Here is a 144179-nt window from a genome sequence, read left to right on the forward strand (position 1 = left end):
GTAAAAGTATGCTTGCTTGAGGACCCAAAAACTGTAGGAAAGACGTGGCCTACGCAACAATCGGTTTTCATAGCGGTTTTTAACATAGTCATATTCTGAAAACGATGTTTATGATGCATCTGGGTTTGAGTAGAGGGCGTAAGTATTTCACTAGTTGAAGAATTATACATTCTTTACTCAGCAACACGCGAAAACCGGTGCAAAGTACGTCACACTATCATGTGTATTTCATGAACACAGCAAGTCATTATGTAAGAAGCAATTATGAACATTGAACAATTTCACATTGCAAAAGCACTTTCAATCTAAACAAAATAACATTTTGTGGTAGAAAATACGCGTTTTAATCTATAACTGCATAAAGAGCTGTTCAAGTATCACATAACATTTGTTTTGCTCATCTTCACACCCTCCGTATGTCGCCCACATTATGCAAGGCGGTTTCAATAACCCTTCCCAAGGGCGATACATGATAAAACTGCACCTACGTCCTACAACCATTGCAATCTTTAATATAAGCAAGGCAATCAGTACATGAATTACTGTAAAATCGGCAGCCTAAAATATAGTACATTCTGGGAATAAGACTACTGAAAACGCTGCAAGCGTTTCAAAGATCACTGTGAAACAACTGGTGTATCGTCGCCAAAATCCAACCAACTTTGAGCCTTAGATCAATGTCTGAATTTGGCTTTAAGCAAGTGTTTACATGGCCTACACAACTGTAAATGTCGAGGTTATGGGGCATTTTGGATTCAGGGAAACAATCTTCATTCTTCAAAGCTTTGCCGATTCGTGTTCTGCACGCGTCATATTGATTTAGGTAAAGTGGCCAGTATTGAAAAGATGGAAAAATATAACGTGGTATTTTAAAGCGTGCTCGGACAGTGAAAGTGGGAAGCCTGATGGCAACACTAAGTAGAAAGTGGCCTGGCTGCGAGTGCCTTGGAAAACACAGTCCCTGCCAAGTAGAAATTTCTCGAATGTATTCTTTCTCTGAAAAATTGACAAGTTGATCGTTTTAGGAGCTGTTTAAATAACACCAAACATCAATTGATAAGCTAAAAAATTGGAAAAACAACGACAATGAATTTCTTAAAACATGCTCATTGCTCACTTCATACAGAAATCCATTCTTCGAGAAAGAAATCGACTTTCTTTTGACCTGAAGACATGGGCACTGCCGTACTTTTGGTGCGTTTCGTGCCATCTGTCTAAATCATATCTTCCAACTCCTACTGGATTCTATGAAGACAACATTAGATTCGTTTAGCATGCAGTTTACAGCTCGCAGCTTTTTATGTTTTTCTTTTCAAAAAAGGGATTTTCCATAAAAATCGACTGAAACGACATAGCAACAGGCCTAAATTGGTTGCGTGCAGATTCAGTAGCCTAACAGTTTAATCCCAAGCAACGCTGTCTGGATATAGCCTGAGCTACTTTTGCGATGATAGAATATCCACGACCTGTACGCTTGTCATCACCATCATTTTCAGCCTGTGGTAGCTCACTGCTGAGCAAAGACCTTCCTTTTTTCTTGCAAATCCAGTCGATCATGTGTTTTTGTATACCAGTTTGTTATTCCACATTCTTTGTCAATCTCGCCTTTCCATTTAATTTTTGGCTTTCCTCGTTTGCCTTTGTTTTCCCAGGGTGTCCAAGTTGTTAATTTGTCGGTCCATCTGTTGTCCTGATATCTTGGTATATGACTTGCTCATGACCATTCTGTAGGCTTGAAAGAGTAAATAATTGAAAAAAAAGTAAATGAATACACCGTAAATAAGTTACAGGTAACGCCCTTTGGAAAATGTTTGATTTCAACCAAAACTTACCTCATTCCCGTTAAAAAATTTACGCGATCGTTTGTCAAAGCGTTCGGAAGAAGACAAGAAAGGTGGTGAAGATTCCTTTGTTTGGACAGGTGGATTCGGCGAGTAGCTGTTAGGAGCAGGAGTGGAAACGGGTAGAAAATTGTACTTGTGAACCTGTTACCAAGATGCCGTTAAAATTTTACAAAATAATTGGTATTAGGCCTACTTCAAAGCTAAAAAACAAAATTTGACAACTTGTACTGTGGTATGGAAAAGGATAATTCATTCGACACAGAAGAGCAAAAATTTGAAGATTTGGAACATTGGGATTTGGGCTACATAAGCAGGGCCGGATTTAGCCTAAGTGCTGCCCTAGGCAGATGAGAAAAGTGCCGCCCCCAAAAAAAATTTTCGATGGTGATTTTCGATACAACACAGGCACTTGTTTTCATTTGTCCTCAATGCCGTCATTTTTATAAAACTTCATGCAGGGATATCTAAAGAAGGGGATACGAAGGCTTTTATTACGTCTGACAATAGAAGGGCTTTTGTTTATCGTAAATAATCTGTGTTTATCATAAAATGACAATTGGCACCGATAGATAGTTTGATAAATTTTGATATAACTTGCATTGCGCTATTAGCATCAGGCCTGGATATTCACAGCATGCTTATGGTTGCTTGTTAATTCAACTACCCATATACTTGCTTTACATCTAGCCTACTGCAAAGGCTTTGTTATAAAAAACAGCTTACTGATAACTTTTCAACTGTCTTTTTAAACAAGTATTCTTTAAATATGCTCTACCTAACATTTGCTAACTGTCTTCTGTAGCTCATTGTACCAGCTGCACTAAAAAACTTTCTACGATTTTAAAAAGAACCACATGTTTAAAGCACTATACAAACTACCGCCCTGGTAGTGTCATGAGAATAAGGCAGTCACTGCGATCCTGCATATCCCCTTCTCTAGATATCCCTGACTTCATGAAACTAAAGTTCTTTCGTATACTAGTCTTACTTTTTGGCTTGTTTAGCCTACATACTTTAAGCATCAAGGCAAGTACACAAAATAGCCTGCAACTTTTCCATCAACCTAACATTGACTGAAAACATTTTTTCTAGGCTCCTTCAAATTTACTAACAGTGAAACAAACCGAACAAAGATTAATAAAAATTGCACAGACAAAGCCTAGTCCTTCATACTAAGCGAGACAGATAACTAAAAGAAGCGCTAAGCAGCACATATTGTTGAAAACCAATCAAGCATGAAGTACTCTAGGGGCGATGACTTGCCATACATGACTTGCCGCACTGTTTATAAATGTGTGTGATGTGATAACATTTTTATTAATTGCTATATATCTGTTGTGAATTATTATATTCATGTACAGTATTATCAATGTAATATATTCCATAATATTCGTATATTTTGCCGCCCCTAATAATTTGCCGCCCTAGGCAACTGCCTACTCTGCCTACTGGTAAATCCGGCCCTGTACATAAGGTATCGGATGATTTTTTCTCTTTACACACGTTTTTTCTTGACTGATATTCGCTGTAGCCTACATGCAAAAACCTGTCCAATTTGTTGTTATTTCTGACAGTCAAAGCGAAAAACAACACATGTTAAACATACCAAATAGTAGAAGCGAAAAGATAAAATGATCTGGCATAGCCTATATGTTGCATGTACGTAAAATAGTGTTGATTTGTTTTGAAAGCCTTGCTTAACTTTGTCTATCGTTTTCCTGTGAACGTGGTAGTAGCCTACACAATACAGCGAGGCTACCACAGCAGATTTTTTTTCATTCTTCATTGCCCTAATTTATAAATGGGCCCACCACCTCATGATTTGGAAGACCTGATCTCCATTGATGAAGATACCGGGCTTTGCCTGACTGACCGAAACCCTAATCTTTATTCCGACAATTTTATGAGAGAAATATTGTACACTTAGCCTACGTATTCTTTATGATAGCCAATAAGCTACGAAAGACAATAATAGGCCAGATTTAGGTGCTCCAGCTGGTTGTAGGTGCAGATATTTATGTGGAGCCAGATACGGAGCTGAACCCAATAGGCTACTGTCGTCGGGGTAGAAATTCCTTTACAAACATATTCAATGCACCTCCTATAGGCCCTCACCTTCCCAAATCGTCCATGATATTTTTTATGATCCTCTTCCCACTCATCGAGAAAGGAAGGCAAATCGTACTGACCAGGTCCCAAATTGCTGGAAGGCTGAAATGTAATTTCGCTGCAGTATTGAAAAAAATTATAAAATAGACTAAAAGTTCAGCAGCAAAATGGCACAAAACATACACATGTTTACAAATCATAAATCACAAAGAAATTTGCAGAATAAAAAGTTTAAAAAACGTACAAAATTCCAAGACAGCAAATCAATGTTGATCGCTAAGAAATATTTCCGGAAAGTGGGCTTTGAAATTGGTGCGTGCATTAACTAAGCGTTTGTAATCGTTAAACTACAATAGGCTAGAGGTATTTCGATACGTTTGCGCGCAAACCATTGCATATAGTTCTTTATCATAAACAATGTGAGACTCGTGCTGTCAAACTCTTTATGCTGAGTCCGGGAAACCTGCACTTTACAAGCGGAAATAACAGCAACGTTTAGACGAAAGAACAAGATAAACAAATGACTCACAATGATGACAGAATGCCCTGTTTTCATCGGTTTGTGTCTTTGGCCAGAATACACATCATACGGCCCTCTTTTGCTCACAACTTTGTTTAAAATATCCACTGCAGAACCCATTATTTCGTAGCGACCAGGAGCCAAATCGCATCCAATGATGGGCAATGCTCGTCGTGAGGCGGATGCTTAGAATGTAAGAGCAATTAGATCAAAGGTGAAGAACCTATCTTTTATCATCATCATTAATGTTAGCGCTGTTTTAGAGCATTTACACATGAACATCAATGTGATGGGATCAATACAGTGGTAGCTGTTCGCTAACATACATTTTTCACCAAGCAGATGGAATGTGTTATTTTTATTGGTTCATTTGTGACAAGTTGAAAACCATTGTCACGTGTAACTCTCCATTCATGCAAGCTTTGGCGTGACGTCAGGGTTGGGTCAATCTTGGTCTGGAAGGTCATGTGTTGTCAAATCAAGTATGGAAGTTCCATGGCCTTGCTTGCCTGACAGATTCCTCGGTGCTCATAAGCCTCCACACGACGACAACGTGTCCACACGACCTACTAGGCTACTACCGGTCCTACGTCCTTTGTATTGCTTCGAATCAATTCGTGATGGAAATAGACCATGCGGTCGTGCCACAGCAAGTCTAGTCTATTTTGGTCTGTAGGTTATTCTTTCAATTTCTTTTACTAATGAGAAATTACTAATAATCGACGCAAAATAATTGATCCATGAATATTACTTTTCGTAGGATTTGCCTTCGCATTGAAAGTTATCCTCCTGCAAAATACCATCGACAAGAAGTAGGATATCGTACTATTAGGAAAACAAAACCTACTTGAACTTAACATGCCTATCGTGCTAGTTGACTTCAATTCCTTTTCTTCTAAAACAGCCGATGGTATCCCCCCTTTTCCATAAGTGCCTGGTCCAGGGTTTTTATTCTGTAACAAAATATTTATGGCCAGTTCAAACTAAATGTCCCGAAATCTGATTTTAATGTTCATGTTTAAGTAAAGACCAACCTAATCAGCCTTGTGCTCAAAAATAATAATCAATGCTTAGTTTCTGAGATTGAAGGTTATCTAACAGCTCTAATTTAAATACAGAATGGGCCTGTTCACCAGGCATTATAATTATAGATTAATTTCTTGCATTCTTCGGTGACTGTAGACTAGACTATCATTAAGATGGTTGGTTTTTGAATCTTTATCCTCGGATTTGTATTTTTTAGCAAAATTGCTAAAAATTGAAAAATGCTAATATTTAAAAATAGTTTACTTCATCTCATAAATTTTCTGAGATTGATGCCGCAGGTGTCCGACAAATTGTTCGTAAGCAATTGTTCGTAAAATTAATTCTTCGTAAAACAATTCTTCCTAAAGCATTTTTTCGTGCATGCAGTTAAAATTTGATGTATACGAAGAAATGCTTTACGAAGAATTGTTTTACGGATTTCATTTTACGAAAAACAGCTTACGAACAACTGTTTTACGAACAATTGCTTACGAACAATTGCTTTACGAACAATTGCTTACGAACAATTTGCCTATAACCGATGCCGCATGGCTGGAAAACAATGTCAAAAATCTCATTGACTTAATATTATAGAAGTAAATTTCGGTTTCTTTCTATATGTGTCTTATTTGTTCCTAGTTTCATAGAGGAAATTAATGATTTTTAACTGTTTTTTTTTATGTACCAATTTTTTCTTGAAATTTAATAGGTTCTGCGGCCCCTTGAATTATATAAAATGACAATGCGGCCCACTATAATAAAAGGTTGGATATCTCTACTCTTAAAGGGTACTTTTATACCCGAGATGTTTTTAGAGGTCCGAAACCATTCTAAGGGGCCCGGAACTTCAAAAAACCACCGTGTATTCTTGCAATGTAGTGTTTTTTTCTGAAAAGTGCCTTGATTTGGGGCGGAGGATCTCATTAGTACCGGGCGCAAATTATTCTCTCAACAGCCCTGGTTATACGGTCTTGTATCATGTCAAACAAATCAACTTAGCAGCCTAAATTTTCTATTTTTCTTTCAAATATTTATAAAGCTCACTGTAATTTTGTTTCTAAATCTTGGCTCTCTAGTAGCACATATTCCTCTTGTACTGCAAGATTTGGCCTCAAGTGCTTTCATAAAATCAAAATCGTTAACATCGTACATCCCTGGTCCCAAATTTCTGAGCTGTTCTTTCTTTTTCTTCCATTCATCTCTACAAAAAACGACAAAAAAATCTATTCCAGCTAAGTGCAATAATTTTCATCGAAGGTCCATAGACTATCCCCCTTAAAGCTGATGATTTTAAAAACCCACCCAGTTTAATAGCCTACGGTACTTGGTAGGCTATAAGATAGATGGTACAGCGCAAAAGCTCGTGAAAAATAAAAAAATGCATTGTTCTTGACTTTAAGAATATTTGTGTTGAGCACTATGCAATATTCATAATAATAAGTAGTCAGCGAAACAAGAAGGTGCATGATACTTTAGTTTTTTTGAGTCTACTTTTGAAGAAAACCTGTTTTGTTACCTCTTCTATAAAACTTCTTGACTGCATAGCCGAGTAATGAGAGCCTTGGAACGGCAATCGAAAGGGCGCCGGTTCGACAACGCTCAAGAGCATGTGTCTGTCTCTTTGGCATGACACTTAAAGGTATGCCTAAAGGTGGACACGAAGATTGGCTTCCTTGCCTTCCCGTTCACTTAATCTAAATCTTCAACCACCAGGTGTAAGCTTGGATACGACCAAAAATAAAACTTCTATAAAAATCATCAAATTATTTGAATTACTTTTTTATTGAGGTTTTGTCAAGAAAACGAATACAACTGATGCACAAGCTACACAATAAAGAAGACCGGTTCTCAGGTTTTATCCAAGCATTTGAAAGAATTCTAAAAATCTGAGACAGGGATGTGCAAACTTGTAGCACTGCTGGGCCAAATAGGCTACACAAAACCAGCTTAGTCAAATGGCCACAACTAAAAATAGCTATTATTATTTACTATACTGTGACGAATGTGCACGCAATAAATGACCAGTGACCACCTAGTCCTAGACCTTACGCCTACCTCTCCTAAAGCCACCTCAGGCAGAGCATTTTTTGTCTGGTTCTTCGGCGTGCGGACGACTTAAAATTAGTTCAAGTTTTACGCTGCATGCGAGCGCATAGAATTAGGCTGCTACAGATAAAATGTGACTGCAATCATCATCATCATTAAGTTCCTTCCTCTCGTCGAGAGTTGGAGGCAATGATACGCCAAGTTTCTCTGTTGTGAGATTCTTTTACTGCAGTTTTGTAATTAAGTCATGACCAGTCTTCAATATCATTAGTCCAAATTCTTGGGGGTCTGCCTCTATTTCGTTTGCCGTTCATTTTTCCTTCTAGTACAGTAGTTGTTTTTGAATAGAATTACTGCGAATCATGTGGCCAAAATATTTCAATTTTCTTGATTTAATTGTTTGTAGAATTTCTATGTTGGTTTGTATTCTGGATAGTACATCTTTGTTTGTGATTTTATCCTTCCATGAAATTTCCAATTTCCAATTCAAAAGATTGCAAAAAGCAGTTTGTTCATACTTACAGGGATGTAGGTAAATCTTTGTTTGCTTGATTTTACACTGGTTAAACTTGTCGGGTACCCAAACAAAAAACAATTGTTTACTCACAATTGTTTACTCAACTTTGCAAACTTGAGACATAAATAAAAATCGTCTAGCGTACTACACATTATTTAAAATCCGTAACTTTCCGCGGGACAAAAGTTTAAGCTCGCGGTAACATTTGTTTAAGCCCGCGGGCCACGGTTTGCACACCCCTGATCCTAAAGGTTAGACACAACAAACCTAACAGGGAGCCTCTGTAGAGAAATACTGATTTAAAAAAAATTCAAACAAAATACAGCGAAAAAATATTGGCATAAAAAGAAACAAAATGCTTTGAAGAGATATAGGTAAATTAATGACATCAAGATACCTTAGAACAGTGGTTCTTAACCAGGGTTCGACGAACCTGTTTCAGGGGTTCGGCGCAAACATCCTCTGAAACGTTAACACACGGCCTACTGAATGGTATATCAGCGAATATTTTTGGAAAATATTGTCCAGCCGAAACTTGATGGTAATGCGGCTTAGGTAATGGTAAATAAACATCTGTGTGTTTGACGATAAAAATGTGTTTTGAGTGGTAAAAATGCAATAGAAGCTGAGAGCAAATGAGTGCTTTTCAGAGGAAATTTCAGTTGTGGTGGCAGCGATTGGCAATAACAACTTCGCTAACTTTCCACGTCTGGACGAGGTGTTAAATAGTTCCGATACAGTTATTAATGGCGAACTTGCAGAAGGCCAGTATTTACTAAGCATTTGCAGAAGTTGCAAAATTTATTTCAAAACTACTTTCCTGAACAAACATAATGTCTAGCATGAATACGTCAACCATTTACTTATGATACTTCAACAGCAGATATAAACAGTCCATACTTGGATGACATTATCAAGCTTCAAGAAAGCGAGATGCAAAAAAGAAACTTCAACACGACAAATTTTCAATCGTTTTGGTACCAACAAATGGAAAGTTATCCTTTTATTACAAAAGTTGCCCTTGAAGTTCTCATGCCATTCGTAATCATTTATTTATGCGAGCTTGCGTTTTCTATTCTGGTGGATGTTAAAGCAAAAAAACGAAGCCGGTTACATGCGAAAATGACATGAGGATTGCTGTTTTCGAGACAAAGCCTCGAATCTCACTATTAGTCTCAGAAAAACAACAACAGAAGTCTCATTGATGCAGCAATGCATTACTATTAAATATGGTAGATTTTTGTGTTTGTGATTTAGCAAAAATTTGGGGTTCAACGAAAGCTTGCAGATTGGCGTAACGGTTCGGCAGGTTAGTAAAGGACCGCAGGTTAGAACCACTGCCTTAGAATCTCCTTCCAAGACTCGGCTTTTAGGCAAGAGAACAACACAGTCTTTTCGTTTTGTATCGTTCGTGACAAAATACAGTAGGGTTTAGGTAGGCTACTGTACAGTAGGCTGATTAATGATGCAGCACAACAGGCAGCTGAAAACACTAAACGACTATAGCATGTAGTCTTCGCCATCTCCTTCCATTAATCTTGCGAAGGCACAGTCACGCCCTTAAGAGTAGCAGCGAACCGCCTTCCTTTAAGTCTGCGGAAGCGTTTTCAACACGCGACCCGCAGCAGACAATAATTCAATAAACAATTTAGACTCTTTCGTATTTTTAGTAGAATAGGCTACAGCACAATGATGTAACTGTTACGTACCTGTATAGCAAATGTGGTATCTTACTCATTGCAGCAGTTTCATATGCTCTTTTCCACCCTGGTCCGGAAGCTTTTTTTGCTACAGCTGTGGCATTAAAACCCCCAACATCTACGTTATATGCTCCAGGAGAAAGTCTACAAAAAGTTATTGGTGTCACAAATTAAAAGCAGGACTGCAGGTTTACTACAATCTTTTCAAATAAGAATGCTTGTTTTTGCTTATACTTTGATTTCTGCATAAACTTAAATTTATTCGATCACACTGATAGACTAGTACTACCAAAATTACTAGTCTTGGCTAAATTTATTCGATCACTATTGCTGATCAAGTGATCATCTCTCTTTGAATATTTGTTTCAAAAGACACCCCATCGAAAGGGACTCTTTCTCTCTGTAGGTATCATGGCTGATACAGCCCTCGATGTACCAGTAATCCAGTTTGACCGATCTCGTGCGTCTTGCCAAATTTTCGTAGGGTTTTTGATGTGTGGTTGAAAAAGACACCCAACATCCTACGAAAGGGACTACATAGAGCCATTACCCACAAACCAGATGAATATTTTTTAAGATGACACATTTCTAGACAAAAAGTTAAAAAATTTCATTGACTTGATTTGAAACTGAAAAGACTGAGACGTTAACCAGGAGATTAGTGTTCAGTGGTTGAATCCCTGGAATGGCTTTTTAGCAACAATACAGTATCAGTATAGGTAGGCTACTATGTATGCTATATCAACCTACATCAGAAGGTCTAGCCCAACTTCGAACTATTGATGCAGTGGACAGTTTGTTTGTTTGTTTTATTATCTTTATCCTGCATTGCGGGAAAGCGGACTTGAGCGTTATGCATCGGTGTACGCCTTCCGACGTACACCTGACCCACGCTGCAGCCGACGGCAACGTCTGTTTCCGGTTGTCTACTCTACTTATCACTTAAATTTGGTACTTCCCATTACTCGAAATCGATCACTGGGTAGAGGCAATTATCGTAAAGTTTCTTGCCCAGAGAAACAACAGCAAGTGCGGGTGGCTGGAGTCGAACATGCAGGCTCTCGACTGCGAGCCCAACGAGCTAACCACTCGGCCTTGACCTACTAATGTGGAAGCCACTTTAACATGAAAAAATTCAGCCATTGCCACTGAAACATCGATTCAATCAAAAAGGGCGAAAAGGAAATGATACAAAGCAAATCAAGTGATGGATACTCTGTCAGCTGGTTCGCTTAAGGGTTAGGGCTACTATAAAGTCATCATTTCCATGACATGGGTTCGATTACCACCCTAACCATTAAGCTTCTTTTTTTTTCTTTTGTAACTACCAAATAAAGCTCAAAACAAGAATTAACTCGATCTCTGGCTGAGTGCTAGAAAGGTCACAATTGGACGGTAGCCTCTTATAACTTGTTTTGATTGGTTCGAAGTTTCAGCGTCAATGGCAGAATTTCTTCATGGTAAAGTGGTTTCCACATCAGTAGTGCAAGGCTCTTCACAACCACTGCATCAATAGTTCGAAGCAATGGCGGATTCAGAACGTAATTTATGGGTGGGCCTAGTAAATATCTTGGTGGGCCTTCGCCAATAATGCCACGACGGGCCAGCATACAAAACTTAGTGTTACCGAATATCTCTTACAAATGCTGTGAAATAGTGATGCCACAGACAATTCAGTGCCACTTGATTGTTCTAGTGTTAAACATTAATACGTTTTTTTATGAATCTGATTTTGTGTGGGCCCACTGTCAATCTGGGTGGGCCTGTACCAACCAGGCCCACACGGTAGATCCGCTCCTGGTTCGAAGTTGGGATAAACGGGCCAAATCAATTTTCTTATCGATTATCTGAAGAAGGGCATCGGGGTCTCCAAAACAAGGTAAATCTGCTGGATTAGATGGCATCCAAACAGAAAAAATTAAACATTTTGGTCTCGGATGGCTGCTTAAACTTTACAACAGTTGCCTCAGCTTTAACCAAATTCCTAAGCTATGGAGAATCGTGGAAAACGTGGCGCGTAGAAGTATTGGTAGCGTGCGCTACAATATGCCAAAAAGAACGGCGCTACGCTACCGGGCCAGACAGCCGCGCTTATTTGGCATATTGTAGCGATAGCGCGATACTTTCGGCATATTGTAGCGATAGCGCAATACTTTCAAAGTAGCTGATGCTCTCCTCTGGCGGTAGGGCCGCTCTTTGGGCGTAGCCTATTGTAGCGGCAGCGCGCGACTTTTAGAGGAGCGGATGTTATCTGGAAAATAGTAGCCTAGGCCTATTAGATAGTAGCTATAAGTCTCAGGCCTATTTTTCTCGATGTGCTTAGAGTTGTGGCCTCTATTACACATTAGCTGTGACTGTGTTTTTTGTAACAATGCCCAACTTACTTGCTTGTGAGTACATCTGTAGTTTTGAAATAATAAGGTACTGCATTGTCAGTTCCTGGAGCTTTACTTTGAGGATGAAGCCCAGCCAAATCAAATCTGCAATGTATGAATGTAGGGTTGTAGTAGGCTATGGATGGCCAGCTTCAGTATGAACAGCCTGCTTTTTGCAAAAATCAGGAGCCAATGTAGGCCTATAGATCAAATCAACAGTAGGCTACATCTATCAAAACTGTTATAGTCGCCATTTAATTTAGTTCATCTTGATGATATAAAACAGTTTTAAAATCACACTCTTTCATAACGTCCAGCTTGTTCATACCTCGCTTTTTGTGTTCCAAATGGGGCTCCTTGAAACATTTTAACAGCCATATTGCAATTTCAAAAATATACCACCCTTTAACAACTCTCTTCGTTGTAGCTGCAAGCCTAGAGCACAATGCCAAACGCTTTGTAGCCTAATCACATGTAGAAATAAGATAGTGAATTTATTTAACTTTTAATTTATAGCCAACACACTTTGCATTACTTTTTTGGCTAAACCAAAAAATGCAGGCGATGAAACTTGTGATTTGACTCCAAAATACAGTAGGCCTACGGTAACACAGTTTAAAATTCACCAAGCTATCGTGCTACATACGACCCAGACAGCAAAGTTTGACATTTTTAATGACGGATTTTGTCATCTGGTTGAATAGATTCTACACTAGCCTACCCAAAATATTGCCATTGGTTTTGGTTTATGCAAGCTTGCAAGGGCACAAAGAAATCAAAATTTTATGAAAAAAGGTTTCGTAGCAACTGGTCTCGCTTCATCAAGCACGGTTTAGTGTGACGCATGAGTGCAACTGTGAGCCAACAAACGGGAGAGTAATTTTGCAGGTGACAGAACGTTATTAAACTTATCAAGATGGCAATTTCGGTGCAGTTGTTTTGATGCTACTTAATTTTGGTTAATTTGTTGAGGTTTTGTACAAACAACATACATTTGTTTGTGGAATTAGTAATAAAAGAAGTTTACGTATGTTTGTTTAGTCTGTAGATCACATTGCAAGCTTTGTAGATTATCAAGATGCCAGCCGATGGATTAAGCAAAGACTTACCGGATATTGAGGTACAGAGTAGCCTACTATTTTTTCGTTTTCGGCCTGTTTTGTTTGGTGTTCTTAATTTGTGACTAATGGAGAAATTACTGGTATGTTTTCGCATCTGTGCCTCACATTCAAAGCTTGCTGTTTCTGAAGTAGGCTAGTGTTTGCATATGTGTTTGTTTTTTCATTTCTCAATATGGAGACATGTCTAAAATAAAACTTAAAACATACCTAGTAGCAAATAGACCATTCACTGAAGATGGTACAGCAATTCTAATGCTTGCATCAAAGTGGTGCCAATTTTTGAGCTCTCCACCGTATTATGTGACCCAAACAACTTTTTGGTCAAGGTTGCCACATGTTTTCAAAATTTTCAGCTCAATTGGTACCGGTACTGGAAAGTAGTCCAATCATCACAAGTGATGAAACAAGCCCAAAAATAGCATAGAATATGACAAATTTGCGCAAAATATACCGGTAGTCAAAATCAAAACAATTTTGGTGACAATTGCTTGATTGATTGAATCTTTATCCTCGGACTGGGAAAGCTTTTTGCAGAGCTTAATCCTGGCAGTTTCGCATACTTGTAGAGGCTTTGAATCACTGACGCAGGCCCAAATCAAACGAAAAAACTGCGACTGCCAAAATTGTCCCATGATTCTAAAAGAAATAGCCCAATTTCATAGGAAAACCGTGAAACTGGCAACTCTGCTTCTGGTGCTTATATTGACTAACTAGTAAATAGATAGTCTATTCAATGATTAATTGGGAGATATGTGAAAGATTGAAGTTTTCAGGGAAGGAAGGAGACGAATCACAAAGAGTGTGTACAGTGCTACACTTTGACTGCCGGCGTTTTGAGCTTTTTTTTGGAAATCCCCTTTTGCATTTGTTCCCATGGTAACGAAAAAATGTGTTGCCAAAACGCAGAAATACACTTTGGAGTTTCGGTGCAAATCAATGTTGCAGACCATCAGCAAAAATATTATTGCAGTTTCAATGGCGCCGCGCCAGTCAGCAAATCACTTTATTTTTCATTGAATCAATGTATTCAGACGTGAAATCAATGTAAAGAACCGATAGGCTAATTCAACGCATTCTTAATGTTGAATCAATGTAAAAATGAACTGTTAGGCTAACTGGGTGCTTGAAATATATCAAAGCGCTCATCTCAAGGTTTCTTAGTTTCAACTTCCCAGTCAGCAAAAGTTTCTTTTTCTACATGGTTCCGACGTTGAAGCAATGTAGAATCGACAATTTATGCTGGCTGATTAGGCCTACTAGGGTAGGCTGCTGAAATTGAACTCGGTCTGTTAGGCTGTGCAAAACATACTTATTTTCGAACAAACCTCTAACCAGAACTTTGGAAAATAGTTTGTTGATCTGAAATATCCTTGGAATGTTTTGTGTTACAACATCTGAATGTGAAGAATTTTGTTTTAATGTAACAACTTTTATATTGTATAGCCTAGGCTAACTATTCAAAACTAAAAACCACCCAAAGTTAAACATTGGATAAAATTTATTTGACACATCAAATAAAATCAACTAGTAGTTGACAAACGTCCACATTAGTAAAATAAGACATAAATTTTTAGCCTAAGCTAAAATACTTTGGTTTTTAGCCTAAGCTAAAATGCTTTGGTTTTTAGCTTAGGCTAAAAATAAACCCTAACCAAACTGAAATTAAGTAAGTAGCAAGTGAAACAAGAGATTTTCTTCTGGTTGCAGTAAGCAACTGGTAACTGCACATGAATCATTGGACATGTTTCAATTGACAAATTGAAATGAGATCCTATGCAAACTGACTTCATAGATACTGCATGAAAAAGTAAAGTTTAGGAGCAAAATGGTTGGAACGCCTGGTCAATGTAATAAAAAAATATAGAGACCAAAATGAAGGTACTAAACTCATGTCAAGCAAATGTCTTGAAAACTACACTGTTTTCACCTTCACAGATAATGAATGAAAGCATTCCCTGTTGTCCTCAGTTTTAATTTAAATTGCAACTGACAAAACAAGAGGTAATCAGCAAGCTTACTATGAACATAAATTACCTAATACAGTACAATAACAAATTACGTAATGTATAGTTTATTTTGAAACAATGCTTTTTATCCTAAATAGACAAGACTAAAAAGCAATGCCATGCTATACAAAATGCAATAGGACATGAAACATAAAATATGGATCAAGTCATAGCCTACAAGCAAGTTGATTCACTGCCTACAAAAAATGCAATTGAATACAGTGGCGAAAAATAACCAAGCTGGTGATTGGGGTTGATGCATTGAAGGTCGAGTTTGGTATGCTGGTTGTTAAATTTGTTGGTGTGTCTTCCTCATCAGCAATCTCCATTGCATGCAATACCTTGATTTCCTGCTCCGCTCTTTCTTCTCTTATGACCCCATCTATTGATGTTAAAAATTTGTGTTAATCATGGAGTTTCAAATAATTTTGGCATTTTATTTGTTGTTTGCATTGATTTCGGACTATTTTTATACATTTTTTAACCAACAACAGCAGAATCAGAACTTAGACTAAAAACCTAACTTTAAAAAAAATAAGTGCTTCAGTTTTTTTAACTTACCTGGTATATAGGATGATTTGTCCCCACTTTCATACTCCATGTCACTTTCTTCATTCAGTAGCAACTCCAAGGCATTCGATATACCCATATTGTCAGTTTGTTCAATCAACCAATGGTGTATTTTATTGAAAAATTATTTAAAAATTTGATTGAAAAATGGTTTAATTGAAAGTTTCAAAGTGATTTAGTAAAAACCTGTTTCAATAGAAAACAAACAATGTCATCATAACCTATCTTCATAAAAAAAAAATACTTTCTTGCTGGCAGCTAGATAGGGTAGGTAGATTGTACAGTACGGTAGTAATCTACTGACCCTAAATAATTAAATTAGCCTAAACCTTAGCAAAATAATATAATTATTCAATAACCTTGCTACATCATAACCTACCTGCATTGATCTATGCACTTCATTTGACTAAACATACTGGGTAGCCTATAGTCCTGGAATGTCTCAGTCTAACATACAGATTACTGACTTACTGAGTTGGACCTCGAAATCGAAAATCGACTGCTGGATTTGATGTATTTCACACTTGATTGGCTTTTTTATTTATATTTAATTTCAAGAATTTGAAGGGGATCAAATCGAGATCTGGGTTAAAAATATTTTTTGGGGTTTAAAATTAAAGCAACCCACCAGGGACCTAGATTGGCAACACATCAAGCCCTTTTGGGGCATTATGACGTCATGTGCCGTCAAATTGCCTCATAATGTCACTAGATATCTAGTTGTCGGCAGTGAACGTGTTAATGCTTATTATGCCAAAACATCTCTGTGTTTTTCTGATCAAAGTGGCTATTTTTACACACTGGTTGCTAGGGTGGATAAAAAAAAACGAATTTTTAGGTTCAGCTTAGTGCATCTGCCAAAAGATGCAGTTTGGGCTATCTTTTACATTGGTACTTGAAAAAACATTTTTTGACCCCGTTTGACCCCTATCCAAGAGCTCTCTAGTGACCGCCGAGGCAAAATTCCTTAAATTGGCTATCATTTTTTTTCTAGTGGGTGCAGGCTTGTGGTTTTGGTGTCTATCTCCACTAAATCAAGTCTTAGGAAGTCATTTCTGCAGTCTAAATTCATCTATGGGCTAGCAAAATGACATCAGAGCCTTTATTCAGCAAAAATGCTTGAAAAAGTTAGAAATTTAGTGTGTTTTTTTAAAAAGGGCAAAGAAAAACAAATTCATAAATAATGCTTCCAAAGGTATAGCTGTTTATACACTGAAGCAAAAATATTAAAGCAAACAATTATCGTATGAAGTTAATTGCAAAAATGCTGCCTTTAATTTGTGCATCCAATTATCCATAGCATTGCAGTAATGGACTCAAAATGCATGACAACGGGTTCAGGCGAAATCAGTAACCGTATATGTTAGTGTTTTGTTGAGGAGCTTATATCAGATCCTGCAGACATATCTTTCTTAAAAGGAATGATGACAGACAGGACAGCCACAATAGCCGGATTTGACTCTATTTCATTTGCACGAGTCAGAAGGAAAGAAAGTAGGATTTTTACCGTAGTGCAGAAAAACGACAACAATACTCTAAAAAAGAAACACAAAAACTGCTTCTACTGTAGCTCTTAAGATAAGGAACTTTTCTGGTCAGCTTGTTTACATCACATCGGTGAAATCGTTGTGTCACATATCTTTGAAGATTTAAAGCTAGAGGTTTCAAAATAACCAGAAAGGAGCATCTTCATGAGACTCCGCAAGAACTGGGATCCTATTCCACAGTGGCCAACTGCTAAGTACACTGGATATCAACAGCTTTTTAATAACAACACATGATATCATTCAGAACCTCAAAGATGACGTTGCTCAACTTGCACAAAGCAAATACAAGTTCATTTGAGGCAACTATAAATAACTTATGAACTTGTGCATTGCTTATATCAGTCCTGGTCTACAAAATGTGAAATTCTACCGTTCTGGGGCCACACACAAGGCCAGATGGATGGCCAAATTGATTCATTCCTATCAATTGGTGCTACTGGAAAATCAAATAGCTAAGTTACCTAAGGGAACTATCACATCAGTTTCACAAGTGGCTAAACTGAAAGATCTCATGAATTTTATTTCACTCGTCTACTTATTTCACTCATCTATATTGGTTTCGTTGTAGTGTTGCTGTAGATGCTCTTTGGAACTGTTTGACTATGTACAAGAACATTCTCAGATATGGAGCAGTGCATAAGTTGATATCAGATGCTGCTGAACATAGCTTCAAACGTCAATTTTGGTATCTCTCTGCTGAGATGGTACCACTGGACTGGCACTGTTCAGCTCTGAAGTTCAGGAAGAGGAAAACATCAGATGGCTGATGAACTTATACATGTAAACCTAGAGATCCTGTTTTTACACCAGCAGATCGGTTTGGCATTGGCTAGCTACAAGAAACCACGTTTTCCATCAGAAATCAATCTGGAATCAAAACTGACAGATTTTATCACAAAGGACTCTCGGTTCTTTTTCTCTGCTTTAGAGATAAATGATGATTTTCTTCCTTTATCAGTAGAGAAATGGTCTGAATCAGAGTCGTACCAGAAAGCTGTTTACAATGTGGCTGAACATGGAGTTAAACTGAGCACCGATTATTATCTACATAGTGCCAGAAACGAGGAACACTATCAAAACACTTTACAAATAGCCTAGTGGAAGCTAACTGAAAAGACACACCTAATTTGAGAAAGAGAAAAAACTAATATCCTCTTGCACTGATTAGACTAGTCGATCACATTGCCTTCTGTGACAAAATGTGTTAGGGTTACTGTATACATACAGATTCAATACCAGGCTTTCATGTAGCAAACTTACTAGCCTATTGGTAACTTTCTATGTGTATTTGATCTATTTCCAGTGCGAAATTAGAATTTTAGACCACTTCCGCTCACTGGAGTTGTATTTTTAGCTATTCCAACGCGTAAAAAATGTGAATTCACAGACAACTCGTATAGACAAGCATATTCTTTTAATTCCCTGTACGATAGTTAGTGGAACAGGCAAAAGTTTTATGCATATTATTTTGTTGAAACATACAAATTCTGCTGAGAAGCGTGAAAATACCGGTAATTCAATATTTACATAATGGCAAACCTAAAATTTTGAATGGGATGGTGGCTAGGGATGGGCAAAATAGAAGAATAGGCTATTCTAGAATTATTCTAGAATAATTTTTAGAATTTCGAATACCTATTCTAGAATAATTTATTTTAATTTCAGAAAATGTCAAAAAGCTTTGTTTTTATTCTGGTTTTATTGAAGACACATAATGGAAAAGTGGCAACGACACGAATAACAACAGTAACTGCCTAGGAGAGCAAGTCTTTGTTGCAATGAAGAGTGTTTAAAGCTTTTAATTGCACGCCAGTCGGCGGCAATCGCAATTTTGATGCTGTCGATCCAGCACTCGAGAAGGATCTTTCTGAGGATGCAGAAGTGGCTAAATACTGCCTCTCAAGATCAAACAACAACGGCAACTTTTTTTGATTTTTGTTCTACCATTCAATTGCATCGCTGTTTGGGACACGATCGGTTTTCTTCGGCATCTGAAAGCTGTTCATTGTCGTTAGTTGATGCTGAAGTATTTGTCGCTTTAACACCGGAGCTCAATAGATCATCCATTTCATTGGATTGCTGCATTGTTGTGGAACTTACACTAGGTGTAGCGGTAGCCTCACCCAGAGTTGCATTGGGTTCCATGTTTCGTACGATGAAAACCCACAGCACAACGGCCTTCCGACGTCTACAAACCGCACTGGTAGAGAGCTGGCTAGCCGTTTTCGCTAGAGCGAATAGCTATCGCTGAGCCGAATGTAATTGATTGGCAAAAAATCGATAAAAAATTTTGGTAGTTGGAAAAGCAGATATTTTCATTTCGGTTTGGAAAATTCGATTCGAAATGTCATTTCAATTCGAATAATTAGATATTCGGATTGCAACTATTCGAAATTCTATATTGCCCATCCCTAATGGTGGCCCACATAAACGTGCCCCAATTCTACTGATTTTTGGACCAGCAAAGATTCTTGGTTAGTGGAACAACCTCACAAATCTACAAGTCAATAGTACAAAAAAAGTAAAAAAACAAGGAGGTTTGTGTGCACACTACCCAGGAAGTGTTCAATGGGATGCTTATTCAGAAGCCAAATGCAAGTTTTGCATCTATTAAACATCATATAAACTCAATTAAGTTAAGTGTGATCAGATATTTACAAACATTGAAATAAACAATATCTAAAGCTGTAATAAATGCAATAGTTAAGTTTACACTATCAAACAAATATATATGCAACATGCAGCTGCACTAACATATGCTTCTGTAGTTTATTGAACCTCATATCACCTCAACCACCTCGTTGGACTAGAGGCCAGTTTGCACACAAATGGTCACATCCTAGTGTGTTTTACCTAGGACACTTTTTTTAGTAATTCATCTATAAAACTGCCCGAAATATCTAAAAATGCTGGTTTCTTTCCCATAAAATGCCTTTTTTAGAGCAAAAATGTCATTATGCAATTTTGGCTGCCCATGCATCATTTTAGACTGCAGAAGTGACTTCCTAAGACTTGATTTAGTGGGGTTAGACACCAAAATCATTAGCCTACACCCACTAGAAAAAGTATTATAGCCAATTTAAGGAATTTTGGCTCGGCGGCCACTAGAGCGCTCTTGGATAGGGGTCAAACGGGGTCAAAAAATGTTTTTTTAAGTACCAATGTAAAAGATAGCCCAAACTGCATCTTTTGGCAGATGCACTAAGCTAAACTCAAAAATTCGTTTTTTTTGATCCACCCTACTGGTTGCCATAGTTGTGATCAAAAAGCATTGTTTCATGGCAGGTGTTGCCAGGGTTGGGATTAATGTTGGGGAAGGGTTAGGGTTTTATTCTTTGCTCACGGCTTTAAAGTTTCCAAAATTACAAGTTTTTGTCATCAATGGCTTTAAGCTTTTCTGAAATTAGGACAGAATTCCTCTTCTGGCTAGAGTGACTGCACTTCTATTGGAAATATAGCCACAGTCTTTTATGATTGTAAAAACTTGTCTTTCTTTGTACAGCACCATGTCCAGTTTGGCACTTAGAAGGTCTAGATTTGAACTGCGGCTTGCCATTTGGGTAGCCCTGGGTTATGCAATTGGAATTTGGGGAAAGTAAAGAAGTTTGAAATTGATTTTCAAATTTTAGTAGGGTATGGAAGTTTGGGATAATAAGGTTTTAAGAAACTGGAATCTGGGGGAAGTGGAAAACAAAACTAAAATGGAAAACTAAATCATGACAATTTCACTTATTTGCGAAAAACAGTGAACAACTCACGCAGATCCAATCAATCGAGAAAGACACTGCAAAGTCTTCACATGCAAATTGTACTGTAGTTGATGTGTTGCTATCCCAGCCACCAAATCATTTTTTTATTGCATTGCATCTGTGTACTGCAGACGTTGAATCAATGTAAAAATGCACTGATTTGCTGGCTCTGACTTGCAAACTAATCCACCCACTGAGTGCCACTAAATGGAAAGCTGTCCTAACAGTGTGTTGCTTAATTACATCACCTGCACGTATGCTGAAGCCAAACTGTTGTTGTAATTGTGTTACTGCACCTAATTACAGCATCTTTGAAAGTCGTAGTACCGTATTGCAATCTTTTACTTCAGCGTTTGGTGCCTGAGAATAGTATCTGGAGATGAGGCATGCGTGACTGCGGTATAAATTGGGTAATCAGCATTAAAACCACTGACTAGAAATGGTCCTGTTTTACATCTTATTTTGTTTCAGAATATTCTGAGTTTGAACCCTCTAATCAAGCCACATGCCAATGTTTTGAATACCAGCGCTTCCAAAAAAGCCAAAAAACATTGGAAGCGCAATGCGGATAAAGATTGTTCTGTGAGTTTTTAGCTTATATGGTAATTAGTATTACTTGTGTAAATACTGATGCATAAGTTACGTTTTGCTACATATGCCAGACTGCAAATCAGTTGTTTTAAAAGCGACTGATTTACTCTCTGGGAAGTTATGTTGTTTTTCCAAAGGAATAGATGCTTTCCGAGTTTGTGCAATTGTCAGCGTTTTTTAATATTACTTTTGATCAGACTTGCGAATCTTTGGAGAAAAACTTCGATGACATCAAGCACACGACCTTAAGTGAACGTGGGGCACTTCGCGAAGCTGCTAGGTTTGCGTTTTGCATGATATATCCTATTGATGTCTTGCTTATTAAATACTAGTAGTGATTTGTTTAATAGTAGGTTGTTGTGACAAGACTTGTACAGACTCACTTAAAAGTTTTGCAATGAACATTCTTCTATCGTAAACGCTCGGCTAGTAAACTGAACAACAATTTGGTCTTTACTCCTTCGCTCAAAGGCGAAGGGTTGAAATTCAAAACAAAAAACACTCAAATTTTTTTACTTTTCACTCAAAGTTTCTTTGCTTCCTTTTGAAATAAGTTTCTTGTAAAATAATTAAAATATTTTTATTTTGAAATTCTAGCAGTTTGGTTCCTTAATGCGTGCAAGGTTTTAGGCCCGTCGTTGACCACATGCGCTCGTATGCCGCATACTCTGTACGTTATTCGCTCTGAGGATGCGCATTGTCATGGTGCCCGAAACGTCAGTGAAGCAATAAAATATTTCGTATGTTTCCGCTTTTAACTTTGTGTTCATCACACGAACGTTGCAACTATTGCTAAAAAAAGGTCACCTACCGCTGTAATTCTTGCTTACATGGAACCGAATTTCTTTTGCAGATGCTTAAAATGTGCCGATGCCCCCTGCCAGAAAAGCTGCCCGACTCAACTGGACATCAAGTCTTTCATTACAAGCATTGCCAATAAGGTATTTGTGGTTTTAAAGAATGTGTTATTGTTATGGACGGCGTACGCAGACTAATCGAAACACTCAACTGTTTTCGCTGTACGTTGGTAGGCACCGGTCACATCACTTGCGTGCTTGCTCTTTCCGTTCGAGCCACTTTTGTGTAAAATATTGTAGCAACCGAATTTTTGCAGTGAATTTCAACATCGCCGTTAATACTAGTGCTGAATTAACATTATTAGCGATTGAGCGCTTATCAATCGTTTTCTTTTCTCCGTCTATCGTTATATGTTTTAACATTTGCCCCTTGTAACAATAAAAATTGCGAGATAAATGTGCAGCTTTAATTTTGCTGCGATGCTTGATATATAATATATATTTAAACATTAAATACTACAAAAAGTGCTCAATGCCAAGCAAAAAGCCAAACAGAGCAAATTACCTCAAATATAGTTCATCATCATCATCATTTTCAGCCTGTGAGAGCCCACTGCAGAGCGTAAGCCTTCCCCTTTTCATGCCAATTTACATGATTATGTGCTAGTTGGTGCCAATTGGTTGTATTGCATTGTTTGTCAATGTCGTCCCTCCATCTTACTTTTGGTTTTCCTTTCTCAAATATAGTTACTACTCTCTAAATACCTTTACAACCTGTTTCACCCTAGAAGGGGGATCATCAGAAGGTCTTTATTCAAATAGATTCTATTTGAATAAGGACCTTCTGATGATCCCCCTTTTATGGTGAAACAGGTTTTAAAGAGGAGTAACTATATTTGATGTAATATGTAGTTATTTAATTATTGTTCTTAAACACGCATACTCATCCAAAGCTATGTGCTGCAGCTTGTATGGTAATGAAACAACTGACTTTCTTTGTTTTTGTTAAGTTCATTGATACAAATGGAGGTGGTGAAAAGAAAAGTGCAGATCAGATTACGTGGTTTGGAATTGGACGTTAATTTTAATTTAATTTTCAACAGCACAGTACAAGTAAAAATTCGTTGCTTGCAATTCAGGAATCTACTGCTATTTGGTTCCTCATAAAGTTTAGATTAATGTCTGTTGCAAAGTAGCAGAATGCAATATGCTTTCAGCCTGTTTAAATGTACCAGTATGAGGATTTTAAAGTTTCTTCTCAACCATTTTTCACTTACATATTCAAAGCTACAGGTCAACTGCAACATACATTTTACTTTGACAACTTTTAAGTTTCGCTCACCAGCTTAATAGCTATTAGCCAGGGCAAGTTTTTTTTACAATCTAAAAAATTGAAAAGTATGACTTTATTTTTTGAAATACTACAGTATATGTATGACAAGAGTCACAAGACAATACTGTATATAACTTTATTTTTTAACCATTAAATTTATGGTAATCTCCGTAATTAACAACTCGCATGCAAGTTTTTACATGTATTTTGAACATTAACATATTCGAACAACGAACAAAACACGTATTTCAATTCAAAATCACTACAAGAATTCAAGAACTGTCCGAATAGAGCTCATAATCACGTAGTTCTTTCACTGTCATCAGTTTAACAATTTTCTGTGCCACCAAAAAAATATGACTTTATAATGACTTTTACTGGCTAGCCCTATTAATAACTTAGCGGTTACTTTTTCCGTTCCTGGTTTTAATAGGCCAACGTTTGACTTGGCATTAGTTTGTGTCGGTGGTCCAAACTTTTACTTTGGAATAGCCTGTTCTTTTTAATGGTTGCCTTAGGTCAGGGGTCACCAAACTTTTTTCTCTGAGGGCCGGATTGCTGCGAGATTAACAGCTGCAGGCCGAATGCAAATTGCAAAATGATATACAACTATTTAAACTCTCGATTGACTTGAATTGATCACAATAAATAACAAAGTAAGCAGTGGAATAGCAAAGTTGTGATGAAAATCGAAAGGTTGCTGGAAAAATTATCCCCTGCTGTGATACACTACAGGGCACCCTGCTCTTGAAAAAACATTACATCTTTCCAAATTTGGCCTAGGCTGTCCCCATTTGTGGTGGCCTAATGATAAAAACGATAAAAACAGAACACCAACATGTAGGGCTGTAGGCTGCCTGGTGGAAAAATGTACAAATTCAACATACAACAACGAACTATAAGAATGAACAGTTTTAAGAACGAACTTTTTTCCTTAACAGTTGTAGTGCAGCTGTTATTTCCGCAGCACGTAGCGGGCCGGATGAAATCAGTTCGCGGGCCGGTTCCGGCCCGCGGGCCGTAGTTTGGTGACCTCTGCCTTAGGTCATAAAATAAAAACGGACAGTTACTAAACGACTGGTTATTGCGGGTATAAAAAATAAACGCTTTTCAAGGACAACCTGTCATTCCGTGGTATCTAGTGAATAGAATAACTCACTCACAGACAACAGCACATCAATTACAAGGTGAAATTTCACTTTGTTAATCTTGGTGACCAGGCCTGCGTCGTTGGTTCAAAGCCCAAGTATGCGAGATAGCCAGGATTACCTTTGTAAACAAGCCTTTTTCAGCCCTGAGGATAAAGATTGTCACAATCAATCAACCGGCAACATTGTTATTATTAGTCAGCATTTTTAAAAACGTGTTGTGACTGTGCAGTGTGTCCGACCGTTTTTGAAGTTGTTCTATTTTGTAAAAGCATATTGGCAGAAAACACCAGCTGTGATTATCTCATAATTATTTGACACAAGCCTAACGTGTTTATGAATAAAGGTTTCATTGTTAAAAAGCACATTCAATGATCATGTGATGTGCTTAGTGCTTACCTTGGTGAATTTTTGTAACTCCCAAGCAAGTTCTATTTATCACTCAAGTACAGAAAGCTTTGCATAATTTGTACAAATTCCTCTTCTGTCAGCTTTATTTGAATTAACTAATGCAACTGTTAATGAATGCACGGCTGATGCAGTGATGCAGCCCAATAGTGTTTATAGTTCATTTAGCCTCATGTCATTACTGATTGCTGCACTGTTAAGCGCCCAATTGCTGGCTATGGTTCTACTGCGCAAAAATCACATGGTGCTGGTAGCTACCAAACTTAGTTTACAAAGATAGTGTTGATAAGGACAAAATTGATTGTGCATAGCTTTTCTCAAGACCCATTTTCGCTTTATTATTATACTGCTCAAAACACCGACTAAAATGCAGCATGATCAAAACGGTTGCCCGAGTCGTTTCGTCAATTTTGGTTTCCCATAGAATCGATACATGCGTTACCGGGAATTATCTGTAATTGTGCGAAAATAACTTGGCACTGATTTATGGATTGCCAGATCACTGGTTAAGGTTGGCAAATTAATTGAATGACTTTGCATGTAAAGACACAATCGAAACATATTCGGTTGAGCCGAAACAAGATTAGTGCCTTGACGAAAATCTAAAATGAAACGAAGAGGTAGTATATAACTTGCCTAACCAATAACCATCATCAACTATAATGTATTTTCTTGCCAACCTTGACCCCAGAATCCCAGATGGAAACGTCGGGAAAGATTAGCGCAGAACAATTGCTGCACCTATGGCTCTTTTATGTTAGCACGGATTTCAGTACGGTACGTTTAATTGCGTCCTTTTTTTAAAAAAAAAGCCGTACCGTAATGCGTCTGATAAAAACAATCATTTGTTCAATAAGGATGTGCCGATTAATCGGAATCGGCAGGTATCTGCAATTTTTGGAGAATCGGAATCGGCGTCGAAAAAACTTGCCGATTCTTTCCGATTCGTTATCAAAGTTTCCTAATCAAAAGTAGCACGAGCGCGTGGAAATACCGATCAAGGAACGGCTTCTTTGAACAACCGCATCAGCGTCAAGGAGCATTCGGAGAGCGGTAGTCTAAATCAGGGGTGGGGAACCTGCGGCCCGCGGGCCAAATGCGGCCCGCGTAACTGTTCTATGTGGCCCGCGTCAAAATTTCGTAAAAAAATTTTTTTTTTCTTTTGTAAAAGTGAAATCATTTGAAGCTAAATTACCTGTGGAAAGTACAACTTGAAAACAACAACACCGCACATTTTCCTACCTTGCAAGAGCAAAAGCTTTCTACAACAGCCAAATATAGGCTACCCATTGCCTATGTATGTGTCAATCTTATGGAGACATTTAATGCAAGATTTTTGGACATAAAGAGTAAAGAAATGGAGTTAGATATTTTTGCCTATCCTTTCAATGTGGTTGCAACTGATGTTCCTAGTAACTTCCAACATGAAATAGTAGAGCTCCAGAATGACTGTACGTTGAAAGCGATGTACCAAAACATTCCACTGCTCAACTTTTATCAACGCTACATAAATGCTGATGACTTTCCAGTCATGCGGAAACATGCTTTGAAATATGTGTCTCTGTTTGGAAGCACCTACCGTTGCTAGCAGTTCTTTTCCAAATTGAATCTAACAAAAAGTCGGCTTCGCTCCAGACTGACTGATAAAAACGTAGAGATGTAGTTAAGAGTTGCAACATCTTCCGTGTCAGCAGACATCACACGACTCACCAAAAATAAAAACTTTCAGCCATCCCACTAGCTGTGAAAGTGAAATAAATCATTGTCTACTTCGCTGCATTTTTTATCTGTAAATAAAATTTCGAAATTTTAGTGGCCCGCCTATGTTATTTCTCATTTTATGTGGCCCGCATTACTAAAAAGGTTCCCCACCCCTGGTCTAAATTATGACGATTGTTTTTAGCACAGGTGGCAATATTTTTACGCCTCAACGCAACAGACATACTCCAGCAACTGGAGAAAAGTTGATGTTATTGCATTTTAATTTACGTGCCTTTAATTTTAAATATTAAAAAGCGGAAATGTTCTTTGTAATTATATATTGTTTAATCGTTGTAAAATTCGTAGTCACTGAAAGTTGCTTAATGTTAATTTACTAAGCAGAGAGAAGTAAATTCCAAGTAGGCTATAGGCCTTCACGCTGTCTAGAGCAGGCGACAAAGTGAACGCTTTTAGACATTTCAAAGGCAGCAACTTGTAACAAAATCGCAATCACTTGTAGAGCGCCAACTAAAAGCAGCTTTAATCATTTAACCAAAGAATCGGAATCGGCAAATATTTAAGAATCGGCATCGGCAAAAATTTTGTAATTGGCACATCCCTATTGTTTAGTCAAAACGAACTGAACAGTAGAATGCAAGAAACTGAAATATTGCTTTAATCTAAACGTGGTGATACTGCAGTGAAAATACAGTTTTCAACTTGTGTAAAAGTGGTGCCAATTCATGTCTGTGATGAATGTGGTTAACCTTTTCCAATAGTTTGGCCATCCAACCCGCTGATATACAACGACCAACGGTGCATAAGCAAAGATATCGTGTTCACGTGGTGTGGTGCCCATCGACGTTTTTTTTTTTTATCTGAGTTGGCCTTTTCATCTGTTTCGTTGCTACACAAAAACTGAAGTGACAGAAAATTGATGTTTATTCAGAATTACTACGGAGCGGCGAAGGCGATATTCTCCGACAACCCATTGGGCCTGACATGTGGCATGGTGTGCCCAACAAGCGATCTTTGTGTCGGGGGGTGCAACTTGTACGGGACTGAGGAGGGACCCATCAACATCGGAGGCCTTCAGCAGTTTGCCACTGAAGTATGCGCATTAAATCTCTCAGCGTAATATGTTTTTTCAGTCTGTAAAATGTCAGCAAATTAATTATAAATCGATTGGATAAACGTTCTACTGTTTTGTATTCTTTTCATCCTTGTTATTTAAAAATATTTTTTCCATGGCTCATCGTGTAAGTTGTTCGCGTTTTGTGTTTGCGACAAACACTCCTCACAAATCTGTTTCCAACAAAATTTAGTGAGAACATGAAAATACCCAAATTTGCTTCTTTGCGACTAGTGACACTCTGTTTTAATGAATGCATCATCAGCAAACAGTGTTTTATTATTGAAACCTGCGTTTTAAATCAATCGTATTCAACACAGTGTTTATTGTTTAATCTCTAAAGTCTAAATTTTCCAGTGAACGTCAAAAAAAAGTCACACACGGGCAGAAATTTCCATAGCTTAAAGCATTTTTTCTATTTTATGTTATTTCGCTAGAGTCATGACACCTCAAATATTGTAATATTCGATTAATTTCACGTTGCACACAACTCAAGTGTTACCGTGTCACTCTAACGAACTTAAATTTGGCAGTGGAGTAAACTTTCGATTCAACACTTTCTATTGGAGTACTATTTTAATGTTCAATGTATAGCGAGCTATATACACTGGCCTTGTCAACGTGCGAAAATCATCGCAAAACTCTTAACTTTACATTTAAAAAAAGACTAATCTTTCCCTATTTACCAGTGTTGCCAGACGCTTTTTAGATTTCCAGCACAAGTGCCAAGATTTAGGCCATCATTTATATGGTAAAAATAGCACAAAACTACCTTAAAATCACACAAAATATACAGACAATATTTATTAACTGCAACTCGAACTATCAACTTTTGCAAGCTATTTTGGCTACTAACAGATCTGCCTCCAGTCAAATTTGAAGCTGCACGTTGACATGACCTTTGTATAAAGGTCGCCATGGTTCAATTGGTTCATTGTCCTTTTTAAGTGCATAACAATTGTTTTTATGCAATTGCATGTTAATGTATTCTAACGTTGAATAATGGCCACAAGCACGATGCTTGATTGGTTTGTAAAGAACCAGTTTTTTGCAGCAGGCAAACTATTTTAAAGTTAAACAATAAACTTATTTTGGTTTATTGACAATAAATTTTGTCGGAAATTTGCTTCTGCATCTGATCAGTAAGGCGAATGTTAACTTGGAGGCTGGCTAAGCCACGTGCATTTTGAGCCTATGAACAAATATGTACTCGCATAGTTAGCACTTTATGTAACCAAATTGTGCAAATATTGGTTTTCTTGCAGCAAGAACCCGTCCCTCACGAAAGGCTTTCAATATAATTTAGCTCGATTGCAGATCAGTGCTTCTTGACAGCAGCCTTTGAAAATACATGCACTCAATTCAACTTATAAAAATGCAAAACTCAAAAGTTTAATTTTTACCTTGTGATAAACGTTTCTAAAATAAAAACCTTTCGTGAGTTTGGAAAGTAGTCAATTCATAATTTTTCAATTCGAGTGTCTAAATCTATCTTTTGCACCCAGGAGTGACCAACAACAAGTAAATCTAAGCCAAACTGCGAACCTTGTTTTCGTCAACTCATCCAGTCATCAACACTGTCTCATTCGTCCGGTTTTAGTTTTTTTCTTAACAAAGCAAACTAATTGTTAAAAGGTCTTTGATGTTTGCAAACATTATCGACATGACATTATGTTGATGTATCTGCTGCAATCAGCTTTGCTTCAGTTCAAGCAAAACGTTTAATCACTGCGTTATGCTCTTAGTTATTGTTTTGTTGAAACTCATAGTTCGCGTCTGACGGGGAATTTGAATGCAGGCTAGGGGTTGGGTTTCGCGTTGACCGGAATTCTTGTCATTTTTTCTTTTTAATTTAATCATTCAGCTACACGTCCTGTCATCTCAGATTGAAAGATTTCATTAGCAGAAATCCGACTAACGTTCATAAAACTGGATGAACAAGGAAACCATGCAGTTATTTTATTTTTTGATAAATTTAGTTTGAAATAACTTTTTGTAGTTATTTTATTTTTTGTTGTTAATTCTACGCTTTGCAGCGATTCATGTCTCAGCTTGATAATGTCATGTACTGTGACTACTGTCAAATGAAAAATATCTTGTAATTCGTTTTACTAACGTTACGTTTTGCCATCCAGATGTTCCAAGCGATGCGCATTCCGCAAATTCGCGATCCCAGTCTGTTGCCTTTGGATCAGCTTCCGGCAACATACGCCGCTAAGATCGCTATGTTCGGCTGTGGACCTGCCAGTATCAGTTGTGCGACATTTTTGGCTCGTTTGGGTTATTCTGACATCACCATATTTGAGAAGGAAAACTACATTGGAGGGCTCAGGTACATAAACCGTTGGTATGCGTTTTCATGTTTTTTGTCAGATGCGGATTGTTTTGTGTTTCAACGACAAGTGCGATTGCCAGAAAATCTATTCAAGGGACGTTTGTGTCAATTTGTTGGTGACGTAGGAAAAAAATCTTTCGTAAGCTGAATAAGAGTGAATATGCTCGGAAAGACACTGGCTTTGACACTTTCCAAAAGGCATTTAGTGGCATGGTTGAAGGTGGACACAAAGATTGTTTTCGCTATTTTTGCACTTAATCTAAATCAACAACCGACATTTACAAAAGTATTGCAAGATTGTGGTCTGTGGACTTGTTGCGGTTATGAACCATCGTTCCAGGACTGGTCACTAAGGTTAACATTGAACGTGGAAATTGTGTAATCTTAGGTTTAATGTGTATAGCGCGTGATTGTTCCATTTAGTTAGTAGGTTTTGCACCGGGACTAGTTTTGCCTTTTAAGTCCGATGCTTTATTGCTCAGACTGAATGTGTACCATTTTGTTTGGTAGTAAATTAATATTACTTCTGGAAATGTGGGGATTTGTAATGCTAATTAAAGCCTCGTTCGAAACAAACCCGGTGTCTTCCATTTTCGTTCAATCTGGGCCTTATTACTTCGTTTACAAAGCTGGTATTTATGAAATGGTTGGTTGTAGAGTAGTTTACATGCATGAGCCACTTTCTACTAATATATTCCGCTAAGTTTAATTTATTTTCAAGTGCTGAAAATACTATGACACATAAAAACCAAGGTTTGCTTGTTGGCAATGCCATTTGGAGTTACTAGTTGGCACGATCACTACCTGGCACCACAGTCAGCGTTGCCAGATGGGGAAATAGGATACCAAATAAAAAAAATCTGGTGAAATTTAAAGGTCTTTGGTACCACGCTTTTTGACCTTGGAACCAGACAACGTTTTGGTGAAATCTGGTGAAATATTTACGACTCAAGGTTTTTCAAAAATTTTTAAACTTTTTAGCAAAAAAATTTCTGCTTGTGCAGAAAACGTTTTGCGAGAGGTTTGTGCATGCGTGATGGCAGCGTGTTGCAAGTTCAGAGTTACCAATTTGCGCTCTTCAATCAATCTTTTGAATCTGACAACAGCACTGTACCAGGAATCGTGTAGCTTTTGCCACTGGCATGGTTGCAGGCAATGGCGAGATAATGCTTTTTGGAGAGTTCTTTTTACTAAAAAACTGGACAATCTCCCCATTCTCGCTGGCATCCAACCCGCTGAGCTTCGTCGCAAAGAAGCCACTCTGTCTGTCCCTCGGTCGACGGGCACTGGAGCCCAACCACCTTCTCCACCACAAGATCTCTGCTTTCACAAACGAGCACCCCCGTCGACTGAAATCAAGACACCCATTCGTGCCAGCCGCTCAACTTCTTATCAACGAAGCTGATGTACAAGACATCTCTGCGGCTGCTTGGGCGGACCATAAATGAAGTTCTGAATGGAAGTAAACCGCCACCAGACTCTATTCGTTCATCCCCGACGCCGACACACGCCCCATCGGTCTAACACTGCCAAGACAGGCATGGGTGCGCCTCAATCGTCTCCGTACGGGCGTCGGGCTTTTCCGCTCAACCATGCACCAATGGGAAATGGCCTCTTCCTCCTCCTGTGAATGTGGTGCCGAGGAACAGACCGCAGACCACATCATCAATGACTGCTCCATCTTCAAGCCACCTAACGGAGTGGAAGGTCTGCGTGTCATGGATGATGAAACCAAAGACTGGCTGCTCTCTTGTAGCCTTCCAGTGTAGTCCGGGATCATCGTGAATCAGGGGTGGTAAAAGGAAAGCCCCTCGGCCCCAGAAGATCACACGACGACGACGACTAAAAAACTGGCCGAAAAGCAAGTTTTATATTTAAAATTAGTGGAGGAGATTGTTTTTTGCCCAAAAACTAGAAGTTTATCAACATCAGTGACCTTACATATAGGCTACACATGCATACAGTGGCCACTTAATTGTTTCATTTTTATGGATATCCTGTGCAGGATATGCATAAGTCTTTCAAATTTTTTCATCGGGATTTTATTGCATCTCGGAGTGCATTTTAACCCTGGCAGTAAAAGTTTCCGCTTTTAAAGTAAAAACAACAACTTTTTTGGTTAAGAACTTTTGATGTTGATAGGCTACTGATAATTATGACTGCTACAGTTATAATCTGTGTATGCAATGTGTGACAAAACATAATTATGTTTTGCATATTTGTTTCATTTTAGTCTTATGTCTCAAAAACTATTTGTATTTTTAGGCCAAATTGCTTTATTTAGGGTGTTTTAAATATCTGGTGAAATTGAATGCAATCTGGTGAAATTTTAGTTACTTTTTGGTGCCAAGCAGCTTCCAGCATCTGGCAACGCTGACCACAGTAGTGTCTTGAATGTGGCCGAAAAAGATGAAAGAGTCTCAATTTCTTTAAAATTTTCTATAAGTTTGCAATCATTTCTTTATCCTGTTAGTTTCCTGGTTTTTCCAATTTTGATTTTGTATCTGGCGCGATCTTACGAGTATTTTATAGTCATTTTTCTTTGCAATTTTCCATAATTTTTTACAAGTTTTGTTCATACCAGAAACACAGAAACTACTTGTCTTGGGGTACGTTTACATGACATTTCATTGCGCCCGAAACGAAAGATTTCCGCTTCGGTTCGTTTGGCGTACGCGTAATCTGTTTACACGCGGCGACCGAAGCGAGATTCATGGCGGTCTGGATTTCACATCGGTAGTTTTGACAGAAATGAAACCGATATCAAGTGGTTGCGGCTATGTAAACACGCCGCAATGAGATCCTAGCAATGAGATTAGTGCTAGTAGTTTGATTATAGTCAGTTAACTGGTAGCCTACTGTATTTGCAGAGTAGCACATAAAAAGAACTTGAACATAAATAAAATACTGTAGTTTTGTTTTTGAAGTAATAATATTAAAATTTTTCTACTGGTCTAGAATGTTGGCTGTGCTTCAGCCAGTAATTGGTAATTATGAACCAGCCATCTGCAACCAATGCTCCCAATTTCTGAAAGATACGCTGCAAAATGTATTAGGATCTAGGAGAACTTGAGCATTACATCAGTGCAATAGCTTTGTATTTGTGAAGTTATGATGATACATTTTCAACTGGGACTAGTCGAGAATGTTGGCTGTTTGTTTAGACTTGAGCACAAAGACTTTTTGTCAAGGTCATCTGTACTCATTTGAGAAATTCATTGGACTGGTGCACTAGTGAAGAGCAAATAATTAGATAATAAATTAAGCTAGTCCATTCTTGAAGAACACAAGTAAATTTGCTCTGAAATTGTGATGTCAGTCTATTGATCCAAAAGAATTTTGAAAATACTTGTGCTATTTTAGTACTGGTTACTGTACCCTTTGGAATTGCATGTTTTATTGTAGAATCTATGTTTGTTTTTTTGGTAGAAAACTACGGTATTACAATTTCAAGAGATTAACTTTCATTTAAATATCATTTGTGTTTACAATTAATTAATTTATCATGCAACACTCCACACCAGAGAGAAATGAAGGAATGTGCAATAGGTGAGTGGATGTTGTATGTGTCGCCTTGACTGTATTAACAGCAACCTTGAGTTTATATGTAGGCTACCTTGACTTCATTCACAGCAGCTCAGTTGATTTGTTTTTGTTGGTGGAAAAACTGTACAACCACAACTTATAATTCGCACAAGTGTAGCTGGTATTTGATTATCACTTCATTAAAACAAATCAACTTCTTACCACAAATTGATGCTCCAGATAGCAAAAAATAGGTCATTTTGTTTTTACTGATGAGTGAAATAATGGTTAATTAATTAAGCATATATGCCAGTGGCTGCTCGTGATTATTTGTAATGGGCGGGCTGCAATCTTGGTTAGATATATTTATTGGTGAATGATTATTTTATTAGAGTTTTAAAAAATGTACAAGAAATACGTGCCAAACTATATACCGTAGTGAAATATGTAGCCGAAAACTGAGCTAAAAACCCCTCACTGATCTGAATTTTGTTTATTAAGCTATATTCTTAAAAAAAACACTTGGAAAATAAGTGTATTTAGGCTTGAGGCTAGTTACTATTCATTACTGAGCGACTTACTCACATGCTTTGTTTAAGTTGTGATGCAACTAGGATTTGACAAAAACCAGCCCCTGCGGCCCCATGGATGGGCAGCCGCTAATGTACAACCAATTTACACCCAAATATTTTAATTGGTCTTTTTTTTTTCAGCAACTCTGCAAATGCACCCAAAAGACGAAGACTTGAGAATCTTGTGGAAGATGTCAGAAAAAATGCAGCCAGTGAAGGATCACATGAAGAAATGATCACTCTGAACCTCTTCGCAGCTGATGCCGTTCCACAGAGGAAAACACCAGATAAACGATGGATGTGGGACAGTGAAAAGGTTAACCTGCTAATTGACAACTTGCAGGCGTATAAGAATGACATGGACATGAAAGGCCTAGACTTTCAGTCTGATTTGGTTCGATGCTATTCTAAAGTTAGGGAAATGATGGCGGAGTCTTTTCCGATAGATTTTGGGCCTTCTTGCAATGCTGCATTGCAAGACACTGAAAATATGACTCCGCAAGAGTTTCAAGTGCATAGAAAAAACGTTCAAAAACTAGATAAACTAAGAAAAGATGGGTACAATCGCATCAAAAGTAAAGTGAAAGAACTCAGGTCTGGATACAAGGCTGCAATTGACAAAGGGTCGAGGTCTGGTTCTGGGCGGCTTGTATTTGAGAATTATGAGAGGTTGCAAGCAATATGGGGTGGGTCGCCTTCAGTTATCTCACTTACTTGTGGAGAAGCTGGCCTGAACATCTCCAATACCGATAATACAATTGCTGGTGATGACACTGCTGAGCAATGTGATGCTAGTTGCAGTTCGCAACAGCAAGACAACGACAGCAGAAGAAGGAAACTCAGCAAAAAGTTGTCTGTTCACCAACGCGATGTCTTGCAGATGAAGCTCAGTCAGGAAGAGCTGGACTTAAAGAGAGAGGCCATCAAAGTCATGAAAGAGAACGCCCAAGCTACCCGTGATGCTATTTGGTCAATGTCGCAGTCGATGGAAACTATTGCAGAGAGCCTCAAAGAAGGCTTTGCAGCAATAGCTAGTTCTATCGTGCAATCCCAGCAAGGGCACATTTCTGAACGTAGCCATAGAGCAAATGAAGATGACTGCATGTAAGATTATGGTGTATGAAGATTGAAGAACTGATTATTGATTGCATATTAAAATGATTAACTACTGCATACTACTCCTTTTTTTCTTGCTTGTATTGATGCAGAGAATAGTGACACAGTTTGCGTGGGTTATGATAATACTGTATACAGGTCAACGTTCAAATGTGTAACATGGAATTTGGCAGAAATAATTTTCGTTTATATGATACATACAGAGAGGTTGTATGGTAACTCTAAAGTAATCCCAACATTTGTCCATTCAACTTAGGCCAACTGAGGTGAGCAACAAAAGAGAAATTGTTGACATAGCACTGGCAACACACGTAAACAACTAAACATACCAAGCAACAAATAAAAACCAAGCTGCATTTCAAATAAAAAAAATGTCTACTGCGAATTATCTAAAAGAAATTCCGCCAAGACATTGCGAATGCGTTTACCATCGGAGGAAGAATACGAATACAATTTATCAACGTTTTTGTGATGGTTGCAGCATTGCATCCTTTCATCTATACCCATGAGTGTTTGGACATCAACATTGTTAATTTCAACGTTATTTAACTCACAAAAGTTGTGTAAGACAAAACACGAGTAAATTAATGTAGGAACAAAGTCAGTGTCAACATCGATAACTTTATGTAAAATGCGCCATCGTGCCTTAAGTCTTCCAAATGCACATTCAATTTGATTTCTGGCTGCTCTTAAATGACGGTTAAACACAAGTTCCTTTGGATTTTTAACATTGGGATATTCTTTCATTAAATTGGGCAGCAGTGGATAGGCAGGGTCACCAATCAAAACTGGGGGAACAGGGTCATAGCCTGGAAGAAGCTCTTGACAGTCAAATGAAATAAGTTTTTGAGAAAAGGCTTTGTTAATGGAGCAGTTGGCATACACTCTTGCATCATGAACACTGCCAGGCCATCGAACTTCAACATTCATGAAAACTCCCTTTTCGTCACAAATTGCTTGGCAGTTAACTGAATATTTCATTTTATAGCAAAAGTAATCATGAGGATTTTCTGACGGTTGTTTAATTGCAACATGAGTTCCATCAACACAGCCAATAACTTGTGGAATTAAAAAATTTTTTCTAAACCTACTGGCTATCAAATTTATTTTATCTGCATTGTCAGGAAAAATGATAAGCCGAGGTCCAAGATGCTTGCATAATGCAGAACACACCATTTTCACTGATAGTGATACGGTGGCCTTTGAAATTCCAAAAGTGTTGGCAGTCATTCGAAGGGATCCTTGATCCTTTAAATAATATAAAACAATCCCCAAACGTTTTTCAGCAGTTACTGTGTCTGGGCGAAATGCTTCACTGTGTGGAGTGATGTATTCTCGCACATGGTCGACTAGCGTCATAAAAGAAGGAAAATCCATGCGAACATTGGCACACCACTCTTCTGCTGGCATCCGGCCCATTAGTAAGTTATCCCACCACAACGTGGTTCGACCTGGGTTTTTCCCAACTGCTCTTTTTTTCTTCAACCTAAAACAAAAGAAAAAGTGATGTACAGTTTAGCTGTAAAAGCTTTGATCACTATGCCGTTGGTAAAACATGTAGTAGTGTATGTGATGTAGCTCGAATGAATTTTGCTTGGACACACAACTACACTCTGTAATAAAATATCCAGACATGTTACAGTGCACTCTTTACATCACACCCAAACAACAGCATAACTTAAACAAGGCCTCAATATGGGCAGCAAAGCAACAGTTAGCATAGTAGGTTAGCCTATGTAGTTATAATTCATTTACAACCAAATTATCTTACTAATAATATCGTAAATATTATAATTACCTCTTAACTCGTCTATTGTGCTTTCTATGCAATGTGCTGTAATCATTTATTAAAGACAGCAGTTTAGCTTCTTGAGCTTCCAGTTGGGTTGTAATAATGGGTATCCATCGCATTTGCAGGTGCATCAACGCAACTAATGAACCCACCAATAGGGGCAAAACAGCAAGCAATTTCTTTAACTCCGCTGCCATTTCTCAAAAGTAAAGTTATGAAATAATTTCTGTAGCTTTATTTTCGACGTACAGTAGCCTACTCAACTGCTGACTGCTCAGTAGCAACCGGCGCGAAAATCACTCATGCGTAGAGACAGAATTCCTTTCGCCCGAAACCAACTGCAGTCGCAACGAGATTCCATGTAAACAAAAAGTTTTTCACGCCGCTTTGAGATTTCATTTCGGTCATTTTCATTTCGCCTCTCATGTAAACGTAGCCTTGCTCTTGTGCCTTGGTTGTGAAACCGATGCAGGAATTTCCGTTTAAGTTGGATGTTAATCATTGCATTTAAGTTGCAGCATGCGACGTCCAAGATAAAAATGATGCAAAGACTTGAAATTTTTATGACAGCACAGCTTGAACATTGACACGCGGCAACCGTCTTGTCATTGCACAGTTTTCACAACTGGTCATGAAAGGCACACTAGTCAACGATTGCAACGCCGAGCATCGACGGCTTGATAAGGTCATTGTTGAGTTTGCAATTGATTACATTTCCTAACTGGACAGCAGCTCCGTTTGCGGTAAAGTAATCAAGAATTTTTTGATTGCTCAATACTGTTAGCGGAAAGCACCAGCTCAGTGACTGAGTGGTTTCGCCTTCGACTCTGATGCTTGTAGATCTGAGACGATTGCATGTCGTGTCAAACCGAAGACTTTAAAAGCGGTACCGATTGTGTTCTTTCTTGCATAACGCAGTGAGAATAAGTCGGGTAGTATGTGATGACATCTTTCACCTGATATAAAATTGCAAGTGATTTCTGTCGCTGAAAGATCTTAGCTGTTATAAAGCGACAATAAATAAAACCACGACATTATTATTGTTAGCGGAAAGCGGAATGTTTTATCCACTCGTACACGAGCATACCATATGATCCGTTTAGGCTTGTGATTGTGATAAACATTTTTATACATGTCCTGTAACTTGCAAAGAAATACGTTTTTATTTACGATTTCGCTGCTTGGTTTGTTGCAATGCCACAGTTTGCATTCAACATGTTTTTGATACAAGAAAAATTTCCGATTCAGCTCGTTTTGAATCATGTCATTTTGTAACCAATCAGTCAACTCTCAACGTCTCAACGTCTTGTGACGTTGAATCAATTTTGAATAGACTGATATTGTTATCTGAGTGTATCTGCGAAAGAACAGTCCTAGTTGTTGCATTGAGGTTTTAATAGGTTCAGGTGTGATCTTCTGCGCAATTTTATTTAACTCTTCTGGGGTTGACGTACGGTCGTACGCCTCGGGTTGGGGTTTATCAAAGCTGTAGATTGTGTAGAAAGGGAAGATTTTTTGAATTTCCGGAATAGGTTTGTAAAAGATTGCGAATTCGAAGTCATGCAATTTTGGTTCGGCTTCACAGCTCCAGGTTTTTTGTTGAAATTAGTACTGTACCTAAAACTTCTTTAACACAAGTGTTACACAACTTTTGGTCGTACGCCTGCAAATCTGCATGCGACCGTAGCCGTAAGTAATGGTTATGTTGCCACGAACATGCATAGTAATTAGTAACATATTAATTATATCGCTGCCTTACCTTAATAAAAACGTTCTCAGTTACGGTGAGCGGATATTTGTTCGAAATTCGAAAAGCAGGCGACATTCTTAGAATGTTCACATTCCACAAATTCTTGTCCGACAATCTAGTTCATCATATAATTATAGGCAAATACGAAAAAATGAGTAATACTGTAGTGGATTTTCTGCTGGGGATATTTTAACATGATGACGTCTTGTTGGTTGTTACATCCGCTGCGGTGTGCTGTTGCGCAAAGAAATAGGGAAAGATTTCATAAAAAACAGTTTGCTTTTCAAAGCAATGACCTCCTCAATCCTCATGGCTGCGTAAGATTTTTTTAATGTCAATATTAAGGAAAGTTTGCGAGTAACAAATACAATAGAGCAGGAGTCTCAAACACGCGGCCCGCGATGTATTTTTGAACTTTCAAATAGTTAACAATTAAAAATCACTCTTATTCACTGTCCACTTCACAAGATAAATTCACTTTAAAATTGCTCAAAAATCTGAAAATATTTATCAAACTTCACACAATTTTTAAGCGCTACTGTCGCGCCATTCTATTGCTTGCAAAAACCCCATACTGGTAATCACAATCACATTGCTTGTTCACCTTGATAGCCTATTGGCGGCAGTTAGTTCTTTATTGATTTCGTTTTTTCACGTTTTTTGGGGGTCAGTTGCAAGATTTTGCCTCTCCAGGTCCAGCTTGCATTTTTTTTTGTTTTTACACTATTTTTCTATCTCTTTATTTTTACTAGTATTTCTTTTTTTTTGCGATCTTGGTACGTTCTCACTACCTCTTTTAGTGCGATTTTGCTGTGTTATTTTGTTTATTGAACGGTGATGAACTGTTTTATTAGCATCGACAACGCGCGGTTTCTAAATGATTGGCACGGCGAGAAGAGCATTATAAACGCAGCCAGATTAGAGACTTTAAAGAACCGGTCTACCACACCCGCGTCGGCGAAAGTGGCGTGATTTTGGAGTGGTGATGCACTCGGGAGAGGTCCACCAACTTAGGTCGCGTGGGCCAGGATGAGGAGTCGAGGTACTTGTCGAATCACAGTGTGTATCGAATAGCCTACTTTGTCGAACCCATCCGCAACATTTAGAATGGTGGAACCGGTCAGGGAGGCAGCTTAAGTTTTCGCAATGCAAAAAGATATTGCGGCCCTCGAGTTAATTTACAAGACAGTATTCGTTTTGCTCTCAGAGCAATTTGAGTTTGAGACCCCTGCAATAGAAGAACAGCAACAACAGGTTGTATCAGTGTACCAATACGTGCAAGATTTTCGTAACAAACTGTGTTCTCAAAACCAATCTCCAGCAGCGTTTCTTAACCTGTTTGACTGGCAGCAAAGGAATTAACTAACTAATAAATAAAAGCCTTGTTACTCAATGCAACAAACAGTTTACCAGCCTCATTTTTTAATCGTAAACCGGTTTCGCTATCACAGCTTCATGATCATATCAAGGCTCTTGAGGAGTAGTTTGTAGCTTTTTTTAATAATGCCTTTTTAGACATTATTTTTAAAAAAATAAAAAAAGAGTCAAAAGTCATACAAATTTCACTTGTGTGGAGCTACATGTACTTGAGGGGAGAGGGATTACTGTTATTTTTTTAAAGATTTTGAAAAAAATTGTAGAAAGAATAAAACTAGTTGCTTGTTTAGATCTGGTGGACACCGAGAGTATACCATTACTTCAATGGAAATGGTGGCATTAAAAAGTAATTACAGCCAGTGAAGATGTTCAAAAAGGGCGAAATCTGCTGGTCATGTTGAAAGATGCAGCTGAATATTCAAAGATACAAAAAATCAACTGAAAAAGCTTCAGTTTAGTTAAAGCACCTTGTGCGTGTTATTAATAATAAGGTATCTGAAGAGCACGTTCCGACTAGCGAAACCGACGAACTGTTACACAGTAACCTGGAGTAACTACGGTTTATGGTACTTTGCGAGGTTCCCAATTATGCAAGTTTATCCTGATAGTTGCCCATCGCCTATAGTTGTCAATTGCCGACAATCCGACTTACATTGTTTTTATACAACAAACAAATTTCTCTCCAACATATTATTTTCTTCCTAAGTTCGCCATCGCTTATTTAACCGAATAGAAATGTTCGAAACAAATTTTATTTTTCAAAGTAAATTGTTTTGTTTAAAAGGTAGTTTGACATAAACTAAACGAAATTCTCCACCAGTAAACCTAAATTAAAACAAGGCAAAACGAAACCAAGTCGAATGAATTTTGCTTTGAAAGGTAACATCTGCTCGAAATGTTTTTGTTAGAACATCCATGGCCATGGAACATCCTACAAGGACCTACAGCCATAGTATCCAAACTTTTCAAGAGGAATGTGCAAAGCCACCTGCTATGAGTTTTCTTCATTGTGGGATTATTTTGTTTTTATTTTGAGTATTAAACAAAGCTAAATTGCTTGGATATTTAAAAGGAATGAAATTCTTCAGTCTTTACGAAGAGATAGCTCGAAATCAAACCACGACTAAGGAATTCAGTATCGAATACTTTATTGAACCATAGAGAAATAAAGCAGAGGAACCTTAGCGGGTTTAACATACTTTTTTTCCAAAAAAAAAATATAACATAATTAAAATAAACTCAAGCGTTTTCGACACGTACGTGTGTCCTCATCAGGAAGTAAATCTGCAATGTACATAAAATGAAATCGTAACATAAATTTGACTTTGCACTACAACTGTAACGACACTCTGGACTGAAAAGCACAGATTGAAACAAATGATACAGGAAATACTTTATTTGAAATAGGAATACTTTATTTCGAACAAAACCTTAATATTCGCAAAGAAGCGACTTTTTCAGAGAATTGGTTACCTCAAATGGACAATCTCTTTCGTTTAAAATCAAAACTAATACTGCATTCACAGCCTCATTTGCATATTTTATTACATTCCACGTTTAACGCACTGGTGCCCCTCGTACGAACGCCTCCCATAAAACCATCATTCGCAGTGCTTCTTTGTTTTTGTCAACCTTTTTGACCCTGTTGCAGTCAAGAGCGACGATATTTGCTTTTCATTTCGAGCTTTGCGTCAGTTACAGCCATTGCCATGACGTTGTCGGTCTATTGTCCGTCACTCGAGCTTTCCAATTGCTTTTTTTATTAGTTTTGCGAAAACTTAGTGTACTGAGATTCCAAATAGATTTACTTCGTAGATTCGTTTTATAGAAAAACAACACTTGTTGCTTGCAAACACAAGGCAAAGAAAAGTATATTATACATACGTTAAATTTGTTGACATCCGGTTGGTTCACGTACATTTCAACTTGAACTGGCAGTTCTTTTCGAAGTTCTTTCTCCGGCTGTTCGAAACAAAAAGTATGTCTAAGTTTTGAAATGTTTCATTTCGTTTCAACGCCTTGTCTGGGTTTTAATTATTTTTTCCACCACACAAAAAAAAAACTGTTTCGAACAGCCCGAGTATTTTCACTCCGATATTTCTCCTATTGTCTACCAAGAATGTTCTCTGATGCGTATGGTGAACTATTGATGGTAGTTGCAAGGGGCACTTGCTTTACATTCTACTTCAGTGTTTAAAAAACCGTCGATTCTTTATTTCCCATGAGGCTGGCTTCATCACGTGATAGCAACAAAAAGCCACTTCACTTCGTTGACATTGTTTCATTGTAAAAAAGTGAATGCGATCACATCGATTTTATTACCAAAAAGAAATCAAGCAAGCTTCGAGTTCTGTTTTGATTGTCGTTTAGACTTGAACGGAAAACGCTCAGGAAAAAGTAGACGAACTGTCTGCTCGTTTGTCTGATGCAGTGTCTTGTCTTTTTAGACAATTCTTAAGCAAAAGCTGAAGGCATTTATTACCCAAACTTATTTTTGCAACAAATTGTGACAAAAAAAGGATATGTTTCAGGATTGAACGCAGTATTTGATGTTGCGATTTTCTAAACTTTTGAAATTGTCTTATGTTTGCAGTGTAGAATTATATTCAAGAGTGCTGTTTATGGGAGCAAAACATTTGTACGTCATGTCTAACTTTAGTTTATTTTTCTCTCTATTTCCTGGCTCTATGAAAACACCGTTTGTCACAAAAGAACAAACAGGTTGCTTTTCTCTCATATTCATCCTTTCTTGGTTAACGAATGTCCAATAAATAGGCTCACGTGACTGTTCGTGATAGAATTGTGTCAAGATCTCGACTAAAACTTTTTTCCCGCTTCAAATATGGTACCATGATGATTTCACGTTGGAAGTATGATAAACACCACGCAAATTCCAACGCTTTGGCGATTGACTTCGGCACAAACAACCTATTTTTGAGGGTAAGAATAGGCCTTTTCGTACTATCTCCATGATCCTTCAAAAAGCATTGTGAATACGTAAAAGTTGTGCTTTACTGATATACCTCTCAAGTTATTGAATTCTCAAGATGAAGTCAAAGTCAACACAAAGAATATTAGCATTACGTAAGGAAAAATCAGCAGCTATAGCACTTCTGTGCTTTACAGAAGAGAAAAAAGAAATCTTTGTGAAGTTCATGTTGTTTTTTTGAAAAAGAGGCGGCGACTGAATTAGTGTGGAGAGAAAACGCTTGAATGAAGAGTATTAACTGAGCATCCGATAAAGCTGCGCTAAAGTAGGCACATTTCAATTTTGAGATGACCAAGTTTTTGCACGACTGTCAGAGAACAATAAACAAAGTTCATAGATTATAATTTTTGTCATTAAAACGTTGCCAAACGTTGTAGAATAGAAAAACACCATCATGTGCTTACAAAAGAACACGTCGGGTGAATACCTATCACTAAATCAACAAGGAAAGGTCGGCAGTTCTACTAACAGTTCGATATATAGAAAGTGTTTGAAGGGCAGATAGGTTCGTCGCATTCAAGTGCATTGATATTAGAGTGATGCCTCACTTATTGAATCCAAAAGCTTAGAGCTTTCAAGTTCATTGCATGAAATTAAGCTCTACGCTTGCCTGGGGCCAGCTTCTACTTAGTTTGGCTCAGTAATTTCATGGTTGGAAAAAGTACACGTTCTAGACGAGAGTTCAGTTTCAAAGAAATCGAAAGGGAAAATTCAACATTTTAGGCAGCTTAAGAATAATCCCAATGGCAATTTACATTTCAAATGTAGGCTATGAACTGAATTAAATAAATTTGACTAATTGTTGCTATATTGGCCCACAGTTCTTGTTTATGGAATCATTTCTTTCAGAATACTTCAGTCTTTGAATGAAAAAAGTGTTTTGTAATTTCGACTGCTGTAGTGGCGTTGATTATTTTATAATGGGAAAGGCTAAAGGCTGATGTGAGGCGCGCAGATGATAATAAAATCAGCTTAGATGACAGAACTTTTAACCAGAAAAGAACCGTTGATTTTGGCTTGTACAATAACTCGTTTGGTCCCCCACGATGCTCTATCTTTGTCGTTAGATTTTTGATTTGTCATCCCCAATGCGCTCGGTTGTTAGTTTTTCATAGAAGTGTAAATGTTAATTGTTAGCAGTTGGTTTTGTCACTTCATTCAGATTTGATCTCGTTATGTATTTATGTCTGCTCGTACTGCATACATGGCACCTTGCCGTACCAACTGACATTTTGTGTTTAGTATTGCATCAACACACAGCGATTCAATAGACCGTGAGATTACTCCACATCTAGGGCAGTTCAAAGCTATATTACCTCAAAATTCGAAAAAATTTGAAGATTTTATTTTTACGCAAAATTATTTTGTTTTCGTTTCGTAATCCAAACAAGTTCGTTTCGTTTTGCGTTCGCAACGTGCGTGAATGTCAGTTCACGGAACTTGTGGCCTTGCGCCATGCCCTTCGAAGACATTAATTATTCTGGCTCACGGACAGATATAAAAAATGAATTTTGAAAAATCCTTTCATCGCTTCATTTTGTTTCATTTCAAATGTAGCTTTGTAGTAATGAATTTCGCTTGGTTTAAAATCAAAATCATTTGAAACAGTCCCAGTTAGATATTTTCAAGTTTATCAGTTTTTTCTTGTTGCCTCTGTCTCGGTTACGTTTTTACAACGTTGCATTTTCAAGAAGTTGTGACAGTCACTGTGACTCATCACCGAGCACTGTGGTTCACCTCGGTTGCCTGACCTTTGTCGTTGTCGTCATTATCCCGCTGAATCATACTTGGTGTTTACCTCTTGTAGACTATTCGTCTAACAGTTAGTTGGTGTCAGGAGTTGCTTTCATGACAACACGCGATAAGAATTTTCCTTTGAATGGTTAAGAAAACAAAAATGCGTAGGCGTTTCTTCAAAAAATGAGCAAAATTTTAACTTTACAACATGCAACCGGCAAATGAGTCATGTCAACCTTTCAAATCTCAAATAAGGGGAAATACCATGACTCACTTTTGAATGTCAACCATGAAACTGGGCGTAACTTCCCTACTTTTGGTCATATTTAATTTCAAAACCATTTTTTTATTTTTTATTTATAACCTACGGGTATGTCCTAATTTTTCAAGGTTGCCAAATTAGTTTGAGCATATGTGCGATCGCTTTCTTTTTTGTAGTAACTTTTGAAACGGAACGATCCATTTCGTTTTCTGCTTGTCTAAAAGAATTATGCATAAAATGTATTGAAAACTTACACACTACAATATTACACACTTTTTGTGCATACACACTGCGTTATAAAGTCCATCATTTTAAAATGTTGTGGACATGTGGTGACCGGTGAGAGTGCTCTGTGATACTTGAGAGGTAGCCAGTTCGGCACTCACTGAGAGGATATACCTTCTTTCGGAAAAACACACTTGACAACGTTTTTAAGTATAGATAGATATACACAGAGATTTGCTTCCTGATCTTCCCATCCGTTTAATATGAATCTTTACCTTTAGATATTTGTCTTGAAACGACAATAACTGTATGACGGTGCTAACTGACGAATAGGAAAACGACTTTATTATTACCCCTTTGTTGTTTGCATGTGTGTAGTAAACAATCATGTCATTAACGCAGCACTTCAGAAATTCCGCAATTTCGCCTCCCGTACCAAGCTGTCAGTTTCGAAATCCAGCTGATGACAGACTTGAAAGTAAAGGTAAGGAATAAACGCAAGATAAGTCATATAATTGTAAAACAACGTATCCAACTTGCAAGCATTAGGCGAAAAAATCCGGGCGGAAATGATTGGTTGGCTATTTCTAAGCTACTGAAAAGTCTTGATATTTTGTGAAGAATGTTTCTATTTCTATGTCTTTAACATCGTATAAGTTTATGATTCGATATATACAAATAAACACAGATCGAACAAGGAAAGGGTTTGGGTGAAGAAGGCCGTACTTTGGAAAGCTTCCGTGAGCAAGGATATGATGCTGTGTTCGTCGGGATCGGGCTTCCAGAGCCGAAGAAGATAGGCATATTCCAAGGACTGAAACAAGAGCAGGGCTTTTACACATCCAAAGACTTTTTGCCAATGGTCGCAAAAGCATCCAAGCCTGGTACGTGAAGTCAAATGTGTAATCGGTTTCACTTCAAATCAGCATTGAGCGACGCTAAATCGATCAAAAAATTGTTATCATCTTTCATTACTTTGTAGAGCTGATTAGGAAAAGTGCTTGGCGTCAAATTTTTTTCAAGAAGCCGAGTGGTTAATTGCTACCCCGGCCAGCAAATCAGTCTTTTTTTTGGCGTTAACTCAACGTGTGCAAACGTTGATTTGCTGACGTCGAATTGCCTTTGCTCAGGAATGTGCGGGTGTTCGAAAACCACTTTGCCGAATATGAGAAATGCATCAGTTGTTGTTCTTGGTGCTGGGGACACTGCATTTGATTGTGCAACATCAGCATTGCGATGCGGAGCGAAACGAGTGTTTGTCGTCTTTCGCAAGGGCTTCACCAACGTCCGAGCTGTTCCTGAGGAGGTTAGTCAACATTACTACAAATGGCTTAATATAGAATTTAGCATTTTTGTTACTAAGAATTCCAAATTATGCCAAGAAAAGCTAAATTCTTCTGTTGTCTCAAATGATATAAATACATTTAACCAAAACCTCTCCGAAACTATCCAACTCTGCGCGTCTATAGCAATTCCTAAAACCAAACCATTCAAATCAAGTGGCGTTCCATGGTGGAATGACAATTGTAAACGAGCAGTAAGGAACAAAAAAATAGCACTACAACGTCTTCATCGTACCAGACACCCAACAGACATCCAAGCCTTTAAGCGCCTCCGGGCAATTGCCAGAAAAACCATCATCCAAGCAAAAAAAGAAAGCTGGAACAATTTCTGCTGTTCCCTCGATAGTAAAACAAAGCTTGACAAAGTGTGGAAAATTATTAAAAAATTTTCAGGCATAAAGGAAACCAAAAGAATTCCCACTCTTGCCACTAAAGCAGAAAGTGATATCAACAAAGCCAACATCCTTGCAGATCAATTTCTCTCAGTTAGCAGCTCAACCAACTATTCAAAAAAATTCCGTGAAAATTCCAGTCTTTCAATTTCGAACAATCTACAATCAAAACTGGCAACCCATTTCTACAATAAATCTTACAATTCACCCCTGCAAATGAACGAGTTGAAGACAGTCCTTAAAGGTAATAAAAACACTGCTGCAGGTGCGGACGGCATTTATTATCAAATGTTATGTCATCTACCCCCTTGCAGTTTGAATATCCTCCTCGACTTGTTTAACTACGTCTGGTCGACAGGTACACTGCCACTCAAATGGAAACATTCAATCATCATTCCAATTCATAAGCCAAACAAACCAACGGGTATACCCTCCTCCTACAGACCAATTTCTTTAACCAGCACCCTTTGCAAAACTATGGAGAAAATAGTAACTAATCGCCTCAGATGGTATCTAGAACAAAACAATCTACTTCATCTTCAACAGTCTGGATTCAGAAAAAGACGTCGAACGACAGATCATATTATCAGACTCCACGACACCATCCAAAAATCCTTATCTTACGGTGAATCAGTACAAACTGTATTTCTTGACCTTGAGAAAGCTTATGATATGGTCTATCACGACGCAGTCCTCCTAAAACTATATGACCTAGGGATCAAAGGAGCCATGCTATCTTGGATCAAATCTTTCCTGTCAAATCGTACTTTTCAAGTCAAGGTTGTCAAAGCTTTATCTACCACAAGAAAACTAGAAAACGGAATTCCTCAAGGCAGCGTTATTAGTCCATTACTATTCAACGTAGCGATCAACGATCTACCAAACTTAATTACCTCTTCTACAGCACTTTTTGCAGATGACTTCTGTTTTTGGAAAACTGGAGAAGACATCTCAACTCTGACTAATATAATCAAATCTGACTTTTCAAAAACCAAAGACTGGTGTGATAAATGGGGCTTCAAGATCTCCGCAAACAAATCAGCGGTTGTGCTGTTTACAAACAAACGTAAATATGATCCGTGTACACTCGAAATAAAAAATTCGTTAATCCCCATCAAAAAAGACTACAAATACCTTGGAATCACATTTCAGTCAAATGGAAAGTATAGCATCCATGCTAAACATGTTGCAGAAAAATCCAAATCAAGACTAAATGTCCTCCGTGTACTGAAGGGCACAAACTGGGGAGCAGGAAAATCAGCACTGCTTTGCATCTACAGAGCCATAATACGATCGGTTATTGAATATGGTATGGAAGCATATTTTGCCACAAACAAAACCACACTCCAACCAATTCTGACATTACAAAATGAAGCTCTAAGAATATGCTCCAGAGCAATGAAAAGTACCCCAATTTCAAACCTACAACACTACTGCAATGAATTACCCTTGTCACTTAGATACGAGCAACTTTGTCTAAACTACAAAGCCCACATTCTGACATTTTTACGCCACCCAGCACATGACATCCTCGAGGAAAGTTTGCCAAGAAATTTGATCAGCACAAGTAACTACCAACCATTCCATTCCCTCACCGAGACAATAGACACGAATATTACCGTAAACCTCATCCAAGAACCATCTATCCCACCCTGGGAAGTCTATATACCCATAACTGACTACACCCTTGTAACTGAAACCTCCCAGCTTGACCATCCAAATGCCATCTCTGGAATAGTCGCTGAGCACCTCACAAAAAATTACTCAGAATTTCTCAACATATATACAGACGGATCCAAGACCAACACGAAAACCGGATCTTCCTTTTTTGTAAACCGCTATGGAATAAAACGCTGTTTCACAATTAATAGATCCGCATCTGTGTTCAGTGCCGAACTGTTTGCAATAAAGGCTGCACTTATTTGGATAAAAGAGACCAAACAAAGTAAGTCGGTCATCATTAGCGACTGCTTAAGTGCACTACGGACGATTTCAAATCCAACCTGGACAAAACACAGCTTAATCAATGACATACTTCTGCTTCATTCCAGCATTATATCAAATACAACAAAAGTAAAGTTTTTATGGGTTCCTAGTCATGTAGGCATTCCTGGAAACGAAACTGCTGATTTCTTAGCAAAACTTGCTTCAGGAGCCATACCAGCAATACCAACATCAGCCATTACCCCCATCTCCGCAAACACAAAACTCAGCCTAAGTGAAGTCAAAAACCTCACCAAAGATCTAGCTCTGCAAAAATGGAATAATCACTATATAAACAGTACCACAGGCCAACTCTACAAATCTATATATCCTGACATCAAAAGTGCAGGAACAAACAAAGTACCTGACCATCCAACCGTCTTTAGACTCATCACCGGTCACTGCCGTTTAAACCAACACCTCTTCAAGATCGGATGCCACACTTCTGGACTATGCGACACATGTATGAGCCCTGAGACTGTGAATCATTTTCTATCTCATTGCAGTAAATATGCAACTCAAAGGAAGTGTCTTGAACAAAATCTGAGCACGTATGGAATAAACATATCGGAGAAAAATTTTGCTGAAAATCGTCCAACTACTACACATCTGCTGGCTTTTATAAACTCCTGCAATAAGCTTATTTAAATTATTATTTTAATCACTGTAATCGTCCATGTTGTACTGTAGTGCACCCGTGTCGTGTCTGCTCCCAGCCAGAGATCGATCGTTTTTTACATTGATTCAGCGTCTTTGGACATTGAATCGGTGTGGAAAGCGATTGATTTGCTGGCTGGGCTTTCCTTATTTTGTTTCAGTTTGTAACACCAAGCGTGCAATTCCAAAGAAGTACCTGCCTTTCGTGGGCCTAACCTCCTACAAGAATTTCTTTTCCACTAATGATGTATTTAAACTACTGTATCGTATTATGTTGTGTTGTGTCGTATTGCACCCTTCACTATGCCCTGTTGTGCTCTAACTGTGCTAAATAGCTATTATAATAATGAATGTCGCTAAAAGACCTTAGATGTTGTAAAGCGACATAAAACAAACCATAACAATCAATAGTACTTAGTCGTCCCTCTTGAAGTTGCAAATCTTAAAGGGGGTGTCATGCCGACTAGACAGCCCCCTAGTTGCGCCCCTGCTAAGTACTAAGTAGCGTTTCACGAAAGAAATAATGTATATACAAACGTAAAAATGTATCCTACTTATTGAAGTTAAACGATGATGTTCAATGCTCATACTTGCTCAATGCTCATGCACTTTCTTCGTAAAGTTGCTATGACGGATTTGTTTCTTTGCGCATTATCTTGTATTATTAGCAAACCTTTTTCTCACTCAGCGCATTGCTGCTTTTGTTTCAGAGATAATGGTCGTTAGCTTGTCATTAATTGTTGTTGCTGCAAATGTGTTTTGTTATTACTTGATAAATGCAATTAATTGAGTTTGGCTTTTAGCAGCACGATCGTTGCTTACTTTACAATGCAGATTTTAACGACCTGTTTTAGCCTGATGCTGCTAGTTTGCTGTGGTTATAGCTAGCTTTCGAAACACAGTTCAAATGACGAATTTGTCATAGCACATGACTAGGGAACTGTGTTCCGAAAGCTAGTGCAATTCGCTATTAACCTACCACAGCGAACTCGCAGCATCGGGCTAAAACAGGTCATTAAAATATGCATTGTGAAATACTTGATAAAAGTTTGTTGTTGATGTGGTCTATTGCGTCTATTGTTGATTTAGCGAGGTTGTTGATTGTCTCTTTGCTTAGACTTGTGTCGGGTAGTTTGAAATTCGAAATAAACGTTCCGATTGATACGACACATGACGACTGCATAGCCTACTTGACAAAACTTCAAGCAAATTTACTGCCCCAAGATAATGGTCCAGGAATTACCGCAGTACAGAACTTTACTAGAGTTGTCAGATGTTTACTACAATCGGATTCTTAACCTAGTTTCGTAACCTCTGTTTAGTTTTTAGTTAAAACCACCAAACTCTGGCAACGCGACATTGCTTAACTTTTTAAGAAGTCTTTAACCAAGCCTAAATACTAGGGTGTTTCATTTTTTCACCATTTTTGAAATTCAAAATGCCTGGGGTCCCATCTGGTGGTATTTGGGGAAAAAAGTTTACACCCCAAATTTTTTTCAATTATGACGTCATATTGAGGTGGTCCACGAGGTTTGAAATTTTTGGGCCTCAAAATCTCGAAATTTGGGCGTATCTCCGGAACCACACATCATAGATCGACAAAATTAGTATCAAAATGCGCAGAAGGGTCGGTTTCCTATACCTGATGTAGAGAATATTAAGGTCTATCTGCTTGAGAAAAAAAGTTATTTCAAAAAATTTGATTTTCGGTCTATTTTCTCCTGATGAACAGAGATCAGGTGATCAAGATAATAAGTTTTTCTGTATTTTTCCACTCTTGGAAGCTGCTATTGCGTAATAATAGTCCTTGTTCGTTTTGCAAGAGACGAAAGGGTAATAATTGAAGGTAATGCTATTATAATGATGATGATGGCTATTCCTCGTCGAGGATATTATAATGTAACCGTTGAGGAAGAGGTATGTATGCTCACCTGCTTTAGATTTTGATTAAGTGTCATTATGGCATTAAGGCCAAGTATTAGTAAGTCGATGCAAAACTTCAAGGAATCGGAGAAAAATGTGCTTCCCCTTAATTCAGATATAATCATCACTATTTTTACTTGAGGAAGAGAGTACGGTAGCCGAAACTAATCCCAAGTTTTTGAAGAAAATACGGTACTCTATTTCAAAGATTTGAAAGATGAACTGCTGAAAGATGTAGTTGGCATATGGAACAAAACTGGTCTTCCAGTGCTTAGCAAACAGAGAATTGAAGCCAAGTTAAAAGACGTGATAGAGAAGTACAATGCAGCAAGAAAAAAAGAAATGAAACGCAGAGGTAATGAGGTTAATCAAGAATGGTTACAGAACTTGTTCGATATATGTGCATGTAAGTGAAGTGTTCGATCTCCGAAAATCTGGTTGTTTTTCAAAAGAAACTCTCTTGCACCTGTGAACTCGAAAACCGAGTCCAGGAGAAAGAAATCGCTTTCTTGAAAGAGCAGCAAAAAGATTGAAAAATGCTTATCAGTGGCGTAGATGTCAACCATGTAGAAAAGGCTTTAGAACGGGAAAATCATAAAAGGAGGTGGGAAACGAGCAGTGAAGTTGAACAACCGAGCACTTCTGGCATACAATCTGCCAAAGCATCGGCATTACTATGTTCGAAACAAAGAAAAAGAAATGAAGCAGTTAGATGTCTACACAGTAGCGAAAGCGACTCTGATGGGGATATGAATTAGGAAGATGATAGGGAATACGAGCCTCTGAAACCAGCTATTGGGGGAAAAGTGTACAAGAAAGTACATTCTTTTTCAATAAATGATAGAAGTTGTTTACTTGCTGATCGTAGGATGACTTCGGTACGCCAACAGTCAGATCTTATGAGGTCGGTTCTTGGAAAAGATCAAATAGCTGCAGCACCTTCGACAGTATACCGCCAACGACAAAAAACAAGAGAAAAATCTCTGATGGAAAGTGAGAACCTTCTCAACTCAGCTTCTGCCATGCAGTTATGTTATGATGGGCGCGTTGTCGATAAAATAGATCGATACGTTTTCTTGGGTCAACTTGTTGATGATAATGGCATGAAGCACGAAAGTGTGCTTGCTGTTAAATATTTTCCCAAAATTGTGTCGGTCACTGCAGCACTGATTTTTGACACCATCATCCAGGAGGCTTGCAGAGTTCACCTATCCCAAGTATATTCAGTCATGGCTGATACGACTGCTCTCAATACAGGAAAAAAGTCCGGAGTCAATACTCGACTGGTCAATTATTATAATGATGAAGTTGGTCATGATATTCATACCCTTAAATGTATGTCCCACATAAACGAAATATATCTTTCCCACGTCATTTCTTTTGTGGACGGCGCCAAGAAGGGACCCGGAGCAATGCAAGATGGGGCTTTGCTTAACCAGATAGCAAGACTAGACAAGCCCAGTACTGAAACCTTAACACCAACTATTACTACGCAATAACAGCTTCCAAGAGTGGAAAAATACAGAAAAACTTATTATCTTGATCACCTGATCTCTGTTCATCAGGAGAAAATAGACCGAAAATCAGATTTTTTGAAATAACTTTTTTTCTCAAGCAGATAGACCTTAATATTCTCTACATCAGGTATAGGAAACCGACCCTTCTGCGCATTTTGATACTAATTTTGTCGATCTATGATGTGTGGTTCCGGAGATACGCCCAAATTTCGAGATTTTGAGGCCCAAAAATTTCAAACCTCGTGGACCACCTCAATATGACGTCATAATTGAAAAAAAATTGGGGTGTAAACTTTTTTCCCCAAATACCACCAGATGGGACCCCAGGCATTTTGAATTTCAAAAGTGGTGAAAAAATGAAACACCCTACTAAATACGCGTAAGAATCGCGGATGCGGCACGTAATGTACAGTATTCTAAAGTGATAAAAAGTTTGTTTCACAACATTAACACGTGATATATCTGTCGCGACTTATTATTACGTTAGGCCTAATGTGTTTCTCGGCAGCCGATTTGTAGTAAGAATTGACAGCGATTGACACGTGCACGTACACGTGTCTATCGCTGTCAATTCTTGCTACAAATCGGCTGCCGAGAAACATATTGTTGATTGGATGGTCTGAATGGCTAGCGTGGAAGCTATACCGTTATGGTTAGCGAATCGCAACTGCTCGCTGTACTAGTGAGTGCTCAGCCTTGTGCTGATAGCCGGGAAGAACGCCCCTTTCTTCACAATTAGGCCTACTGTATTAACCTGTCTAAGAATTATGCACTTGTTGAATCACCTGCAGGAGAAACATTTTTAGAGACAAATTTTGACATTTTTATATTTGCATCTGGCAACTCTTTTTTACAGTAACTTTTAGACTGCTACAGCGAGCTGTATAAAAATCACGTTTAAAATCGTTAACTTATTGTTTAAGCAGAAATTCTGTTTGTGGGAATACACCCAGGAAGATAAGCAATAAGCATGGCCGTCACGTAGATTTACCTTATCGCTGTGTTGCTTTTCGTAGGTGCTGGGTGTTTGGTTGGTGGGTATTAGCTACTGTAGGCAGATTTAGGTTGCATGGATTGCAGGGTGGGTATAAACGCGTTTTCTAGTTCATCTTAATTGTGGACATTGTCACTTCCAAGAAGCTATAACGCTAGGTTTGTCACTGTTGTCGCTTGTGAAGATCTCAATCTCAACGAAACATTATTTGGAATAGCACCAAGATTGATGGCGAAAGCTTGATTTCCAATAATTTTACTTTTTATACTTAATATTGATTACCTATGACAGGAGTGAATAATTGAGAACATTTCATGATCTCGCGTCTTGGCATGATTTTCGCCGGGCAGCGCGAAGTGTGGAAAGTGTTCCCAGGTTATTTCCGCGCTGCATTGTGAGTCATTTTTAACATTTACAAATTCACTCGTGTTCTAATTTATAACTTGTGTTTGTTTAATGTAAGATATTGCCGCGTTTACATGAATTTTAAGTGCAAATTTTATCGCAACAGTGACTGTCAGGTTGTTTTCAACTTTTCAAAATCCAAACAAGATTTGCGTGCCATCAAATACAGTGATAGATCACATTCCAACCAACAGATCAGTGCCTTCTACTGTACATTGATTTAACGGCGACTGACGTTGGATCATTGCAAAAAGGTCTGATTTGCTAACTGGAATCTGCTTTTAGCTAGTAAATCGTTGTTTTGTGGTTGGTTGAAGTCATTAAATAGTGATGGCAAGATTTGCGAGCTACTGAGTTGCTGAATGATGGATTTCGAATGATAAAAATCAATAAGCCGTGGACATTCAGACAGGTATTTCGTATTGGTCAATGATGATTCGTTCAATTCCGATTTGTCAATTAGGATATCCGTCATGCCACTCACCAAAATCGACGGTATAAAATCCAAAACGGTGACTACGGATCCAAGGTTCAAATAACAATCATCAAAGTTGGTTCTTGCGCGTTGGTTTGGCCTGTGCGAAGGTCGTTGGCACATCCTCCATGACAGTACATTTTAGCACACTCTGTACTTTTGCAGTTTGCACTCGATACAATTTACAATTAGATCTTCATTTTGCTTTAATTGCTGTTAAGCAGTGGGTTAGTTTAAAGTTCGTTTTACCGTTACTTATTATTACTGAAGATTTTGACATCATCATATTGATACGTGCAGTTAACATTCATGTTTTCAAACAAATTCATACTGATAAAAACGTTTAATGTGGTTCTGCAATGCACGCTTGCTGCAGGTCACACAGTGTAATCAGGCTCAACTCGCTGCATGGGTCGTATAACAAGCCAGCTGTACACCTTTGTTACATCAATTTTGCATGAGTTTTCTATTTAATCATTCAATGACCACTCAACAACATTGTAAATTCCCAGTAAAAATCACCATACAAGCAACATTTCCCATGGCGATTGCTTTTTTTTCATTCCACTGTTTTTAAAATGATGAATCCTGCAATACTACATCACAACTTCATTATGTTCGGCTATGAGCAGGCCTGACACCTGCAAAAATGCAGCTGTTTCTCGATACGTGTAAAACCCATACAGGTTTGTAGACGTGTGTTCCTGGTTGGATTCTTCGCTTCAGGCGACAATCTTGCATTTTGTGCTGTCGGTGTCGAACGCAAGTAGCGCGAGATGCTGTTGAAAGTGGCTTATAGCAACGGACAGCTTTTTTATTCATTAGCCTTAGAACGTAGAACTGGAAAAGATAGTTTGAAATGTGTGTAACGTTGTTTGGTAAGTTCAATAGTAGTTGTCACAAAGTTTGCGAGCAGTTTATAACGCTTCAGTTGCATGGGACCAAAGCAGGTGAACGGTTAAAATCTGTTGCAGCCAATCGCGTTTTTGTCGTTTTGTCTTTGACGTCGGATTTTCTGTTTCCGGTTGGAAACGATTAAAAGTCCACCAGTTGCAAAGTTTTCGCACTTGGTTGTCAGCTTCGACCTGTGAATGCATACGTTTGCATCTGCGATTCTGCGTTCAACTCGAAACATGAATATAAATGCAGCCGCGTGTCTTGTGGATCGATTTTTACTTAGGTATTTTAGTTAAACTTTACTTTCTACAAAAGGTCAGAAAGGTTTTTGAATTTCGGCTCTAACGAGAAGGCTTATTTTTTCATGCCCGTATTTTTAAAGACACTAAGCTGCGTTATTTTTGTCAATTAGTTTTTGTATATTTCAAATGTAGTTAGAAATTTGTTAGTTCATATTTTGCGTTTCAAAACGTAATTTTTTTCTGCGCGTATTAAATTATTTGCCTGTGCTTCGCCGGTTTATGATCAGGCTGTATCAAAGCACGAGTTATTTAAAATTGAAGATTTACTTCTGTATTTTAAACTTGACTGCGCTTTCCAAGAAAAGCTGAATGGCTTTCAATTTAACTTAAAAAAAAACAAGAACGATTAAACCAGTATATAAGCCTTGATACTAATAGTTAGGTATAATACGTTGCTTTACGTCGCTTTTAAGTGAATTCATTCAGACATGTAAATTATGAAAACTCCGATTTGATGTCGGTATGTTTGCGAGAAGGTTTTTTTGTACGGACAATGGTCTTGTCATTGCGAGGTTGATTTCACGACATAAACGTTAACTGTGACGTACTAATTTAAAAAAAGAATGTGTATTGTCGATCATTGAAGCAAGCTCGGCTATTTTCAGATGGATCTTGCGCGAGAGGAAAAATGCGAGTTGATGCCTTTTCACTCTCCTCAAGAAGTGCTTCTTAGATCCGATGGCCACATTTCGGAGATGCGATTCTGTCGCACGGAGCAGGACATGGAGTCAGGGAAGTGGATTGTCGATGAGGAGCAAGTCGTGCGTCTGAAGACGGACTTCGTCATTTCGGCATTTGGATCGACGCTGGCGAACAAGAACGGTAGGAGAAATACCATTATATATTAATTATCATTGATAGTGTTCGCTATGTCACTGGCAACATTAGGTCTCGTTACTTTCATAAGTTTGGTTACGGTTGTTTTTGGACATTGAATAAATGTTAATAAGACTAGCTTGTGTAGCTGGTCAGTTGTTGTTTCGGTACACAACTAATCTAATGTTATACTCAGAAACCTCTGATAATTTTGAGCGGAATATTAACGTACTTAACGCCGGCAAGTATTTATCATAGGTCGTTTGATCACTGCATTGTAAAATTCCGTCTTGTCGCTAAAGACAGATAAGATGTCAATATAGTCCTGTAAGATTTCATATGAAATCTCAAAAAATTATTCCCCATCAACTACCGATCGCAAGAGTTGCATGTCTTTAGCGACGAGACTGGTTTTACAATGCAGTAATCAAATCAAAGACGTATGATAAGTAGCCTACGTTAATATTCCGCTCAATCTTGCACCAATTTTTACCACGTTGTCTGCATGGTACTCCAAATTGCACGTTTTTTCGTCTTATGAGGCTGTATAGTTAATACTCTTGTGCTCAGAGGTGGCATTATTTATTCATCACATCAGTTGAATGGTTCAGACCCGCACTACGCCGTAGCCGTTCATTGAAAATTCCTTATTTTTACATTGAATTACCATTTCGAGACATTCAATCGATATAAGGCTGATTAAACTAGTAGCTTAAAGCTGGTTTCAGGGACTTGATTGCGAAAGTTTACCTCGGTTCAACGCTTGCAATTACACGTGGGCTTCAATTAGACGTTTGCTGCTGCAGTGCTTTCATTAGTGAAATATTTAGCTTGCTCAGCAATCTTGAACCGAATTACAACATAGTAGGTTGTGACATATGTTATTTCATGTAAAACTATAGATGCAGTTGTGTTTAAACGGAGAAGATGCGCTTTTTGTCCATTGTTTTCCAAGAAACAAGGTTAATCCCACAGATTTCTCTTCCAACGTTTTCGGCGAAACCGCACGGTAAAATCTTGCTGACGTTGCAAAATTTTCAGTTGTTTTGATGCCAATGATGACGAATCTTTCAAAATCTTAACAATAATTCTACTCGTTACTCGTCAAGGTGTTACCGAAGTGTGTCGTAAATGTATCGATAGCATTCCAACCTGGCATGTGATTTTTGTGTATCAAACAGGAGCCTTATTAAAAATATCGATTTGCGTGGTTTGTGCGCTTACAGAAAGTAATGCTGATCCCTAATTCAATATGTTGCTTAAGTGATCAATGATTTGGTTCACACTGCCAGTGGTGTCAAATTTTGAAAATTGCAAGTTCTGTTTGCATATTAATTGCGTTTACGACACAATCTGATCATCGTTTTGTTTAACAAATTCTTCGACGAGAGAGTATCTTTACTAGGTTTTCACTCTACCTAGCTGTCAAGCTCAAATATCTTTGTTTCTTTGAAGACTTATTCCTTCCTTCAAACTGCTGGTCACAACGCACAAGTGGGCAGATTGATATGCTTAAACGGGATTTTTTACTTTTCACAGTTTTGTCGAGTGTCTAATTTCTGTTCCGCTTGATTGAAGCCAAAGAGTGTAAAGACTTTAGGTTGCATCACTTCAATAAGAAGTTGCTTCATCTGTTTCTGGATTTTTTCGCAATTATGTCAGCTTTCACTAGTATTAAAGTATTACAACGATTTGTGTTTTTGCCTTGAGATAAAGCACTTACAAAAATCGTGTTTTGGGCATTGACACGTATTCATCCAGTGGATACCTCGTGCTTTTTTGGTTAAATCAAATGGTGTTACGAGTGACTAAAGCGACAATTGTAGCTACTCTAGTGGTGGTTGTGTTTTAAGAAAGGGCCTTAGATAAGATAGCTTTAGGATCATTTTCACAAAGTATTTCTAATCTGTGAAACATAGCCAATGAAACATGGCTATTAGCCATGATAGAGTTTATGCGAGTTTGTTCAAGCTTAGGTTCTTTTAATTTCCGCTATACTACTGAAAGCCACTATAATCTTTGGTACGGTAATTAATAATTTAAAATTAAGATGTTTACAAAAACTGCGTAAACGCTGTAGAGTGTCTGTAGGCTATCAAAGCTGTATACTTACCAAAGCGAAGCAGCTAATCAAAATTTCGCTTGTTTGCTGCTTGCATTGCTCAGTCCAAGTATTTCCCCAATTAGAGAGCAAGTGATTAGGTTGCTTTAGCACTGTGGCAATTGTTTGGTCTAATCCAGGGGTGGGGAACCTTTTTAGTATTGCGGGCCACATAAAATGAGAAATAACACAAGCGGGCCACTAACAATTTCGAAATTTTATTTACAGATAAAAAATGCAGCGAAGTAGATAATGATTTATTTCACTTTCACAGCTAGTGGGATGACTGAAAGTATTTATTTTTGGTGAGTCGTGTGATGTCTGCTGACACGGAAGATGTTGCAACTCTTAACTGCATCTTCACACTTTAATCAGTCAGTCTGGAGCGAAGCCGACTTTTTGTTAGATTCAATTTGGAAAAAAAAAACTGTTCGCAACGGTAGGTGCTTCCAAACAGAGACACATATTTCAAAGCATGTTTCCGCATGACTGGAAAATCATCAGCATTTATGTAGCGTTGATAAAAGTTGAGCAGTGGGATGTTTTGGTACATCGCTTTCAACGTACCGTCATTCTGGAGATCTACTATTTCATGTTGGAAGTTATTAGGAACATCATTATTAGGAACATCTTATTGTTTTCAAGTTGTACTTTCCACAGATGTAGTTTAGCTTCAAATGATTTCACTTTTGCAAACAAGGAGCTCAAAAGCTGATTCGGTCCCTGGAACTTGACGTTGAGCTCGGAGAGGTGCTTGCTAATGTCAACCATAAACGCTAGGTCACACAACCATTGGCTATCAGTGAGTTCAACGACATGGTTTCCCTGATTATTCATGAACTGATCGACTTCGTTTCGTTTCATTTCTTCATCGACGGCCATTCGCAATAACTTATACCGAGAATGCAGAGCCTACTCTTTTTTGAGCTGTTGTTTCAATATATTTTGGGTAAAGAAATTTTGACGCGGGCCACATGGAACAGTCACGCGGGCCACATTCGGCCCGCGGGCCGCAGGTTCCCCACCCCTGGTCTAATCATATTGTGGAACTATTAACGTTGAACTTTCCATTTAGTTTTCTCTGTGGTCTGTGTTAGGTTTTCAGATCTCCAATATAATCAATTACAATCGGTTTATCGAAAATGCCGTTCGCTCTGATTTCAATTGTTTTGCTTTTTTTTGACAATTACATTTACTCTGCTTGTTCATATATGGCGCTGTTAAAACAAAATAAATTGACTTGACTTTCGGTAGAGTGCTTGTTTGTGCTCATTCAACTGTGAAAATTTTCTGCAGTTATTAATGCGACTGAACCACATTCTGTCACTTTTTTGCAACTTACAAATTCTTAGCAGGAGATGGGTTGGTGTTAGCCTAAACCTGCGCCAAGGCGCTTAAATTATTTGTTAACTTATTCTGTTAATAGTTCACTAACCGGAGATACCGGAAGTACCACCCACCGCCGTCGTTAAAATTTGACTTGTGACCTCATCACTTACACATTCAATACTTGCCAGTTTTTCCAGCTTCACCCCCCTTTGTAGTTTTGACACAAGTTCGGACAGTTAACATTTGTATCCCATGATTTCGTAACTTTGTAGGCCTAATCGTTTTCAGTTTCACATCGTTAATAAATTAAAAAGCTGCAAGCCGTTAAATTTAAAGTTTTTTCTGTTAAAAATAAAGCAATCACTGTCGGACTTAAATTTTTAGACCATTAACACATCAAATAGGGTGGCAGTTCAAAAACGAGCTTGATTTTTTTATCAGCTCTTAGGTGAGGGCAATAGGCTACACGAGATTCCGTTAACATTGTTCCCTGCAGATTGCCCCGGGTTACCCTGACCGTCAGTCAAGCGTGTCCGCTCTTCATTATCTCCCTTCTAGTTGTTTCTTGTTTATTTCAAGTGCGTAACCAACTGCGTCATTGTCGTGCAACCTTGACTTGGAACACAGCAAACAGCAGAGCTCGAAATTTGCTGAGATAGTTGGTTATTGTCCGAGATCTGGAAAGTAGATAAGCCTGCTTTTATATATAATTTAAGTTTTGGTCTAATTATTATACGGATATTTTAACAATGCGGCTTCTATATTCTTTAAAAATATAATAACAATCCAAAGACAAATCTTAGTTGCAACTTGATGTTCATGTGTAACTTACATTTTTAGTCAAGTTATCTTTTGCAAATTAAAAAATTTCTAAGACAAAATTAACCACTTAAACCAAGTTTATGATTTGCAAAAGTCAATTCGTTGCTATTTTTGTGCTTTTGATGCGAGATTTATTGATATTGCCTCGAATATCCCTTTTATCCGAGTAACTCCATGCGCATACCACTGATTTTGTTATTTGGTAAATTCCTACTCAGCATAAACTTGTTTTGCCTTGCTTGAGTTGTGTTTGCTTGGTACTATTAGCTTTCGGTGGCAGGTTTACGACTCGCGCACTACACAGTAAAGAGCTGTTTCGCTTGTCGCCTTGTGAGTGGTTGCGCAGTCACAACACCGAAGTCGTTCCAGACAGCAACGCATCCTACCGATTCACAACTCACAATCGACCAAGCTCACGCTAGAACAGACAGCATGTCTCGTTTTTTTACCAACTTAAAACATTACAGCTTTGTTAAAGGTTACATTGTTGAAACTTTGCTGCGTGTATGGTTAACTTAATTTGCGCCTGGCAGTGGTTCCCTACATTTTTGTCAGAGTCACAGACCCGTTTTAATGAATTTTCAAGCCAGCAGTCTACTAGATTTTGAATGAGGACCCTAAATTAGATTTTATCGAAATCATCCTCACGATATAAAGTAGTGGCTAAATTTCAATACTTTGTTACTTTGTTTAGTCAATATATTTACGCACCCCCTTAAAACATTCCACCCAACTCCATACGCCATTTTTAGAGCCACTGGCGTGTACTTTGCAAGTTATTTAAGATCCTTGTAATCTTCAGCAAAGTTTTTTTTTAGATCTTGTAAAAGTACACCACGCCATCATCAACCATTCTTAAGCGTGTGTCACCATGCTTTAAGTATATTTTGACGTGAGCTTTTCTGGTGCTGAACAGCTTTATCTATAATAGGGCAATAAGTTGTCTAATGCTGATAATGACTCGGTAAAGTAAGAAGGTTGAAATTCGAGCTAGATATCGAGCACTTTGATCCTTTCTATTCAGAACATTTGCTTATGAACTAATGCCTTGTTGAAGGCTTTTATGGTCATTTAGTGTTTGCAGGCCTCTCCATGCGGCGGTAGTTTTTGTGCTACTGTATCTTGATCTCCTTTCATGGGTTGATTTAAAAGTGCAGTGCAGCAATTTCAAAGTAAACTATATTTGATCATAAGCGATTCTTAGATGAAATGTTAAGCACAGTATTTGCCTTCACACCACAAAATAAAAATTCTCAGTGAAAATACCTCGACTACTCAAAAACATTAACCATTTTTACAAGAGTCAGATGATATACCTATGGATTTTGCGTCCACTTGACTCGCACGATGAGCAATACAGATAGCAAGATGTATAAATCGCGAATACCTACTTTATAGTGTTCATCTTTTTCCCAAGATATATCAAACTTTGTTATAGATTATTTTAGACAGCTGGAAGTTATTTCACCTTCATAAATTTTTAAATAATTTCATCAAGAAATAAAAGTTTTCTGGTTATACAATGCTGTAAATGTATGTGTAGATTTTGTACCATTGCTACATTCTCAACGGAAATGCTCCTTTAACCGTTACAAGAAGTTTTATGTGTGTGTGTTATAGTTACATACACTGTACAAGTGTACAGTGTACACGATGGTCCAAGTGATTTCCATGATCGAGTGAGTGTAGAAAAAATTTCTGGTCATAAAATAATTTCACAAAAACTCGTTTTTTTCAGTGGTTGATGCTTTGGCTCCAGTTGCCTTAAACTCGTGGGGATTACCCGAGGTCAATGCGAAGACCGGAGCTTCGAGTGAGCCATGGGTATTTTTTGGTGGAGACATAGCTGGAGTGGCCAACACCACAGTAGAGTCAGTCAACGATGGAAAAACTGCTGCCTATTTCATGCATCGTTACTTGCAGGTCAGTTAAACTAAACATGGCTGAACTAAAAAAAAGCATCTTTTCTCTGTAAAGGACAGCAAAGTAATGTAGAGTGTTAGTGAACTCACAAAAAATTAGTGTGTGAAAATGTGATCAAAACTCGTATGTCTTGTATAATATCACAAAACAATTTAACATTTCAGTTATCTGTACTTTAATCAGGGTTTGGGCGGGGTGACCTCCATTCCTAAAGAACCTTCCCTTCCAAAGTTCTTCACTCCCATTGATTTGGTTGATATCAGCGTGGACATGTGCGGTCTTCACTTCATCAATCCGTTTGGATTGGCCAGTGCTCCACCTACCACTTCCTCAGCCATGATCAGGCGAGGGTTTCAGGCCGGCTGGGGCTTTGCTCTCACTAAGACCTTTACTCTGGATAAGGTAAGCCGTTGGAAACGCAATATCTGGCTCCACTACGGCGACTGACACAAAAGAATCCACTGCCATTTCCAAGACTAAAAAAAATTTTTTCAGGACTTGGTAACCAACGTCTCTCCCCGTATCGTCAGAGGAACAACATCCGGACATAATTTTGGACCTGGGCAAGGTTCTTTCCTCAACATCGAGTTGGTTAGCGAGAAATCTTGCGCGTACTGGTGCCGGAGCGTTACTGAACTGAAAAAAGACTTCCCTGAAAACGTAACTACTTTGTTGTTGTTTTGGAAGGAGCTTACATAGGGCTCTATGTGTTGCTCAACAGCGCATGTGCACCGTAATCGTTCTTTTTTAACTCTTTTGTGAACTTCAAAAGAGGATATTGACCTGCTGAGAAAAAATGCTTTGACTATTTGATAGCACTTCGTTAATAATTTTAACAATATTCGCAGTCAGTGTGAAATGGCAGAACAGGCATTGCAATTATTGCTGTGGCATGATGCATTGATGCTTATTGGTTAGCACATTCGTATATTGTGAATCGTAATATTGCACATTGCAGGCGATGAGCAAGACAATGAGTTGTATGCATTGCATATTACATAGGCTAGAAACGGTTCAGGTGTTATCACTAAAGCTTTAACCATTTGTAGAGATGTTCAGCAAAGTGAGCAGTGGACATTCGCATATCTGTAATGCAGAGCTTAAATTGCGTATGATTTTGACTTTTTAACATTGAGGTTGTATGACATGCCTTTTAGCTTATTGTCTCACTTAGATCAACACAAATACTAACGTCTTGAAAGAGTCTGCATCTAGTACTGCAGGCCTAGATAAAGAAAAATATGTTTGCTTCTCAGCACGAGTGACTGAGCTATTGTCCGTTGTTACGCGGAAAGCCTTTGCCCTACAGCAACATGTAACAATGTGAAATTCATGTATGCTGATGAACAAAGGCTTGTCGCTCTCGGGCGCCATCATCAGTTGTCACCGTACTTTAAAAAATTGTTGCCAGGCTTTTGCAGTGTGAGCAGTGATTAGATGGTGCCTCAAGAAATAAGTCCCACTGTGGTAAGGAGTTATATTCTGACTGTGATTCATCGAATTTGTTTCCTAAACTTTTCCGACTTTGGTAGTGCAGCCTGCGCCGGACCTGTGGCCCAGTTTTTCGGTTTTGTCGCACTCGCACCCTACATCGCAATAATTTCAACTGTAGGAAACAGAAATTTCAGCAGATGGTTTTGCGAATTTAAAGGCCAAAAATATTAACCTGACTTAGCGAGGAACTTTTAATCGATAAGATAGTGGACCGAATGCCAATTGGCGTCTTGGTGCAGGAGAGGGGCTTTGTGGCTGAAACAACGCAGATCTTGGTGCTTAACGCACATTTTAGTAATAAAAATTTGATTTTAAAACAATCACCGCAGTGAGTGCACTCTTGCCAGACAAGTGTGAAGACTTGGTCCCAAATCACCAAGTGTCATTAGAAAAGATTAATGGCCAATTTCCTTCTACTCCTGGCTGCCCTGAAACTGATCCTTGTTTGTTTTTCTGTTGGAGATATTGGATGTGCTTGTGAGCTCGCCCTATATTCCACAGCTTCACGTGCTGCCACTAACGACTGAATGCTGTAGAACAAAGGCAAGATTCACAATGCACGTATTCGTCGCATAATAATTTGCTCAATCAGCTTTGCCTTAAGATAGGTTTCTGCCAGTTCATTTTCCTGACAGCAACATTATTAAACAAGTACTTAAGTAGACTTCAGTACTTATTGCTCTTGACAGATACGATAATAGTCATAGTGATGTATGAAGTGCAGATTGGCGCTTCTTCCTACCGTGTTATCTAAAGTCTACAATTTCATAAGCAAACAGTGCAATTTAAAATATTGGGTACTTAAGTCGTTAGAGTCGTCAAAAAAAAGAACACTGCAGAAGGGTGAAGAACACAAAGAACAACCGCCTCATTACTCGACGTGTGTGTTTGTGGGTCAAATAAGGTCTATCTAGATTTAGCAAGAATATGTCCAAAGTTTTTACTCAACGCTAGCTACCATAGCAATTAGCAAGGATGTTAAATTTTCACACTGCAGTACACAAGACAAAAATGATATGTGGAATATCGATAGTAGTGTCAAAACTGCGCTAATTGACCACTCCAGCTCTCAGTTGTACTTAAATCAGAAACTGTTTCTCAGATTCTCATTGCAAGCATCATGTGCGCCCATAGCGAGAGCGATTGGACCGAACTTAGTAAAAAGGCCGAGGTAAAAATACGCACTTAAAGATCTTCAACTTTTCTGGTTTATTGCTTATTTGTTCATAACTTTTATAGGCCAAATAAACATGACAAAAATATTAAGCGTTTTTTCAACAGTGAATTTGCTTTGTCAATGATGCCTCTCCTAAGTTTGTCTGCTGCTGACATGGTATGTTCTAACCTAATTCTAATTAAAGCATTGGTCGTGCTTTACTGTTACACTTTTGCGTGATAGTCCAATCGCTTCACACAGTAAATAAGTAAATGATCTACAAGTTGGTTAATGATTTAAGATATTGCTACTTGCTTTTAAACCACCGTTGCACCAGCTAACAAGGTCTTCAAATCTTTTAGGAAGCTGGTGCTGATGCGTTAGAGTTAAATCTCTCCTGTCCTCATGGGATGGGGGAGCGTGGGATGGGGCTGGCTTGCGGACAGGATCGAGATCTGGTCTTTGACATTTGCAAGTGGGTGCGGGCAGCTGTCAAGATTCCATTTTTTGCCAAGTTGACACCGAACGTGACCAACATCGTCGAGATTGCCACCGCGGCAAAGCAAGGTACGTAAGCGCATGATGCACAAGATTGACGGGCGCTGATCAACTTGGCCAATGTTTCCTAACCTTAACCCTACCTCAACCAGAACATGTACTGAAGATCAAACCTTAAACCTATTTGAACACTTTTATAAACAATTTTCGTGCTGGCGGGAAGGTTTAGATTGATTAATACTTTTTCAAACAAGGTTGAAGATCTATTTGTATGTCACAGGGGGTGCGGATGGTGTTACAGCCACAAATACTGTGTCTGGGTTGATGGGCTTGAAAGGAATGGGATCGGCATGGCCGTCTGTAGGAAAAAAATCTTTGACAACGTATGGAGGGGTTTCAGGTACAAAGTCGTCTTGCTTCCTTTAAGCATTCATATTGTGTGTTTTTGCGTGTAATAAATGTGTGCTTATGTGCTAAACCTACGCTGAAACATAACAAAATCAACTATAAACAAAGGCCTATTCTGAATTTTTACTTTTTGGCGGGTTTTTATTCGGTCATCTGTTGTAGGAAATGCCATTCGACCTATCGCCTTAAGAGCGGTGTCCGCCATCGGCAACGCTCTTCCGGATTTCCCAGTACTTGCCACTGGAGGCATCGATTCTGCTGACGCGGGACTGCAGTTTCTGCAGGCCGGGGCTTCCGTACTGCAGGTTTGTTTTTAACCAGCAAACCAGTTCGTTTTTTTTATTGATTTGGCTTTTGCAGATATGTAGGATTCAACAGCTATAGGTAATTCAGCTGATTTATCATTTGTCCAAAGCCTATGCTACGATCATATTTAGATGTACAACCTGCCTCAATTCAACTGTGAGAAGGTTGAATCAAACGTAGTAGGTTGTGTGGACGAGTGATTAAGTGTCTTACTACGGCTTCGAATAAAGTTAAAATTTCCGAGAATCTGCGAGCATAAAAAATTTTGAAAATTTGTTAATTCGAAAAGCTCTCAAATTTCAGTTGAGGACTTTTAAGTATTTTGCCAACAAATCAAAGACTCGTGAGTCGTGAATGATACTTTTTATACATTTACAGTTCTGCGCTTTTATTTCCTTAAATTAGCAATGAGCATGCTGTGTTTAGTTCATATATGTGCAAACTTTACATTTTTGACAAACTAGACTGGTACGCTGTTTAGCTATACACTATACAGTAGGGTGTACCATTTTGCAAAAAGTTTTTAGAAATTATTGCGGCTATGTATTACGGGCTTCCACTTTTGTTAAAAAGTATTTTGGTAGAGTTTCAGAATTTTCCCGCCAAAACTGTGGTTCTGCCGCCATTTTGAAAAAATGGCGTCCAGATAAGATATTATGAAAATCTGCAGCCTTAAACTGGCATAATGTGATCATATAATATGTCGATTACGGGGTTTTTGGGGTCGCAGAACACGAATCTGAAGTCAAAAGTGCTCTACGACAACAATTTTGCAAAGTGAAATTTTACCACTTGAACTTTATGGTGAAATTTTGCAGACATGGACACAACCTGACCAAGAATACCTCACCCCAGAATGAGCATTCCTGAAATATTGTCAAACTGTTGAAATAACAACACGATTCATTTACAAACAAATTGAATTAATCACTCTCAAACACGATCCATCCCTGTTTCTTCTGCATGCTATTCCTTAAGCTTCAGTCCTGATTGATTTCAATTCCCAGTATTTCATCAACACAATAGCCTACCAGAGTTATGCAAACACTCAATTTACTGAATTTTTGACGAATTTCTTTAACAATTGAGTTTGGCTAAGGTACCTTTTTTGTAATTTGAGAACTGTGCCTTTGCATGGCAAGCAAGAGAGCTTGCCGGTGGCTTTCGTCAGAACACCTGTCAAAAAAATCAGTGATTAGCTTAATCCCGCGTTCCGCAATATCGTTGACCATCCTTACGTTCAAAACGAATTTGCTTAGTTTCCTATAATCACTGAAATTTTTCCATTCTGATACTGGCATTTGTTGCCACTCTTGATCAGTAAGTTCCAAAGTGCTTTCCCAATTGTTGCCTCCAGCAATGTAGCCTACAAGTACCTTGCCACTTTCCTGAATTGACGGCAGTCGTATCAAATACCTCCATCAATGACACCTTTCTCTCTCCAGTCTTCCACCAATTTTATAACGGCCTGTTCCTGAGATGATCTGGTGCCGTCTGGTCTCATGCACCCCCAGAAGCTTTCATTTCTGCATTACCTTCATCATCAAAACTAACGCCAGATACATATACACAGCACTGTTCTGATGAAACATTTCCTCTCATTTTCAGAATCTTACCGGCCCAGTGAATTATTGCCAAATCAGGGGCCTGGAACTCATCTCTGATAATTAATTTGGGAGTGAGAGGACCTATAGTCTTATTAGCCAGTCTATGAGCTGCTGTGACTGATATTAGTATCTTCGACTTGTATGCCGGACGCTTGAGCCACATAGCGAACATTGTTCTTTGCCGATAGCTCATCCAAGTCGATCAGATGTTAAAGGTATAGGCTAGGCGACGTAGCCTAATACCCATTTTTTTTCCATTCAGGAGTCTTCCAGTTGTCACTGTCACTTTCTGTTTCTTCATCTGCACTTAAGTCCAACTTCACGGTTTTCGGATTGTCAGCAACATCCTCTTTCTGTTTCCTTTCACCAGATGCACTGTGTCATTTTTCTCTAGCTCAGTCCCGTCTCTTCTACAGAGCATCTCTGCCCAATGCGCAACCTAGCCTACTTGATCTCTCTGGAGCTGATTTTTCAGATGTTCCAAATCTGTCTCCCAGTCAATAATACCGAAATACATGAGAATTGATCGCGAAGTAGTCTTACATATATTCAGAGGATCCTTGAGCTTTTCTTCCATATCACGCAAACGTTTTTTTAAATGAATCACTTTTATTCCTCTCACGCCTGGAATCAAGTTCTAGATACCAAGTTTCATACAAATTCTTCAGATGCCGGTCTATATCCGCATTTTTAACAATAACCTTTCACGATTCCTTCTCTTTTCCAGATTGTTTCTCGTTTTTCTTGCCAAATACCTAACCCATGCCAAAATGATGTTTCCATACCAGGGGAATTTCCTCCCTTGCTATCACGATGGATTGGTTGATCGTTCTGTGACTTTCGTCTCTGAGGAACAACAGCCTAGCAAGAACGTCAGAGCTTTTAGGAAGCTTTGGAACACCTAGTCTTTCGCTAGTGTTCCCAATGAGGAAGAACTTTCTTTTTGGTTTTTGTGCCAGTGAGTGGTGTGCTTCACCGGCCGTCTCATTCAGTACCATTTATTACTGATCGGAATCTTGTAACTTGCGTACGATCACTAGCTACTATTCGAGTCACTGAGCTAATGATGATCTTCATCGTGTAGAAGTAAAGCATTTACCCAGTTGGGAGAGATCACTTCCGCTTTTCGAGCTTTTTGGTCTGCCGTGGGGTACTCTGTTGCCGTCCATTAGTTAATAAGCAGGTAGGTTAGTAACTAAGTACAGGCTATAGGCTGTGGACTAGTTAGTAGACTTTCATCGGATGTGAAAGTAGCCTATACACAAAAAGAAAGTAGCCTACATGTTAATTTTTTCCTCATACTGATTGATATAATCACACCGACTAGAAAAGTTTATGCATAGCCTACATGCATTTCAAGGTTAAAATGACAATAAGATGCTCTTTTCATGTAAATCTGCGTCCAAAACAGTGTGGTCACATCTATATGTCAAAATTCACTTTGCAAAATTGTTGCCGTAGAGTGTTTTTAACTTCAAATTCGAGTTCTGCGACCCCAAAAACCCCGTAATCGACATATTATATGATCACATTGCGCCAGTTTAAGGCTGTAGACTTTCATAATATCCTATCTGGACGCCATTTTTTCAAAATGGCGGCAGAACCACAGTTTTGGCGGGAAAATTCTGAAACTCTACCAAAATACTTTTTAACAAAAGTGGAAACCCGTAATACATAGCCGCAATAATTTCTAAAAACTTTTTGAAAAATGGTACACCCTACTATACAGTATACCATTGTTTGTAACACTGTTTTGTCGCAATAGACTAAAATAAAAGCTAATTTTTCGTCTAGATTTGCAGCGCCGTTCAAAACCAGGACTTTACGGTGATAGACGACTATGTGACCGGGTTGCAAACACTCTTGTACCTCAGAAGCATCAAAGAGATGGACTCTTGGGATGGACAGAGCAAGCCGACTCCTCCTCATCAACTTGGAAAACCTGTCGTTCGGTTGCGAGATGTCATAGGCAACGTAAGATATTGACTGCTTTTAATGTTGTGTTATTGTAGCAGTTACCTTGGCAACAGATACGTATCAAAATTCAAGCGTGAAGCTTTTCCGATATTTCTGCTTTTAAAATTTCTTATCTTCTTTAATGTCAGGACCTTCCAAACTTTGGACCATATAAAACTGAAAGAAAGAACCTGGTGGCAAAGATGAGGTCTGACCATGCCTTGCTGCCAGGGGACAAAGCTGAAACAACACCCTCTAACGCTCGATCAATCTACGTACCTACAAAGGCAGTGCCATCTGTGAGTTAATAGAGCTTGTTCACAAGCAATGCTTTTAGACAATCGTTTAAAATTGTATTTTTCCGCATCACTTTTGTATATGCTAATGTCACATCGGTATCAGTGAACGGGCTGTTTGAGCTGTTATTGATTTCCTTGGGAAACTGCGTGTTTCCGCCCTGCCACAACCCCATGAATCTCATTGTTAAAAATGATTTTCTAAATGCAGTTTGGCCTTGGACGGTGAGAATTCAACGTGCGACTGGCAGCCTTGTCATAGCTTCATAGTTTGCAATCCTTCGAACAATGGGCTTTCACGTTGAACATAATTTGCCGCTTTCCGTTTGTTGATCTCGATCACATGTTCGATTCATTGTGGCACATGCGAAATTTTGTTTGCTGATTTATTCGCCGGGAAAATGTGAACAGATTCAATAGCGGCACGATTGTCTTCATGATAGCTCAACTAGATCCTCTTCAATCGTATTCTCTGGTCGGCAGTAAACTTTTCCCAAGGCTAGAGGCAACACGTTGGCACAAATCATTTCATGACCTAATGATTCAACTTCTGGTTGAGGATCGCTTAAGAATTAAGGGAACTTAATAGTTACGGCTTTCCATTTTGTAATGAGCGAGCGCATGAGCAATAGCTAATTAGGCCGTGGCTATATCTACGGCAGTAGTGTCGCCAGATAAGGAGTTCTGCCCCTATTTTTAAAGTTTAAAGCCAAAGCCTAAAACTTGTGATTTAACAAATTTTAAAATCTTGGGCAGAGAACAAAACCCTACCCTAACCCTTGCAGCAACTGCCACGAAACAATGCTTTTTATCTTAACCAGTGCCATAAATATAGTTTCTTGTTAATTAGCAAAAGTACTGCATAGGTTCTACCCTAATGCTTTTGTGAACTGCATAAAGCGTGTCCAAGTGTTTCATAGAGAAATAATATACATTATATGATTGTCTCAACCAGCAAATCGACCTTTTGACATTAATTCAACGTCTGCTGACGTTGAATCGGCTTTCTCAATGAACTGTCATTTCGTCTTGCAGGTTAAAGATGTCGTTGGTGCAGCTCTTCCAAAGATCGGAACGTACAGCGATTTGGACAATAAGCAGCAAGTTGTCGCGGTCATCGATCCGGAAATGTGCATCAATTGCGGTAAGTTTTGTTGCGTATGAACATATCAATCTCGTCGCCACAGAAACGTAGTCTGCTGTGGATATTGACTGGTTACTTGGGTTTATTGCCATTCAATACGATATTGTCGGTCTTACTAATTTCTTGAATATGACAGTCGATAGAAAAGTTTAAGAAGCTGAAGTTTTCTACTATCTGAAGTCATCAAACAATCTTAAATAGATTTTTTGCTTCGATTGAAATACTTTGCCTGATCACCAAATTTTTAAAAGCCATTTTTAAATTGTGCATTCTAGGCAAGTGCTACATGGCGTGCAACGATTCCGGCTATCAAGCCATCACGTTTGACCGGGAAACGCATCTTCCCACCGTCCAAGACACCTGCACTGGCTGCACTCTCTGTCTCAGCGTCTGTCCCATTCTCGACTGCATCAAAATGACGGAGCGACAGACCCCGTACGAGCCAAACCGCGGTGTTCCGTTGTCCGTGGCCGCCATTTCTTAACTCGTTGCCTTGAGACAATTCTTGTAGATAGAAACTGTAACAATATCAATAGCAAATGGTCGCTGTTGTTGGTTGCCTTGTAAATCTTCATAACACAAAGTTCATATGATCGTTCACAAAGTTTCGACTTGGTAAATGTTGACTACAGTTTGGTTTACGACATTATTTAGTTATTTCCCTTTAAGGTGGCTTTTCATTCACTATAATACTGTAAATAAGTTTTTCATGATCAAAGTGATAAAAATGTTTGCCTATTGATGCTGTCATAGTTTCTGGAAAGCCTATCCCCCTCTTTTGTTTTGTAAAAATCTAGCAATTTTATATAAATTAGATTTGTAATCCGGTTGTTGGTATCTCGTACAATCCACATTGTGTGTACTTGATTTGCTTATTCAGCATCTTTCTTCAATCTATACAATATTTTTACTGTTTCTTGCTCTAAAAAGTTTTGTGTGTAAAGTTTATTAAGTTCATTAGCCTAATAAAGCTTTAGCGTTGTTATAGAAATAGATTACCAATTTTTTTAAACGTTACTTGTGAAAGACCGAATAACCCCAAGCATTGAACAACTGTAGTGTTCGAGATATTAATTGCATGGGCAATTGTAAGTATGTGATTTTACAACGTCGTTTTTCACTGTAGAGTGAAGTAGACTTACAAGAACCCCCTGTATATTGCTTTTATGCCATTATTTTAGCAATTATTGTAGTTGGTTTGTTTTAATGAGTTTGTATAAACTTTATAATTTTCCTGGAACTCGAACTGTTCTTTATAGCTGACACTGCTGTGTTTCCATTTAAAGTTAGTATCCCCAAGTTAATTGCGCCGATAAGCTCACTGCAGTTAGTCTTGTCTAGAAGTAGATAGTGCAGTTTGTAGAAAAGAGGCCTTGCTTCAGATTTTGCTGGTCGTCAGACCACTCAGCATGCGACAACTCAGCAAGTACATTTCAGCTACCGTCAAGTCAGCAAATTAGATTTACTTGCTCAGTTCGGACTTGTTTAGTCAATGGTCATCGCTTGTTGAACTGAATTTGCTGACTTGTAACCTGCAAAATTTCAGCTTGCTCAGTTTCATCATTTGCCAACTTGAGCCCACTTTCTGAAATGTGCTAGCTCGGTTGTCGCTTGCTCAATGCTCAACTGCCATTTGCTTTGTTGACAACTTCTGACATGTAGGAGACTCGATTTTGCTCACTTGAAGTGTCACGTTTATTAGTCTTGACGATGCCCTTGAAATATCTTTAACAGCGCAGTGGAATAGTTTAGGCAGTTGATACAAATTACGAAGCTTTTATAATGTATCTTGGTGTAAAACTGGTCTAGCGAGTCCCGACCTGATAAATGGCAAGATAATGGTCAATCGCAATCGAAATTTTTTTATCCTTGAAGTAAGCTATCATCAGTTGAATTTTGGTTTCAATCCCAAGTTGTCAGCAGCCTACATGCTGGGTGTGTATTTATATAACTCTGTAGCCTATCCATTGCAGATACGGGAAGTGTTAAAGGTAAATACGGTAACAAAAAATTCCAATGTTTTGGTAATGCGCTCCTATAATTTTTTGCGCATTGGACGTTCTCCACCGTATCTTCGGACCTTAGCCTTTAGCCCAAACATTTCACACGATTCGTAAAGAAATGGTTCGCAACCAATTGGATAGAAAGATATGCTATGTCACATCTACGAGGGAGATTTGACAGCCATCACTGCAACCTTTGAAAATATTGCTCTGACCTAGCAATGAAGCTTCCTTGCAAATACTGTAGCCTATATTAGGCCTATTAATTCAACTGAAAACCAGACCTTGAGAAACGTGAACAAGGCTTCAGGAATTCCACCAGAAGTCGACCTTGCAGTGTGCACGCAACGTATCAGAAGTAGGCTACAACGTGCTTAGAGTGAAATTTAATTAAAAATTCAATGGTTAGGGATACTTTCAGGGCCTAAACATAATTAAGCAAAACCAAGTAACCTTGGCGGGTTTAACAATGCATTACATACAAAATATGTAACATTATGATAGACGTTTTCGACACGTAGCCTACGTGTGTCCTCATCAGGAATTAAATCTGCAATCAGGCGCGAATCTAAGAGTTTTTTTCGGGGGGGGCCAGAAAATTTGAAAATCAATTAAAAAGAAAGAAAAAGCTGAACAGATATGAACAATGATACTACGACATATACGATATGCTAGAAAATAGACATTAAAACAACCATTTTCATCAATTGTGATGCCGAGGGACTAATATCAGCTGTTTAGAAGCATATCAAACCATTTAATGCGGAAACATACAATTTTTCACAAAATTTCGGGGGGGGGGCCCGGGCCCCCTCCCATAAATCCGCGCCTGTCTGCAATATACATAAAAATAAATTTGACTTTGCAGTTTGCACTGTAGCTGTAACGACACTCCGACGATTATTATATTAAACCCGCTAAGGTTACTTTGTTTTGCTTGTCTTTGGTTCAAAAATGCAAACTCTCCAATTACCGTACCAAAGCTTTAAACATAATTAAGAGAAAGAAACCTCTTTTTTCGTTTGTTGCGAGATTAGTACAGTGCAAATGTACAATACACAAGACGAATAAAAAAGCACCATGGCATTGGCAAATCCAGATACCACAACAGCAGGGGCGCCGGAACGATTTATGACTGGGGGCATTTTTGTTTACTAAAAGGCTAATTTTTTTTCAAGTTATAAGATATAGCGACAATGCTAATCTATCAGCTCACTATGTATTGAGTAATGATAGCCTACAAGTGTCCGGTATACATCGGGCGTAACCGTCGGGCGAAGCCCGAAGGCGTGTTGCCGAAGGCAACACTTCCAGCGGGGGGTCTGGGGGGCCTCCCCCAGAAAATTTTGAAAAACACTTCCAATTTGGTGCGCTCTGAGAGCATTTCCAAAACAAAATCTTCGGACTTTCCCAGTCCGAGGATAAAGATTCAATCAATCAATCAAACTGGGACTAGTCTAGAATGTTGGCTGCTTTTTTAGACTGAGCACAAAAACTTATTGTCAATGTCATCTGTAAGCATTTACAACATGCATTGGACTGGTGCACTAGTAAAGAGCAAATAATTAGCCTATAAATTAAGCTAGTCCATTCTTGAAGAACACAAGTATGTTTGCTCTGAACTTGTGATGTCAGTCTATTGACCCAAAGAATTTAAAAAACACTTGTGCTGTTTCAGTACTGGTTGGTTAATGTACCCTTTGGAATTGCATGTCTTATTGTAGAATCTATGTTTTTTTTGGTAAGAGAACCAGCTTTATTTTCAGCGTACTCAGTAGCTTATAGTTACAAGCCCGAAAATCACTCATGCGTAGAGGCTGATTTCCTTTCGCCTGAAACCAAAAGCAGCCGCTATGAGATACGCATGACGTCACTGGGAAAGCAAGTTTAACCATAACACCAGATAACACATCTGATTGGCTAAGCAGCTGGTGTCGTTTTGCAAAACGATTGAGGATTGGATAAAACGAAGGCGTTTTTCAATGTAAGGTAAGCACTTTTGAAAGTTGATTTCCCTGGAGCTTCAGTGATGGTTTCTGACAAAAGCGTTTGCGTTAATTGGCATTTATAGGCAAGAAATGCGGTTTGGTGAGGACTTAGATACTCACAAGAGTTACGAGTAATTCTAGTCACGAACACAGTAATTTTCAAGTTAAAACAGATTTGATAAAAATAATAAGAAGTTAAACCTAGAATTCAGTCATTATATTTTGCATAGTTTTCGCTCAGGTAAGCACTGCTTTCCTTGCTTTCCCTCACCGATCGTCACTGCCGCTAAGTAGTGCTTGAATGACCGCCGGTGCTACCTCCTCAATCGGCCAAGTTTGGCCGCCGGTCTCTTCTAGCCAATTATTTAATTTCGCAATAGAATGATCGTGGATTAACTGTCGAAAATATGTAGCATTAAAGCGTGACGCAAAATTAGGTCAGCGCGTCATAATCGCCACTGTTGCATTGTGCGGGAATATTTGTTATTGATGGAATATATCCATCTGCGATCACCAGCGCTTTAAGTCTTGCTTGTAATTCCCGACGTTTATTTTAACAAAGTCTTAATCCGAAGTGCTAATTTACATCGGTTGGCAATATTGTCGTTTTTATGTCGATCCGATGTTGTCGGACATTAAAAAGGAGAACTAGGTTAGTTGACATCCGAGGGGAAAACATTTTTTGATCTAATTTTGCAAAAATTATGCTTCTTTTAGTAATGTCCTTCACATTATTGAAATACTTATTACCTTGCCGTCATCGTCAACACATGTCGAACGTTATTTTTCGTTGCTAAAGAGAATTCTAAGGGAGTGGCGAACTTCTTTAAAATCAGCCACATTGGAGACACTCGTGCGAGTGTCGTTAGATGATCCCGCAGTACTGGATTACAATCCCGATAAAGCAGTTATTGCGTGGTGCAACGATTCTATTGTAGGACGTCGCCCACGCCCAGGCCCAGATCATAAACTGTCAAATTCTTTTTTGGCTATAGTGTTTGAAGTAGCATGGATAAAGTAATGTTACTGGTTTGATAAGTAAATAGGTTGTCATTCTAGATTTTTTTCAATGCAAATTTACAAATACTGAGTCTTTGGACTAATCTTTATATTGTAAAGATTGAGCTTTTTTTTTGTCTGGCCTTTTAGTGAAGTTAGGCTGGAGATTTTCAAATAATCTGACAACAAGGATATTCATCAATTGTTACCCGGTTATTGCTGAAGTCAGTTTAAATTGTTGTTGAATCCAGTTAGGCTTAATATATATTTTTGTGCCACACAAGAGTGTTTCAATTTGATCGTTTATTTAATTGGGACACAGACAGGTCTATGAATGCACGTTAAAGTTAAGTTAGCCTTGTTTTGCTGTTGTAGCCTACGTCATGTTGCCTGTGTTTTCGTACACGGCCAAGTTGATGCCTGTAGAGTTATTAAATGCACCACCTCAGAGATTGTGAGTAATTTTGTGCTTTTGAAATATACACGCAAAGATAAAATTTGGGCAAACTTTGAAATATTTGGGCAAATTTTGTTCGCCCCCCCAAAATGTTTTACTCTCCTACGGCTATGATCAGCATGCACATATCTTTCACATAAAACAATGAAAACTATTAATACTACAAAAAGTGCTCAATGCCAAGCAAAAAGGCAAAGCAGAGCGAATGTAATGTAAAATAAATGTAATGAATGTAATGTAAAAATGTACCTTCATGGATAGGTCTAAACGTAACAGTACCGAACTATCTAAGGCAGTTTGGGACCTTAAGGACAAGGGTGTTGATCCTAAAATAACTTGGTCCATCCACAGCTGTGCTCGGCCTTATAGTGGTGGTGGTCGTAAGTCGTAACAATTGTGGCCTATGTTTGGCTGAAAAGCTGGCCATTCTGAAGGCTGATAGTGGCCACCTTTTGAACAAGCGTTCGGAACTGGTCGGCAAATGTCGTCATAGAAACAAATTTAAACTCAAGTACTTCAAAATAAAATAAATTCCTTTTGATTTTCACAGGTTTTTAAAATTTCATTTGATTTTTACAGGCTATAAATCTCATTTAATTTTTACAGGTTTATAAACAGATTTTATTTCATTTGTTCAGGACACTACAGGTTACATCATCACAATTCCTTGGGATTTTTACAGGTTATAATTTTGAAAAAATTGAATTTCATTTCATTTTTACAGGTTGTAAAACTCATTTAATTTTTACAGGTTTAAAAACAATTTTTGTTCATTCTGTTCAGATTACTACAGGATTCGCCGATCATAACAAGCATTTTGCTTCTTTGTGATGTCATAGATGTTGCCATCATTGTTGCTTGGTTTCCATTGGGACAAATTGATTGAAACTTTATCGTGGCGGATGGAGGCTGTCCTTAGTAATTCTGGAGTTTTTTTTCTACAGATTGGATTACGGTTATAATATTTACAGTAATATCTTTTCAGGAATTCAGGTTTAGAGGTTTTTTGCAGATTAAATTACAGTTGTAATATTTAATATCTCCTCAGGAAGTACAGGTTTAGAGATTTTTTTTGGCAGATTAATTTACAGTTGTAATATTTAATATCTTTTCAGAATTATCGATTCTTTACTGTTTACATGTTTTTTGCAGACCTTCTGATGATCCGTTAGGTGAAACAATTTGTAAAGGCTTCAGATAGTAATAACTACATTTGATTTATCTTTCACATAAAATGCAAAAAAACGGAAGTCAAAGCGGTTTGTTAACTGCAGAACAGTCTAAAATATGTAAAAATTAATAAAACCGCTCAATTTCGGTCCCCCCACACTTCAACTTTCCGTAACTCAAAAAGTTCTCAACTTCAGACTGTGAAACTTTACCAGTTAGTCTCAATTCACCATAGCAGCAATCAGAGCTTCCAATTTTGTTTAAAAGATTTGTAACAACGGAGATCCAGGGGGTGGGCCTTATTACTGGCCTGGCCTTATTAGCTGCAGGTGCCTTAATGGCAGCACGTCCCATATGCCAAAAATTCGAAATCGTCTAAAGTTGATCTTTTATACCTCATAAGAAAGATAATTTAATGCGAAATCGCTTTCACGTAAGAACTATGGTAAAACAATACACACATTTGAAGTTATTATACGACTTGTTACTCAATGCAACAACAACGCAATAGCCTACTTTCTCTGCTAAACAAAAAATATCAATAGATTTGTCACAACAACGCCAACGTAGAGCGCGTAGGAGACGTCATAGGCAACCTATAGTTGTAAACACACTTGTTTTCTAGGTTTTAAAAAAATTATGGGGGTTGGGCTGTATCAGAATTTAATTTAGAAGCTGATCGGTCAGTAGCCTACGGAGTCGAGGTAAACATTTTTGATAAATTTTACATTGTTTAAGTCCCTGTTGTGTATTCTGAGGTCCAAAAAGCGTAGTGTTTTTTTTTGTCTCAAACGCATAAGCTAAGCCTACTTTATTTTAGACCAAACTGAATTTCTGTAGCCTAGGCTATTAATTTTTTTTCGAAACGACAGAAAAATTTTGTTAAATTATTTGTAGATCAAGTTGTGTAGCCTATAGTTTTTCAGTGTAATTTTGAAAATTTCTCTGATGTGTGTCCTCCTTCCCCGATATGGGGCACATGTTACAATTAACTTTCATCGACGTATCCTTTAAATTTACATCGCATGCACGTTTTAAACTTCTTGGTTTTGCCGCCGTTTCCTTTTGTTGGTTTTATTCCCGTAAACTATTGGTAATTTTATCATTGCTATTGTTTTCCGACAAAGAAAAATAAATTGAATATTAACACTGGAATGAGCTGGTTTGATTGTTAACTGGTTAAGTGAGCAGGCTGATGCGTTCACTTCTGAATATTCAATTCAGTTGTTTTTATTTCTGATCATCATATCAAAACAATACACGTCAACATAGCAAAGGTCGAGAAAACTGTTTCTTTTTTTGGGGCACATAAAACATTTCTACTCTTTCTTTTTCGTACTTGGAAGCACATGACAAAGTGCTTCTCTATATGCTACTGGTAAGAGACAATATTGAGAACAACTTATCATTCTTGACTGCGCTTGCTGTCGTAACCAATAAAAAACAGAGCTTTTTTGTCCTTTTCCAACTCTGTATTTCAACAAATACAAATGGCAACCTTAGCTTGTTTCTATGACAACATTTCACTGGGTGGCAATGCATCTTCGCCTGCATCAGTTTGGTTGTGCGAATCATCAACAGTCTTTGAAAAAAACTATTGGAATGGCTGGATTTGAAACGGAAAAAAACCCACCGTTTCGTCATGGAGTTCGCGCTTCTGGTCAGTAATCTTCTATTAGCTTACTTTAAAACAGTGACCAAAGTAAAACAAACAAAGATGTTATCTTTCTAAGGTAGCCTATGCTCAGTGGCTTGGTTGGTTTTGAATTTTTATCCTCGGACTGACAAAGCCTTGATAGGTTATTCCTGGTAGTTTCGCATACTTGTAGAGGCTCTTGGCGCAGGGCCGGTTACCGAGATTGGCATAGTGAAGTTTTCCGATTGTTGAAGTGTTGTTGCCGGGAAGCTGCCCCGATAGCTCAATTGGTTAGCGCGTCACTTCTGGAACAAAGAAACTTCAAGATCAACAGCGGCGCTGGTTCGACTCTCGGGGTGTGCGCTTGAGCAACGCACGTTAAGGACTGCTCTCCATTCAGCGGCATCTAATGGATGGAATAATTCACCAGCAACAAGACTTCAACAATCGGAAACTTCACTCTGTCAATCTCGGTGACCGGGCCTGCGTCAGTGATTCAAAGCCTCTACAAGTATGCGAAACTGCCAGGATTAAGCTCTGCAAGAAGCTTTCCCAGTCTGAGGATAAAGATTCAATCAATCAATCAATGATTCCATTCATTAGATGCCGCTGAATGGAGAGCAGTCCTTAACGTGCATTGCTCAAGCGCACACCCCGAGAGTTGAACTTGTGCTGCGTGATCTTGAGCCGGGCACGTAACCACTGAGCTAACGGGGCGGTAACTGAGCAAACGGCTTCTTGTAAATAAGAACTTACTGGTAGCTATTACATCAGGGGCGGGCAACTTCTCCAGTCGGCAGGCCTGATATGGGATAATGAAGTAGTTGGCGGGCCGGATTCATGAATCGCTACATTAAGCGTGTATTTATCTACCTAGACAAAGAATGAATTCTATTTAAAGTAATGTAAACTTTAAGTTTAAAGGATAAAGACCAAAAACAGTCTTTAATGAATTTATTAACAATTAACGTAATGTAGCTTCTGAACGTTTAATAGCTTCTGAAGTCAATGGGACATCTGTGGTCGATCAAAGTTGTCACTTTCATTGCAAAGCAAACATCTATGGTAGCCTACTGCTTTCTTGCCGACTTGTGTGAAAAAGCGCTTGAGCATATTTGTTAAATTCGCGACACTCCTTTTCAACTTTACGTTTCTTGGCAAAATCCATAGGAAAATATTTATTGTAGGCTACATTTAAAATCTAATTCTAACTGAAAACAAAGAAACTAAAAACACTAAGAACTAAAGTTTAACCAACAATCACTATTATTTGTATACGTTCCCGGTTTACTTATTACACTTATCAGCCAAATTTCACTTTGATCTATTTTTCCGGCTTGAGACTGAAGGAGGTTACAAGAGCCTTTGGTTCTTACAAGAGCCAAAGAAAAAGGATGGAAGGCCCGTTAATGACGGAACATACAGGCCCGTAGCCAGGGGGGTTCGCGGAAACCCCTTCTTGAGTCGAAAAGGTCCACATTTTGGAAAAGGTGTAGTGTGCTACATGCGATCACAGGATCAGCTGCCTAGGACCAGCCGAAACCTTCCAGATAGTTCTGAATAAGAGGTTTCTGGAAGATAAATAGAAGATTGTACAATACTAAAGTCTAAAACTTTGATCATTGCTGCTTGTTCACGAAATTATGGCCAAGTTATCTGTCTCCGTATTGTGACATAGATTGTCGCGCAATGGTGACGTCATCATTGCGATGCACTGTCACGCTTGAGCGACAATCTCTCGTTATCCTTTCTCTATTTTACTGACTTGTGTTTTCCAAACATGTTTCGTCTTCCTTTTACGATGTGTGAATCTAACGGACGGACGTAATAAGAGTGTGAAGTGACTATTCCACATCACAATTGAACCCGTTTCTTGTTAACAATATACAATCAATCTTCACTCAACACATGTGGAACTTGAGTCGAAAGGTAGGAAGGAGACAGGTTGGATAGCAGTTTATACATAGCTGTTATCAGAAAGAAAGAACACTGCTTCATAATGCCTTGTGTTGCGCTAGCGAGTGTGACTAAGTTGTTTATCTCGTATTTTCTCTATGCTGAATTACAGTGAAATTTGCTGACGCTTACGTGTATTGCTGTAGTTTGATATAGACAAGGAAAGTTTCGAAGTAGGCTACATTGTGTTATTGTATCTGTGCGATACAATTATATACTGAATATACAAATGGCTGATGTAGGCTACAGTGCAAAATTGGATGGTGCATTTTGTCTCCCATGTGCTTTGTTTCTACCACAACAGCGAAGAAAACTTGTCAAATAGGCTACTTTGGTAAACAAGCTTTGTTTTTGTAGTGGATTCCTTTGCATGTGCAAGCATTCTAAATCTTATCCCGACCATAGCATTCGACGAGGAGAGAGTTAACTTCATGGACGCAGTAGGCTACAGTTGTATGAAGATGATCTTCCAGCACCTGAGATGATGCAGCAAGACTTTTTTCGCTGGCAATATTACTGGAGAAAAGAAACCCGTCGCCCTAGTAGGCTACTTGTGCAGAAGCACTCAAGTATGGTACTCAGTATTCAAATATTGACAAATTAGCCTACTAAGGATATCAGCAACAACTCCAGTCACTTCATGCGAATGCGAGAGGGCAGCAAGCGTTGTTCGGCGGCTTCATACCTTCAACAGATCTACCATGAAAGAAGAACGCTTCACCTGGCTTGTCCTGCTTCATATTCATTACAACCGAAACATCGACCTGAATGAAGTCATAACAGTGTTTTCACAGCAATACTCGAAAAAAATGGAATTGGGCAACATTCTTTTATCATAGCTGCTGCCTGCTTGTGATGTTTGATTAAGTGCTCTTTTGATTACTTGGAATCTTTGTTGATGACCACATCGGTTCCCAGGGGCACCGGAACGATTTTTGACTGTGGGGAAGGATTATGAAAAAAGGGCACTTTTGTTGCTAAAAGGCCAATTTTTTTTAAAGTTTTAAGATAAGATATCGTTTTTCCCCTATTGTTTTTGTAATGTTGAAAATTCGAAGTTTGTTATGTTTGTTGATCTATATATTATGTAGGCTACTGCCACTTCTTATGTTTTGACTCTTGCTTGTGGACACGCCAAGAAGAAATTGTTTTTAAAAGGTCCATACTTTTGGATTTGTGAACCCCCCCTTGAAAATGTCTGGCTACGGGCCTGAACATAACATGCTTGTCACTTGACTAAAAACCGAAAATAAATAATCAAAGAACTAAAAAATAACCAACAGTCACTGTTATTTGACGTAGTAAGCAAGTAGTGGAGGATTGCGGTAGAGTGGCCGCTGGCCACATTATGTAAAGACCGGAAACTGTCTGTGGGCCGCTCAAAATCCCATCGCGGGCCGGATCCGGCCCGCGAGCCGTATGTTGCCCGTCCCTGTATTACATGCATATGGGTAGGGTGTAAATTTTAGCATGACCGCAATGTTGGCATTGCAATACAGATTTTATCCCATTAACAAAATGTTCCAAATAGTCATACCCGGACTTAACCTACTTTATAACAAAATGTCTAATCAAGTAACTCTAGACTTGTGTTTTGTACAAGTTTTAAAGTTGTATTCTTAGCTATCTGTAAACCTTGTATTAGGCCAGAGGTTCTCAAACTGTGCATTACTATCCTGTGACCTGTGGTGTGGCATTTTAATTTTTCAAAGACATCACATAATCACTTCGTTTTGTATTTAGACTCACTTGCGGTAATAAAATGCTTTCAGATATTATTATTCCCTAACATGTGCACTCAAACTCGTAATTACAAAACTGTAGCAATGGAATATGATTGAATAATTGCATAGCACAATTTAAATTCACTTTACCACAAAACAACTGAACGCTGAAAACACAAACTTAAATAAAAATATACTAAAATTTCTATCGCTGGGCCATAGGTACAATTAAATCCAACAAGCTTATCCAAAGGCACCTCAACAACAACAAAAATTTAGAACCACTGCAACGGACCAATGGTTATTAAACTTTTTAAAATGCTGGTACTGAGAAAAGAGTAAATTAAAGTAAAGAGAAAATTGTCACACTAACATTAAGTAATTATTAAATAACTTATTATCAACAAGCTTCTTTGTTGCAAAAAGGCATGTAAACAATTCATTTTTATTTTTTACTGCTGGCGCAAACATGTGCAGAACGGCAAAGTAAACGTACAAATTTAACACCAACAAATGGCAAAGATGGCAAATCCAAAGATTTAAAATACGCATCGATAAAACAGTGTTACCCCTGTCTTAAAACTGTACAGCTAGAAAAAAACTTTTTTTTGTTAAAATTATCCTATTAACACTTAAGTTTGCAAGGGCGATTTAAACTTTATTACACAAAAAAAAAATTCAAGACTTTCCTACTGATCCTTTATTTCACTATTTTTCCAACCCCAACCTTCAGGGTTAGGTGAGGATTTCAGTTGGGGTTAGAAATTAGTAAAACAAAAAGAAAGTGACTAAGACACAAAATAGCTACTTCACCCTATATTCTTGGTCAATTTCAATTAATGACCTATGAACACTTGCAATAAAGGCGATTTAAACTTTAATGCACAAAAAAAAAAGCAATGACAAGTTTCCAGAACTTTTTACTTTGAAATTTTAAACAATATTCTGATGACACAAAAAAAAGATTCAGCAAGATGAAAAGTTCAACAAACCGGCTAGTGTGACCACATGAAGACAGGACAAAACAAGTAAATCAAACGTGAGATACAATTAAATATAATCAAATACACATTCGTAGTACCATATTTTCGATAAGGTTTGATTAGTCAAGTTCAGTTGAACATTGTAAAGATTTCACAAAAATCAAAAACGAAACAAAAATTTGGCGATTGAAATGCATTTATAATTTCACTAAAAGGTAGGCTTAGTGAAAAAGTTAAAAAAAAATTATTTAAAAGCAAATTAAAAAGAAAGATTGTACTTGCACCAGTTTTTATAATGAATTAAAGCTACAAAGATAAAGCAATTTTGTGATAATCTGAATTTTAGTACAAACAATGTCATAATATTGGTCCAGCAGCACTGTTTTTAAATATATATACAGGTTAGGTTATCAGCCAACATTTAATTTAGTGGCAATTCAACAACAAAATAACTATACCACAAATTAAAGTTGCATTTCTATATTAATTATTTGTATCAAAGTCCAAAACAGTTTACTTTTTTAAATGATTTAATTTCCGCTCGTGTAGGCTATGCCTACTTCATGTCTTCACTTTCTTTTTTTCTTGCTCTCACATGTTTCCAAGGCTTCTGTAAGTTGTCTTTTCTCTGCGAGGTCACTATCAATTTCGAAAATGTTGCAAATAAAGACGTAAAGTAACCACAATTAAATTTTTTTCTCAATTTGTCTAAATTTTGCATACAATTTTGCACGATGTTCATTGAATTTTGTAAAGAAATATGAAACTTATTAAAAGTAGCATGTTCAGCTAGCTGATTATGTGCTACAAATGAAACATAAAGTTGCTTATGTCTATTCCACTTTTTACAATGAATTATGCGTTTGAATGTCGTCAGAACTGTCCTATTATGTTGTAATTTTGGGTGTGAACAAAATGAAGAAAATGTTATTATATCATGTTTGAAGATTTCCTAAGTTTTTATTTACATTAGGTCAATAGGTTCATACTTAAATGTCTCAAAATGTAAATCTAAAGTGTAAATATTTGTTGTTGTATTTGCTAATTGGTTATTAGGCAGGCCTTTCACTTGGAAAATAAATTGAGTAGGCGAATGCGAATATTAATAAAGTCAATTGAGTAGCCTACAGGTTTGTTGGAACAAACTTAAATCCAGCCTACAAATTTGGAGAATGAATTAGTGATATTGTACACAAAACAGCTACTTTTTTATTGGCAAAATCTTCATGAGATGTCTTTAGAAAAAAACAAAAAATAAAATTATTATTACTCACACTTGATGTTGGAGGCTGACAATGCCTTAAGGTAGCAGTTCTTAACTTGTTGCCTTGTCGGCACCACCTTGAAATTACCAACCAGTTCTCGCACCCCTTCCTAGGATTGGCTGAAAACTAATAGTCGCCTACAGTTCGAAATTTTTGTTGAAACCTGATAAAACAACTGTTTCTTACGTCATATTATAACAAACCTTGATAATTCAGCATCCCCATACCGCCTAGGCACAGATTTCGCACCCCTTGGTGGTGCGTGCACCCCTGGTTAAGAACCCCTGCCTTAAGGGCAAAATGCATTTTTAATCAATTTCAATGAGGCTAGTAAATTGATGCTGTCTTATTAACAATGCATGTATTCTGATATGAATCAGTTAAATACGTCAAGCAAACAGTTTGCGTGCGTAGGTTCTCAGAACCAGAAAGGTATTACTAGTAGCCTATAGCACAAGCAAAACCAGTAACTCGTATATTGGTTAAATGCATAAATTGTATATGATATTCTTACATTCTAGATCTAAGCCGTAGGCTATTGTAAAAGAAGAAAAAACATCAATTAATCAAATAGATTGGTCAATGACATAGCATTATCTTGTTCATTTATTAATTTCTGCCTCTAATTACATAAATATTAGGTGTGAAATCTGCTGCACATACTGTAAATGTTTGAAATCAATATGGGAATATGGAACTTATGCTACAAGCAAATAATGCAATTTGCGTAACTAGCAATGTACCCAGTGTTATCACAATATCACACTTCCAAATTGCAACTGCCACTTGAAGTAATGTGGGACACAGTGAAGATATGTATGGCGTTTGCGTCCCCTAATCTGCTCTACTAGTCTGTGTTGATTTTTTTTTAATTGTCACCATTGTTTTATCAGCTAGGTATGTTTTCAAAATTTGCATTGGGAGGAGGTTGTAAGCTTACAAAACATTGCAGAATTATAGAGTCTAAAATGTCTGGGCTGAAACAAAGTAGAAAGATTTACCTTTTGACTTATTATTGATATCAGACTTTAGTGCTTTTATTGTCACACCCTAGTTAGATTATTTTGTGTCATTTATCTACTATTGAGACTAGCCTTGCCATCAATGGACAACTGCTGAGTAATTTCTAAGCTGGCAACGATCCTTTTTTGCACAGTCAAGAAGATACTTTGCCAGAAGTGTTTAGGAACTGAATCAGTCAGGGAAACAAAATGGAATGAAAATAAACAACCAAACACAGAAAATGAGACAGCAAAGAAAAAAGCATGAACAAATATTTTGATAAATGGAGAAAAGCTAGAGAAGGCTGATCAATGCAAATATCTAAGGAAAATCCCAACACCAGAAAATCACACTAAAATTGTGATAAACCAAATGATCACATCAGGCTACAGAAGTCAATATTCCATTTTTTATATACAGTAAAATAAGAACATTTCAATTACCGTAGTTTAAAATGAAAAACCATGGACAGAGGAATATTGCTAACACTAACTCACGCCGCAGAAACATGGTTACTCATTAGATACCATAACAATCAAGAAAACTGGCTACAGTTATCCAAAGCAGAGCATAGGCAAGACAACTAACAAGAAGGACAAGCAACAAATTGGATAAATTAATCACAAGGTGGTCACCACAAAATGTGAAAAGAACTAGAGGGTGACTAAAGAAGATGGTGGAATTGCATTGAAGAAAAGATTGGTATCACCTGGATAAGAACAGCAAAATACAGAATGGTGTAAAACATATGTGGCGGCCATCTGTCGACAGTGGCGGGATCGGTTGATGATGATGAATCCACTTTTTTGTTGTCTAATTGCCTAATTTTAATTATTGCCGCAAGAAGAGTTGTATGAAAACAATCGCTTTTGCAGCAACTATAAATTTCATTGCATATATTGGTTAAGCGATAAAAAGCTTGGTGATTTGACAATGCAATAATACGGTTTCATTTGTACTTGCAGCTACCACCACCAGTGGCGTAGCCAAGGGGGGGGTTTTGGGGGTTACAACCCCCCCCTTTGGCATGCGTGTGACGTCACGATATTAAGAATGATGCTTTCAGTCTAATAAAAAATTGCCTAGTTTTAAACAAAATTGCATTAAAAGATACGAGTTTTGCCAATACCAAACATTCAAACATCTCAGCCAGGAATTAGCAACAAGAAAACACAGAGACTTAGCTTTATTTCCGAAAAATGCCGAAGAAAACATGATCTTATCCTTTTGCTATGCTACCAGACAGCACCATTTTACAGGAATATTCGTACCCACATTTTTGTTGAAAATGCTCTCAGAATGCACCAAATTCAAAGTAATTTTTCAAAATTTTCTGGGTGAGGCCCCCCAGACCCCCCGCCGCTGGGTGGTCAAAACCCCCCCTTTCAAAATTCCTGGCTACGCTACTGACCACCACGTTTGTGAGTGGACGTTATAGCACTTTCCATTTGTCTATAGCAGGGGTGGGGAACCTGCGGCCCGCGGGCCGAATGTGGCCCGCGTGACTGTTCCATGTGGCCCGCGTCAAAATTTCTTTACCCAAAATATATTGAAACAACAGCTCAAAAAAGAGTAGGCTCTGCATTCTCGGTATATTGCGAATGGCCGTCGATGAAGAAATGAAACGAAACGAAGTCGATCAGTTCATGAATAATCAGGGAAACCATGTCGTCGAACTCACTGATAGCCAATGGTTGTGTGACCTAGCGTTTATGGTTGACATTAGCGAGCACCTCTCCGAGCTCAACGTCAAGTTGCAGGGACCGAATCAGCTTTTGAACTCCTTGTTTGCAAAAGTGAAATCATTTGAAGCTAAACTACATCTGTGGAAAGTACAACTTGAAAACAATAAGATGTTCTTAATAATGATGTTCCTAATAACTTCCAACATGAAATAGTAGATCTCCAGAATGACGGTACGTTGAAAGCGATGTACCAAAACATTCCACAGCTCAACTTTTATCAAAGCTGCATAAATGCTGGTGATTTTCCAGTCATGCGGGAACATGCTTTGAAATATGTGTCTCTGTTTGGAAGCACCTACCGCTGCGAATCAGTTTTTTCTGTAAATAAAATTTCGAAATTTTTAGTGGCCCGCTTGTGTTATTTCTCATTTTATGTGGCCCGCAATACTGAAAAGGTTCCCCACCCCTGGTCTATAGCTTCAAATTGTAAGGATCAGATTGTGAACAGCTTACAAATTTGTTCTTTTTGTTACAAACAGATACCTAAGTTGGTCATAATGCAAAAACTAAACAAGCATTTTTTTTTGAATGATCAGAAAGTATTGTGTAGTGTTCTATTGTTGATTGAGAAATGCTAGTTGCAATATTTTGAAACTCAATGACATGCAACTTATGCAAATGAAAATAGTAGGCTTTTGCTTGCCAAATATGTTTGATATGACTTCAAAAGCGTATTCTGCCAATCAGGTTTAACCATAACAACATTGAATACACTTTCAGATTTATGGAAAATGTTATTTTTATGATGAAATGTTTGATACTGACAAGTTTTTTTCGGTGTAGCGTATTTCAAAACGTTTAGTTCAGAGTCAATATACCAGAAGCTATAATAGCTCGTGAATCGTTATACCTAGGCCTGTACGTGTATTTCATAATGCTATTTTTGCGATAACTTCAAGTTCACAATGTAGTGAGACCCAGAGTAGAATTTATTTGACATAAACTCTTTTCAGTCAAAACGGGGGCTAACGTAGGGTTGGTTGGTCTTAAATCTTTATCTTTGGACTGACAAAGCCTTGAGAGGTTATTTCTGGTAGTTTTGCGTAGGCTACTTGTAGAGGCTGTTGACGCAGGGCCGGTTACCGAAATTCGCTGAGCGAAGTTTCCAATTATTGAAATGTTGTTGCTGACCACTGAGCCAACGAAGTTGACAAGGGCTAAAGGTGCGTCTACACGAGAAAGTGTTCTTGCTTAGAAATTCTTGCTTAAGCTAGTGATTAAGCTCGTTTCGTCTACACTGGCAACCTCGACGAAGATTTTGCTCGCTTGAATCGCGGTCACGTGAGTATCTAATCCCCAATGACGTCACGTTTTAAAAGTTCGCGCCAAAGCATAGCAGTTCGCGCTAAAGTACAGCAGAGTAGACCAAGCAACTGACTGTTCTTTAACCATTTGAAGTTGTTGCAGTCTTTCAGTCATGGCTTCCCAGAAGTTGTGTAAAAAATGCTGCAAAAACGAAGGATGCAAACATGCAAACCCGCAATTTACTGCTTAATGAAGCATTTAGACACCTCAGTGAGGTTGAAATGTTGGAAACAGAATTTCGTGTCAGCGTGGGTGACTGGTAACAACCAGCAAGATCATTCCTCCGCTATTTTTATTACCCAGTGTACAATGGCAATGGTTTTCTGCTGAGATCCTGTTTTGGATTTGAAATTGGAAAATATTGTGCTTTCTATGGGCTATTTCGAGTACGGTCACCGCCAGTTCAGCCCGCAACATTAATAAGAACTGGTTGGGATCAAAACTTAACGAAATCTTTTAACGATACCGCCCTGCCCTGTCTGGATACTGAGCTGAGAGGAGACCTGAGATTTTGGCGGGAAAAACATTTCTAAGCAAGAGAACTCAGTTAAGCGCCCAGTTTTTCGCTCTGGAGCGTATTTTTTCTCGACGGCTCGCTTACTCGCCCATTTTCTTAAAAGTAAGCGGCACAAACTGCGATTAACTTAAAGAAACAAGAAGTTTGGCTAGCTTAAGCAAGAAAACAGTCGTCGTGTAGACGCACCTTAACAGTCAGCGGTAGATTTCTTCATAGAACTTGCTTTTTTATCGTTTTTTTTTTTTTCAATCGAAAATATTTGCTGCAGGCTTGGGCGAAGTGTGGACTCACACCAAAGACGATTATAAATTTTCACAATTTGGATGGCGATGCTCAACCAAAGAGAGCAGTTTCTGCAACACCACACTGATTGGTAATTGGAACGAAGATCGCTTCATTTTGAAAACTTGCTTGAAAGAAAAACCTCTTCCTTCCCAGGTAGGCTGTACTGATAAATTGACAGTAATTATTTTTAGTATCTTTCAAGTACGGTATGTACCATGTATTTTTCAAGGTGCTTTTTTATTTTTAAGATAGTAAAACCATGTGAAGTTCAACATTTGGTTGTTTTTTTTAGTTTGCTCATTATTTCAATACCACCATGAAAACCGATTACAATCTTCCTCCTGTTGGAGTTGACGACCCTTCCAAGAGGCACAAGCTGAAAAGAATTGCAGGTAAATAAATTTATTTTTGCAGCAGAAATATGAAAAATTATCCAATTGACATTCGGACAACGTAGGCCATCTTGTTTTTTAAATAAAGTAGTAGTATCATATAGTAAAGGACTTGGAATTTGTTTAAGGTTCTTATCGAGACTCTGAGCATTATAACTGTGAAATACCTTCACGCTGATTCAATGCAGATAACTTTTTTGTTACTGTATGTTAATGAGTCTTGTTGGCAAGCTGAAGCAAACAAAGTTTTTATTTCTTCGTTGTTATGCTATTTAAATGAGTCACAACTTTTTCCCACAAGTCTCATTGTATTTGGATAAAAACATTGATAAGGGTTACAAAGCTTTGTCTGAAAACAGGCTTTCCTACCGCCTTGCAGATTAGATCTTTGTAGTGCTGTTGTTCTTTTTTTATCTTTTCAACTGCGTATCTTCTGATTTATTTTTTAATAGCCTTCCCAAAGTTTCAGGTCACCTGATTTCTAACAAACGTTTTGTGCGATTTTGCGGTTTTATGGATTTGCATTGGACTACCAATGTAACATATCTTTTTATTGTTTTATGTGACCCAAATATCTTCTATCTTTTTCGTTTATAGGAATGGCTTGCTTTTACACCGCATATTGTAGTTAGTAGACCTACTTTCTTTTCGTTCTGGTTACGCTGGCTATTCTGTGTGGATGCTGTGTTTGTTTTGCAGAGGACTGCGGGGTAAACGTTAAAGTGTTGACTGATTTGGTTTGACCGCGTTCGTGAAAATTGCATGATTTTTTATCCTTTTTTTATGATTTGAAAGAACGTGCTTTAGAAGGCATTGACAAGTTTCTATCCTTTGCGGATCCTCTTGAATCATATGCCATTCCGACATCGACATATGTTTGTAGGTACACTACACCCCCCTCATTTTCTTACAATCCTTGCGTTTTGTTTGATTTCTTACATTGACTTTGACTGAAGCGGATGAATATCGACTTTGCCAAAGAAAAAACAAATCTTCAAATTTTCATTTAATAGAGCGCTCCTAATACGTCAAATCTAGTTTAAATAAGGCTTAACTTTCAAACACTTAACTGTTGTGAAATGCGCTCTCTCTGAGTCACGATAGATAATGATTTTATTTATATTTGTTTGGTTGCGATTGACGTACAAAAACAAAACCATCTCCACTTGATGTTGACAAAGCCGATTGTGTTTAGTTGATGTAGTCAGCATGGAATTAAAACTCTTGAAAATATCTTGCATCGTGTGTATTTGATAAAGTTCAATTAGCGTTGGCGTAAATGTGAAAAAGATTTTATCTTCTACTAATAAATTGTTTGGTTGAAAATGAAAACCTTTTGGACGTGTAATCAAATACGTACCGTATTCAGTGTCATACGAAACAACAACGTAACAATATGTGTGTTCAACGTATCTCAATGTAGCTGTAGCTTACAAATGTCAATTAAAACTGTTTCTCTTGTCAATTTTAATTCTTTTTAATGATAGGTACAGAACCAGCTGCTTTTCCCGGCCATCAACCAGAACTAGACACTGAAGACCAAAAGGCATTCTACAATTCTTTCATTACCACATCAAAGATGGCATATATTGACCCAAAACTCAGGAAAGAACCGTTAGTCAGCGATGCATCTCGTTCTGGATCGGATTAAGAGTTATATCGACTAGAACAATGGTTTTATGTTTTTTGATCTTGTAAGTGCACTTACGCATGTCTCTTGTGCAAAACTGTAAGTATATAATTTACTGATCTTTTTCATTTGGTCGATTCCCACTTGTTATTTTATGTTTTTGTTTTTGAAGCAAGTGTTACGGTAACAAGTGTTATGATTTCTTCACGTCACTAAAATATTTTACTGCCTCATGTTAGATAGTTAGCTTTTCAGCCCTAGTTTTAGAAAATTGTTTAACACTTGCTGCAATTGCACATCGAACTCTTGTGTATTTTTTCCATGCTGGCCACTCTGTAACAATTATGTAGGCTATATTTTGCTATCATTCTATCACTGAAGCACAAGATATACCCAACGGGAGTTGTCTTGATTCAAACATTTTTCTTTTTGTGTAAAATTATGGTGATGCATCGTAAGTCTCTCGTGCACTTTGTTAATTTCTTGCTTCACAGCATTAACATTTTTCATTATTTTTCATAATTTTAGATTTGAATCACAAAAATGCAAGCCTACACACTGCAAAATATTTTATCGTGTACAGGTCTTCTATAAATTATTCGTTTGAATATGCTGAAATAAAACTAAGACTCATCTTCAAAGCGCTACAACTTTGCATTGGCGTTCCGCTTCAAGTAAAAAAGGTTCAGGTTTTGTCTCTCATGTTACGCTAGCTAGCGCTGTTGCGTAGTTTGAAGGTTGATCTTTTGCACTGAGGACTCGGTCATTTGATTTGTATCGAGTTTCATTTTTCAACTAAAACCGTTTGCAAAGTCATTTATAATACAACTCGTTTATAGGCCTTCTGCATCCATTTCTCTGGTGGTCATAAAGGCACATAGGCTAAAGGCTGGTATGATTAAAGGGCACTGTTTCTCGATTAAACTACTTTTTCTTTATCAGTCAGATTGCTTTAAAAATAGCTAAAATGTCAAGTGTTTGAAGCTATAGTCTACACATACACTAAGAATGTAAGCGATAACGTTAAACAAGCTAATAAGCATGGTATTGGTTTATTAGTGGATATATAGCCGAGCCTACACAGAGCTATGACTCAACAACAACATATACAATTACTAATAGAAAGATGAGATTAGTGGCGATTTAATGTCCAGTGTATATGCGATACTTTCACCACAGTTGCTGAAACATACATGTAGATTAACCGAGTACGATTCTAATACAGACGAAAGTTAAACCTCCAAATCCAAACTTTAAAGTGTGTGCTGTGTATGGTGGTGTTATCTCGTTTTTGCTCAATGCCAGTCGCGTTTTTGTAGGCCTAGTTTATCTTTTTTTTCTAGACCTCCACTGTTTTACCGTGCATTGTTTTCTCTGTGATGGCCAGAAATGACAGCACATTGAACATCCCATAATTTGAAACAGAAAATTTAATGAATAGGCTACTAAAAAGGTAGCCTGTCATTTTTTGAAGCAATGTTTCCATTAGGCTTTATGGCAGGCAAAATTCTCGTGTTTTCAGCATTTATCCAAACAGCACTTCAATCATCACTCATGGCTAAATAGATTATTACTGTTAGATTAAAGCGATATATAACTTATGTTAATGTGATCGAACTGACATAGGCATTAGGCAGCAACCTTTTTTTACAAGAATCTTTAAGCCTATAGGCATAAACCCATCAACTTCTAAAGGTGATATTGATCGAAAATTTTGCAATTTTGCTATTTGATATTTGAACTTTAGTACTTAAATTTTATTACGAACTGTTTCTTTCAAAACATTTCACAAATCATTTGAGGTTTCATGGACAATTTATTTTATGCTTACCGCTTATAAGTTCAATTTTAACCAATGATGTACGTAACTTCGTTGCGAGCGAGCCGCAACAAAAGCAAAATACTTGCATATTTGCTTCTAGAAATGTCACAATACTTGAACAGCCTTGCCACTAAATCATGATAATAGTGTGAGACTAGTTGATTGTTTCAACTTAAAAACCGCTTTAAAGGCTTTAAAGACGTTTTGGTGACTTTGAATTTCTGCAAGTAGGCCTGCTCTACATCCCGCCTAGACCCACATTTTAATTCAGTTTTCAATTAATGATAACAAAGCACCTTACTCGCTAATATTTAAAGTTTCAATGAGAAACAAAATTGTGAATACGTTATTATTACAGGTTACAAATAACATGCTAAAGAAAAAAATACTTGAAAATGGGTGAGAAAATTTTTTCAATATGTAATTACATAGCATGATGGGAAATTTTTATTACCGTTGCTTAGCAGTGAATAGGTGAGGTTGTATTAATATCCTGTTGTAGCTATAATTACTCGAGAAAAGTCATGAATGCATAAGCGATTTAGCCTGCTTTTCCTGTCCGCATATTATCGATGGCATTTTTTAGGTCATTGATATGATGATACCGTCTTGAAGGGGAGTTGTAGACCACAGTTTTTTTTTCGATTTAATTTCAGCATTCTGGAAAGAATAGCTTAGTTTGAATCGATTATGTCCAGAAATCTCGTTTTTGTCTACTGTCAACATTAATTGCAAGAACAAGAGAATCTGTTCAAAATGACATTTTAATCACGACTTTAAAACACTTTTTGGCTGGTGTAAGTAGGGATTATGGTTAAACGAATCTTTGATCTTTCAAACTGAATTGCACAACAACCATTCGTCATTTCATAAAGACAAGCTGGCGGCAGAATGTTTTATTTTATACTCGACCTGTGTTTCAATTTTTTAAACGTTTTTAATTTTGCAAAGTCTAACTCTAAACAATCATTTAGCCACAAAATCATAATCATGTCACTGTTTTGACTGTGCGAAGCATTGACATCAACAATGTCAGTTATTCTGAATCTTTTTCATTGTCCCATAAAACTTGAACAGCCAAGCGCGGTGTGACATTGAGACCAGCACCAAGACCTGACCAATTCCTGGAACGTGTTTTAAAAATGTCTTATGAGAGGTAAAAAAATTTTTTTTTAAAAATTATATTTGAGAAGCTGTGTTATTGTCAAGTGGGTCAAGACGAATAACAATCTTTTGAAATTTTTCTGTTAGAGCGAGATAGACTTTTTTAAAAATTGAAAATAATCTTATTTTGTTTTATAGCAAATCTGTTTCAAACTCATTAACATTGCAACGACGCACGTTTGGCTAAAAACCATATTTATTTTGAAAAATTCAATTTTATTTTTGTAAAATCCCTTTTAAAAACGATAATCCAATTGGTAACTAAAGTTGTCGTTTGAACAGATTGTGTTACTTTAATTGTTTTGATAACCTGCTGGTGGTATTTTTCCAGTCAAATTTTTCTAAAGCTATTTAAAGAGTTTATGCTAAATTAAAATTTCGGTGCCTATATTGCCTTCTGAAGACCGAGGGTTACTTTTATCAAAAGTGTTGAGTATGATTTCAGAATATGGGCGACGCGCATGTATCTGATTTGCCCATATAGATCCTGATTTATGGGATTGTCGCATTTTGAATTTGCAAATGTTCTGTTTGCCTAATTGTAGAGTATAGTTACAGATTGGCAAAGAAAAAACGTTACGCTTTTGTGAAAACACCGCATATTGCGGAGGATTTCTTTGCAAACTGAGTTTAGACTATTGCTTTTCTTGCAATCACACAAGTAGCCACTGTGATTCTTTGCAAGTAAGAAAATGCAAGAATATACAAACGCCTTTTTTGCTTTGCTGCTCAAATCACTACTCACAAAAGCAAAAAAAATTACAAACGGAGCATTGAAAAAAGCAAGCTTTCCTTTTTTCCTTTCTTATGCAACAAACTTTTGAAAAAGAAACGCCCATTATAACAACATACAAAAACATTTGCTTTTTTACCTTTTTTGTTAAGCACAATGACAACAATACTTTCTAGCATATGTATACAGTAATACACTGCTTTTTGGAAATATTTTTGACTATTTGCAAAACACACAACTTAATGTCGCTAAACAACTGTCTCTTTAATCATGTCTGGGACATTCTTCAAGCAACATTCACTTCATTTGCACCAGGGGCTGCTTTTGTGTTTAAGGATGCCATTGATATGATTCGAGTAAGAGTTTGATTTGACAACATTTGAATCATATAAAATCTAAACTCTTCAACATGCCAACGTGCACTATATGGGGTGGAAAGTTATCTGGCACAATATACTCACTCGATTTTTCGTCAATTCAACTGTAAAGGACGATGAATTTGCGAAATATAGAGTTAGTGTGTGGAACAAGGTACGGTTTTTCTTGATTGTGTATATTTACTTGCGTACACTTTGATATAAATCACGAATATGCTTTGAGATTAACTTTTGTACCTCCGCTTCAACATTGTTTTCGTGTTTGCACTACCAGTTGCTTTCTCAGTTGTAGACTATCAACGCAACGAATTTCTGTTCATTCTTTATTCGCTTTAGGTGGCAGGTTTTTATTTTAAAAATTCCGCTAATTCTTTATTCTTTGAAACATTGCAAACGCAAATACACTTTTTCCAAATTCAAACACTCAACTACACAATTTTGATACTTACGGATTTTCTTTTTCAAGTCAACTTGCTTTTTCAACTTTAAGTGGGCAGCTATTCAAGAATTGCAAGTTGTCACGAGAGCTAATGCCTTTGATCCATTATTATAATAACGATAATTTGGAAAACCCGGCGCTACATTTCACTAATCTACCGATTTCGTTGAAAACAAAACCTACTGCCTCAATTGACCGCCACTGTAAATCGGATATTTAATGTCAATGTCGACGTCAGTGTCGGTAGACGTCTATCGTATCAAAAACATTGTACGTTTGTAGAAAATAATTCTAAACACAAAAGGTTTTAGAGTGGTATTGTCTCATAATGTCTAGGTCCATCTAGCAATTTGTTGGGAATATGAAGACAAAATTACCATTATTTGTAATTTAAAACAATGGAGAATTCTATTTGATTGCTATCAGATTTTGAACAAACGGTTTCACAATGGAAGGTATTGATGAAACGTTAATATAAAAACGGTTAGCGATTTTTAAGAGCAAACTATCTTCTGTTATTCAAAGATATGTTCCTATTTCACATAGACAAGGGCCTTACAGGGAAGCGTATCATTCCCTCAGCCCTTTCCTTAGCTAAAACATAAATAATTTCACAAACAGGTACTTTTGTGCAGCAGTTACCTCAAACATCAATTAAACAAACCACTTTGTTTTAATCTGCGTATGAATTGCAACCACAAAAAACGAAAACGTGACTGCTCTGAGAAGTTTCAATTGTTTATCTGAGAACGGTTTATCATGCTGGCACCAGGACTGTGATATCAAACTTGGAAGTTGGTATCGAAACGACTTTGGCATGGCCAGAAGGGCAGCATCAGAGTCGTTCCTTGGGTATTTCTGGACAGACTCCACAACCCTGGCCGTTTTCCAGCCAGATTATGTCCTTTTTTGCATTGACTCTACGCCTGTAGCCTACTCTAAATGTTGAATTAATGCAAAAAGAACTGATTTTGTGTCTGGGTTCTAGCATAAATTACTGTAGCCTGTAGCACATTTTTCATATGCCAATTCAGTTTCTTTCTTAAAGAATTCGTTTTGAAACAACTGATGCTGGTTTGGAGGTCAGATTGCTTGCTCATAAAATCTGCTTCAAAACCTATTCATCAAGCCACATTTGCCTAAAACTTATCTTTATTAGGCCTACTGATTGAATATGTAACAATCTAAACAGAAGAGGTTATTTACCATGTTGATCATAAAGAATCCTAAGCAATAAACTTTGTAACTCACAGAATTAGCTTATTGTAATCAGTATTTTTCATGAAGGTAAGAGCACTCAGTGAATTGGTTTAGAATTGTTCTTGTAATCACAAAAAGGGTACAGTAATAACAACTATTGTAGCCTACTATTGTACTTGAAAATATACAATTGTATGCAGATGTTATCGAAATGAAATCGCGATACACAACAAGATAAGTTGACATAATTTGGAGTCGTCATACATTTTTCTTGAATATATAGCCTAATTATTTATCAGACAGTTCTGCATCTTGTGGGTCCGTAATTGTGCTTCTCTCTTACACCAGCTTGCTGGGTGTGCAGTTGTTCTCTTTCGTTATATTGCTTTTTTCATTATTTTTGCATTTTAACTTATTGTGTTGGTCATATCACAAATATTGCAGAGTTGGGATTTATTCTACTTTTATTTCTTCATTAGAACTAGATTGGCACGAAAACTAAGGCACGTGCATAAATTGTTCATCTGCTCAGACTAAACGTGAAAAAAACCGGAAGAATGCTAGAGTTGAAAATTTTATTAAAGTTTTTTTGTTGGGGACACAGCTTACAATAAACTGACGGCACATTTTTTTGGTATTATTCCCCATGACACTTGTGATGTCAACGTAATTTAGTAGTTTTATTTTCTGCGATTGGCAGGCATACAAAAATGATGAATCATTGCAAACGTGTTTTTAATAAATTTATGTCTAGTTTTTGCTCTTTAACAAAAATGTTGATCCCACAAGCTAATTCTGAAAACTGTAGCTGAACTTTTAATTAGTGAGATCGTTAGAAAATTCCCAAAGAGGAATCGGCTCGGTGGTTTAGTGGTTAATGCGTCCGCCTCTGAATCGGGAGGCATGGGTTCGGTACCCTCTTGGGTCATACCGATACCAAAAACTGTTTATAAATGGTTCTGAATCCAATTACTGCTTGGCACTGAGCAATGGAATGGATTAGGCCATTAGGGCAATAATGTGCTCAGTTGCGCTTATATACGGCTGCATTGACACTGTCTGCTTTGTAAAGCGCTGAGGAGTAGGGTGGAGTGAAAAAAAATTTTTCTTTCAAATCAAAAAGTCTAGTTTACCAAAATTCGGTGTTGACCCCAAAAACACCTTCAAACACATTTTTGGGTCGGTGCCCCCCAGGGGGTGCAGGCACACCCCCCCTAAATTCGAAAAACCCCAATTTTATAAAAAAAAAATAATATCTCATTAACCACAGACGATAGAAAGTCGGTTGATGGCTCAAAATCATCAGAAGGTACAAGTTTATATTACTTTTAAGAGAAGTGTTTTTACTAAAAGCACTATAAAGTGGTCATTTTTGCAATAATGTAATTTTAGTCGTAAATTACGTCAAATTTAGTCGATTTTGTAAATTAAGTTAATCTTTGTGCTTAGTATGTGTCATAGAAGTGAAAAATCAAGCAGATTCATTGTCATTTAACAATATGAATATCATAAAATGGTAACTGTAATGCAGCGTTTGCTCTAAGGTGCAAAGTTGAGAAATTATTTGAGCAATTTTTTCCTTGATTTGAAAAATGTGAAGATAGATTTGTGTGAAATTTTGGCATATTACTTCAAAAATTCGTGTGTTGAAGTAAAAGTATGGGCAAAATTTTTCTAAAGCAGAAAAAAATACGTTGGGCAAACTTGTACTTTAATCTACTTTGGGAAAATATATACTTACTTTACAATTTTCTTAGCGAAGAAAACTGCTGTAAGAAATGCACTTAACTACAGTGAGCTGATGTAAAAATGTTCAATTACGTGTAAGTTATACGACCAAGTTTAAATTTATCATAAATCAAATTTCAGCAAATTGTTCATCAGACATTAAATTGATTTTTGGTATTGAAACACGGCATTAGCATACAAGACTTAATTTTTTGTCTGATCATGCCATCTCGTCTGTGAAAACCTTCAACGCTTGCAGCAGCTTCAGTTACCAAGTGCACATGCCTTTACACTGCCTGGTTATGGCAGGGATGGTTTAGCTCAAGTTTATCTGTGATAATTTGTTGCACAGCTTCATTCGTCATGTTCCTGACTGCAGGCGGCTCGTGAAAATCGGAAAGGTCCAAACTTGACATATCGTAATAGGCTTTGGCTCCCGCATCTAACTTCGGAAGAATGAACTTTCGTATCTTAGCTGAACCACTTTCTTGATGGATGCTTTGAATTCTGCTTTGAAGAATTTTGTTTATTGCAGTGATACGAACGCTTCGGTCATCATCTCCCAGCATTGCCAAAATTATGTTTTCATGGTGGGCAAAAAAGCATTGTTTTGCAAAACTTTAAGTCCAACGTTGTTTACCAGTACATTTGGAAAATGAAAAATGGCATTTAGCATAAAGAAAAAAATTTTGGACGCGTCTGTAATTCTATGATGATATTTGATGCGGAACCAACAGGGAAAATAGACTCGAACAAGGTATTCAGTCAAAGTGCGCGAATTCTTTGAAGACCTCTTTTTGAAACGTAATAACGTAGGATTCGACATCCTAAGGTCCACCAACGGGAATGGCATTATCCACCAACTTCAAGGTATTTCAAATCCTGTGTAACAACGTCTGTCATAACAGCTTGACACATTTGCATAGCATAATACTAATCACTGCTGAGACTTTCAATTACTTCATCAGGAAGAATAGGAAATTCGTCATTTAAGATAGGCAGAAAATTCGCCACAGCCCAAGCTGACACTTTTCCATTCAATTGCTTGCCAATTGTTCCAGAAAACGATTCTGGACCACTTGTTGAACCATCTAATTCTTGAAATATATGCCTTAGAACCAGAGGGAGCTCATTGAGATGCAGCAAGCACACCACCCATTGCAATGGACGCCCAAGCTTTTTTCAAGGGAAGTAATGAAACCAGATTTATTCCCTGTCATAGTTGCTGTTCCGTCTGTCCCAATGATGTTTAGCTTGCTTTCCATTGCTGTGCCTTCAATTGCACCATAGCCTACACGGCTTGAGCAATTTGTTGACTAGTTCCATTTTTTGGTGTGATATGAGTGATGTAAAATTCAAAGGGTTCACCGACAACTACATAGTGCTCTTCAATGATTCTGGTTTGATGATATTTGCTCCCTTGTTTCACACTGGTAATGGTGGCATCCTTTCGTCCATCAACATAAAGTCCATCCACAATATCGAACTGCAATTCTTCTTCCTTCTGAATTTCTTTTCTGTACTTTTGTCGTTCTCTCCTTAATTTACTTCGGTCAATAACTTGTGATTTATCAATGTCAGTTACTATACCAAACGCTTTGAGAGTGGCAGCAGTGGCAGTAGCAATAGCAGCACCTGCTCTATCCGAAATTCCAAATCTTTCACAAGTTATTGCTACTTCTTTTAGAGATGATCGGTTTTGTGTGGTAGATTTGGTTGGCAATATTGACAAAGCTGAAAAACCTCGAGCACGTAATTAATCTGAACAAGTGAACATAGATTGAAATAAACTTACAATTATTGAAGCTATACATCCTTGCCTAATTATAACAGATTAGGACTAAGGGAGTCATTAACAATGCGGTTTTGTAGCCAAGCGCCACTGTACGCATTTACACCGTACTAAGCTTAAAATATCAACTGAATATACAAAAATCGACTGAATTTGACGTAAATTTACGACTAAAATTACATTATTGCAAAAATGACCACTTTGTAGTGCTTTTAGTAAAAATACTTCTCTTAAAGGTAATATAAACTTGTACCTTCTGATGATTTTGAGCCATCAACCGACTTTCTATCGTCTGTGGTTAATGAGATATTAATTTTTTTTATAAAATTGGGGTTTTTTGAACTTTAGGGGGGGTGTGCCTGCATCCCCTGGGGGGCACCGACCCAAAATTGTGTTTGTAGATGTTTTTGAGGTCAACACCGACTTTTGGTAAACTAGACTTTTTGATTTGAAAGAAAAAAAAATTTTCACTCCACCCTACTGAGGAGCAACGCATTCTGCGTTAGATACAGCGCTATATAAAAACAGGCATTACAGTATTACAGCAGGCTTTTTGAACTTTCTTTATATCGGCGCACGACTTGACGTCATTCAATTGAGCGGACTTGTTTTAAACATGAAGAAAAGCATGTTGACCAACAAAGCTATGATTGCGGTAGCAGGAAGTCTTTACTCAAAAACTTCCTACATCTTAGACCAAAGGAAGTCTCACCTATAAGCTCCCACTTTGACAGGCCTAGTAGGAAATTGTGGTGAATTCGTAACGGAAATATTCAGATACAAATGCATCTAAAGCGTCTCTAATCGAATTATGATATATAAATAGTAAAGACGACTCACATACTTGTTTGTCTTGCCACTTCGCCTGATGTCGGAAAGATGTAATGCTGAATACTTTCGTTGATGTCAGAACTGAACTTTAGTTGAATTTCACTTGTGGCATTCGCGCTGTGCGCAGGTCAAACACGAAAGTGTGAACGACACATGTTGCGGGTCATGTTTTCTGTGGCAACCTTTAATGTGTGTTGTGCTTAAAACAAACAAGTTGCAAATATAAATTGTAATATAAACAAAATATTTTCTATGGTATTTTTTGCTGAGAAGAGTGTTGTTTTACGCAAAAAAAATCTACAATTAATGTAGCCCAGCGAGCACTCTCGAAAGATTAGAGCAGGATATAGCTAGTTGTCATCATAAACTTTCAGAGACAACGCTTGTCATTATGTTAACTGATAGAAGTCAGGAAATGTAAATGATCTGTTGAAAACATAACAATTCCCAAACGAATCACCCGTTATTTGTGTTTGGACTCTGTTTGGCAAAGCCGCAAGTCGTTTATCAACCGAAGCGCTCTTCCTGTCGTGTGGCTCGGTGTCAAAACAATGCCCTTTTTTGCATTGGTTTGACGTTGTTAAACAAATAAACAAAACCCATCTGTTGCTCCACACTAACTGTAGTCTTCCTTGTTATAGCATCGACAATTCATAATCGTCTAAATATAAACCTTACCTCAAAATTTTAGCTCAACTTTATTCTTTCGTTTAAGGATTTCAATTTGCCCTTCTCACTTTTATTTTTATTTTTACGGACTTTGAACATTTAATTATGACAACTCGTGCAATGCAATATCTTTTGCAGCTGCCATTTTAGCATTTGAAAATGACAAATTGAATTGATTTTAATCTGTCCTTAATTAATTTGTTATGCTTAAAGAGAGTGATGGTATCACAGAGTTGCCCTTCAAAATTCAAAAACATTGTAAGCATGATCGTTAAGAAGGTATTGTAGACCAGGTATCAGTGTGATCTCTGGACAGCCATTTGGCTAGAGCTAGAGTATAAAACGACACCTCTAAAAAGAAAGTTTATATGAGAGGAAAAAAATTAGCAAAATTCTGGGTAATTCACCGAGGAAGGGATAGTTTTCCATCAACAATTGACACTGCAACACAATAAACTGAATGTGAACGAATTATCGAAAAAGCTTCTAATGCTCGTGCCCTAACATTGTCTTGGACCCCAAACCCAAAGTGTTTTCTTCCGGTTGCCTAGACCTCCATGTCAACGCTACTGGTTGTAAGTGCTTGTCGACTGTCATCAAAAGTTTGAACAGTTACTCAGAGCTTGTAACAAAACATTCTACACTTTGCATGCTGCAATACGTTTTATGTAATGATTTAATTATGCTAGCTTATAGGGCTATGCAGATTTTCTAGATTTATCTCCACCACTTAAAAAAATTATTTTTAACGCTTGTGGAAAGTGTTTATTTTACGTCTTTATGTATTTAAGCTACTTTCAATAAGCCAATTGAAACTCAAGACGCTTCATCAATTTTTTTTTAATGAAACGAGTTCATCAAACTGTGCATTGAGTGTGCAATGCCCATGCATGGGCCGTTATCGCATAGGTTGCACTGCATGTTTGTTTATATTTCTAAAAGGTTTGTGGACAGTTGTAGCGCACGACTAGTTGTGGTAAAATCACTAATTTCTTTCATTTTTTCTTCTGTAAAACTTCAGACATCGACAAGCTTGTGAATGAGTTATTACTCCAATATTCCAGCCATAATGACGCGAGTGAAAGCAACCAAATAATTCGTGGAAATTATGTTTATGCGACAGGGCTCAGATGTTATCCTGGTTCGACGAAATGTTAAAATTATCAAAAAAGAGGTTTGGAAAGACATCAGTTCCACCGACAAAACCGTACCAGATTTTGTTTCCTGCAATTAACCTATCATTGCAGCATAACATGAGTCATGCCCAGAAAACACATACTTTCATAACTTTCATACCACATCATTTTGGCAGATTGATCGATGATTGAAGTTTGTCATTTAGAAACCTTAATCCTTTGGGCCAAATCGCCCTCACCTGATGTAATGAAAGCTATGAAGGCTGGGTAGAAATTACTCTTAATTTTCGGTAGGCTATAATTTTTATGATTCACAACGTAAACTTGAAATTGATTTTAATGTTAAAAATTGGCATATTCTTGCAAGGAGCTATCAAATTCTAATGTTCCAGTTTAGCTTACGGATTTTCAAAATGATACACTACCGTTGCCACACAAAACAATAAACACTCCCAAATTGATACCTTGGAAAATGTCAAAGGCAAAACATAACTACACCTCATTTGAACAACCATCAGTTTTAAACGAAAGTTAATATTGATAGATATGTGATAGTGAACAATAGCAGCAGTATGACGCACAAAACACAATAGCCTACAGTAGGCTACTTCAATTTTAACTTGTAAAAATTTTTTCAGAGACGATATTTAATTTCTTCGCTTGTGAGATCTAGCGATGTCTCTTCTGGCTGCTGGTGTTGGATGAAATCACGCATGAGTTGGTTGCTGACGTAGTTCTCACACAAAGAAAAAGTGACGTGAGAAATTAAGTAAAGGAAGGTATATTAATGGCTTCTAGCTAAATAGCTACAGTATATTAATAGCTTTTACAACTTTAAATTTGTTGTCACAAGTAGAAGCTTCATTTTTGTTGCAATAGCCCATTGCCTTGCGTTGTCGATTTCTTTAGTTTTAATTTGGCGCGCCGAAAACCTTGATTTTCTTATGCAATGTGTTTCTGTAAGCTTATTCTATAAACACCTTACAAAATTCAACTTTCAGTACGGTACCATCTGACATAATCAAAATGTGTGCTTTCATACAGCGCTGGATCAATCTTACATATGTGTTGTTCTCAGCCCTTTAAAAAACAACAAGCAGTATTATTGCAATCACATAGAGACACAGTCGAGTAGGCTACATTATGACCTTGATTGTATTCTTTTGCTGAGGGCCAGGCAGGAAAAAGATTCAGGAAGCCTACCACTTAGACTGGGGTTTGACTGACCTGACAGGGCATCAAAACTATGCCAAGCGATTCATCAAGGGGAACTCTAACAATAAAGCCAAATCTATTTGAGAAAAGTCCTTTGATTTCAAATGAAACTGTTTATAAAAAATTAAAAATTAAAAAAATAAAGATAAATATAAATAAAAAAATATTAAAAAAATATATTAAGCTGATACAGCCAAGTAGAAGTTTAGTTCACACTTCACAACGTATTTTTTCTAATAAACCACGTAGTTTGTTTAAACTTAGAACAAAAAGGCCTTTCATATTATTTTTGATCATACCCACCGTTAATCGCCGTTGTAACGTCAGCACTAATTGATTATACACTGAATAAAGTTGCATATATTCAAATTTTGATCTCTGCGTGTGTTTGTTTCAATAAACATAGTTCAGATGTGGTTTTAATTACGTTGATAGCACGTTTTCTTTATTTCTAAAAAGGATTATAGGCTATATGTGTTCATTTTTTTGTGGATGACTTTTACATAAACAAACACAACACAAAAAGCGGTCACACTGTAATTAAGATATTGGTTTATCTGATATTTTTGTGCCACATTGTCATCACTGAAAGCAGGATGGATTGTTGTCCTTAATGAATCCGATTTGAACGCTACATCATGCAAGAAATGCGATAACATAAGAGTCTTTTTGCTATCTTACAATGCAAATAATAAAAATAATATATGTAAAACATTCCCGCTAGCTTATTAATTTTACCAAGCTGGTGTTATTCATCAGATTTCTAACTGGAACTTCTAGTTCTTATTTCTCAAGAGAAAGTGCTGATTCCGAGAGTTTGGAATCGAATTTCATACATTGTAAAGAAATCAGGAAGCACTTGTAGCGGGTGGTATGAAGATGAATGATGTCATGAAAATAGTACTAAAGAGTGTAAATGTCATAAAAAATACGGGCTTACACGATTGACAATTCTAGTCTTTTCTTGAAGAGTGTAAAGCAAAACATGTAAGATATATTTACTATACAATATACATATCATACTAATTTTGAAACTAAGTTTTTAAAATTATCAGAAAGCACTGTTGCATGTTGCATGCATAACCGAGTGGTGAGAACCATGGTTCGACAATCGAAAGGTCGGCGGTTCGACACCACTCCAGAGCATGTAGCTGTGTCTTCGGCAATACACAGGCATGCCGGCAATTGCGGAGTGGCGCCCCTTCGACTATAGCCTTTGATTTCTCTCATGATTATGAACAGTGCGCTGCTCTGAGGGAGAAATGTCTAAGGCCATTCTTAGGGCTATTGTCTGCTGAACTGAACTGTTGCCTGTTTCACGCTGAACGAGAAGTATTTCTGGTGCAAAAAAGCTCGCTCTGTGAGATTAACTTTAAACCAACTGCATCCAACCACAATTATTTCCCACAAAACAGCAGAACAACTGCTGTAATCATGCAAAAAATAAATGAAAAAAATTCATCGGCTATTTCTATCTAATGAAGTTGCGGTCTACCGAAGTGAAAACTTAGTAAAAGGGCATCTTTTGCAGCCTAGTTAGATGTACGTTTGCAGTAGTTGGATGCAGGCACCCAATGATGATGCCATGTTGTTGCTATGAGCAAAGCCCACCTTACCTGTATGAACATTGCAGCACTAGGTTAATTAAAGAAGCACTGGTGAGTAGCACCTCTTTTTTGGATTTAAATAGGATATAAGAAGGCTGTTGCCTTTTGTCACAATCAATATGCGTCGCCCAGTGGCAGGCTGCATTATTGTCCTAGAATACGTAAGCTATTTTATTTTGTAATTCTGTTGAGGTGTTTTGTCGATTAGGCTACTGTCATATAGCAACTTTTAATTACGCAATCTATTATTGCGAAACAACCTGTTTCTAGAAGATTTTACGTTCGTGCGATTCTCGAAACGGTTTGACTTGTTGACCAAAAGAATGAGTTCTTGTAATGTAATATTACCGGAGTCTTTGGAAGTTTCTGGTCAAGCAAGCCCGTTATAAAAGGGCGTGTAATTTGAGTATGATTATTAGAGTTGTGTTTTATGGAAAATAGAAGTTGTAACAAAAAGTATATTGAAGAGGATTACAGAGTTCTAGCCGATATTGAATAGATTGTGAAGGTGGAAGTTATTGCAAATTGTAAAGTAGCTGTTGCAAGTAGTAGTAGTATATTTATTTTGAAATTGACGAAGACGTTTGCTGTTCAAAATTTGATTTCTTTACGTGCTGAAAGTGGTGAACCGTTCGTCAGTTCAAGGATTTCATCTATCATCTCACAAGTAGAACTTTTTGACCATTTATCTGACTATTTAACGTTGGATATCCCAATAAACTAAATCATCAAGCTTTCCAAAGTATTTTTTCGTGTAAGAGATAGAAACAATTGTGACACCATTTCATTTTGTTGATATACCACCTAACTTTATATCATTAGTATATCGTTGGCTTCATTGCCGAGTGATAAGAACCGTCACTCGAAGGGACGTTAGTTCGTGACCGGTCAAGCGCATGTAACTGTCTTTGGTAGGAGACTTAAGGCTTGCCTAAAAATAGACAAAAAGATTTGCTTTCTTGCCATCTATAGACTGAATCTAAATCTTCAACAACCGGGTATAAGCCTGGATACGACAAAGAAAAATTGGTAGGCCTATATAATTATCATACTGTACCATTTTAATGTAGCATGTTAGGCTATGAGAGTGGTCGGCCACGTTTGGTTATGTGGCTTGTTTTAAGAGTGCTAACGCGTTGGAAAAGTCAAGAAAAAAGTACGAAACCTTTTATGAGTAAATTTTAAATAGATGTGATTTGTTTTTAATGCCAGCGATCGAGTTTTAAGTGGTGTTTTTCAAACGAGAACAAATACACGAAAGACTACTCAAAACATAATTATGTTGGTTCAGCGTAGACTGCTTGATCCATGCTGAAGTTGTTATTAATTTCAAGTCAACATAATCTAACACAAATTTTTAAATAATTTGTTTGTTGCAGTTTGTGAGTACTTAAAATAGGCTATTCTGTCAAGTATGTTGTTTTCGACACACCTTCAAGCGATGAACAATCAAACAGATGTAAGCCTATGATGTTGCTCAAGGTGGCAAGAACACTAATTTTGAGATTTCTAATAGGTTTTAATCTAGAGGTTGAAATACTTTTGTTCATAGATGGAATGTAAAAAAATTCCTCATAAGGAAAAATAGAGCAGAAGAATGACAGGAAAAAAACTTTCTAAGAAACACAAAACTGCTCATGGTGAAAAAAACTAACAGATTGCGTGCAGATAAAATCAAACATTGAAGCATTTAGTGTAGTAATCTATATTTTAAATTTTTGTGCATTGGTCGCTTATCAGCATTATATCGTTTCAGTAATGATTATTGATGACGTTGATGACCTGATAACTTAAAAGTATAACTTTCATCATCAGCACCATTTTTAGGAATAGATTGCAAATGAATATCTTCTTTTTACATTACCTTTTGGTTTTGCATTCAAAATTGTTTTTGTTTTTTTTGATTATAACACATTTTTCTCACGAAATCGCTGGCTTGCAATGCATAGTTCCTTTCACAGTACTTGGAATTGTATTTTCTCAACTCTCTTACATGAAGACATAAAGAACTCACATACCATTCCCTATTCACGGACTAACAAGAAGTGGATACATTTCACCATGTTGCTTGTAACCAAACTAGGAAAGCCAAATATTAATTGCCCTACCTTCAATGATGATAATCACTATTCGTTTAATCTTCTATCTGATATCACGAGAGAAAAAAAACTGCGTAAACACTGTAACGAATCCTGAAAATGGGTTTTATTGAGAAGCAGCCAAGCTGATACACGTTTATAGATTAAAAATTAAGATTACCTGTGGAGAAGGGCAGTTTGTTCCTCACGGTAGTCAAGTCAGTCTAAATTGTTTGTTCATACTCGTCATAAAAATATTTGCGTTGTCAATCGTATTTTAGGCTGCCGAGTATTCTAAAAAGACTAAAATTAATGCAAAACGTATAAAAAAAATTCACATCACCAGAGGCTGATAACTATTTTGTAGGATATGTTGGCCTCTTGGATGAAATCCCAATTCTATTTTAATCCATTCTTGTCAGGCCTTTTGTTGATGAAATGAAAACAATTGTTTAAAATTGTTGCGGTAAAAATATATTCGAAATTGAGTTGTTTTTAACCATAATAGTCGATTACTTTTTGATTTAATTGGTATCATCGTTTGGATAAACAATGCGCACCTGGATATTTTTAGTTTTCATTCAATGCAAAAATAGAATGTCAATGGGCTTTCTTATTAAACTCTCAAAATATGCTGTGATCCGCATTCTGTAAAATAATTATCGCAAAGTTTGTATGAGAAATGTTTTTAAAGTTATTTCATAAATAAAGCTGGGCAAATCTTCTTTTGTCGTAGTTATTTTGTTTGTTTTTATGGTACACATCTTATAGAGGTAACAAGCGCTCACAAGGGATCAAAAAAATTGCCAGCAAGCCAGTATTCTTACATGGCTGTATTACAAGTCGGGTCTGATTAAACGCACGTGACATCATTATGTATTAATTTAGAGAAAGACAATTACATTTCATTCAGATGTTTAATTGACGTTAGGAAATGCTAATTCGAGTCAAGTCAAGGATTTAATGTTATATGAGAAACGATCTGATTCGAAATATAGTTTGAGATTATTTTTATTTTAGTTTGATCGTCATTATCAAATGCCGAGTGGTTTGACATTAGCAGACACAGAACAAAAACATTCGTTGTAAATAAAACAAAACTTCCAAGTACACTGACCATCTCATATTTTACTGCAAATTTTTTGTTTACATCTCGTAACATTGTCAATCGCTGCACTGTACAGCAGTTGCCTTTGATATTTCCTTTCAAGTTACTGTATTAGGTTACAGTTGATGTCTATTTGAAGAAGTTAATTTATTCATCAGAAAAGAAAAATTCGAAAATCTTTGTCTAACTCTAAGCGGTCGCCTTCTCGGTAGACGTGCTTGTGGCAGGCAACGAACAACATTTGTACCTAATTTTCAACGAAATACATCAATCAGCCAACCAAGAACACTTTGGGACACTGCACGACAAAGGGAACATTGGAAGAATATACGAACAGAGCATCTATAGTTCATCAAAGGCTGCATCGCCTATGATACTGTAGTAGTAGTAGTTGATGTCTATTCTCTTCAGCTTAACAATAAATGGAAATGTAGACATTTTAATTAATTTTTATCCCGTAGCACATTGTTTTTGCCATTTGCTATCAGGTATCGGCTTTGTAATCAGTGGCACTGATAATAGGGGTAGTTTTAGACTCGATCGGAGACCATTTTAAGAGTCTAAAAATTTTTTTAGAAATCTGACAAAAAAGAAAACACTTTGTATTGTTTGGGATTCTATTGTTTTTTGAAGGTTTATTGTTTAGGGAGACCCAGGCTATTCATCCGAAGCGTGCTCGAAATGTTTTCTCAACCACCCTGCTTGTAATAACAAGTCGCACACGTCTATTGCAGGTTTTCTTTGCAGTCTATAGATTTAAAGATAGAAAATTTAATCCCAAACAAGATTTCACTTCACACCGCTCGACACGATGTTAAATACACCAGAGTTGGAATGAATTAAAAATGATTAAAATGCAAAGTATCAATTGCGAAAAAATTTATGCAAAAACATGCCAGACTGTTGACAATCCCTTAATCTTGATGTTTATTTTGTATCCAGTAGGGCTATTGCTAGCATGGCAATGAAATGTTGTTATTTATCAATATTATCAATTATCCACAATTGTGAGGCGTGTCTACATGTTAGTATAAGCTGCTTGCTGTATTACAATGAAGGCAATCTTAAGATTTCCGGTGTGCTCGCTACCACAAAAATTTGAATAACCACATAGCTTGTTGATTTAAATTAAAAAACGAAGTGACGAAATTTGAAAAATTAATCGCTTATACTTTGATATATTATGGCTCACATTTTTGTTTATTAGTTAATGCTTAATGTTTATGTTCTTATGCCAAGTTGCAGTTATGTTTATAAGATACCGGAAGACATGTAAGTAATTCGGCTCGTTTATGACATTACACGCAAATGGGCTCATTCATTTTGGCTGTTCTATTGATGTTTACTTTTCAAATACATTGAAAATACAAAACATGCATCACAATGGGCAGCTTAAAGCATAAATAGGTTTCTTGTTCACTCAACAATCAATATCGTTTTCACGTTGATTCAAACTTTTTAGAAGGCAGTTACTGTAGTTGTGTTAGATACGGCATGCCCTAGTTTGATTTAATCTAAAGATAAAACAAAAGGAAGTGAGTTTACAGCTGGTCAATCTGTTGGATGAAGATAGCATAGTTAGGCTTATCTATTTGTCTACCTTCTGCGTTCCGCGATTTACTTTCCCTTCTTTGACCCAAAACCTGATAAAAGCATCTGTGGCCATTGTATCAATGAGAGTCGTCATAGTGCAAATCACCGGCTCCTCAACAATGGTACAAATCTCCCACAAAAGGCTCGTAACTTCACAAGTTTTAAGCTACAAGTTACAAGAATTTCAGATAAAAATGAATTCATTTGCTGTATTTGAAAGAAAATCTTCAAATTTTCTTAACTTCGCTTGCAGTGGTGGAAAGTTTTTGTACAAGTCGTTTTTAGTGTTCAAAGGTAAGATCACCTTATCCCCACATTCGTCTGTTTTAATAATTGTTTGTGCAGTAAAGTATTAAAGCATATCGATTCAAGGGACTATACACGTCCAATAGCTGATGAAAACATGCAAATCACAGCATGCTGATTGCTGAGCATAATAGGATACTCAGAAAAGCACCACCGGAAGGGTTGGTACAACGATTAAACGCAGGTTAGGTTCAATCGTGGCATACGAGATGGTTCAATTGGACAACATACTTGGAACACACTTACACAAATTAAAAAGTGTTGGCATAGAAATAGAAAGTAATTCTGAATGAGCGTAAAGCAGGCAAATTTGTGAGCTCGAATAACTCGATGTGTATTTGAGTGGATTGAAATGAACATTAATCTCACATGGAACACTGCTTGATTGAAATAAAATGAAAACTGAAAGGTATCCCACGGTATCAAACTAAAATAAGATCGTGTCGTGCTTTCCAAACATGCTACACAATGAAAAGATCTTCAACATCTTTTACAAGTTACGTCTTTTTTGACCTTACTGGTCATTCAATTCTTTTCTCATTACACTAAACCCACATGAATAGGCTTCTGATAAAGGCAATCACGTGGATTAGTTGAAATCCTTGAAACCAAAATAGGCAAGGAATTACGAACGTGAGTTTGAACATGACAATGTTAAAGTCACCAAATGACTTGGTAAACATATTGTTGGGAAAAATTATGGAAGTTTCCATGTTTCCATCCCGCAATGTCATTTTTCCAATAGCTTTAAAAATATTGACGAATTGAAAGATATGCCTTATCTATGTTAGGAAGACGTAAAAAATGCTACGACGTGATTGGTAGTGATTTTCTATTTTGAAAAGTAAATAACCAAAACACATACATGTTCCCCTGTGCATTTACAAAATTATAAGCTTAAAAGAGTTTCGTTTAAAAATCGATACGATTTCCCGCACACAAGATATTGTAAAACACATTGGTTTTGTCACCCATATGTTTTTCAAAACAGAGCTCATCGAACGTAAAATATTCCTCAGCTTAAAAGTATAAACTGGGTGTTTAGCCATATAAGTCCAAAGTATTGAAGTGACGAGATAGCCAGAGGGTTCTTCACCTTGTACACAACAAACTTTCTTTGTTAAATTTTGATAGCAATCTCTGTCACTGTGAAAAGTGTCGTCAAGCTACTTTACTGAAGCGTTTAGCAAGCTCCAGCTGGCAGTTAGGAAACGAGGATTGTCATACTTCTTGCAGAAGCTCTAGCCCTATTCTGTTTCTCAGCGGAGTTCCGTGCACCTACTTGCTCCTGCAGTGTTCATTGCCACAATACCGACATTGCCGTCAATCGCTCTTTAAGCATATGTCTCCGTCGACCAAAATTAAGACAATCGTTTGTGCCAGCCGTTTAACTCTTGCTTTATGAAGCTGACAAAAAAAAAGTTTTTGTAACCAATTGGGCAGACCATAAATGGAAATCGGATTTGAATTAAAATACGAAGCTCACTTCTTTCATCCCCAGTACTCTTCTCAGTGACTCATCGCTATCCAGACATGTGTAGATAAGCACCAATCGTCTTTACATTTACATCGGGCTTTTCCATCCAACTGTACACTAGTGAGGAGTGGCATTCTCCACATCCTGCTAATGCGATGCTGAGGCACAGACTGCAGACAGTATCATCAACGATTGCAGTATCTTCCACGCGCCCAAAGTAGCGGAAGTTTGCGTGTCTTGGATGAAACAAAAACTGGCTGCTCTCTAATAGTCTTTTAGTGTAGCCCGGAAATGTCGCCAGCTTTGGGTAGTAAAATGATAGACCTTCGCATCCACAAGCTCAAATGGAGAAGACATCTTTCGCATATGTTTGAAAAATATTATTTATACTGTCTACTTTAAAGCGTGGGCTAACCTGGCCAAATATCTAAGATATGTGCAAATGTGTGCTCTGTAGGTAAGACACAAAAACAAAGAAAAAAGCTTGATGTAAAGTTTTTTTTCAAATTTAGTTGTATTAGCCTATAATGTTTTTTTTTTTTAATTAAATTATTATTGTTTTAAATTGCAGTTTTGAAACGGAAAACAAAACAATGTGTATTTCACACGAATTTCTAAACTCAAACAGAAAAATAATTGTCTTGGTTTTCACAATAACTTTCAATTTCAACCCAAGCTGGTTTTTCTCAGTTGCAAGGGATTTTACTTGGAAAACATAACCACCAGTATCATTGGAAATTGGAAAAGCAATTGTATTTGTTTAAAACTTTCTTCTATGCAATTCAACAATAATGAAATACAAAATTCAAAACTTCGATTTCCACAATTCTTTTGATTAATTGTTTGATATTAAAAACGTGCTTGGTCTAAATTTTGTTTAAAAAAAAAAAAATACTAAATTTTATCATTCGATGTTTTAGTCTCGATTAAATTCAATGATACAAAATTAAAAATAAAACATTAAGTAAAAATTCTCAGTGGTTTTATACAGAAAAAAATCACAACAATATCCTTTTCCCAGCATGCCAAGACGATGTGCGTCATACAAAAATGTAAAAAATTCACACATATCTTACTTTAGCTTTTGCACAACCTTCCTGCAAGATATGATTTTACAACAGAAATCTTTTTTTGTCTGCATTCTGAACCAATTTTAACTCAAAGTCGGGACTGAGAGATGCAAATTCTTGCAAAAAATGAAAAATGCTCGAATACATTTGTTGCTCCATTCCAAAAAGCTACTTTTTTCCAGAGAGAGGCCCACACAGACGGAAACCGCAATTTAAGAAATCAGTCGGTGTTTTTCGCGAAATAAATGATTTGCAAGCGAGATGAACTCGTTATTTAGTTTGGTGTTCTTTCTGCAAACAGCTAAGCAAACTGTTAAAAAAGTAGCAGTTTACCAAACAAAATCGTATTTGTTGATGCATGAATCTATGTCAATTTTAATGTTGACAATTAAACAAAATTTCATAAAAGATTAGTTATGAGATTATTTTTTCCAGGTTTTATTGCAAGAAATGAGTTAATGCATTAGACCATATGTGTTTGTGTTGGGAATGCATAAACCACTGCAAGTTACAAAAAGTTTTGCACAATTGATCGATAATTTTGGATGTTAATTTTTTTAAATGATATTCCCACTAATTTGGCTCAAACTAGCAAATCGGAAGTCATGATGATCTCAGGCCATATCCAACTTTTCAAGCAATGTCAATCATGCATGATAATTCCATGCTGGATTTTTATCAAGTTGCTTTAACTATGCAAAGCGTGATGATTATTTCCTTTTGACCCTTAATTTAGATTTAGAAGTTTCTCCATTTAATCTTACCTTATTATTTGCACAACTACTGAATAAATCGTGCGAATTAAAAAAAGATTTAATCGCACTGAGATGCTGTTTTATCAAAATCCTTTTTACATACAAATAAACATCAAGTATTTTAAAAAAAATTTCAACCAAGCTAAAATTTCATTAATAATTTTGCTAATTGCAATTTACAACAATTCGTTCTGAGGCAGCTTTGCATGTAAATGTTCATAAATATCTACTGACCTAAACTTTTCTATGCAACCTGTTATTGCTGTGAAGAAACGTAAAGTATAAGGTGTTTGTTCCAGTAATTTTGCTGCAAAGAGTAGCCTACATTTTTGTTTGGAGTAAAGGTACTTTCTACTAAATTAAAACACACAGAAAGATTGAAATCACAACCAATTTTACTTAGATATTTATGTTTTAATAATTTTCTACAATGCCTTTGATTAAGTCGAGACTTTCTTTTGCTTATCATGCTATTTTAGAAAATAAAGGGCCTCAATTTTGAAGTAGAGAAAAATACAAAGATAAATTCCCAAAAGTCAAAACAAATGCAATTTTGAAATGTCAACGCCTTTCTCCTCCCACGTTCACCCTAACAATCCAATCAACAAATACATGACTTTGTAAACGAAGCAATGGCAAGTATAAACAATCGACGGTTTATCTCTCCGAGTTTGCAATGGAGTAGAACACAGCATGCAAGCCCAGCTTTATTTACTATCATATCGGGACTCTGCCAATGAGTTAATGCCCTTACTAGTAGGCCTGTAAATCTGTCAGAATAAAGCTTCCAAAAAAAGCTTTCACGAGGCGAAGGCAAACATTCCCTTAATCAATCAGTTACTGATTTCACGGGCAAAAAGATTTTTGCCACGTTTTACAGAGTTTTACTTCAATTGTATTATCATCACATACACCAGCCTATATGGAAAAAAGATATATGGAATCCATGGCAGACAATATAAATTGGTATGATTTAATGGTCGCAATAAAATAAATCATTTAAAAGGAATAGATTAATTAGTGATGGATCAACAACTGCCAACACCATGAATACAACCATTAAAGTCCTCATTAGGAATGTGATAAAAACAGTCTTTAGCTGGTGGCAGCTATTTTTCTTAACTTGTGTTTCGTCACGCGCTTGAAAGTGATTACAGAACTCCGGTGAAGATATCCAAATCATTGCGTAACGTTTTGGAAAAAAATCTGATTTGAATGATTGCTCTATTAAACGTTTTGCATGCATTTCCAATACAAAGCTTGTGCATTGAAGCGCCATCTTTGGATTTTGTGTGCGCTCATATTGCATCTTCCTGAACTGTAGGCTATACTGTATTTCTATGTGCACGCAACTAAAGCTGGAGCAATGTAGTAGACAACCGAGCTTATATTGACATAAGTGAAGTAGAGAAAACCATTGTTTAGCTTTCAATGTCTTGTTTTTGTTACCTCATCAAGCAGGTATAGGCCTAACCCATTCATTGGCATAATTTGACTCATACATTTTACTTCTTTTTTTCTCTGGTTTGATATAAAACTTGCACTCAGTACATCGATGTCCATGTTCTCATCAACAAGTGAGTAATCTCTTGTTGCAAAAATTTCCAGTAATTTTTCTTGACTTTTGGCGCCAATATTGTTTGAAAAAGTATAGAACAAATGAAAAATTCTAGCAATCTTGATTGACAGGAGAGGAAACATGACGTCACAGCAATTGGTCACGCATGCTTGAAACGCCACTTTGAAATTGATTGGCTTTTTGGTTCATACTTTTGCATTGACATTCAGAAGAAAAAAAGTCTACGTCGCATAGTTGAACAATTTATCCTGCTATTGTACTCATGCCTGCCGTTAAGAAAAAAACTGGTTTATCCGCCAAATCATATTTTGACTCTATAAAGGTGTCGTCAGAACATGGTATTGTTTTGTCGCGATAAATCACCTACTTAAGATTGTGCTTTGATTAAATAAATTGCATCAACTGAGTTTGTAGCGGACGCTGCTAATCAGCATGCCCAACCATACACAGCCGTCAGTAGGACGGCGACACTCCTGGGCATGATTGAATGGCGAGGAGTGACCGCGACACGAGGTCTTCACTATTGATTCGTTTAATGACTTATTTTAACTGAGTAGCGCTGAACTACAGAATCCAACAAGAACGCCAAATGAAAACACCAGAACAACCAGCAATTCCACCACCAGATCTCAGTAGGCTACAATGCGCTGTCGTCCTACAAGGTTAGCTTGACTTCAGAAATTAAGAATTCTTCTGAGGAAAACTGAATACAGCAAAGTCAGACTAAGTAACAAAAGTCAGTCAGGAATCATGGTTATAGTTGCTTAAAAAGGATTCTGGTCTTGATTGGTAAAGCGCTACTGCCTACTGTGAGCATTACAAACGCTGTACCCTGTACACAACCATACAATGTAACATAACGGGAAATCTACGTGTCCATCTACAGTGGGTATCAGATAGGGTTTGTTTGACAAGCAAATTATAGTTGGTTTCTGTTCATAAGTTATCTTATCAACATGTTTTCTTACCGTTTTCATATTGATTGATTATGGGAATTTTACTCTTGAAAGCTTAGTCCTGGCAACCGAGGACACCTGCACAAGCTTCGAACCAGTGACCCACGCTGGGTCACCGAAGTTGACATAGCAAAGTTTTTGCTAGTTCTTGTAGTGTCGTTGCCTCATATAAATTATTTCATTCATTTAGTTCCGTTGAATGAAGAGCCGCGCTTGAAGTGCATTGCTCAAGTACACATCTCGAAAATTGAACCATCGTCGCTCAGTCTTACGGGCTATGATCAGGGCTGTTCAGAGGATAATGTGGGCCGGGTACCTATGAGATCTTCTTGCCCCAAATCAATAACACTTCTAAGACATAACGCACTATGTCCAAAGAATACATGTTGTTTTTTTCAAATTGCCGGGCCTCTCGGAAAAGTTATGGGCAGGGGCGTTGACAGGGGGGTCTAGGTGGTACTTTTGGACCCGGGCCCGAAATATTTAAGGGGCCCGGATTTAAAAGATTTGTCGCGACTTCAAACATTATCAAGATCTAAAGGAATTGGCATCAGAGGTTAAAACACTAACAGCCCCTTAAACCGTCAGATGGTAAAGTACCGGGCCCCCTTCTGAGTACCGGGCCCACTTCAGCTCTGTGGTGCTAAAATAGCCACTTCAGCCACTTAACAGTAAAATAAGAATTTAGTTTAGTCTAGTACTGTATAGTGATTTCCCAAACCACAAATATTTCCCTAACCACGAATAATATTAACCCAAAACACGAATTTTAAAATAATTATATAAGCTAATGTTTGTTTAAACTCAAAAACTGAAATGGCACAAGTAAGAAGATTAATTGCCATCCCTATTTATGGACTAAAAATTAGACCAAAACGGCTTTTCAGATTGCAGCAATCATCAAATGTTTGAGTTCGGCCCAACCTTTCCCAAATCAAATTGAAAACTTTCTGACCGTCTGCACTAACTTTGCTGTAAATTCTCTTCTGGTGAGCCTAGAATGACCAGTGAAACATCAATGGAATCGGGAAGTAATAATCTAGCGCCATGTGACAAATAAAAGTTAAAAAAAACAATCGCTAAATAGAGATAGTAAGTTTCGCTGTTCGGGAAATTTTAAGATTGCGCAAGATCTGTTAAACAACCATGCTTTTGGCATATCGGGTTTGATCTATTCCTCTTAATTTTTTTACTTTGAACGGCATGTGTCATCCCCATTTTAAGAGCAACCTTTATATTCATAACATTGTCGATGAAAGGGGCCCGAAAATAAATTGGTACCGGGCCCGAGAAATCCTGTCAACGGCCCTGGTTATGGGCCCCTTAAATCATCCAGGATCGGGTCAAAAACTACCCCCAGGACCCTTTGTCAACACTGCTGGATATGGTTATATTGGCAAACCATTGAAATATTTGAGGTTATAGTTAATGCCAATCAAAAGTAAGATGGTAAAGTAAGTTGCTTAAACAAACACATTTTCTAGACAATAGCAAACTTATAAAAACTGCTGCTTAAAAACTATTGATTTTATTCGGTTGTAGTGAACACTAACTCAGTCTGAACTCTAAAGCAGTGATTTAACCTATGAGTCATGTGCTCATTCTTTGGGGAGTCGGGTCACATAGGCAAGCTTAGTAGGTTTAGTAGGGTCAATATGCTGACCAACCCGAAAAAAATTGCAAGAAAACGTTTTTTGGTGTTTTCCAATAGTTTTCGGTACAGAGAACAACATATCAAAAGTTTTTCCAAAATTCGAGTGTCACAAAGGGTCTAAATATTACGTAATTCAAAATGGCCGCCATTTTACGGAAATACTCGTATATATACCAAATCCAAAAAAATCACTGATTCTTAACCAATGAAAATGGCAAATTTAACCACAAACTGCATTACCCCGGTAATCAACAGTTAACACCAGGGCCGTAGCCAGACTGCAGAGCAAGGGGGGCCAACTTTTTTTTAGAGGGGGCCGAAAAAATTTAAATGGGCAAAATCATTATAATTGTAGCTGTTGCTCGAGAATGTTGGGATTTTGCCAGGGGGGGCGAGTCCCCCCTGCCCCCCCTTTGTACTGGGCCCTCCATATCCATCGAAAACGACAGTTGCTTTACCATACAACCCAGTTGTGAAAGATGCGTAATCATCCACAATTGAACTATATGTGCATCCTTCTGTCCATTTCAGTCGATGTAAGAGAGAACCCCCATCTAGGACGTAGTGCTCCGTCTTTGGTGCAGTCCGAAGAACAGCATCTTCCACAGAAGCGGCATAGTTCCGTATTGCTTCCAGCAGGGCAGGTTTGTCTGGCTTGCGTAATAGATTTTGAGCTTCAAACAAAGATGGTGGATATGGGCAGAGTTCGTACTGCATCACTTCATCCAAGCTTAGGTCGCCAGACTGCGACACAACCATAAACCTCTGAAACAGGAGTGATGGTTCTATCATTCGCTCATCTGCAACCTTGACTGCCTTCGCTGATGCCAATGTTTTCACCTTTGTGTTCCGTCTATATGAATACGAAAATATCAACTGGCCATCCATTTTAGCAACGGTTTCCATACCAACAGCAAAAAGGTTGTGTACATTCACGTCAGCGCCAGCGTTCATCCCAGTAATGATATTGCGCAGTGTGATCTCATCTTTAAATGGGCTATAGAGTTCGAGTGTAGTAGCCAGTTTAGTCCGATCTAATGTGTCCCTTGAAATTCTTGCTGAAGTTTCCTCTTTGTGCTGTTCACTGCTTGCATACCTCATCTCACAAAATTCTTGCATAGCACAATTGTAGGCAGATGATACAGGAGACGACATCGTCCAGATGGCCCGCTGATGTTCTGTCATTGCACTGCCTCGTGTAAGCCCCCCAGTACTTTTCAGTGATCTCATTAGCGTCTGTTCGATCACCAAGTCGCAACCTAGTCCAGCCCACAATTTTTCACTTCGCCGAATGACATGGTATCCTTGCATGAACATCTGAAACACATCAAGGTGTTCAATCTCTAAGACAGCCATCGTTTGGAGATATAGGTAAGCTGACTTCAGATAATTTGGGTGACCCGCGGCAGCAAATATTGGCAGACAGTCGGATACGGCATGGAGATGCATTTCCCATGATCCAGTGCGATCGGCCTCGATAAGTTCTCGGACAATTCCCAACATCCGCTGATAGTTCAACCAAAGCTTGCTAGTTTTCGAAGTTTCAGACAACTCGCATTTCTTTGTGGCAATTGAACAAGCAAGCATATCCATGCACGCTGATCTGGATAATGTGGCGACATCTATAATGCCTTCCTCAGTTTGACTGTATAATTGCTCAAGTTCAAGCAGGCAAATCTCAAACTCTGGATCACATTCAATGATCTCTGAGGCAATTTGGTTGGTGAGACACTGGTCTACTAGGAGATGTCCTCGAAGTGCACGCTGCACAGCCTTTCCCTTCATCATGTGTACCACAGCATTCTCGCCATAGATTGTTTCTAGGACTTCCTTCAGTCCACTTCCCTCCATCAACGTCCCGATGGCACCCAACAGATTCATGAGTGTATGGAAACTACCAAGTAACAAGACAATATCTTTTAGTGGACTTGAGTCTTCAACTTCATTAACAATTTCAGAAGCCTTCCAAAACAATGGCTGATCAAAAGTTATAACAGATGGAATGTTGTGCCTTGTTGCGAGCTTGCAGATGAAGTCAAGTGTGGATAGAATACATGTTTTGTCTCCGGGGTACATATCGATCATTGGTAGGAAGAGAACAGACGATTGACCTGGATGTTCACGCCTACTGTACATTGTGTTCATCATTCCTTGCCAGTTCGGAACTTTTACATTAAATTTGAGTGACAACTCCCAAAGCAAATCAATTCTGCGGTCAGCTTCACGCAGATTTGGTAACGTTCTGAACTTGATGTTACTGCGTGCGTACTTGGCGAAACGATAGTCTTTAATTGGGACTTTTGTCTCATATGTGATATTGAGATCACGCAATTTTTGTCTACCAATTGTATAGCAGACCTGCCTTCCAGGGGTAACAGCAGCAATCATTCCCATTCCATGGAACGTTCCCTTCCCATCTAAAGTCACTATGTTGTGGTCAACATTGTCAGCAGCAAACAGGAGCATTTTATCTCCTATGGTTTCCTGTCCACCAAGGACATCCGGAGCAACTGCGGATGCTGCATTTTCCTCAAAGCGTTGGACTTCAGAATAGGAAAAGCAATAACCCATGGCAGATAGGCTGTCAATGAGGAACCTGGAGCGATAATGCTGGTGCATCTGTACAGCAAGTCCCAGCTGTAAAGGAGCTACGACTGTTCTTGGGCGAACTGCTTGAATTATTGAGTGGCCAATACTTGCCTGCTCCTTGCGGGTGTCTTTTCCAACTAGAAGTTGCTGGAGCATATATCGCAAGCTTTGGGGAACATATTCTAGAGTTGATTCGATTTGTAAGTTTGTGATCTTCGGATACTCGTTCAGAGTAGGCATAGCCGTAGGAGAGTAAAACATTTTGGGGGGGCGAACAAAATTTGCCCAAATTTTACAAATTTTGCCAAAATTGTGTCTTTGCGTATGTATTTTCAAAAACACAAAATTACTCATAACCTCTGTGATTGTGCAGTCTAAAAACTCCACAGACATCAACTTGGCGGTGTACAAAAACACAGGCAGCAAAACGTTCAACTTAGCAAAACAAGGCTGAATTAACTTTAAACTAAATTATGCCATCAAATTGAAATAATTTTCTTGTGGCACAAAAATATGTATATATATTAAGCCTACCTGGACTCAACAACAATTTAAACTGAGAATTCAACAATAACTGGACAGCAGTGGCTAAATATCCATATCGTCAGATCATTTCAAAATCTCTAGCTCAATTGCAATAAAAAGCCAGACCAAAAGTAGCTGAATCTTTTCATTATAAAGATAGTTAAAAAAATCAAGAGTCAAGATTCGTAAATTTGCATTGAAAAAATCTAAAATGACAACCTATATTTACTTATCAAACTAGTAACATTACTTAATCCATGCTACTTAAAACCTTACAACCTGAAAAGAATTCGACAGTTTATCATACTATGCACATCAAATTTGCACCTTTGAACAAAACTAAGTTGCTATTAGTATGATTATTGATTTCATATTACAGTGAAGTTATAGCCACTGTTTTTTCATTAACATCACTACCAAGATATTCTAAGTTCATGATGAAGCAACTAGTGAAATCGCAGGCACTGAACTAAAATAACTCATATACCGTAGGCAATAACTTCAAATTCAATTCTTGCCAGAAAATACAGACAACATCATCAATACTGTCTACATTGCATGATATATTAACTGCATGAATTGGATGCAAAAGATGGTACTGCTATTGCAAAAGCAAAAGCAACATAACACTTGCCTATATATTTGATCATTGATTGCTATAATACAGTGTCATATATGGTAAATAGCTGAGCATATCAACCCTAGGACCGGCAAAGACAAACAGTTGTTAAGACAAAAATTTATTTTTATAGAAAACAGTTCAACTGTAGCCCACAAAAACATGAAATCAAACACTGGAAAATTCACAGATACTAAAACGAAGCTTACCATGCTCCACAAATTGTAACATATTAAATACAATATTTTCCAAGATTGAAGATGGCACAGTTTACATTCATGGGAAAATTTTAATGTATATTTCATGCAAAATATTACACTATAACAAATATATAAAGTTTTTAAACTGGTAAGATGTTGAAAACTCATGGTAGCCTAAGATGGATTTGCCAAATAACTGGATATTTTTGCCCAAATATTTTTACAAATAAATACATCAGTAGAATATAAATCAAATATAGTTATTACTATCTGAGTCCGTAACAGCCTGTTTCACCTAAACGGATCATCCGAAGGTTCTTATTTAAAGAAGAAAAAAGCCTCATAAGATTACCAGTACCCAGCAGTGTTTCAAAATTCCACCAATGAAGAAATGTAGTGTATACTGTATATCCTAATCAAATATTAGTAATAGCTTACCTTTGCTTGCTTATTGCATTATTTTACATTTACATTTTGCAGATATATACTGAATCGAAGCTTAACATTCTGCCCAAATTGCAATATACCAAATTCAAAAGTTCTAAAATTGATGACACTACATTTAACATTTAAAGAAAAATGTTAATGTATTTTATACAAAATGCAACACTATAAACAAATTCCTAAACTAGAAAGATTTTGAAAACTCATGGTAAGATTGATTTGCCCAATAACTGGACAATTTTGCCCAAATATTTTTACAAATAAATACATCACAAGAATATAGATAAAGAAGCAAAAACCTCATGAGATTACCAGTACCCAGCAGTGTTTTAAAATTCCACCAATGAAGAAATGTTGTGTATATCCTAATGAACATCAGTAATAAGCTTACCGGTACCTCTGCTTGCTAATTGCATTTTTTTACATTTACATTCTGCAGATATATACTGAATCGAAGCTTAACATTCTGCCCATTGATTTTCCCAATAACTGGACATTTTTGCCCAAATATAATTTTCCGAATAACTACATTAGTAGGACATGAAGTAAAAACCTCATAAGGTTATTAGTAGACTACCCAGCAAGCTTATAAATCTCACCTATGAAGAAATACAGCCTACGTACATGCTGGTGAATATCGGCACTAATAAGCTTAACTTTGCTCGCCAAATATGTTCTTTTACACTTTACTTTTTGCAGGTGTTAAATCGAAGCTTATCATTCTGCCCAAATTGCAATACCACATGCAATAATTTTCAAAATAGATGAAAATGCATTTTACATACCGTAATTGATTGGAAAATATTAATGTATCTCATAAATTATAACAATTACGTAAACTTTCTAAACTGATAAAATATCGAAACATCACGATAAGATTGATTTGCCCAAATAAGTGCAGATTTTTGCCCAAATTCGCGGTGTTTTTTTTTCAGTGGGGGAGCGACCGCCCCCCCTGCCCCCCCATCTCCTACGGCTATGAGAGTAGGTGTGACTAAAGTCTTAATATCACTTTTGATTAATCGTGCAGCCGTCGCGATTATTGCTTTCTTTTGGGCATCTTCGTCATCCTTGTTTGGAATTTTGAAATAGTCACGTAGAATTTTGCTAGTTTTTTCCCGAAAAGTTACAATGTTTTGTAACCCCTCACTCTCAGCCACAAATACAGAATCTCCATAATGCTCAAGCAATTTCGACTTCAGATACCGGTTACCATATGCACTGGACTCACTGTCATGTAAAAATTCTTTCATCTTACTGCAAAGGTCACTAATTGTCAACTGTTCTTCATCATTTTCCTCAAAATATGTGCAAACTCTTGAAAAAGCCTGAACCTGATCATCATTAATCGGACGTCCAATCTTCCTCTTCTTGCTGCTACATGGTTGATCTAACCTATGCTGCACGGGAACATCTCTTGACGTCCGAAAATTGGTATCGCAAGAATGATGGTAGATGCAGTCTGCTGCGTGTAGTTCTCCACTAAAGTATTCGACCCGCCCACGGACCCTGAATGCCCAATCATCATTTCGTGATTTGCAAGTCAAAAGTATCCTGTGTGCAAATGTATCTGTTTTTACAAAGCTATAGTCTTCATATGATGCACTGGTTTTGCTAGTAGAAACTTTATTCCCGCAAAATAGACAGTCAGAGCAATTATCAAATGATCCTGTTGACGCACGAGCACTTCTTTTTAGAGACGGAGCAGAAGCAGATTTAGCTTTCTTATCTATTGCAATGCTTTTTTTGTTGATATATTTCATGCGACATTTCTTGTGGACTCTAGAACCTGCAGCTATGGTTATCATGTCTCCCCTCTGGATACTGGCTTTCTGGATGCCTTCTACTCCCTTTGATTTGATTTCAACACTGTCTTTATCTTTTTCTACTTCTTTTTGGCAAAGGACGCATGTTTGACTAACTATACTCATTTTAGGGCCTGAAACACGAAATAAGAATAATTGAATAATTTTCGAAGGCATAAAAAATATGTATTGAAGCGAAATAAATGTTCCAGATATCAGTAAATGGGATGGGATGGAAGGTAGATTTTGCGATGGAAGAAGGAAAATTTTAAAGATGGAATGGGATGGAAGATTTGGATGATGGAATGAAAGACAGTCTTCCATCATTAACTTTCTAACTCGATGTTAAGATATAAAAAAAATGTAAAATAAATTGAGTAAAAGTTGCAGTTTGATTACGTAAGTAATGGAAATGGGATGGAAGAAAATCTCAGGATGGAAGACGGAAAAAACTTCTTCCATTCCATACCCTGCCAGATATCACAAGTTAACATTAACCTCAAGCATATAACTAGCTGTTAGGTAGCCTACTAGTTCTAGCAAAAAATATTCTGAAAACCAAGAAAACGTTTTGCTACACTAAGGCACTCTACAGCGCCACAGAATATATTAAGCCCACAATCAACACTATTTCACACTTCCCTAACTATATGTACACATTGCTTTACAGTTTACTGTAGCCTACTTATACTGACTGCTACTAGATAACACTAACACTGTAACTAGCTTCTTATCGGCAGCAGCACTTCGCACATGTCATTCACAGCGGAGAAAATATTGCGCAACGCTCCATGTGGTAACAATTCCTCAGTGAAACTGCTTGCTCAGAGGCGGCTATCTCTTACAGGCATCATGACATAATAATGACGTCATAATTTCAATTGCAACACAAACAAAATCTGTCTATATTCTATTATAATGGAGAAATAACAACACTAGACACTTATTTTATGAATTCATTGTCAACAAATTATGGATAAACAGCTATGTTGGTTCACAATTGGCAGTCTAGAGAGATTTTTTACTGGAAATAGGCCACTTTTTGTGACGTCATATTTCAGACTTTGTGATGCTCAAATCTTGGTAAACTTTTTATATGTTGTTCTATTGAGGTTAAGCTAAAGGAAAAACCAATAAAACGTTTTCTTGCAATTTTTTTCGGGTTAGCCCATATATTTCCTATTTTGAAACTACTAGTTACTGAAAGTTGTCTGAGTAATAAATTTGTCACTCTATTTTAGAACAATCGATAACAAATATTTTGAATAACAAGGTCTTTATTTCTGAAATAATGCGCTTGAATATGCTTGATCAAATACAAACTTTAACACTTTGCTCCTCAAAGGGAGGCCAGATTTGGCCCCCCCCCTCATATTTCCTTTAATTATTTGAAGCACAGTAACGCCATGCACTTGGTTTTTCTTGACTTTTCCTAAAATTGCCAGGCGGATCTGATGATATTAAATTTGATGCTAAAAGTTGTGTAGTTTTCTTGTAAATTGAAGATTTTGGTGAATTTTTGCTATTTCTAGCTAACTTCCAGCAAAGCGTGAAATGGATTACATTGCGATAACAAGCCATAAGCTCATAATTGCTTCGTGCATCGATATGCGCGAGCAGAGAGAAGCATCCTCTTGCTTTCCTTTGTTTGGTTTGACCTCAATAATACAAAGCGCGTTATTTCTTACGCTACAAAAAAAAGCCAGTGATCGCAAAGCTATTAATTAGAAACAATAATAGCAAACGTTTTTTGTGTTATCAGCTCTACAAAGAAGAATAGCAATCCACGATCAAAATAGTAGGCTATGGAGGCCACAAACTATTCAAAACAGTTGTTTCAAGCAGATAATATTCATTGACGAACAAAAAACGTTACAATAAGAAATCTTCTCTTGGGTAAAGACACGAAAACCTGGTTTCGAAATAAACGTTCTATGGAAATGCTCTCATTGACAAAACTTGCAATTGAGGAAATGTATCACTGCAAATGCTTTTGGGAGAAGCCGGAGAAATAACGTTTTTGCAAACAGTAATTGTGAGATACACTCAAAATTATGAGATAGGCTCCATTTACACGTAGCAGCTAACTCGGTGGCGTCCCTTCCCTGCTTCATGTCGCCTACTTGTTGTTATGTCCTGTATTTGTGTTTCACAGTGCACTACTGTGTTTTGTTCCAAAGAGCGCAAAATAAAGATGATAATGCCTCATCTACATTACTAAATATTTTGTAATGTAGACGAGGCATAAAGTTAGGCGTCACATAAGACAAACAACAAATCAGCTTTCTTCATTATTGATTCAACATCTGAATACGTTGCGCCAATGTATAGTATAAGAGGCCGGCTATTGTGAAGACCCGCCATTTATAAACGATCTGATTATACCAAAAGTGGGATAAACTAATGGATCAAAGAATGAATAAACAATGCTGAGAAAACTAAATCTAAGTGATGAACAATTCGATGTCTTCATTTATCTTGGAAAAATGCTGCCTAAACTTATCAACAAAAAATACCGTAAATAACGGCAAGCATCCCGAAAGCAGAATTTGCTCGACTTTGGCATGAATTTAGTCAGACATCTACAGTAATAATTCCACACATACAATAACGGGCTCTCAACGGCTGTAAGATACATAATAATCAACCTGGTTCTGGGCGATTTGTGTAACAGTTTAGGGGAAGGCACTACTTGAAATGATGCACCACACAAAAGATTTTCAATGAAGACTGAGTCTAAAAACCGATGTGGATTGTGCTGCACAATAACTTCAAGTTTAGGACAGAAGAGGCACAAAATATCACGATAAAAATAAAGACCTTGTGGGAAATTTTCGAGAATCATAACACGATGCAAATACCATAAACGCGTAGTTTGCATGCTGCTCTAAGCTGGCCGGCAACCACAAAGGTAGACAATACAGGCAGTTTATAATTCGATAACAGCGCAATAAACATTATAAATACGTAAACCAACAATTTTCTTTTACAAACGTTTTACGTCTAATAGTAAATTTCCCCCAACAATTTTTTGTGAAGCGCTTGCAAACCACGGTTTTGTAAAATAATTCATCATTATTATTTTTTACTTCTCGGATATTGTAAAACGTCATCAGCAAAATCACAAAAAAAAATTTCATTACTTCAATGTAGTAGGCCTAAGAATTTTTTATAGAATTGTAGCCACGTTTTTTCAACAAAGAAGCCATTTTCGGCAATATAAAGTTATTGAAAATAATTTGCAATCATGCAAATGATTGGAAAGAATCTAGGAAGTCTTCTCACAATCTGGCACAAAATGATTATGTTTATTGTACCTCTGCAAAATGTTTTACTACAAACTTTGAAGCTTCGTTATAATCATTTTTATCTTTGAAGTCAAAAGTTAATTTTTTTTTGGCCAGAAACATAATCACTGCCTTGCTGATGTTGTCGCCTTTACGCGTATTTTTTGTGCTTCAAACAATAAGGACCCAGTCAGCAATCCAGTCCTTTTACATTGATTGAACATTTGTAAACGTTAAATTTATGTAGATTTGCTGACTGTGGGTTGTTTCACATTTCCTTTGTTTACGCATGTTCCTCAATTCGCTGTTGCATTGTTTCGACGCTGGCGGACTAAAATGCATTTTCAAATTGATTGACACAATCTTCAATAAATAGTGACCTTCGAACTTAGCTTTGTTGATGTAAATGCTGTATTTTTTGTGGATGTAATTTATGAGACATGTTTATAAACACCCGTAAGCCAAATGACTTATTATATAGCCTGCATGATATTTGTGATGCGACTTGACACAAATCCACAATTTCAAAAGCACCTAATTTAAACTTGGAAATTTCAGATAATTCCAACAACTTGTTCAATTGTCTTCTCTCTACTAAAAATATTCATACTACAAACTCAATTGTAGACCTAAAATACACAAACGAAGATGTAAACAGCTATTCAAGCAGGCTAAGGTGTTACTTATGAGAAATTTGGTTCCATAAAACTAGAAGCTAACCATGAGTTTCGGAATGCATTAGTTTAGGACAAAAATGTAAAACAACAAACGCAGTTTTGTTTTTTTTCAAATTCGTGTAACAATATTACTCTGATTGTAACTATTTTAGAATCAGTGAGTAGCTTACAATAAGATTTGCTCGCAAGTCGTAAATCTTGATCAATGCAATGATTCGGCACACCGCACACACACTTCGTGCCTTCGATCGAGCTCATTGTTTTTCAGAACTTTGCATAAAATCGGATTAGCATGGTAATTAAATAGCGGCAAGATAAATCAAAATTGTCGTTTTTGGGTACCTTTGCAAAAATTGAAATATCAAGTTTAACATATAAAATTTTAAAATAATGACTTTTCAAACTTATAGACAAATGATTTGTTTTCACACCAGTGCAACTTCTGTTGAAGTAGCACCAGCGGATAACACGTAACAGCTGATTGAATTTGATCCAAAAACGGCCCCCCCTTGAGCAGTTAACTTCCAAAAAAACGTTGAAAAGCAAAGGGTTAAGTTTAGATTTTTGTTTAACTGCGCAGTTTAGCAAACTCAGCTGAGTAATTTTAATACGAAAAAAGCTGTAAGAGCCAAACCACTAATAATAATCACAATCGCATTGCATTGCAAAGCTCCATTTGGTACTTGAGATGATGAAAGGTCCAAATATTTTTGCGCTCAAGGGTCTACAGGGCATGCTCTCCTAGTATTCAAGATGAATCAATGAAAGCTCTGAGTTTCTGTTGGTGAATTATTACGTAACTCTTGCTCTATGGGATTGTTAAGGTACTCTTGTTTGTAATACTATTTTTTAGTATGTTAAACATCAATTCGGTGCTTACTGTGCTTTTTCATATCTATTAATTTTCGTCATTTGCTAGGTTCACTTGCCGGAGTGCGAGTTTCTGATGTTGAGGAATTATTTTAGCAATCACCATATAGATAAGTACCTTTGAGTTATTAACTTAAAATAGTTAGTTGCGTTTTGTCATTCTATTTTTACTAAATCGTATAGCCTAACATTTGCGTTGAATAATAAAAAAAGAAAAAAAAGTTTCAATACTTTGAAGAATGTTTCTCTGATTGTTACTATAATTCCTTTATTTGTGTGATAATGAAAGTGGCTACATTTCCTAATAATTTTTTTTTTACAATTTTTGGTTATTGGGCAGTAATGGTTGGTAAGTTAATAATAACTTACAGACTTTTCTTACGTAAAGTTATAAATTCTCAGAAGGCAAGTGTCCTCAGTGACGAATGGGGCCCGGCAACGTGTTCTGATGCATTTGCAATGCGCGACGCCTTATGTGGTTTAAGTGGAGACGTTTTCTAAAAAAGATCTAAAATTCTAAATTGTCGTTCATTTTCAATGGGAAATCGTGCCAAACTACGTCAAACACCGTTCCATGAACAGGGAACACACAAAGTAATTTATGTCATAGCAATTTTTATAGATCTTTCTTCTTTGGGAACTTTGATAACAAGAAATACGGTGTTGCAATTTGAAATATTTGCAATTTTTAAATCAGTTTTTTGTTTATATTTTTTTTAACGTAAAAACCGCTTCTTTGCGGATTAAAACTAACTTGCTCATTGCAACTATGAACTTGAAAGAACTGATATCATGGAGATTAACATCAACGAAGATCATTTAACAGATGTGGAGATGTGGAATATTCGTGGAAAAATTTGGAAAAAGTTGATCATTCACACGAAGTGGTACTTTTCAATGATGCGGCTACCAATTTAACGGAATAAGATCAATAACTTTCCCAGACATATCAATCTTTATACTAAATCTTCATACAAAGATCCACAAATCAATCAACGTGTTGATAAAGAACAATAAGATAAGGTGTGTGATCATGAAAATACAAAAATATTTACTGTGACCAAGACAATAACAAACAACAATTGCGACAATCTGTCATGACGTTTAGTTCGATCAGATTTTAAGATGAAGTCAATTAATCTTGAAAACAAAATTTCTTAACTTTTCAAAAAAAGTTGATACAAAAAAAAAACGGAAAGCACAAATTGCCTGACTTGAAGAAAGGCTGTAGTATAACTATTTTTATCTCACGAAATTCCAACAAAACGTTGAAGATAAATAGGTAGGCTTGCAAGTCGTCAAATATGGAGATCAACTCAGAGGCCAAAAGCGATGTGCAGATGAAAGCATAAATCTTTTTCGATAAATGGTCATAAATATCCTGCCAAGTACAAACATTTGCCATTAGTTCTTCTCGGAACGTTACGTTTTTCGAAAGCGTTCCTACGCAACGAACTGTGAGCAATGAGCATTCTAGTCATTTTACGTTTCTGTAAAAATAATTTCGGTAGCAATTTTTCGACCTTTTCACAAGAAGAATCAAATGTAGCTATATTAATTTACTTGACTATGCCGTCTTTTGTGATCAGATTTGCCTATTATGTAATTAATGGAGCATGGGGTAAAAATAGCCATTAACGAACACCGCCTGTGACTGTGTTTTCTTTTTATATATGTATTGATTGCGCAGTTGAGCTTTAATATTTTGTGTGGCAGATCACGAATTTGAGCAACTTTGTAGACAGCTTATGTCACGTGATCTGATGACATGGTACGGCTTTCAAGATTTTATATCTGTCTTACAATGAAGGTTGGTTTAAATATGTGAAACACGTTACCGTGGTACAACATTTTAAAACGTGAAATCAACGAAAAATGGTTCTATTATGTAGCCTGGAAATTCCCTAAGAACATTGCCACAACATACAGTGAATTTCGTGAGTCACTGTTTAGCGGTTCATCACTTTTCAAAGAATTAATGTGTGTGGTTTTATCACGTAGAATCTATTTGCATCATGTCAATCACTTACCAAAGACTTCTTATTAATAAGAATCTTTTGTTAGAAAAAAAAATGCTAGTCTTTCTACTTCTACCAATAGCCTACATCTTGTGATATGTATTGTAATGCAATAGCAGACGTGCTTCAAAGGTTTAGTCGAAAATTGTTAAAAAAAACATTGAGTGAAACATTACTTGCTCTATGAAGAGCAAAGTAGTGGAGTTGAATAACTGTATTCAAGTTCCTACGAAACCAACAAAGACACATTTACACGTTCTCGGCGCTTCACTAGAAAAGGGCTAACCAATTTCATGTGACAAACAACTTAGTCACAAAAAATCCAAAACTTTTTAGTTTTAACTTTTTAGGCATAGTTGTACGATTGATAGGAAAGTTGAAATAATTAACAACAAGAATTTTGCTTTAACGGCTCTCTTATTATTTCCTCTGTGCAGCATTTCTGTATGTTGCCCATGACTTCCGTAACACGAGTCGGCCACGGATTCGGCATCTTGTGTAACTTCCCAATCCGGCAACCAACTGTTCTCATCCGAAGCTAATGTCCCGGTCACAAAACAAGTACAGCTTTCTTCTCATTGTGAAACAAAGTCCTGCATCCTCTGTTGTTGAATGTGCAGAAGAACTGCTCACGCACCAGCTGAGTGATTGCCGTTCACTGTTTTATTGTTGATCCCAATCTGGTACTGCGATTATCGTTATCATCGCTCATTTAAAAACAAAACAGAAAAAAACATTTACTGACACTACTTCACAATTACAACACATGGCGGGTATGTTTCTCTAATTTGTAGCTGTTTTCTAAAAACGATAATATATATTTGTTGCAAAAGTTGTGTTTAGAAATGTCGTCCGCATATAATGTTTCACGAATTCTCTCCAATCGTCAATCCATAGAGATGATGTTTTATGCTTTAGCCGACAATCATATCGGTATATCAGTGCTTCTCAGTTTTTGTGAATTGATCTTATCTTTGGAATTGTAGCTTAAGGGGATTTTTGCAGAAATGCAGCAATTTATTCTTCATAACTTCTGCAAAAGAAAAGTAAAAATGCAAAATGTGGCCGGAACTCTTGTTTCAGGTTCAAAAGTTATCCCGAGTGTACAAATTTTTCACAACTTGAAAGTCGTATAGCCTACTGAAAGATATTCAACCTAATCGTATTTTGATAAGAACAAATTGCGAATATGGCAGATATAACTTAAGTGTTTGATCGGCTATGAAAGATGCAAAAAGTTTGGATCAGCAAGCATGCCCACCCATTTGTATAGATTTTCCATCAAAATCCGTAACTGCATCAAAAGTATGTTTGGTGGATCCTTTTAAGGTATATTTGTTTTTCCTGGAACAAACCTGTTACGCTACTCACAACCATGTCATCTAGTTTTAGAAGAAAAACAAACAAACCGAAAGCCACATACTTTGAGGATTTACTGAAGCCAACAATTCGGTAAAGACTAAATTTTCCATGACGTCAATGAAGCTGTCAGCATTTTATTCGTCACAAGAATATTTCTAATTGTTACGAAAACTCTGAAAATCACTGTTTAAAAAACTTTAACCTAAATTGTTGAATGAATGAATAGCAAATTAATAGACTATTATTGCAGCATGAAGGCGAATCAAAGTAGTCTTTCGCTAATGTGGGGTCTTTGTGTTATCTTGTACATACATTGATAAAACTAATTAAATATTATTTTTCACTTTAGATAAAATAATATGCTACCAATATTGAGATAACAATAATGCCGAACCATTGGATACGAGGACACGATTTTGACCTAACAACAGACCTAAGACCATAGAACAACCATTTGCATATACTTTATTCTTTTATCTTGTCCTGTTTGACACTTTTGGTATGTCACTATCCAAGGTAACTTTTGTTGAAAATGTCGATTTTCTGTTGTGCAATTGTCCTTTTATATATATTTTTAAATATATCTACACGTGAAACATGCGAAGCATCGACTTTCATTTTGTGTAGGCTTAACAAACAGATGAAAATAAAGAATTGAACTTTAAGAAATAAAAAGAAAATGTTTATACAGTATTATTGCCTACAAGAAAGCACATTTTGTAAGTTTTCAAAAGTACAAATCTAGTTGTCATCTGCAAATACTTTGCATGTGACGCTGATAAGCGCGTTCAAAGAAAAGCGGTTTAGAAACTCATAAAGATATTTTGATGTAAAATTAATCGATGGTAGAAACTGCAAACCTTGGTATTAAATGGGAAAACAACACGCTTGCTATTTGGTCTTGTTTGATAACATTTTTACAACAACCACTCTTCTAACCTTGTTCAGATTTTCATTGACTCTTTGAAGAAGAATGCTGAAAGTAATCGATTTAGCGATTATTTTCCACCTAAAATTATGAAGCTTATCTTGAATTGTTAGTGTATTTAAAAATATAAATTTTACGGATAAAATTAGGCCAGGTATATTTAATTTTTAGACCTGAACAATGAAGTGATCATTGCAACGAAACTTTAAATCTTTTAATCTAACAAGGGCAGTCCATTAACATACTGTATGTCCTAAAGCCATATGTACTGCAGTGTACAGTATGTCCATCCTAGAGCCATATAATGAAGTTTCAGTACCTACAAGTGTACAGCCGGACCATTTTACCAAGTTAATAAGACATGAAATATCAATAATAGGTTTTAAAGAAAGAGCATTATCTTAGCAACAATTTCTCAATGTCTGAGAAATGTTAATATATTCAGGGTGTTTCAAAAAATTTGACATCATTTTAAAGTCTTGTAACTTTGCCAATCATCGTTGTTTATACGATCTCAAATTTTAACAGTATGTAGGCCTACAGATACAACAAGAAATTTTATCTTTTAATTTTCAAGCGTTTTTCTTTTTAGATGTTGAAATGCCATACAATAGCGTAGAAAAACATTTTGTGTGCTGGAGTATGCTAGAACAAAGTCGAATAAGACTGTGCACTGTGCAGCATGCATTTGCGCAACGATTTGGAAGAAAAGGGTCAGATGGAAAGCAGATTTGGACATGGCATAAAAAGTTCGAACAAGTAGGTTGCTTGTGCAGAGTAAAAGGATCTTGGCGGAAGTCAACGCCAGTGGCGAAGGTAGAGAAAATTTACAGAAAACTTGTGAACAGTCCAACAAAGTCCATAAGAAGAGCGAGTTTTGAAGTTCAAATTCCAGCAACAACAGTTTGGCGTGTTCTAAACAGATGAATTGATTTTGATTTGATAATTTGACATAAAATTTAATATCTTAGCCTTGTACCTGTCAAGTTTCATTGGCTTGGAGTACATGCTTTTTCTGGTATTTCAGTGCCAAATGATGTCAAATTGTTTGAAACAACGTTGTATTCTGCAAGCGGCCATGAAAAAGATATGTCATTTGTAAAATCCAAAGTAAGTGGAAAAAACTAGCCTATGAGAAAGTAGTTTGGAATGACGTACCAAATGATGCAGGTTAAATTATGTTGTTTCTAGGAACCATAAAAGGTTAAGTACTTTTAAAGACAATATGTTTGTAATGCTCCTGATGGATCGTTTTGCTTGCAACAACAGCGAAAGTGAAAAATCACAACACGAATTCCATCCACTAAAAACAATCCAATCCTTTTGCGATGATGTGAAACTACGGTATACAAAATAAATGTTAAGCACGCACATCATTATGTTTTTTCTTTACGTATAATACACCTATCCAAAAATGCTTTAATTTGGAAATGTTTTGGCTTAAATGTTGTTGCTAAGTGATTATATTTACGTCTTCAAAGATTCTCCTCAGAATCTTAATTGTGGTGAAAATTTTGACAACTTTAGTTTTATTTTAGCCACAGATCAAATTGAAACATTCATTGAGTGATCAAAAGTTGGAACCATGCAGACAGCTCATGTGACTTTCAATGCTTTCGTGACGTGGTGAGAACTGAGCAACACACATGAAACTTCAAACTTCACATTCTTTGGCAAAAACAACTGGAAGGAATGATGAACAACCAACTTGCTGAAGACAATTACGCCAAAAAAAAACTAAACATTTTGAAAATCAAAATTTTTGAATGCTACCTAGTCGATACACTCATATAATGAGCTCGCAGCAATTACTCAGAATCTATCTACAGTTGACCGCGAACAATTCATGCCATTAAATCCACTTTTAATATCTTGTTATGTGATGGAGTGGTCTACTACTCTACTCATGTTCGTTCAGACAATTTTCATGAGTTCACCTTAATGGCTAGCTTAAAGGCGGACAAATGGATTTCTTACCTCCTTTTCTCGTTGAATTAATTCTTCATTCATCCGTCATTAGTTTAAAAATGATAAAAAATATTTTTTAGTCATGTTGTATTTACTTCTTTGGTAGCTGTTTAAGTAAACTCAAGATCACTTCCCATATTCCCTTTGTTGAGTTCATTGTATGCTGTTGTGATTGTGTTTTTGCAGTTAGTTTTATATTTCGTTTATGTCAGTTAACAATAATACATTTTTGCCACAAGAGTTGTTGGATGTGTTCTCTTTTCGTGGCGATGACCCAGGTAGCCTATATAAATGTAACCATCAACTTACCACTAACATAAAAATAGTGTTGCAGTAGCTTTCGAATCTATTGATTTGTTTTTTTGGTTATAAGTAAGTTTTCAAAACAGTAGCAGTAAAACTCAATTTTATTAGTGTTTGAAAAGGTGTAGTCCCACTGGTATCCTATAAGAATTGGTATTCGTAATCTCGGTATCCATCGGGAATTGGTAATAAGAATGAATCGCATGGCGTACTCGTCCGACTATGAAATGACAATATAGTCAAAAGCAGGCTACAGGAAAAGCTGAAAATGTTCATGCAGCTTGTTCGGTAACATTAAGGTGTGAGGTCCCAATCTCCATACATCGAGATGTTTAGACTATTTTGGGCATATCTTCAAGCATGCTTCAACGGGCTTTTATGTCAAACTAAAAATTTGTTTGAAACAAGTTAAAGCTAATAGATGCATGCAAATTACACTTCAAGAATGACTGGTGTAAAAAAATTAATGAAAACACTCTAACGCAGTTTATTGTAAATAATGGAAAAGAAAGCCAATTGGTTATGGGTTAAACATGCACGTGTTGTAAATTTAGTAAATTTTAAGGTAGATAAGTTATTGTAGCCTTGATGGAATTTCATTGATAACGTGGACTACTTTCTTGATTTCTAGTTTTACATTAAGTGTCGAGCGTATGAGAAATGATTATGATCTTCATTTGGAAATTAAATTTCTTCTTATGATTATTTTCAAGATAATATTTTTCTAGGCATTAGATTGTTTGAAAGCAAGTAGCAAAATAGAACTTGGAAATTAATTCGCGATTGGTGCATAGTAGTTCAAATATATCAGTTCTTATGTAAATATTCTCTTTAAATTAACACAGGTCGTAACAAGGCTGCGTGCAGACATGTCCTAATATGCAGTTGCTAGGTTCGTCTGAATACCAACGAAGAATGCAATTAAAAATACATTTAATATCAACAGTTGATCGAAGAGCCAAACTTAAGTTTTTTCATCTGCCAACAATCGGTGTCTATTTGCATAAAACAATATTGCATAGAATTGGATAACTTTCTCAACAGTTCTCGTATTATTTTTAGAACTACAACGTTGTTCCAAATGCTATCAAACAAGTGATTTATATTGGGTTTTATGGTTGCGTTTAATGATCTCAACTTGCAAATTGCAACTAGCCATTGCGCTAACTAAAACCAACGCCCTTTATAAGTTAACTCGTAAGTACCTATAGCGAGCTAGAATAACCAGCCAACCTGCTTATAAGAATGACTATTCTTGGAGCAGTTTGCTCCAGTCATCAGAATAAAGGTTAATGAAGAATCAGAGAGACTCACTTAACACGTTAAGGTTGTAGTCCCTTTGATAAGGTTTCTGTTGGCATTGATCATGTTTGAAAAAAGAAGCCGTGAAACGTTCTGTAACTCGGTGGTTGGGCACTGCTACACTACTGCATACAATTCATTAAACCAACATCATCTTAATACTTATGGTTAATTATCATCTCCTTTTCGGGCGTACATGGACAGCATTTACATAATTAATGGCGGTGAGCTAGTTATTATGCAAACCAACCACTGTATAGATCACAATAATAGGCCAGTTTACACTAGATGACCATTTGCATCTTGTTTCTTACTTTCGCTAAACATACGTTTTAATTAGTGGAGAGAATACTTTTTTCTGACTGTACGACCTTTTTCGAAAGCTTAGTCGGACAACTTTACATAACACACTAAGGTTTGAACTATCGAAGCAGGCCAGAGCTCGAAGTGTATCGCAGACAATCATGGGCTATGTCATGGGTTTGAAATGATATATTACAAATAAAAAAGTGCAGTGTTTTGTATTGACAAACTTTTTCTACAAAGCTGTTTTCTCTAACAACCAAAAAAATGTTATTGTTGTAAAGTTAAATTAAAATGATAAGTGTCCGATTTCCGCTGGGGATTTTATCGAATACTATTGAGTGCTTTTGCACGAATGATGCATTAAATATATCGATTTCCAGAGTCATGAATTTCCATCTGGTCTAGCACAAGCAAACCAACACTTATAACACGATTTCTTTGCACTAAGTAGCAAATCATTACTACTTTCATTCGATAACATATTTGTATGATTCTCTCAATCGATTAACTGCGGTGTGCTTACCCAGATCGTTGATATTTAACGTCGTCCACAAGGCTCTAAATAGGGTCCATTAATCACAAGTCATCTCACGTTCTGCTACTAGAAGCTTTCGTTGCGTTTTTGCCATAAAGCTTTCTAGTGTTTTTGTGAATGGAACTAGTTAACCCTAACTTGTAAATTAGTAGTGATGCCACTCAATAAAAATGACGTTTGTCATTTATAACATTCCTCCCGCAAATATTGCGAACAAACAAGATTGCTTTGTGAATGGGTGAACGGCATTGTTGAATGATTTCGGGCAATATCCAAGAGAAAAGGTAGAGAGTTAATTAACATTCTTCAAGACGAGATTAATGACCACAGGCACGTTTTCATTACTTGCTGAATTTTCATTTGATTGCGTGTCTATTTAGGAATATGTCACGGGGCTGGCAATAGCGTCGTTTTAATGCTAACCCGCTAAAACCACAACCTCGCATATAAAGAACTGATCAACTTCAAGATTTGGCTTAAAAAGTTTCATTAAAACTTATTTCATGAGTAGCCTACCAAAGCCAAGTCTTGAACGAAAAAAGATCTTTGAGGAAACGTTTGAATAAGAATAGCATTTTTCTGCCAAAGTATAGCCTACCATTTTGACCCCATTATGCTGTTGCCAATTTTCATCATTTTTTTTTGCAATTTTTATTTTAATACAGGCGTGATTCAGCAGATTGAATTGAAAAAAATGCAAACAATAAGCTGCAGGGAGCCTTATTCAAGACTAAAGAAATTTTCTAAAAAACGGTCAAACATTCTTCTAGACATGTTTATCAAAAAGATGAATTTGAATTTCATAAACACTTTGTACATACACAGAAATATGCGTATCATCGGTTTCAATAAATAGTATACCATAACTCTCAGATGGATGCATCATTCATTCAGTGAATGAACTTGGGCTAAATAGGAGATACTGTATACTACAAAATGACGTGAGATGTTTGTGAAGTTATGCCATGCATGTAGGCTATACACTATATAGTACATGATTTATATTTTATTAAACAACCTATCTTATCACTATACCAACTGAACCCATACACATATTTGTGGCGGGTAGATGAATACACCCACATCACATCATTAACTGCACCATTTACCGCGTCCCAGCAAGACGAGGTCTCAGTGAATTGCAAGGCGACACAACACAATGGCCTCTCAATATAGCTGCCCTGATATTAGTCCAGGTCACTGTCATCATACCCAGGGCCGGATTAAGGCAGGGGCTGATGAGGCTGCAGCCCCAGGCCCACCAAAACAATAGGCCCACCGATAACAACTTACTAAGAGCAACTGACATGCTAATTATCAGGATCGAAAGAATACAGAACGAAAATTATAGAACAAATGCTGTGTAAACCAGTGCTTCTTAACCAGGGAGCATGCCTCCCCAAGGGAGGCGTCAGCTAATTTTCAAGGGGGCGCGAGACCTACTGAAACCACTTCATTTGCCAACAATTAAGCCTTTGTCTGATGCACGTTGGGAGGCACGATATGACGCTATACCGTTAGCTACATGCGCTAAGAAGAAGTTATCAAGCAGTTCTTCAAGACTTGAAAGCAATGTCTAATGACAATGACGAACAATCACAGACTGAAGAAACAACCAAGGGGTTTATCTTGTCAATGGAAAAGCTTGAAACCGTTGTTTTAATTGAGTTATGGTTGCGCAATGCGCATAATGGAACGGTTTCATAAAACTAGTCGGGCGCTGCATGATAGCAAAATTACTTGAATAAGGCAACAAATTTGCTTCATGGTCTACTTGACTTTGTTCAAATATTAAGAGCCCAATTTCAATAGTTCGAAGAAAAGCGTAGAATGTTACGTGGCTGTCATCATTACATTGAAGAAATTTCAAGAAAGAAGAGAAGAAAGGTATGCTTGGATAGCGAAGGTGGATCTGAAGACACATCACTTGATCTATCGAGCAGATTCAAAGTAAACTCATATTTTCCAATCATTGACCGAATTATTTTGTGTATGAAATCCGGAATTGCAGCATACGATCGTTTTCAAATAAGATTTTCGTTTCTGGCGGAAGTAAATTGAAAAGAGTGCTAAAACATTGCTTCACTATTATCCAGATGATCTAGAAGAATCACTGCCTGAAGAGATGATTAATTTTTCTGCACTGCTAAAACAACATCATTTTAACAGCGAATGCATCAAATAAACTCAAATGTTTAGATTCATCAATGAAAATGAATTTATGTATGCATTTCCTAACGTATCTGTTGTACAAGAAGGTAGCCTATCTTTGTCTGATGATTTCTAATTGTTAAGGCGAGCGCTCAATTTCAGTGCTTAAAAGAGTAAAGAATCAACTGCGTTCATACATGGGTCAGAAAAGGTTGCATTCCTTAGCTCTACTCTGCATTGAAAACGAAACTTTGGAAAAAATAGACACCGATGATGTTATAAACATCTTTGCTTTGTTTAAATCCAGAAAACATGTCATTTAAATGTGTTTAATAAGTAAATACTATACTTCGGGTAAGTTATAATTTTTGCTATTTCATTTTAATTGTGATTGGTACAATGAGGGGAATGAAATATAGGCCTTAGATTACCATACAGCCCAAGGTCCATCAAAACCTTAATCCGGCCCTGATCATACCAAGGGTAGTAAAAAAAAACACGACGGTTGGACCGGAGAAAAAAAGCGTTTGTGTACAGTATTCTCTATATAGTGTATTCTAAGCATGAATTTTAATTTAGTTATACGATATTGATAGAATCTGGTGTGAAAAAAACATCCTTTTAGCTTACATTGCTTCTTACTGAAGCTTCTGATCTACTGTAAGCTTTGGTTAATTTTTACACAGTCAAATGCATTAGCCCAAGACTGTTTTCGGACAGACAGATAGATCGTAGTTTAAAGGGCGTTATTCAGTGTTTTCCATTAGGAGTATTTCATTGAAAGTCGACAATGTTTTCAAGACAAAAGCTTCGTTTACCTCAATGAAGCGAGAGCCTTACTATTGAGCCCCCAATTTCTGATTCAGGCTGAAACGTGACATTTTTCAAATGATGTCATCTGTATTTTAATCCATCATTTGACAACTAGCAGTGATATGACTATGTAACCTAAATCAATAGGTTTAGGAGAAGAAGATCTGTATGTCCTGGATGATAAGATCAAAGACCAGCTGTTGGCCATATATATGTGGTAGGCTATAATGCAGTTTATCTTGATTAACATAGTTCATCTTCATGTGGTCAATTTACCCCTGAATAAAAACCAATGGTTTGGGGGAGAGTGTTTTATTCAATATTGGTTAACTGCAAAATCATCTCATGTCTATATTTATTTTTGTCAGCTGGCTGGGTGCCACAGTAGTGAGGTATCTGCTCTTTAGAACAAATGACTGTGCTTTGGTAAGGCACTTAATGCTCAAAAATAAACAAAAAGTTGTCAT

General features: G+C 37.2%; 5 protein-coding genes across 5 annotated transcripts; 4 read left to right on the forward strand and 1 right to left on the reverse strand.

Moving 5' to 3' along the window:
• Positions 1–211: 211 nt before the first annotated feature.
• LOC145778648 (ciliary microtubule-associated protein 2-like) lies at positions 212–12603 on the reverse strand. Its single transcript, XM_082590182.1, has 10 exons — positions 12466–12603; positions 12147–12242; positions 9772–9906; positions 6544–6700; positions 5321–5426; positions 4483–4658; positions 3960–4055; positions 1833–1985; positions 1118–1245; positions 212–996 (listed from the first exon to the last, which is right to left on the reverse strand). Exons 1-10 carry the CDS (start codon positions 12513–12515, stop codon positions 915–917), a joined length of 1179 nt encoding a protein of 392 aa, XP_082446308.1. The 5' UTR covers positions 12516–12603; the 3' UTR covers positions 212–914.
• Positions 12604–13039: 436 nt separating this feature from the next.
• On the forward strand, positions 13040–73927 carry LOC145778911 (dihydropyrimidine dehydrogenase [NADP(+)]-like). The gene is made up of 21 exons (XM_082590502.1): positions 13040–13257; positions 21602–21712; positions 21919–22001; positions 22575–22662; positions 28058–28219; positions 30376–30572; positions 46323–46404; positions 46609–46804; positions 47051–47226; positions 57414–57630; positions 63615–63799; positions 63983–64201; positions 64295–64459; positions 66396–66464; positions 66812–67016; positions 67228–67347; positions 67518–67660; positions 71063–71242; positions 71374–71523; positions 72556–72664; positions 72940–73927. The coding sequence occupies exons 1-21, from the start codon at positions 13216–13218 to the stop codon at positions 73146–73148; spliced, it is 3108 nt and encodes a 1035-aa protein (XP_082446628.1). The 5' UTR covers positions 13040–13215; the 3' UTR covers positions 73149–73927.
• On the forward strand, positions 34081–35829 carry LOC145778296 (uncharacterized). Its single transcript, XM_082589758.1, has 2 exons — positions 34081–34124; positions 34814–35829. The coding sequence occupies exons 1-2, from the start codon at positions 34081–34083 to the stop codon at positions 35778–35780; spliced, it is 1011 nt and encodes a 336-aa protein (XP_082445884.1). The 3' UTR covers positions 35781–35829.
• Positions 51792–54057, forward strand: LOC145778397 (uncharacterized). The gene is made up of 2 exons (XM_082589876.1): positions 51792–51957; positions 53123–54057. Exon 2 carries the CDS (start codon positions 53205–53207, stop codon positions 53715–53717), a length of 513 nt encoding a protein of 170 aa, XP_082446002.1. The 5' UTR covers positions 51792–51957; positions 53123–53204; the 3' UTR covers positions 53718–54057.
• A 6886-nt stretch (positions 73928–80813) lies between the features above and the next one.
• On the forward strand, positions 80814–94371 carry LOC145778446 (cilia- and flagella-associated protein 68-like). Its single transcript, XM_082589924.1, has 4 exons — positions 80814–80941; positions 91683–91852; positions 91992–92091; positions 93579–94371. The coding sequence occupies exons 1-4, from the start codon at positions 80818–80820 to the stop codon at positions 93740–93742; spliced, it is 558 nt and encodes a 185-aa protein (XP_082446050.1). The 5' UTR covers positions 80814–80817; the 3' UTR covers positions 93743–94371.
• Positions 94372–144179: the final 49808 nt, after the last annotated feature.

The sequence above is a fragment of the Aplidium turbinatum genome, chromosome 10 (assembly GCF_918807975.1).
Source record: "Aplidium turbinatum chromosome 10, kaAplTurb1.1, whole genome shotgun sequence".
In the NCBI taxonomy this organism is placed as follows: domain Eukaryota; kingdom Metazoa; phylum Chordata; class Ascidiacea; order Aplousobranchia; family Polyclinidae; genus Aplidium; species Aplidium turbinatum.

What these genes read in the sequence shown, in the direction of transcription:
- LOC145778648 (XM_082590182.1), bottom strand. Translation starts at nt 12,515, where the DNA reads ATGGCTGTTAAAATGTTTCAAGGAGCCCCATTTGGAACACAAAAAGCG. An exon ending in GATAGGCATGTTAAGTTCAA is followed by an intron (nt 4,659 to 5,320) that starts GTAGGTTTTGTT and finishes TTACATTCTAAG; the next exon opens with CATCCGCCTCACGACGAGCA. An exon ending in ATCATGGACGATTTGGGAAG is followed by an intron (nt 1,986 to 3,959) that starts GTGAGGGCCTAT and finishes TCTTGGTAACAG; the next exon opens with GTTCACAAGTACAATTTTCT.
- LOC145778911 (XM_082590502.1), top strand. Translation starts at nt 13,216, where the DNA reads ATGCCAGCCGATGGATTAAGCAAAGACTTACCGGATATTGAG. An exon ending in TTACAAGCATTGCCAATAAG is followed by an intron (nt 22,663 to 28,057) that starts GTATTTGTGGTT and finishes ATGTTTATTCAG; the next exon opens with AATTACTACGGAGCGGCGAA. An exon ending in AAAAAGACTTCCCTGAAAAC is followed by an intron (nt 64,460 to 66,395) that starts GTAACTACTTTG and finishes ACTGTTTCTCAG; the next exon opens with ATTCTCATTGCAAGCATCAT.
- LOC145778296 (XM_082589758.1), top strand. Translation starts at nt 34,081, where the DNA reads ATGCAACACTCCACACCAGAGAGAAATGAAGGAATGTGCAATAG. An exon ending in AATGAAGGAATGTGCAATAG is followed by an intron (nt 34,125 to 34,813) that starts GTGAGTGGATGT and finishes TTTTTTTTTCAG; the next exon opens with CAACTCTGCAAATGCACCCA.
- LOC145778397 (XM_082589876.1), top strand. Translation starts at nt 53,205, where the DNA reads ATGGAAAGTGAGAACCTTCTCAACTCAGCTTCTGCCATGCAGTTATGT.
- LOC145778446 (XM_082589924.1), top strand. Translation starts at nt 80,818, where the DNA reads ATGCATCTTCGCCTGCATCAGTTTGGTTGTGCGAATCATCAACAGTCT. An exon ending in TCATGGAGTTCGCGCTTCTG is followed by an intron (nt 80,942 to 91,682) that starts GTCAGTAATCTT and finishes TATTTGCTGCAG; the next exon opens with GCTTGGGCGAAGTGTGGACT. An exon ending in AAAAACCTCTTCCTTCCCAG is followed by an intron (nt 91,853 to 91,991) that starts GTAGGCTGTACT and finishes TGTTTTTTTTAG; the next exon opens with TTTGCTCATTATTTCAATAC.